The following is a 144179-nucleotide window of genomic DNA, read 5'->3' as shown; positions in this document are numbered from 1 at the left end:
TCAGTTTAAGCTTCTGAGATGCACCTTGGGACACTTTCCTACCTTAAAGGTGCAATGTAGATGACAGTTGTTTTTAAAATCACATTATAACAGACTGGGGAAGCTGGTATTAAAATATCTGGGTACACTGAGTTAGGCTACAGATCAGCCATGATCTCATTGAATGGCAGAACAGGCTCGAGGAGCTAAATGTTCCAATGTCCCGAATAAACTTGGACTCAAACACAGTTGATGAATGAAAAGTCATGGGAGAACTGGGGAGAAGGCAGTGCAAGAGGAAACCAGCACTTGAGCAGAGTTAGAGAGTGGGGGAAGTCTGGGGAGAAATTTCAGAGGAACTGGAGTTGGCCATTCAGCCCATCGAGCCTACTACACCATTCAATTAGATCCTGGCTGATCGATTAATTAACAGAAACAAACCCCAACTACCAGAATGAACATGGTTCCGTCCTGGATGTGATTAACAGCAACAAAAACAGCAGAATCCAACACCTGCAGTCACTTGTGAACTCGCTGGTGTCTCTGCAGGTGGTTGACTGAGTGAATCCCTTCCCACACATGGAGCAGGTGAACGGTCTCTCCCCAGTGTTAACTCGCTGGTGTGTCAGAAGGTTGGACGATCGCTTAAATCCCTGCCCACAAATGGAGCCTTTCCCTAGTGTGATTGGGTCGATGTGTTTCCAGCTCAGATGGGTAATTGAATCTCTTCCCACAGTCCCCACATTTGCACGGTTTCTCCATGGTGTGGGTATACTTGTATCTCCAGATTGGATGATCAGTTGAAGCCTTGTCCACACAGACAATGTGTATGGTTTCTCACCACTGTGAATGTTACAACGTTTTTCAGGCTATGTAACTGGTTAAAGCTACTTCCACAGTTAGTGCTCTGGAACACTCTCACTCAGGTGTGTGTGTCTCGGTGCTTTTCCAGTCACACTGACGTTTGAAATCTTTTCCCAAAGACAGAACAGACAAACATTTATTCTTCCACATTCAAAGGTCGATGATATTCCGATCCTGATGAATAGAGTGACTCTATCAGATCTTGATGTGATCTTTGGTTTGAGTTTCCTGTCTGCAAATCCTCCCCTTCCCCTGTAAAAGCATTTTACAAAAGCCATCACTGTCAGTACAAGATTAAAAATTCTGAACAGGCAATTCTAGGTTTTATGGAACATTTTTTCCTCTCTTGTTCCCACAAAGCTGTAAATCCCCGTCCCACACACTCTCCCTCCCGCCTGTGCTGAAATCCAAACCCATCGCATCATCTGCACCATTTCTTTCCCCCATTGCCAGTTTTCTCCCTCCCTCTACTCTGACTGGGTTCAGTTCTCCAGCCCCTGTGTGCAGAGTGAGAATCAAATCAGTCAATGATTTTCTCTCCTGGTCACTGGGATCTTGAAGCCCCGCCCACTCATGTGTCGTCACCAAGATGGCCGTGCATGCGCTCTGCACCCTGCTCAAACAAGATGGCGGCCATTTAACTGGGCCTCTTCCCGGGAAAAAGCCCCGGAACTGCGAACGCGGGACCTGGAGGTTCTTATTTGCGGCTTTCAGCCTACACCAGGTGTTTCTGAAGGCTCTCCGCCCGACATTCCTCCCTGCGCCCGGCCGACACTCACCCGCTTCAAAAGCACCTCCTTCTCTCGCACAGTTCGAATCAAAGTGACAGTGCGCATGCTCCAGATGTAGACCAACACTGCGCCTGCGTACTGGGCTCCTCTGGTGTGAATTTCACAGAATGGTTCAGCCCAGGAAATGACTGTGATGGATATTCTACAAAGACAGTCCTGAGTCTTTCAGTGCCGTCAACTATCTATCTATGATTCTGCCAATTTAAGATAGGCGCTATCTCACTGAAAGTAAACCCACTTAAAATAAGTTGGTGAAAATTTGCACTAAATATCCTATAGAGGAGTTTATAGGATCCTGTTAACTGCTGGTACAATTATACAACAGACATTTGATCCCCAGATAAAGGAGGACCTGCATCGTGTTTCCAGGAATTCACTGTTTTATTGAAGTGAGTTAGACACCAGAATAACTAAAAATACATGACCCAGAACAGAATTGTTGCAGCACAGAAGGAGGCCATTCGGCCCGTTGTGTTTGCACTGGTGCTCTCAAGGAGCAATTTCCCTACTGCCATTCGCCTGCCTTTTCCCATTATTCCTGCACATTCTTCCTTTTCAGAAACAATCCAATTCCCTCCTGAATCTCTCAATTAAACCAATTCCTCCACATTCTCAGCCAGTGCATTCCGGATCCTAAGCACTTGCTGCGCGAAAAAGTTTTTCCTCATATCTCCATTGCTTCTTTTGCCAATGACCGTAAATCTGTGCCCTCTTGTTTTCGATTCTTCCACCAATGGGAACAATTTTTCCTGATCTATTCTGTCCAGATTCCTCATGATTTTGAATACCTCTATCAAATCTCCTCTCAACTTTCTCTTCCTGGAAAATAGTCCCAACTTCTCCAACCTTCTACCCAACTAATGTTCCTCATTCCTGGAACCATTCTTGTAAATCTTTTCTACACTCTCTCTAATGTCTTCACATATTTCTGAAGTTTGGTGTCCAGTGCTGGATGCAATACACCAGTTGAGGCCGAACCACTGTTTAATACAAGTTTAACATAACCGCCTTAGGGCACATTCACTTTCATGGGGAATGCTGGTAACAGCTTTGTCATTGGAAGACCCAGTTAGTGATTAGAAATTCATTTTCTGTGATCCTATTGAGATGAAATTCATGAAAAGTTCACACAGGAACCCAAATTCAAGGCCCCTCTGCCAAGCTGCAGTCTTGAATGTGTTTAACAACAGCAGAATCCAATCCCTGCAGACACAGCTGAACTCACTGGTGTCTCAGCAATTGGGGTTTATTTCTTCCCACACACAGAATATTTAAATAGCATCTCTCCACTGGGAGAATACACTGATTATGCTTCAGCTGCTTTGAACTTTTAAAGATTTTCCCACAGTCAGTGTTCAAAGGAATTTTTCTAATGTGGAAAACACCCAGGGCAGGTAGAACATGTGTTAGATACAGAGTAAAGCTTCCTCTGCACTGTCCCATCAAACACTCCCAGCCCAGAATGAGCAGGTTGGTGACTGGGCACTTCAGTGATGTTATTCAATCTGAGAATCCCAGGATGGAGAGCTGGGATATCCTATCTCAAACACATCCCACCCTGTTCAGACTGAGAATCCCAGGGTGGAGAGCTGGGACATCCTGTCTCAAAACGCATCCCACCCTGTTCAGACTGAGAATCCCAGGGGAAGGGCCCAGAGTGTGGAACACAACTAAGACCAGGCTGTGGGTGATGGGGTGGTAAAGAGGAGGAGGAGATGCTGCAGTGTTGGAGATGAGGGAGGAGGCTGCTAATTCCCAGGGGCAGATCAGAGAAAATATTTTGATTGGTGAGTCAAGCAGTGAAGCTAAAATCAAACCCAAGGGAACAAATAAAGATCCAATCTAAGGGAACAACCTGCAGAACAATGGGAGGAAACCAAAATTGTCCCAAAAGTATTCATTGAGCAAGTATGGACTGCTTTTTGTGGGAGAATTCTATTTCTCAACTTCTCTAAGTTCCCTCTACACTGTCCATTGAAACACTCCCGAATAGGTTGAGGAGGTGGGTGGGAGGGGGTTGGAGCGGGGGGGAGGGAGATAGGGGTACAGAATAAAACTCTTTCAAGACTGAACATCCACTCCCCTAATGGTGCTGACACTCGCTGGGTTCAGTTCCATACTCACTGGTTCCTCTCTGTCTCATGAATATTCACTCTTTTATAGAATGATAAAGTATAAATAGAAGACATTTGGCCCATCATGCCTGTGCTGGCTCTTTGGATGTTCTAGATAACCAGTCCCACAACCCTGCAGGCAATGTTAAGATGGATCTGAAACGTTAACTCTGCTTTTCTCTCCACAGATGCTGCCAGACCTGCTGAGTATTTCCAGCATTTCTTGTTTGTTTCAGATTTCCAGCATCCGCAGTATTTTGCTTTTATTTATATCAATATGATGTGAGTGGTAGATGGAAAAGGTATTCCAGTTGGATACTTCTCACACATACTTACCCCTGTGGTAAGGTTGATTGATCAGTGTACTAAACAGATATTTGGGTTTCACTGGTTAGTTAAGCACGCAGAGTACCTGGTAGAGTTTAATACAGTTCACAAGTGACTGCATGGCTTGGATTCTGCTGTTGTTGCTGTTAATCTCATCCAGAACTGAACCATATTCATTCTGACAGTTGGGATTTGTTGCTGATGTTAATAACCTCTATAACTGGGCTGGAATTTAATAATCTGGATAAAGGTCAATTAATCAGCTTTGTTTGAAACACATTGCTGTAGATTTTCGTCTTTCCCGCCAGGGTGTTTAGCGTCACCTGATTGGAGCTCTGAAAGGACAATCTGGGGGGAGGATCTTACAAGGTTACTGTCATTGAGGCAACGTTAGGTACATGGCAGAGGTGGGGAAACTCTTCCTGCGGGTAGGGGCTGCTGTCAATGATGGGACACAGAATTATAGAATCACACAGCACAGAGGAGGCCATTCGGTCCATCATGTCTGTCAGTTCTTTGAAAGAACGATGCAATTAACCCCACTCCTCTCCTCTTTTCCCCATTGCCCTACAATGTTTTTATTTGACACTTCCCTTTTGAAAGTTACTATTGAATCTGCTTTACCCACCCTTTCAAGTAGTTCATTCCAGATCACAATAACTCACTGTGTGAAAAAACAAATCTGCTCGGCCCACTCCCCCTCCCTGGCTTCTTTTTAGCCAATTATCTGAAATCTATGTCCTCTGGTTACCGACTCTCTTGTCTGTGGAAACAGTTTCTCCTGATCTACACTATCAAGTTGCCTCTCCTCCCCTCCTATAATTTTAAACACCTCTATTAAATCTCCACTTAACCTTCTTTGCTCTAAAAAGAACAATCCCGGACTCTATAGTCCCTCCACAAAACTGAACATCCTCATCCCTGGACACGATGCAAGGTGGAGGATTGCGATGAGGTTTTGGGAAATATTTCCAGTTGAGAGCGGGTAATATTGAAAGGAACCGAAACAGAAGAACCCATTCTCCAACTTTGTGAATCTTTAGATCCACTTTAAGAAATGAAATCAGGGAGAATGAAGGGTGAACTGCCCAACTGACCAGAAGCAGCCCAGGCACCTTTCCCTTCTTTGTGATGCTGTAACATTTACTCTGATGTTATTAGTGAAATTAACTGATCTGAGACATTGAAATGATTCTCGTTCCTGCAAATAAAGAATTTAAACCTAATATTGACTCTGGGACAATCAGAATACTTAATAACAGAAAAGAAAACGAAAGGCTTGAAGGGAGGGGGAGCTGGTTGGAGGAGTTAAAGACACAAAATACTGGAAATACTCAGCTGGTGAAGTAGCATCTGTGGAGAGAGAAATAGCATTAATGTTTCTGTGATTAGAACCGGTTGTAGGAGAGCTGATTCACGGTGATGTGGATGTGGCTGATGTGAGTGGGATCAGACAGTCTCCATGTAAACACAATGAATGTTCCGCCCTTCATTTTGAAAAAAAGTAAAACTGAGAGAGGACAGTTGCCATTGTGGGCAGCAATCTGAACCTTTAATTCACGAACACACTGATTCAGAGTATTTTGCAACATCCATGTGTGTCAGTCTCTGGTGCAATCAGCTAATGCATCCGGCTGTTAACTGAAAGGTTGGTGGCTGGACAGCACACAGAGACGGAGCTTTTCATTGATTTTTTTCCCCCCTCTTCCGCATTCATTGCCACACAGAACAGTTTTACGAATATTAATTACAAATAAAATGAGAAAAACAACAAATAAACGTTGCATGTACCAACACATTAGAAATATATTAAGTTATTGGCTTCAAAGCAACGAATGTAAAATGATTCTGTGAATACACAAATTAGGCTATTGTGCAGCTGGTATCAGGAAAAGCAATTCTGAACACAGTGGAAAATTTTAATGATGTTTTACCTACATTAAATAACTCCATCTCTGTTGATGTAAACTCAGAGTCCCTGGCTGTATTTGTTCCAGTCCCACTGCTAACACCTGATGAAGGTGGGTGCAGGATTGACACTGAGAGCTGAACACTGAGTGGTGAATTTCCTTTCGCTTTCAAATCCAATTCCACACACCGAGTCCCAGAATCATCACCCAGAATCACCGCAACGGAAGTAGGAACCCGCTCCTAATACACAACAGGATGGGGCAGCTTGTGAAAAACTATTCAACTTTTGGTGTGTAGATGTTTCCCAGAACTTCAAACAGGACCGTGTGACCATAGAAACTGTGAGTGTGTGTATGTGGCTGTCATGTTTCTATATAAACTGAGTGTTTGTGATGAATTGCTTTGTATGTGCACCAGTTGTAAATTTATTTTGTTTTTATAATATACGCCAGGTTCTAAATATATAAATATTGATGATTGATACTGTGATACTTGTAAATGTATTGTAGGTGTATGAGTGTGCTGGTTCTGAATAAATGTGTGTGTGTGTTATTTCTGAATGTATGTTGTGCATCTGTGTTGTGTCTCAATGTATTTAGGGGCAAATGAAAAGTAAGAGAGAAAAAAATAGGCAGAAAACATTTTCCAAATGATGACAGATTCAACCAACTATGAACAAAGAACACACAAATAGGTTTGTAAGCAGCAGAGTTATGAAATGGATTTACATCCAGCACAAGAAGTCAAAATCATATCCAAATTAACACCAATACCTTCTATTATATCTACACAGGCCGTACAATCAATGACTGCTGTTGCTTGGTGGTCTCGTGGTTAGGATTTGGCACTTTTGCCATCGCAGCCTGGGTTTGATTCCCGTCAAAGATGCATATTTTACAAAGCTGTTTATCTTTCAGATGAAGGATAATAGTTTTCATCACTGTTAATAAACCAACAACATCCTGTTACACACTGCAGGAAATGTATCTCAAGTCACCAGGGACCTTCTGTGTGTCAGATGACGCTGATATCCGCAACACAACATAAACATCTAACCTCTTGGTCTCAGGTCAGAGAAAGTATTGAAGAAGGTGAAATCCTGAATCCTCTGCACTCACTCATTCTAACAAAGATTCCACCATTCCAAATCACACTGGTCTCCCCAGAACAATATCCGGTACAATGTCATTAAACTCCCGAAGGAGCTTCCGAATTCCCTTCCTAGAATCTTCAGAATCAGACTGTTAGGATCCATTTGGATGGAAACCGACTGCCCTCCACCTCCAGGAAATGCCATTCTAATCCTATGAATGAATCGAGTTTTGTTTAGAAAGTGGGTTTTGAGTCATCTCAACCGCACATTCTCAAAATCACATTTCCAGGATGTGAGATTTACAGACAAATTCAACATGTTTTGGCTCTGACAAGTGAAGCTGGACAGGGATACACAGGAATCAGCATTGCAGGGCAAGTATACACAGGAATTAGCAGTGTGGGGCAGGTATACACTGGAACTAGCACTGCAGGTCATGTATGCATAGAAATTAGTACTGCAGGGCAGGTATACCCAGGAACTAGCGCTGCAGGGCAGGTGTACACAGGAATTAGTACTGCAGGGCTGGGATACACAGGAACTAGCACTGTGGGACAGCTATATATGGCAACTGGCACAGTGTGGGCAGATACCCAGGAACTAGCACTGCAGGGCAGGTATACACAGGAACTAGTACTGCAGGGCTGGGATACACAGGAACTAGTGCTGTGGGGCAGGTATACACAAGAATTAGTACTTCTGGGCAGATACTTAGGAACTAGCACTGGAGGGCGGGTGTACCCAGGAATGAGCACCGCAGGACGGGTGTATCCAGGAGCTAGCTTTCCAGGGCAGGGCTAACCAGGAACTCGTACAGGTTTCTGACTTTTTTTTCAAAGCCCACTGGAAAACCCCAAATCTGTCGGACGTTAGGAAACTGCTGCTCTGGTTCAAGCACCTGTCAGCTGTGAAACTGGCAGCGCAATTTTTTTAAAAAAGCCGGTCTGAAAGAAGAAGACAATGGGAAATTTCTCATCTCTGAAATACAACTGACGGCTGGATACAACCTTTGGCAGGCCGGAACCTGGCCCACAGGCCATATGTTGGACAACCCTGATGTAGAAGGAGGTTTACTCCGTATCAAATCCATGTTGTAATTGCACCGGGGATGTATTTACAGGACACTGTAGAGGGAGATTTACACTGTCCTGTGTTGCACCTGCCCGGACAGTGTAGAAGGAGCTTTACACTGTGTCTAACCCATGCGGTATCTGCCCTGGGAGTATTTGATGGGACAGTGTAGAGGGGGCTTTACCCGGTATCTAACTCGTCATGTCCATGTCTTGGGAGTGTTTTCCACATTAGAAGAATTGCTTTGAACATTGACTGTGGGAAAATCTTCAACATGTGATGCACATTCTCCCACTGGACAGATGATAGATAAAAATCTGTGGAGATAGAAGCAGAGTTAACATTTCAGGTCTGTGATCTTTCATCAGGACGGTACATAGGTGCTGCCAGACCCGCTGAGTATTTCCAGCACTTTCTGTTTTTATTTCAGATTTCCAGCATCCACAATATTTTGCTGTCATTACGATGGAGGATCTGTTACCCAGCATTCGCCGCGGAGATGAATGTGCCCTATTCATTGTACAGGAGCCCAGATCCAAGGCGCAGTGCTGGAGAGAATCTGGAGCATGCGCACTGTCACTTTGATCTGTGCCTGCGAACGCTGGAGACGGTTTTGAAGCAGGTGAGAGCCGGCGGGGCACAGGGGCGAAATGGAGCCGGCGGGGAGGCTTCAGAAACAACTGGTGTAGGCCGCAAGCCCGGAATAACAAATTTTACTCTTATTTAAGAATCTCCAGATACCTCATTTGCCCCTGTGGGCCTTTTTACCGGAAATAACCCGCACTTAATGGCCGCCATTTTGGCCGAGTATGGAACAGAGTGCATGTGCAGGCGTCTTGATGACGACACCGAGAGTGGGCGGGGCTTCAGGCACCCCGTGACCAGGAGAGAAAATCATTGTTTCATAAAAGCAAAATACTGCAGATGCTGGAAATCTGAAATAAAAACAAGAAATGCTGGAATCACTCAGCAGGTCTGGCAGCATCTGTGGAAAGAGAAGCAGAGTTAACGTTTCGGGTCAGTGACCCTTCTTCGGATCATGGAATTGATTCTCACTCTGCACACAGGGGCTGGAGAACTGAACCCAGTCAGAGTCGAGGGAGGGAGAAAACTGGCAGTGGAGGAAAGAAATGGTGTGATGTGTTTGGATTTCAGCACAGGGAGGAGGCAGAGTGTGTGGGAAGGGGATTTACAGATTTGGGGAAACAAGAGAAGGAAAAATGTTCCATAGAAACTAGAATTGTCTGTTCAGAATTTCTATCCTGTACTGACAGTGATGACTTTTGTAAATTCCTTTTACAGTGTATTAGAAGGGGAAGATTTGCAGACAATTTTATTCTTACTGCACACAGAGGGTTTCTCACCTTCGATCCTGAAGATGCTGCCAAGTGCCAGGGTGAATGTTTACATCCCAGAGAACTGTAACTGAAATAATGTGACATTGTTGAGTCCAGAAGACTGGAGTGCCAAATTGAAAGATGAGCTGCTGTTCCTGGAACCTCCGTTGACCTTCATTAGAACAGTGCAGCAGGCTGAGGACACAGAGGGCAGAGTGGGAGTGGAACAGAGAATTCAGATGACAGGTGACCAGAAGTTCAGGGCCATGTTTGTAAACTGAACGGAGGTGTTCCACAAAGTGGTCTCCGAATCTGCATTTGGTTTCCCTGAGGTAGGATATTAAATTGAGTATAGTTATAGAGTGATACAGCACTGAAACAGGCCCTTCAGCCCACCAAGTCTGTGCTGACCAACAACCACCCATTTATACTAATCCTACATTCATGCCATATTCCCTACCGCATCCCCACCATTCTCCTACCACCTACCTGCAATTTACAATGGCCAATTTACCTATCAACTTGCAAGTCTTTGGCTGTGGGAGGAAACTGGAGCATGCAGTGGAAACCCCACACAGTCACAGGGAGAACTTGCAAACTCCGCACGGGCAGTACCCAGAATCGAACCCGGGTCGCTGGAGCTGTGAGGCTGCAGTGCTAATCACTGCACCACTGTGCTGCCCTGTATATGAAATTAAAGCACATGTAAAAGTGCTGTTGCACCTTAAGGGAGTGTTTGGGGCCTTGGACATTGAGAGGGGAGGAGTTAAAAGGGCAGGATTTACATCTCCTCTGCTTGCATAGGAAGCAAAGTGGGCATTGGATGTGATCAAGGTTTGGACCAGGGTGTCGTGGAGGGATCAGTCCCACCAGAATGCTGGAACAGTAGGGGAAGATGTGTTTGGTGGTGGCATCACACGGGAGGCAGGAAAATGATGGAGGATGATGTGGAGGCTGGTGGGCTGGAAGGTGAGGACAAGGGGAGTCCTATCATGCTTCTGGGAGATGGGGAAGGGATGAGAGCAAAAGGAAGGAGGAGGCTGGAGGGAGCGAGTTAATAAACCCTGGTCAACATGGGGTTCACACACACTGAGTGCAGCCCCAGGTCCCAATATAAAAGAGGGAACATTATCTGGTTTACAAACACCTGGTGTCAGCTTCAAACCCAGAATAAGAAGCTACCGGTCCCATGTTTGCACTGAGCAGGGCAGCAGCTGTGGGGTTTCTCCCAGTGACAGGCCAGGGTTAACAGCTGCCACCTTTATGGGAGGCAATGTGCAGCAGGGCGCCTGCTCGGTCTTCCGGGGCCAGGAAGCAGCAGGAGAGAATGTTGTGAATTTCTATCCTGAACTGACAGTGATGGTTTTTGTAAACTCCTTTTACAGAGAATTCGAAGGGGAGGATTTAAGGACTGGAAATACAAACCAAGCAGCAGATCAAGATCTGACAGAGTCACACGATTCATCAGGACCTGAATATCAAATGTTTGTCTGTTCTGTCTGTGGGAAAAGATTTCAAATATCAGTGTGACTGGAAAAGCACCGAGACACACACACCCGAGTGAGAGTGTTCCAGTGCACTGACTGTGGAAAAAGCTTGAACCTGTTACACAGCCTGAAAATAATTATACCATTAACAGTACGGAGAAGCTGTACACCTGTCTGTGTGTGGACGAGGCTTCAAGTGATTGTCCAACCTGGAGAGAGACAGGGACACTGGCACCACGGAGAAACCGTGGAAATGTGGGGACTGTGGGAAGGGATTCAATTACCCGTCCCGATTGGAAACTCATCGACGCAGTCACACTGGGGAGAGACCGTTCATCTGCTCCGTGTGTGGGAGGGGATTCACTCAGTCATCTATTCTGCAGAAACACCAGAGAGTTCACACTGATGAGAGGCCTTTCAAATGTTCTGACTGTGACAAGAGCTTTTGGAGCAGGAATGACCTGCTGACACACCAGCGCATTCACACTGGGGAGAGGCCGTTCACCTGCTCCGTGTGTGGGATGGGATTCACTCAGTCGTCTATTCTGCTGAAACACCAGAGAGTTCACACTGATGAGAGACCTTTTAAATGTTCTGACTGTGAGAAGAGATTTAAATGGAGAATTGATCTGCTCAACCACCAACGCACTCACACTGGAGAGAAACCGTTCACCTGTTCCGTGTGTGGGAAGGGATTCGCTCGGTCATCCCAGTTGCTGACACATCAACTTGTTCACACTGATCAGAGACCTTTTAAATGTTCTAACTGTGAGAAGAGATTTAAAAGGAGAATTGATCTGCTCTACCACCAACGCACTCACACTGGAGAGAAACCGTTCACCTGTTCCGTGTGTGGGAAGGGATTCAGCCAGTCATCCCGCCTGATCACACACCAGCGCATTCACACTGGGGAGAAGACATTCATCTGCTCTGAGTGTGGGAAGGGATACATTACATCATCCCAACTACTAATACACCAGCGAGTTCACTCTGGGGAGAGGCCTTTCATATGCTCCGTCTGTGAGAAGGGATTCACTCAGTCAGCACATCTGCAGAAACACAAGCGAGTTCACAAGTGACTGCAGCAGTTGGATTCTGCTGTTTTGGCTGCTGTTAATCAGTTGCAGAACTGAACATGTTGATTCTGACAGTTGGGGCCTGTTTCTGCCGATGTTAATAACCCCTATAACTTGGGGTGGCCGCACTGTCCTGTGAAGAGAGATTGGGGAATGTGGGCCTGTATTCACTAGAGTTTCAAAGAATGAGAGGTGATCTCATTGAAACCTACAAAATACTTAAAGGGATAGACAGGGGAGATGCAGCTAAGATGTTTCCCCTGATTGGGGAGTCCAGAACCTGGGTGCACAATTTCAAAATAAGGGGGAAACCACTTAGGACAGAGATGAGGAGAAATTTCTTTACTCGGAGGGTTGTGAATCTTTGGAATTCTCCACCCCAGAGGGCTGTGGAAGTTCAGTCATTGGGTATGTTAAAAGCAGAGATTGACAGATTTCTAAATACAAATGATATAAGGGGATATGAGGATAGTGTGGGAAAAAAGCATTGAAGTGGATGATCAGCCATGATCATATTGAATGGCGGGGCAGGCTCGATGGGCTGAATGGCCAACTCCTGCTCCTATGTTCCTATAATTGGGATGGAGTTTAATATTCTGGAATTTAGTTGATTGCATTCTCAGGCCTGCAGTGTCCCTTTAAGAACTGCTGTCTGTGATATTTACTTAATTCAGGGACTCGCATTAGGAATTAGTTTCGAATACAATGATAAACTTTTGCTCAATCCGATATCTGTGTGATTGATTGAAATGAGACAGGAGGAGATTGGTGTCCGTGACTGTGGGGTTGGTTTATATCAGACAGATGGAGATTGGTGTCAGTGACTGTGGGGTTGGTTTATATCAGACAGGATGAGATTGGTGTCAGTGACTGTGGGGTTGGTTTATATCAGACAGATGGAGATTGGTGTCAGTGACTGTGGGGTTGGTTTATATCAGACAGTGGGAGATTGGTGTCAGTGACTGTGGGGTTGGTTTATATCAGACAGGAGGAGATTGGTGTCAGTGACTGTGGAGTTGGTTTATATCAGACAGGAGGAGATTGGTGTCAGTGACTGTGGGGTTGGTTTACATCAGACTGGAGGAGATTGGTGTCGGTGACTGTGGGGTTGGTTTATATCAGACAGTGGGAGATTGGTGTCAGTGACTGTGGAGTTGGTTTATATCAGACAGTGGGAGATTGGTGTCAGTGACTGTGGGGTTGGTTTACATCAGACTGGAGGAGATTGGTGTCAGTGACTGTGGAGTTGGTTTATATCAGACAGGAGGAGATTGGTGTCAGTGACTGTGGGGTTGGTGTATATCAGACAGTGGGAGATTGGTGTCAGTGACTGTGGGGTTGGTTTATATCAGACAGGAGGAGATTGGTGTCAATGACTGTGGGGTTGGTTTATATCAGACAGGAGGAGATTGGTGTCAGTGACTGTGGGGTTGGTTTGTATCAGACAGGAGGAGATTGGTGTCAATGACTGTGGGGTTGGTTTATATCAGACAGGAGGAGATTGGTGTCAGTGACTGTGGGGTTGGTTTGTATCAGACAGGAGGAGATTGGTGTCAATGACTGTGGGGTTGGTTTATATCAGACAGGAGGAGATTGGTGTCAGTGACTGTGGGGTTGGTTTATATCAGACAGGAGGAGATTGGTGTCGGTGACTGTGGGGTTGGTTTATATCAGACAGTGGGAGATTGGTGTCAGTGACTGTGGGGTTGGTTTATATCAGACAGTGGGAGATTGGTGTCAGTGACTGTGGGGTTGGTTTATATCAGACAGTGGGAGATTGGTGTCAGTGACTGTGGGGTTGGTTTATATCAGACAGTGGGAGATTGGTGTCAGTGACTGTGGGGTTGGTTTATATCAGACAGGAGGAGATTGGTGTCAGTGACTGTGGAGTTGGTTTATATCAGACAGATGTAGATTGGTGTCTGACTGTGGGGTTGGTTTATATCAGACAGATGGAGATTGATGTCAGTGACTGTGGGGTTGGTTTATATCAGACAGGAGGAGATTGGTGTCGGTGACTGTGGGGTTGGTTTATATCAGACAGTGGGAGATTGGTGTCAGTGACTGTGGGGTTGGTTTATATCAGACAGGAGGAGATTGGTGTCAGTGACTGTAGGATTGGTTTATATCAGACAGTGGGAGATTGGTGTCAGTGACTGTGGGGTTAGTTTATATCAGACAGATGGAGATTGGTGTCAGTGACTGTGGGGTTGGTTTATATCAGACAGGAGGAGATTGGTGTCGGTGACTGTGGGGTTGGTTTATATCAGACAGTGGGAGATTGGTGTCCGTGACTGTGGGGTTGGTTTATATCAGACAGGAGGAGATTGGTGTCGGTGACTGTGGGGTTGGTTTATATCAGACAGTGGGAGATTGGTGTCCGTGACTGTGGGGTTGGTTTATATCAGACAGTGGGAGATTGGTGTCAGTGACTGTGGAAATAGCAAGCACTTGGTTCAAAAGCAGAGCAGCAAATTAGTTTTTAAAATTTTCTTCCCAAATGGACGGGTGTCTTTTCCATGCACTTTGTCACGTGTTGATACAGCTGGGACATGGAGGGTCTGATTTACTTTCTGCTCTTCCCTCCTTGAAGATGCTTCTTGAAAACTACCTCTTTGACCAAGCTTTTGGTCACCTGCCCTGATATCAAACACTCCCAGCCCATAATAAGCAGGTTGGTTCCTGGGCACTTCAGTGATGTTATTCAATCTGAGAATCCCAGGGTTTGAGAGCTGGGACATCCTGTCTCAAAACACATCCCACCCTGTTCATACTGAGAATCCCAGGGTGGAGAGCTGGGACATCCTGTCTCAAAAAACGTCCCACCGTGTTCATACTGAGAATCCCAGGGGAAGGGCCAAGCCCCAGAGTGTGGAACACAACTAAGACCAGGGTGTGGGTGATGGGCAGGTAAAGAGGAGGAGAGAGGCTGTAGTGTTGGAGATGAAGGAGGAGGCTGCTAATTCCCAGGGCCAGATCCAACAAAATATTTTGATTGGTGAGTCAAGCAGTGAAGCTAAAATCAAACCAAAGGGAACAAATAAAGATCCAATCTAAGGGAACAACCTGCAGAACAATGGGAGGAAACCAAAATTGTCCCAAAAGTATTCATTGAGCAAGTATGGACTGCTTTTTGTGGGAGTTCCATTTCTCAACTTCTCTAAGCTCCCTCTACACTGTCCCATGAAACACTCCCTAGTAGGTTGAGGAGATGGGTGGGGGGGAGGGAGATAGGGGTACAGAGTAAAACTCTTTCAAGACTGTACATCCACTCCCCGAATGGTGCTGACTCTCGTTGAGTTCAGTTCCATACTCATTGGTTCCTCTCTGTCTCATGAAGATTCACTCTTTTATAGAATGATCAAGTATAATATTTTTATTTTAGAGATACAGCACTGAAACAGGCCCTTCGGCCCACCGAGTCTGTGCCGACCATCAACCACCCATTTATACTAATCCGACACTAATTCCATATTCCTACCACATCCCCACCTGTCCCGATATTTCCCTACCACCTACCTATACTAGGGGCAATTTATAATGGCCAATTTACCCATCAACCTGCAAGTTTTTTGGCATGTGGAAGGAAACCGGAGCACCCGGAAGAAACCCACGCAGACACAGGGAGAACTTGCAAACTCTGCACAGGCAGTACCCAGAATTGAACCCAGGTCGCTGGAGCTGTGAGGCTGCGGTGCTAACCACTGCACCACTGTGCCGCCCAAATTGAAGACATTTGGCCCATCATACCTGTGCTGGCTCTTGGAAGATCTAGATAATAGATCTGGGCGGCACAGTGGCGCAGTGGTTAGCACTGCAGCCTCACAGCTCCAGCGACCTGGGTTCAATTCTGGGTCCTGCCTGTGTGGAGTTTGCAAGTTCTCCCTGTGTCTGCGTGGGTTTCCTCCGGGTGCTCCGGTTTCCTCCCACATGCCAAAGACTTGCAGGTTGATAGGTTATTTGACCATTATAAATTGCTCCTAGTATAGGTAGGTGTTAGGGAAATATAGGGACAGGTGGGGATGTGGTAGGGATATGGGATTAGTGTAGGATTAATATAAGTGGGTGGTTGATGGTCGGCACAGACTCGGTGGGCCGAAGGGCCTGTTTCAGTGCTGTATCTCTAAAACTAAAACATAACTAGTCCCACAACCCTGCAGGCAATGTTAAGATGGATCTGAAACGTTAACTCTGCTTCTCGCTCCACAGATGCTGCCAGACCTGCTGAGTATTTCCAGCATTTCTTGTTTGTTTCAGATTTCCAGCATCCGCAGTATTTTGCTTTTATTTATATCAATATGATGTAAGTGGTAGATGGAAAAGGTATTCCAGTTGGATACTTCTCACACATACTTACCCCTGTGGTAAGGTTGATTGATCAGTGTACTAAACAGATATTTGGGTTTCACTGGTTAGTTAAGCACGCAGAGTACCTGGTAGAGTTTAATAGAGTTCACAAGTGACTGCATGGCTTGGATTCTGCTGTTGTTAATCTCATCCAGAACTGAACCATATTCATTCTGACAGTTGGGATTTGTTGCTGATGTTAATAACCTCTATAACTGGGCTGGAATTTAATAATCTGGATAAAGGTCAATTAATCAGCTTTGTTTGAAACACATTGCTGTAGATTTTCGTCTTTCCCACCAGGGTGTTTAGCGTCACCTGATTGGAGCTCTGAAAGGACAATCTGGGGGGAGGATCTTACAAGGTTACTGTCATTGAGGCAACGTTAGGAACATGGCAGAGGTGGGGAAACTCTTCCTGCGGGTAGGGGCTGCTGTCAATGATGGGACACAGAATTATAGAATCACACAGCACAGAGGAGGCCATTCGGTCCATCATGTCTGTCAGTTCTTTGAAGGAACGATGCAATTAATCCCACTCCTCTCCTCTTTTCCCCATTGCCCTACAATGTTTTTATTTGACACTTCCCTTTTGAAAGTTACTATTGAATCTGCTTTCACCACCCTTTCAAGTAGTTCATTCCAGATCACAACAACTCACTGAGTAAAAAAACAAATTTGCTCGGCCCACTCCCCCTCCCTGGCTTCTTTTTAGCCAATTATCTGAAATCTATGTCCTCTGGTTACCGACTCTCTTGTCCGTTGAAACAGTTTCTCCTGATCTACACTATCAAGTTGCCTCTCCTCCCCTCCTATAATTTTAAACACCTCTATTAAATCTCCACTTAACCTTCTTTGCTCTAAAAAGAACAATCCCGGACTCTATAGTCCCTCCACAAAACTGAACATCCTCATCCCTGGACACAATGCAAGGTGGAGGATTGCGATGAGGTTTTGGGAAATATTTCCAGTTGGGAGCGGGAAAAATTGAAAGGAACCGAAACAGAAGAACCCATTCTCCAACTTCGTGAATCTTTAGATCCACTTTAAGAAATGGAATCAGGGAGAATGAAGGGTGAACTGTTAACTGACCAGTTGCAGTCCAGGCACCTTTCCCTTCTTTGTGATGCTGTAACATTTACTCTGATGTTATCAGTGAAATTAACTGATCTGAGGCATTGAAATGATTCACGTTCCTGCAAATAAAGAATTTAAACCTAATATTGACTCTGGGACAATCAGAATACTTAATAACAGAAAAGAAAACGAAAGGCTTGAAGGGAGGGGGAGCTGGTTGGAGGAGTTAAAGACAGAAAATACTGGAAATACTCAGCTGGTGAAGTAGCATCTGTGGAGAGAGAAATAGCGTTAGTGTTTCAGGTCTGTGATTAGAACCGGTTGTAGGAGAGCTGATTCATGGTGATGTGGATGTGGCTGACGTGAGTGGGATCAGATTGTCTCCATGTATCCACAATGAATGTTCCACCCTTCATTTTGAAAAAAGTAAAACTGAGAGAGGACAGTTGCCATTGTGGGCAGCAATCTGAACCTTTAATTCACGAACACACTGATTCAGAGTATTTTGCAACATCCATGTGTGTCAGTCTCTGGTGCAATCAGCTAATGCATCCGGCTGTTAACTGAAAGGTTGGTGGCTGGACAACACACAGAGACGGAGCTTTTCATTGATTTTTTTCCCCCCTCTTCCGCATTCATTGCCACACAGAACAGTTTTACGAATATTAATTACAAATAAAATGAGAAAAACAACAAATAAATGTTGCATGTACCAACACATTAGAAATATATTAAGTTATTGGCTTCAAAGCAACGAATGGAAAATGATTCTGTGAATGCACAAATTAGGCTATTGTGCAGCTGGTATCAGGAAAAGCAATTCTGAACACAGTGGAACATTTTAATGATGTTTTACCTACATTAAATAACTCCATCTCTGTTGATGTAAACTCAGAGTCCCTGGCTGTATTTGTTCCAGTCCCACTGCTAACACCTGATGAAGGTGGGTGCAGGATTGACACTGAGAGCTGAACACTGAGTGGTGAATTTCCTTTAGCTTTCAAATCCAATTCCACACACCGAGTCCCAGAATCATCACCCAGAATCACCGCAAGGGAAGTAGGAAACCGCTCCTAATACACAACAGGATGGGGCAGCTTGTGAAAAACTATTCAACTTTTGGTGTGTAGATGTTTCCCAGAACTTCAAGCAGGACCGTGTGACCATAGAAACTGTGAGTGTGTGTATGTGGCTGTCATGTTTCTATATAAACTGAGTGTTTATGTGATGAATTGCTTTGTATGTGCACCAGTTGTAAATTTACTTTGTTTTTATAATATACACCAGGTTCTAAATATATAAATATTGATGATTGATACTGTGATACTTGTAAATGTATTGTAGGTGTATGAGTGTGCTGGTTCTGCATAAATGTGTGTGTGTGTTATTTCTGAATGTATGTTGTGCATCTGTGTTGTGTCTCAATGTATTTAGGGACAAATGAAAAGTAAGAGAAAAAAAAGGCAGAAAATATTTTCCAAATGAAGACAGATTCAACCAAATATGAACAAAGAACACACAAATAGGTTTGTAAGCAGCAGAGTTATGAAATGGATTTACATCCAGCACAAGAAGTCAAAATCATATCCAAATTAACACCAATACCTTCTATTATATCTATACAGGCCGTACAATCAATGACTGCTGTTGCTTGGTGGTCTAGTGGTTAGGATTTGGCACTTTTGCCATCGCAGCCTGGGTTTGATTCCCGTCAAAGATGCATATTTTACAAAGCTGTTTATCTTTCAGATGAAGGATAATAGTTTTCATCACTTAATAAACCAACAACATCCTGTTACACACTGCAGGAAATGTATCTCAAGTCACCAGGGACCTTCTGTGTGTCAGATGAAGCTGATATCTGCAACACAACATAAACATCTAACCTCTTGGTCTCAGGTCAGAGAAAGTATTGAAGAAGGTGAAATCCTGAATCCTCTGCACTCACTCATTCTAACAAAGATTCCACCATTCCAAAACATACTGGTCTCCCCGGAACAATATCCACTACAAACTAATTAAACTCCCGAAGGAGCTTCTGAATTCCCTTCCTAGAATCTTCAGAATCAGATCTGTCTTGCTCGGATCCATTTGGATGGAAACCGACTGCCCTCCACCTCCAGGAAATGCCATTCTAATCCTATGAATGAATCGAGTTTTGTTTAGAAAGTGGGTTTTGCGTCATCTCAACCGCACATTCTCAAAATCACATTTCCAGGATGTGAGATTTACAGACAAATTCAACATGTTTTGGCTCTGACAAGTGAAGCTGGACAGGGATACACAGGAACCAGCACTACAGGCAGGTGTACGCAGGAATTAGCACTGTGGGGCAGGTATACACTGGAACTAGCACTTCAGGGCAGGTATACATTGGAACTAGTACTGCAGGGCTGGGATACACAGGAACTAGCACTGTGGGACAGCTATATATGGGAACTAGCACAGTGTGGGCAGATACCCAGGAACTAGCACTGCAGGACAGCGATACATAGGAACTGGCACTGGAGGATGGGTGTACACAGGAATGAGCACCGCAGGACGGGTGTATCCAGGAGCTGGCTTTCCAGGGCAGGGCTCACCAGGAACTAGTACTGGTTTCTGACTTTTTTTTCAAAGCCCGCTAGAAAACCCCAAATCTGTCAGAAGTTAGGAAACTGCTGCAAGCACCTGTCAGTTGTGAAACTGACAGCGCAATTTTTTTTTAAAAAGCCGGTCTGAAAGAAGAAGACAATGGGAAATTTCTCATCTCTGAAATACAACTGAAGGCAGGATACAACCTTTGGCAGGCCGGAGCCTGGCCCACAAGCCATATGTTGGACAACCCATGTTGTACCTGCACTGGGGGTGTATTACAAGACACTGTAGAGGCAGATTTACATTGTCCTGTGTTGCACCTGCCCGGACAGTGTAGAAGGAGCTTTACACTGTGTCTAACCCGTGCAGTACCTGCCCTGGGAGTATTTGATGGGACAGTGTAGAGGGAGCTTTACTTGGTATCTAACTCGTCTTCTTCATGTCTTGGGAGTGTTTTCCACATTAGAAGAATTGCTTTGAACATTGACTGTGGGAAAATCTTCAACATTTCAAAGCAGGTGATGCACATTCTCCCATTGGACAGATGGTATTTAAAAATCTGTGGAGAGAGAAGCAGAGTTAACATTTCAGGTCTGTGATCTTTCATCAGGACGGTACATAGGTGCTTCCAAACCCGCGGAGTATTTCCAATACTTTCTGTTTTTATTTCAGATTTCCAGCATCCACAATATTTTGCTGTCATTACGATGGAGGATCTGTTACCCAGCATTCGCCGCGGAGATGAATGTGCCCTATTCATTGTACAGGAGCCCAGATCCAAGGCGCAGTGCTGGAGAGAATCTGGAGCATGCGTACTGTCACTTTGATCTGTGCCTGCGAACGCTGGAGACGGTTTTGAAACAGGTGAGAGCCGGCGGGGCACAGGGGCGAAATGGAGCCGGCGGGGAAGCTTCAGAAACAACTGGTGTAGGCCGCAAGCCCGGAATAACAAATTTTACTCTTATTTAATAATCTCCAGATACCTCATTTGCAGCTGTGGGCCTTTTTACCGGAAATAACTCCAGGTTAATGGCCGCCATTTTGGCCGAGTCTGGAGCATCGTGCATGCGCGGGCGTATTGATGACGACACAGAGAGTGGGCGGGGCTTCAGGCACCCCGTGACCAGGAGAGAAAATCATTGCATTATAAAAGCAAAATACTGCAGATGCTGGAAATCTGAAATAAAAATAAATGCTGGAATCACTCAGCAGGTCTGGCAGCATCTGTGGAAAGAGAAGCAGAGTTAACGTTTCGGGTCAGTGACCCTTCTTCGGATCATGGAATTGATTCTCACTCTGCACACGGGCTGGAGAACTGAACCCAGTCAGAGTAGCGGAGGGAGAAAACTGGCAGTGGAGGAAAGAAATGTTGCGATGGGTTTGGATTTCAGCACAGGGAGGAGGCAGAGTGTGTGGGACGGGGATTTACAGCTTTGGGGGAACAAGAGAGGAAAAAATGTTCCCTGGAAACTAGTATTGTCTGTTCAGAATTTCTATCCTGCACTGACAGTGATGACTTTTGTAAATTCCTTTTACAGTGGATTAGAAGGGGAAGATTTGCATACAATTTTATTCTTACTGCACACAGAGGGTTTCTCACCTTCGATCCTGAAGATGCTGCCAAGTGCCAGGGTGAATGTTTACATCCCAGAGAACTGTAACTGAAATAATGTGACATTGTTGAGTCCAGAAGACTGGAGTGCCAAATTGAAAGATGAGCTGCTGTTCCTGGAACCTCCGTTGACCTTCATTAGAACAGTGCAGCAGGCTGAGGACACAGAGGGCAGAGTGGGAGTGGAACAGAGAATTCAGGTGACCAGATGTTCAGGGCCATGTTTGTAAACTGAACGGAGGTGTTCCACAAAGTGGTCTCCGAATCTGCATTTGGTTTCCCTGAGGTAGGATATTAAATTGAATATAGTTATAGAGTGATACAGCACTGAAACAGGCCCTTCAGCCCACCAAGTCTGTGCTGACCAACAACCACCCATTTATACTAATCCTACATTCATGCCATATTCCCTACCGCATCCCCACCATTCTCCTACCACCTACCTGCAATTTACAATGGCCAATTTACCTATCAACCTGCAAGCCTTTGGGAGGAAACTGGAGTCCCTAGTGGAAACCCACACGGTCACAGGGAGAACTTGCAAACTCCGCACAGGCAGTACCCAGAATCGAACCCGGGTCGCTGGAGCTGTGAGGCTGCGGTGCTAATCACTGCACCACTGTGCTGCCCTGTATATGAAATTAAAGCACATGTAAAAGTGCTGTTGCACCTTAAGGGAGTGTTTGGGGCCTTGGACATTGAGAGGGGAGGAGTTAAAAGGGCAGGATTTACATCTCCTCTGCTTGCATAGGAAGCAAAGTGGGCATTGGATATGATCAAGGTTTGGACCAGGGTGTCGTGGAGGGATCAGTCCCACCAGAATGCTGGAACAGTAGGGGAAGATGTGTTTGGTGGTGGCATCACACGGGAGGCGGGAAAATGATGGAGGATGATGTGGAGGCTGGTGGGCTGGAAGGTGAGGACAAGGGGAGTCCGATCATGCTTCTGGGAGATGGGGAAGGGATGAGAGCAAAAGGAAGGAGGAGGCTGGAGGGAGCGAGTTAATAAACCCTGGTCAACGTGGGCTTCACACACACTGAGTGCCGCCCCAGGTCCCAATATAAAAGAGGGAACATTATCTGATTTACAAACACCTGGTGAAAGCTTCAAACCCAGAATAAGAAGCTACCGGTCCCATGTTTGCACTGAGCAGGGCAGCAGCTGTGGGGTTTCTCCCAGTGACAGGCCAGGGTTAACAGCTGCCACCTTTATGGGAGGCAATGTGCAGCAGGGCGCCTGCTCGGTCTTCTGGGGCCAGGAAGCAGGAGAAGAAAATGTTGTGATTTTCTATCCTGAACGAACAGTGATGGCTTTTGTAAACTCCTTTTACAGAGAATTCGAAGGGGAGGATTTAAGGACTGGAAATACAAACCAAGCAGCAGATCAAGATCTGACAGAGTCACACGATTCATCAGGACCTGAATATCAGATGTTTGTCTGTTCTGTCTGTGGGAAAAGATTTCAAACATCAGTGTGACTGGAAAAGCACCGAGACACACACACCCGAGTGAGAGTGTTCCAGTGCACTGACTGTGGAAAGAGCTTTAACCAGTTACACAGCCTGAAAAAAATTATACCATTAACGGTACGGAGAAGCTGTACACCTGTCTGTGTGTGGACGAGGCTTCAAGTGATTGTCCAACCTGGAGAGAGACAGGGACACTGGCAGCACGGAGAAACCGTGGAAATGTGGGGACTGTGGGAAGGGATTCAATTACCCGTCCCAACTGGATACTCATCGACGCAGTCACACTGGGGAGAGACCGTTCACTTGCTCCGTGTGTGGGAGGGGATTCACTCAGTCGTCTATTCTGCAGAAACACCAGAGAGTTCACACTGATGAGAGGCCTTTCAAATGTTCTGACTGTGACAAGAGCTTTTGGAGCAAGAATGACCTGCTGACACACCAGCGCATTCACACTGGGGAGAGGCCGTTCACCTGCTCCGTGTGTGGGATGGGATTCACTCAGTCGTCTATTCTGCTGAAACACCAGAGAGTTCACACTGATGAGAGACCTTTTAAATGTTCTGACTGTGAGAAGAGCTTTAAGAGCAGAAATGACCTGCTGACACACCAGCGCACTCACACTGGGGAGAGGCCGTTCACCTGCTCCGTGTGTGGGAAGGGATTCACTCGGTCATCCCAGCTGCTGACACATCAACTTGTTCACACTGATCAGAGACCTTTTAAATGTTCTAACTGTGAGAAGAGATTTAAAAGGAGAATTTATCTGCTCTACCACCAACGCACTCACACTGGAGAGAAACCGTTCACCTGTTCCGTGTGTGGGAAGGGATTCAGCCAGTCATCCCGCCTGATCACACACCAGCGCATTCACACTGGGGAGAGGCCGTTCACCTGCTCCGTGTGTGGGATGGGATTCACTCAGTCGTCTATTCTGCTGAAACACCAGAGAGTTCACACTGATGAGAGACCTTTTAAATGTTCTGACTGTGAGAAGAGCTTTAAGAGCAGAAATGACCTGCTGACACACCAGCGCACTCACACTGGGGAGAGGCCGTTCACCTGCTCCGTGTGTGGGAAGGGATTCGCTCGGTCATCCCAGCTGCTGACACATCAACTTGTTCACACTGATCAGAGACCTTTTAAATGTTCTAACTGTGAGAAGAGATTTAAAAGGAGAATTGATCTGCTCTACCACCAACGCACTCACACTGGAGAGAAACCGTTCACCTGTTCCGTGTGTGGGAAGGGATTCAGCCAGTCATCCCGCCTGATCACACACCAGCGCATTCACACTGGGGAGAAGACATTCATCTGCTCTGAGTGTGGGAAGGGATACATTACATCATCCCAACTACTGATACACCAGCGAGTTCACTCTGGGGAGAGGCCTTTCATATGCTCCGTCTGTGAGAAGGGATTCACTCAGTCAGCACATCTGCAGAAACACAAGCGAGTTCACAAGTGACTGCAGCAGTTGGATTCTGCTGTTTTGGCTGCTGTTAATCAGTTGCAGAACTGAACATGTTGATTCTGACAGTTGGGGCCTGTTTCTGCTGATGTTAATAACCCCTATAACTTGGGGTGGCCGCACTGTCCTGTGAAGAGAGATTGGGGAATGTGGGCCTGTATTCACTAGAGTTTCAAAGAATGAGAGGTGATCTCATTGAAACCTACAAAATACTTAAAGGGATAGACAGGGGAGATGCAGCTAAGATGTTTCCCCTGATTGGGGAGTCCAGAACCTGGGTGCACAATTTCAAAATAAGGGGGAAACCACTTAGGACAGAGATGAGGAGAAATTTCTTTACTCGGAGGGTTGTGAATCTTTGGAATTCTCCACCCCAGAGGGCTGTGGAAGTTCAGTCATTGGGTATGTTAAAAGCAGAGATTGACAGATTTCTAAATACAAATGATATAAGGGGATATGAGGATAGTGTGGGAAAAAAGCATTGAAGTGGATGATCAGCCATGATCATATTGAATGGCGGGGCAGGCTCGATGGGCTGAATGGCCAACTCCTGCTCCTATGTTCCTATAATTGGGATGGAGTTTAATATTCTGGAATTTAGTTGATTGCATTCTCAGGCCTGCAGTGTCCCTTTAAGAACTGCTGTCTGTGATATTTACTTAATTCAGGGACTCGCATTAGGAATTAGTTTCGAATACAATGATAAACTTTTGCTCAATCCGATATCTGTGTGATTGATTGAAATGAGACAGGAGGAGATTGGTGTCCGTGACTGTGGGGTTGGTTTATATCAGACAGATGGAGATTGGTGTCAGTGACTGTGGGGTTGGTTTATATCAGACAGGATGAGATTGGTGTCAGTGACTGTGGGGTTGGTTTATATCAGACAGATGGAGATTGGTGTCAGTGACTGTGGGGTTGGTTTATATCAGACAGTGGGAGATTGGTGTCAGTGACTGTGGGGTTGGTTTATATCAGACAGGAGGAGATTGGTGTCAGTGACTGTGGAGTTGGTTTATATCAGACAGTGGGAGATTGGTGTCAGTGACTGTGGGGTTGGTTTACATCAGACTGGAGGAGATTGGTGTCAGTGACTGTGGAGTTGGTTTATATCAGACAGATGGAGATTGGTGTCAGTGACTGTGGGGTTGGTTTACATCAGACTGGAGGAGATTGGTGTCAGTGACTGGGGTTGGTTTGTATCAGACAGGAGGAGATTGGTGTCAATGACTGTGGGGTTGGTTTATATCAGACAGGAGGAGATTGGTGTCAGTGACTGTGGGGTTGGTTTATATCAGACAGGAGGAGATTGGTGTCGGTGACTGTGGGGTTGGTTTATATCAGACAGTGGGAGATTGGTGTCAGTGACTGTGGGGTTGGTTTATATCAGACAGTGGGAGATTGGTGTCAGTGACTGTGGGGTTGGTTTATATCAGACAGTGGGAGATTGGTGTCAGTGACTGTGGGGTTGGTTTATATCAGACAGTGGGAGATTGGTGTCAGTGACTGTGGGGTTGGTTTATATCAGACAGGAGGAGATTGGTGTCAGTGACTGTGGAGTTGGTTTATATCAGACAGTGGGAGATTGGTGTCAGTGACTGTGGGGTTGGTTTATATCAGACAGTGGGAGATTGGTGTCAGTGACTGTGGGGTTGGTTTATATCAGACAGTGGGAGATTGGTGTCTGACTGTGGGGTTGGTTTATATCAGACAGTGGGAGATTGGTGTCAGTGACTGTGGGGTTGGTTTATATCAGACAGGAGGAGATTGGTGTCGGTGACTGTGGGGTTGGTTTATATCAGACAGTGGGAGATTGGTGTCAGTGACTGTGGGGTTGGTTTATATCAGACAGGAGGAGATTGGTGTCAGTGACTGTAGGATTGGTTTATATCAGACAGTGGGAGATTGGTGTCAGTGACTGTGGGGTTAGTTTATATCAGACAGATGGAGATTGGTGTCAGTGACTGTGGGGTTGGTTTATATCAGACAGGAGGAGATTGGTGTCGGTGACTGTGGGGTTGGTTTATATCAGACAGTGGGAGATTGGTGTCCGTGACTGTGGGGTTGGTTTATATCAGACAGGAGGAGATTGGTGTCGGTGACTGTGGGGTTGGTTTATATCAGACAGTGGGAGATTGGTGTCCGTGACTGTGGGGTTGGTTTATATCAGACAGTGGGAGATTGGTGTCAGTGACTGTGGAAATAGCAAGCACTTGGTTCAAAAGCAGAGCAGCAAATTAGTTTTTAAAATTTTCTTCCCAAATGGACGGGTGTCTTTTCCATGCACTTTGTCACGTGTTGATACAGCTGGGACATGGAGGGTCTGATTTACTTTCTGCTCTTCCCTCCTTGAAGATGCTTCTTGAAAACTACCTCTTTGACCAAGCTTTTGGTCACCTGCCCTGATATCAAACACTCCCAGCCCATAATAAGCAGGTTGGTTCCTGGGCACTTCAGTGATGTTATTCAATCTGAGAATCCCAGGGTTTGAGAGCTGGGACATCCTGTCTCAAAACACATCCCACCCTGTTCATACTGAGAATCCCAGGGTGGAGAGCTGGGACATCCTGTCTCAAAAAACGTCCCACCGTGTTCATACTGAGAATCCCAGGGGAAGGGCCAAGCCCCAGAGTGTGGAACACAACTAAGACCAGGGTGTGGGTGATGGGCAGGTAAAGAGGAGGAGAGAGGCTGTAGTGTTGGAGATGAAGGAGGAGGCTGCTAATTCCCAGGGCCAGATCCAACAAAATATTTTGATTGGTGAGTCAAGCAGTGAAGCTAAAATCAAACCAAAGGGAACAAATAAAGATCCAATCTAAGGGAACAACCTGCAGAACAATGGGAGGAAACCAAAATTGTCCCAAAAGTATTCATTGAGCAAGTATGGACTGCTTTTTGTGGGAGTTCCATTTCTCAACTTCTCTAAGCTCCCTCTACACTGTCCCATGAAACACTCCCTAGTAGGTTGAGGAGATGGGTGGGGGGGAGGGAGATAGGGGTACAGAGTAAAACTCTTTCAAGACTGTACATCCACTCCCCGAATGGTGCTGACTCTCGTTGAGTTCAGTTCCATACTCATTGGTTCCTCTCTGTCTCATGAAGATTCACTCTTTTATAGAATGATCAAGTATAATATTTTTATTTTAGAGATACAGCACTGAAACAGGCCCTTCGGCCCACCGAGTCTGTGCCGACCATCAACCACCCATTTATACTAATCCGACACTAATTCCATATTCCTACCACATCCCCACCTGTCCCGATATTTCCCTACCACCTACCTATACTAGGGGCAATTTATAATGGCCAATTTACCCATCAACCTGCAAGTTTTTTGGCATGTGGAAGGAAACCGGAGCACCCGGAAGAAACCCACGCAGACACAGGGAGAACTTGCAAACTCTGCACAGGCAGTACCCAGAATTGAACGCAGGTCGCTGGAGCTGTGAGGCTGCGGTGCTAACCACTGCACCACTGTGCCGCCCAAATTGAAGACATTTGGCCCATCATACCTGTGCTGGCTCTTGGAAGATCTAGATAATAGATCTGGGCGGCACAGTGGCGCAGTGGTTAGCACTGCAGCCTCACAGCTCCAGCGACCTGGGTTCAATTCTGGGTCCTGCCTGTGTGGAGTTTGCAAGTTCTCCCTGTGTCTGCGTGGGTTTCCTCCGGGTGCTCCGGTTTCCTCCCACATGCCAAAGACTTGCAGGTTGATAGGTTATTTGACCATTATAAATTGCTCCTAGTATAGGTAGGTGTTAGGGAAATATAGGGACAGGTGGGGATGTGGTAGGGATATGGGATTAGTGTAGGATTAATATAAGTGGGTGGTTGATGGTCGGCACAGACTCGGTGGGCCGAAGGGCCTGTTTCAGTGCTGTATCTCTAAAACTAAAACATAACTAGTCCCACAACCCTGCAGGCAATGTTAAGATGGATCTGAAACGTTAACTCTGCTTCTCGCTCCACAGATGCTGCCAGACCTGCTGAGTATTTCCAGCATTTCTTGTTTGTTTCAGATTTCCAGCATCCGCAGTATTTTGCTTTTATTTATATCAATATGATGTAAGTGGTAGATGGAAAAGGTATTCCAGTTGGATACTTCTCACACATACTTACCCCTGTGGTAAGGTTGATTGATCAGTGTACTAAACAGATATTTGGGTTTCACTGGTTAGTTAAGCACGCAGAGTACCTGGTAGAGTTTAATAGAGTTCACAAGTGACTGCATGGCTTGGATTCTGCTGTTGTTAATCTCATCCAGAACTGAACCATATTCATTCTGACAGTTGGGATTTGTTGCTGATGTTAATAACCTCTATAACTGGGCTGGAATTTAATAATCTGGATAAAGGTCAATTAATCAGCTTTGTTTGAAACACATTGCTGTAGATTTTCGTCTTTCCCACCAGGGTGTTTAGCGTCACCTGATTGGAGCTCTGAAAGGACAATCTGGGGGGAGGATCTTACAAGGTTACTGTCATTGAGGCAACGTTAGGAACATGGCAGAGGTGGGGAAACTCTTCCTGCGGGTAGGGGCTGCTGTCAATGATGGGACACAGAATTATAGAATCACACAGCACAGAGGAGGCCATTCGGTCCATCATGTCTGTCAGTTCTTTGAAGGAACGATGCAATTAATCCCACTCCTCTCCTCTTTTCCCCATTGCCCTACAATGTTTTTATTTGACACTTCCCTTTTGAAAGTTACTATTGAATCTGCTTTCACCACCCTTTCAAGTAGTTCATTCCAGATCACAACAACTCACTGAGTAAAAAAACAAATTTGCTCGGCCCACTCCCCCTCCCTGGCTTCTTTTTAGCCAATTATCTGAAATCTATGTCCTCTGGTTACCGACTCTCTTGTCCGTTGAAACAGTTTCTCCTGATCTACACTATCAAGTTGCCTCTCCTCCCCTCCTATAATTTTAAACACCTCTATTAAATCTCCACTTAACCTTCTTTGCTCTAAAAAGAACAATCCCGGACTCTATAGTCCCTCCACAAAACTGAACATCCTCATCCCTGGACACAATGCAAGGTGGAGGATTGCGATGAGGTTTTGGGAAATATTTCCAGTTGGGAGCGGGAAAAATTGAAAGGAACCGAAACAGAAGAACCCATTCTCCAACTTCGTGAATCTTTAGATCCACTTTAAGAAATGGAATCAGGGAGAATGAAGGGTGAACTGTTAACTGACCAGTTGCAGTCCAGGCACCTTTCCCTTCTTTGTGATGCTGTAACATTTACTCTGATGTTATCAGTGAAATTAACTGATCTGAGGCATTGAAATGATTCACGTTCCTGCAAATAAAGAATTTAAACCTAATATTGACTCTGGGACAATCAGAATACTTAATAACAGAAAAGAAAACGAAAGGCTTGAAGGGAGGGGGAGCTGGTTGGAGGAGTTAAAGACAGAAAATACTGGAAATACTCAGCTGGTGAAGTAGCATCTGTGGAGAGAGAAATAGCGTTAGTGTTTCAGGTCTGTGATTAGAACCGGTTGTAGGAGAGCTGATTCATGGTGATGTGGATGTGGCTGACGTGAGTGGGATCAGATTGTCTCCATGTATCCACAATGAATGTTCCACCCTTCATTTTGAAAAAAGTAAAACTGAGAGAGGACAGTTGCCATTGTGGGCAGCAATCTGAACCTTTAATTCACGAACACACTGATTCAGAGTATTTTGCAACATCCATGTGTGTCAGTCTCTGGTGCAATCAGCTAATGCATCCGGCTGTTAACTGAAAGGTTGGTGGCTGGACAACACACAGAGACGGAGCTTTTCATTGATTTTTTTCCCCCCTCTTCCGCATTCATTGCCACACAGAACAGTTTTACGAATATTAATTACAAATAAAATGAGAAAAACAACAAATAAATGTTGCATGTACCAACACATTAGAAATATATTAAGTTATTGGCTTCAAAGCAACGAATGGAAAATGATTCTGTGAATGCACAAATTAGGCTATTGTGCAGCTGGTATCAGGAAAAGCAATTCTGAACACAGTGGAACATTTTAATGATGTTTTACCTACATTAAATAACTCCATCTCTGTTGATGTAAACTCAGAGTCCCTGGCTGTATTTGTTCCAGTCCCACTGCTAACACCTGATGAAGGTGGGTGCAGGATTGACACTGAGAGCTGAACACTGAGTGGTGAATTTCCTTTAGCTTTCAAATCCAATTCCACACACCGAGTCCCAGAATCATCACCCAGAATCACCGCAAGGGAAGTAGGAAACCGCTCCTAATACACAACAGGATGGGGCAGCTTGTGAAAAACTATTCAACTTTTGGTGTGTAGATGTTTCCCAGAACTTCAAGCAGGACCGTGTGACCATAGAAACTGTGAGTGTGTGTATGTGGCTGTCATGTTTCTATATAAACTGAGTGTTTATGTGATGAATTGCTTTGTATGTGCACCAGTTGTAAATTTACTTTGTTTTTATAATATACACCAGGTTCTAAATATATAAATATTGATGATTGATACTGTGATACTTGTAAATGTATTGTAGGTGTATGAGTGTGCTGGTTCTGAATAAATGTGTGTGTGTGTTATTTCTGAATGTATGTTGTGCATCTGTGTTGTGTCTCAATGTATTTAGGGACAAATGAAAAGTAAGAGAAAAAAAAGGCAGAAAATATTTTCCAAATGAAGACAGATTCAACCAAATATGAACAAAGAACACACAAATAGGTTTGTAAGCAGCAGAGTTATGAAATGGATTTACATCCAGCACAAGAAGTCAAAATCATATCCAAATTAACACCAATACCTTCTATTATATCTATACAGGCCGTACAATCAATGACTGCTGTTGCTTGGTGGTCTAGTGGTTAGGATTTGGCACTTTTGCCATCGCAGCCTGGGTTTGATTCCCGTCAAAGATGCATATTTTACAAAGCTGTTTATCTTTCAGATGAAGGATAATAGTTTTCATCACTTAATAAACCAACAACATCCTGTTACACACTGCAGGAAATGTATCTCAAGTCACCAGGGACCTTCTGTGTGTCAGATGAAGCTGATATCTGCAACACAACATAAACATCTAACCTCTTGGTCTCAGGTCAGAGAAAGTATTGAAGAAGGTGAAATCCTGAATCCTCTGCACTCACTCATTCTAACAAAGATTCCACCATTCCAAAACATACTGGTCTCCCCGGAACAATATCCACTACAAACTAATTAAACTCCCGAAGGAGCTTCTGAATTCCCTTCCTAGAATCTTCAGAATCAGATCTGTCTTGTTCGGATCCATTTGGATGGAAACCGACTGCCCTCCACCTCCAGGAAATGCCATTCTAATCCTATGAATGAATCGAGTTTTGTTTAGAAAGTGGGTTTTGCGTCATCTCAACCGCACATTCTCAAAATCACATTTCCAGGATGTGAGATTTACAGACAAATTCAACATGTTTTGGCTCTGACAAGTGAAGCTGGACAGGGATACACAGGAACCAGCACTACAGGCAGGTGTACGCAGGAATTAGCACTGTGGGGCAGGTATACACTGGAACTAGCACTTCAGGGCAGGTATACATTGGAACTAGTACTGCAGGGCTGGGATACACAGGAACTAGCACTGTGGGACAGCTATATATGGGAACTAGCACAGTGTGGGCAGATACCCAGGAACTAGCACTGCAGGACAGCGATACATAGGAACTGGCACTGGAGGATGGGTGTACACAGGAATGAGCACCGCAGGACGGGTGTATCCAGGAGCTGGCTTTCCAGGGCAGGGCTCACCAGGAACTAGTACTGGTTTCTGACTTTTTTTTCAAAGCCCGCTAGAAAACCCCAAATCTGTCAGAAGTTAGGAAACTGCTGCAAGCACCTGTCAGTTGTGAAACTGACAGCGCAATTTTTTTTTAAAAAGCCGGTCTGAAAGAAGAAGACAATGGGAAATTTCTCATCTCTGAAATACAACTGAAGGCAGGATACAACCTTTGGCAGGCCGGAGCCTGGCCCACAAGCGATATGTTGGACAACCCATGTTGTACCTGCACTGGGGGTGTATTACAAGACACTGTAGAGGCAGATTTACATTGTCCTGTGTTGCACCTGCCCGGACAGTGTAGAAGGAGCTTTACACTGTGTCTAACCCGTGCAGTACCTGCCCTGGGAGTATTTGATGGGACAGTGTAGAGGGAGCTTTACTTGGTATCTAACTCGTCTTCTTCATGTCTTGGGAGTGTTTTCCACATTAGAAGAATTGCTTTGAACATTGACTGTGGGAAAATCTTCAACATTTCAAAGCAGGTGATGCACATTCTCCCATTGGACAGATGGTATTTAAAAATCTGTGGAGAGAGAAGCAGAGTTAACATTTCAGGTCTGTGATCTTTCATCAGGACGGTACATAGGTGCTTCCAAACCCGCGGAGTATTTCCAATACTTTCTGTTTTTATTTCAGATTTCCAGCATCCACAATATTTTGCTGTCATTACGATGGAGGATCTGTTACCCAGCATTCGCCGCGGAGATGAATGTGCCCTATTCATTGTACAGGAGCCCAGATCCAAGGCGCAGTGCTGGAGAGAATCTGGAGCATGCGTACTGTCACTTTGATCTGTGCCTGCGAACGCTGGAGACGGTTTTGAAACAGGTGAGAGCCGGCGGGGCACAGGGGCGAAATGGAGCCGGCGGGGAAGCTTCAGAAACAACTGGTGTAGGCCGCAAGCCCGGAATAACAAATTTTACTCTTATTTAATAATCTCCAGATACCTCATTTGCAGCTGTGGGCCTTTTTACCGGAAATAACTCCAGGTTAATGGCCGCCATTTTGGCCGAGTATGGAGCATCGTGCATGCGCGGGCGTATTGATGACGACACAGAGAGTGGGCGGGGCTTCAGGCACCCCGTGACCAGGAGAGAAAATCATTGCATTATAAAAGCAAAATACTGCAGATGCTGGAAATCTGAAATAAAAATAAATGCTGGAATCACTCAGCAGGTCTGGCAGCATCTGTGGAAAGAGAAGCAGAGTTAACGTTTCGGGTCAGTGACCCTTCTTCGGATCATGGAATTGATTCTCACTCTGCACACGGGCTGGAGAACTGAACCCAGTCAGAGTAGCGGAGGGAGAAAACTGGCAGTGGAGGAAAGAAATGTTGCGATGGGTTTGGATTTCAGCACAGGGAGGAGGCAGAGTGTGTGGGACGGGGATTTACAGCTTTGGGGGAACAAGAGAGGAAAAAATGTTCCCTGGAAACTAGTATTGTCTGTTCAGAATTTCTATCCTGCACTGACAGTGATGACTTTTGTAAATTCCTTTTACAGTGGATTAGAAGGGGAAGATTTGCATACAATTTTATTCTTACTGCACACAGAGGGTTTCTCACCTTCGATCCTGAAGATGCTGCCAAGTGCCAGGGTGAATGTTTACATCCCAGAGAACTGTAACTGAAATAATGTGACATTGTTGAGTCCAGAAGACTGGAGTGCCAAATTGAAAGATGAGCTGCTGTTCCTGGAACCTCCGTTGACCTTCATTAGAACAGTGCAGCAGGCTGAGGACACAGAGGGCAGAGTGGGAGTGGAACAGAGAATTCAGGTGACCAGATGTTCAGGGCCATGTTTGTAAACTGAACGGAGGTGTTCCACAAAGTGGTCTCCGAATCTGCATTTGGTTTCCCTGAGGTAGGATATTAAATTGAATATAGTTATAGAGTGATACAGCACTGAAACAGGCCCTTCAGCCCACCAAGTCTGTGCTGACCAACAACCACCCATTTATACTAATCCTACATTCATGCCATATTCCCTACCGCATCCCCACCATTCTCCTACCACCTACCTGCAATTTACAATGGCCAATTTACCTATCAACCTGCAAGCCTTTGGGAGGAAACTGGAGTCCCTAGTGGAAACCCACACGGTCACAGGGAGAACTTGCAAACTCCGCACAGGCAGTACCCAGAATCGAACCCGGGTCGCTGGAGCTGTGAGGCTGCGGTGCTAATCACTGCACCACTGTGCTGCCCTGTATATGAAATTAAAGCACATGTAAAAGTGCTGTTGCACCTTAAGGGAGTGTTTGGGGCCTTGGACATTGAGAGGGGAGGAGTTAAAAGGGCAGGATTTACATCTCCTCTGCTTGCATAGGAAGCAAAGTGGGCATTGGATATGATCAAGGTTTGGACCAGGGTGTCGTGGAGGGATCAGTCCCACCAGAATGCTGGAACAGTAGGGGAAGATGTGTTTGGTGGTGGCATCACACGGGAGGCGGGAAAATGATGGAGGATGATGTGGAGGCTGGTGGGCTGGAAGGTGAGGACAAGGGGAGTCCGATCATGCTTCTGGGAGATGGGGAAGGGATGAGAGCAAAAGGAAGGAGGAGGCTGGAGGGAGCGAGTTAATAAACCCTGGTCAACGTGGGCTTCACACACACTGAGTGCCGCCCCAGGTCCCAATATAAAAGAGGGAACATTATCTGATTTACAAACACCTGGTGAAAGCTTCAAACCCAGAATAAGAAGCTACCGGTCCCATGTTTGCACTGAGCAGGGCAGCAGCTGTGGGGTTTCTCCCAGTGACAGGCCAGGGTTAACAGCTGCCACCTTTATGGGAGGCAATGTGCAGCAGGGCGCCTGCTCGGTCTTCTGGGGCCAGGAAGCAGGAGAAGAAAATGTTGTGATTTTCTATCCTGAACGAACAGTGATGGCTTTTGTAAACTCCTTTTACAGAGAATTCGAAGGGGAGGATTTAAGGACTGGAAATACAAACCAAGCAGCAGATCAAGATCTGACAGAGTCACACGATTCATCAGGACCTGAATATCAGATGTTTGTCTGTTCTGTCTGTGGGAAAAGATTTCAAACATCAGTGTGACTGGAAAAGCACCGAGACACACACACCCGAGTGAGAGTGTTCCAGTGCACTGACTGTGGAAAGAGCTTTAACCAGTTACACAGCCTGAAAAAAATTATACCATTAACGGTACGGAGAAGCTGTACACCTGTCTGTGTGTGGACGAGGCTTCAAGTGATTGTCCAACCTGGAGAGAGACAGGGACACTGGCAGCACGGAGAAACCGTGGAAATGTGGGGACTGTGGGAAGGGATTCAATTACCCGTCCCAACTGGATACTCATCGACGCAGTCACACTGGGGAGAGACCGTTCACTTGCTCCGTGTGTGGGAGGGGATTCACTCAGTCGTCTATTCTGCAGAAACACCAGAGAGTTCACACTGATGAGAGGCCTTTCAAATGTTCTGACTGTGACAAGAGCTTTTGGAGCAAGAATGACCTGCTGACACACCAGCGCATTCACACTGGGGAGAGGCCGTTCACCTGCTCCGTGTGTGGGATGGGATTCACTCAGTCGTCTATTCTGCTGAAACACCAGAGAGTTCACACTGATGAGAGACCTTTTAAATGTTCTGACTGTGAGAAGAGCTTTAAGAGCAGAAATGACCTGCTGACACACCAGCGCACTCACACTGGGGAGAGGCCGTTCACCTGCTCCGTGTGTGGGAAGGGATTCACTCGGTCATCCCAGCTGCTGACACATCAACTTGTTCACACTGATCAGAGACCTTTTAAATGTTCTAACTGTGAGAAGAGATTTAAAAGGAGAATTTATCTGCTCTACCACCAACGCACTCACACTGGAGAGAAACCGTTCACCTGTTCCGTGTGTGGGAAGGGATTCAGCCAGTCATCCCGCCTGATCACACACCAGCGCATTCACACTGGGGAGAGGCCGTTCACCTGCTCCGTGTGTGGGATGGGATTCACTCAGTCGTCTATTCTGTTGAAACACCAGAGAGTTCACACTGATGAGAGACCTTTTAAATGTTCTGACTGTGAGAAGAGCTTTAAGAGCAGAAATGACCTGCTGACACACCAGCGCACTCACACTGGGGAGAGGCCGTTCACCTGCTCCGTGTGTGGGAAGGGATTCACTCGGTCATCCCAGCTGCTGACACATCAACTTGTTCACACTGATCAGAGACCTTTTAAATGTTCTAACTGTGAGAAGAGATTTAAAAGGAGAATTGATCTGCTCTACCACCAACGCACTCACACTGGAGAGAAACCGTTCACCTGTTCCGTGTGTGGGAAGGGATTCAGCCAGTCATCCCGCCTGATCACACACCAGCGCATTCACACTGGGGAGAAGACATTCATCTGCTCTGAGTGTGGGAAGGGATACATTACATCATCCCAACTACTGATACACCAGCGAGTTCACTCTGGGGAGAGGCCTTTCATATGCTCCGTCTGTGAGAAGGGATTCACTCAGTCAGCACATCTGCAGAAACACAAGCGAGTTCACAAGTGACTGCAGCAGTTGGATTCTGCTGTTTTGGCTGCTGTTAATCAGTTGCAGAACTGAACATGTTGATTCTGACAGTTGGGGCCTGTTTCTGCCGATGTTAATAACCCCTATAACTTGGGGTGGCCGCACTGTCCTGTGAAGAGAGATTGGGGAATGTGGGCCTGTATTCACTAGAGTTTCAAAGAATGAGAGGTGATCTCATTGAAACCTACAAAATACTTAAAGGGATAGACAGGGGAGATGCAGCTAAGATGTTTCCCCTGATTGGGGAGTCCAGAACCTGGGTGCACAATTTCAAAATAAGGGGGAAACCACTTAGGACAGAGATGAGGAGAAATTTCTTTACTCGGAGGGTTGTGAATCTTTGGAATTCTCCACCCCAGAGGGCTGTGGAAGTTCAGTCATTGAGTATATTAAAAGCAGAGATTGACAGATTTCTAAATACAAATGATATAAGGGGATATGAGGATAGTGTGGGAAAAAAGCATTGAAGTGGATGATCAGCCATGATCATATTGAATGGCGGGGCAGGCTCGATGGGCTGAATGGCCAACTCCTGCTCCTATGTTCCTATAATTGGGATGGAGTTTAATATTCTGGAATTTAGTTGATTGCATTCTCAGGCCTGCAGTGTCCCTTTAAGAACTGCTGTCTGTGATATTTACTTAATTCAGGGACTCGCATTAGGAATTAGTTTCGAATACAATGATAAACTTTTGCTCAATCCGATATCTGTGTGATTGATTGAAATGAGACAGGAGGAGATTGGTGTCCGTGACTGTGGGGTTGGTTTATATCAGACAGATGGAGATTGGTGTCAGTGACTGTGGGGTTGGTTTATATCAGACAGGATGAGATTGGTGTCAGTGACTGTGGGGTTGGTTTATATCAGACAGATGGAGATTGGTGTCAGTGACTGTGGGGTTGGTTTATATCAGACAGTGGGAGATTGGTGTCAGTGACTGTGGGGTTGGTTTATATCAGACAGGAGGAGATTGGTGTCAGTGACTGTGGAGTTGGTTTATATCAGACAGTGGGAGATTGGTGTCAGTGACTGTGGGGTTGGTTTACATCAGACTGGAGGAGATTGGTGTCAGTGACTGTGGAGTTGGTTTATATCAGACAGATGGAGATTGGTGTCAGTGACTGGGGTTGGTTTACATCAGACAGGAGGAGATTGGTGTCAGTGACTGTGGGGTTGGTTTATATCAGACAGATGGAGATTGGTGTCAGTGACTGGGGTTGGTTTACATCAGACAGGAGGAGATTGGTGTCAGTGACTGTGGGGTTGGTTTGTATCAGACAGGAGGAGATTGGTGTCAGTGACTGTGGGGTTGGTTTATATCAGACAGGAGGAGATTGGTGTCAGTGACTGTGGGGTTGGTTTATATCAGACAGGAGGAGATTGGTGTCGGTGACTGTGGGGTTGGTTTATATCAGACAGTGGGAGATTGGTGTCAGTGACTGTGGGGTTGGTTTATATCAGACAGTGGGAGATTGGTGTCAGTGACTGTGGGGTTGGTTTATATCAGACAGTGGGAGATTGGTGTCAGTGACTGTGGGGTTGGTTTATATCAGACAGGAGGAGATTGGTGTCAGTGACTGTGGAGTTGGTTTATATCAGACAGATGTAGATTGGTGTCTGACTGTGGGGTTGGTTTATATCAGACAGATGGAGATTGGTGTCAGTGACTGTGGGGTTGGTTTATATCAGACAGGAGGAGATTGGTGTCGGTGACTGTGGGGTTGGTTTATATCAGACAGTGGGAGATTGGTGTCAGTGACTGTGGGGTTGGTTTATATCAGACAGGAGGAGATTGGTGTCAGTGACTGTAGGATTGGTTTATATCAGACAGTGGGAGATTGGTGTCAGTGACTGTGGGGTTAGTTTATATCAGACAGATGGAGATTGGTGTCAGTGACTGTGGGGTTGGTTTATATCTGACAGGAGGAGATTGGTGTCAGTGACTGTGGGGTTGGTTTATATCAGACAGTGGGAGATTGGTGTCCGTGACTGTGGGGTTGGTTTATATCAGACAGGAGGAGATTGGTGTCGGTGACTGTGGGGTTGGTTTATATCAGACAGTGGGAGATTGGTGTCCGTGACTGTGGGGTTGGTTTATATCAGACAGTGGGAGATTGGTGTCAGTGACTGTGGAAATAGCAAGCACTTGGTTCAAAAGCAGAGCAGCAAATTAGTTTTTAAAATTTTCTTCCCAAATGGACGGGTGTCTTTTCCATGCACTTTGTCACGTGTTGATACAGCTGGGACATGGAGGGTCTGATTTACTTTCTGCTCTTCCCTCCTTGAAGATGCTTCTTGAAAACTACCTCTTTGACCAAGCTTTTGGTCACCTGCCCTGATATCAAACACTCCCAGCCCATAATAAGCAGGTTGGTTCCTGGGCACTTCAGTGATGTTATTCAATCTGAGAATCCCAGGGTTTGAGAGCTGGGACATCCTGTCTCAAAACACATCCCACCCTGTTCATACTGAGAATCCCAGGGTGGAGAGCTGGGACATCCTGTCTCAAAAAACGTCCCACCGTGTTCATACTGAGAATCCCAGGGGAAGGGCCAAGCCCCAGAGTGTGGAACACAACTAAGACCAGGGTGTGGGTGATGGGCAGGTAAAGAGGAGGAGAGAGGCTGTAGTGTTGGAGATGAAGGAGGAGGCTGCTAATTCCCAGGGCCAGATCCAACAAAATATTTTGATTGGTGAGTCAAGCAGTGAAGCTAAAATCAAACCAAAGGGAACAAATAAAGATCCAATCTAAGGGAACAACCTGCAGAACAATGGGAGGAAACCAAAATTGTCCCAAAAGTATTCATTGAGCAAGTATGGACTGCTTTTTGTGGGAGTTCCATTTCTCAACTTCTCTAAGCTCCCTCTACACTGTCCCATGAAACACTCCCTAGTAGGTTGAGGAGATGGGTGGGGGGGAGGGAGATAGGGGTACAGAGTAAAACTCTTTCAAGACTGTACATCCACTCCCCGAATGGTGCTGACTCTCGTTGGGTTCAGTTCCATACTCATTGGTTCCTCTCTGTCTCATGAAGATTCACTCTTTTATAGAATGATCAAGTATAATATTTTTATTTTAGAGATACAGCACTGAAACAGGCCCTTCGGCCCACCGAGTCTGTGCCGACCATCAACCACCCATTTATACTAATCCGACACTAATTCCATATTCCTACCACATCCCCACCTGTCCCGATATTTCCCTACCACCTACCTATACTAGGGGCAATTTATAATGGCCAATTTACCCATCAACCTGCAAGTTTTTTGGCATGTGGAAGGAAACCGGAGCACCCGGAAGAAACCCACGCAGACACAGGGAGAACTTGCAAACTCTGCACAGGCAGTACCCAGAATTGAACCCAGGTCGCTGGAGCTGTGAGGCTGCGGTGCTAACCACTGCACCACTGTGCCGCCCAAATTGAAGACATTTGGCCCATCATACCTGTGCTGGCTCTTGGAAGATCTAGATAATAGATCTGGGCGGCACAGTGGCGCAGTGGTTAGCACTGCAGCCTCACAGCTCCAGCGACCTGGGTTCAATTCTGGGTCCTGCCTGTGTGGAGTTTGCAAGTTCTCCCTGTGTCTGCGTGGGTTTCCTCCGGGTGCTCCGGTTTCCTCCCACATGCCAAAGACTTGCAGGTTGATAGGTTATTTGACCATTATAAATTGCTCCTAGTATAGGTAGGTGTTAGGGAAATATAGGGACAGGTGGGGATGTGGTAGGGATATGGGATTAGTGTAGGATTAATATAAGTGGGTGGTTGATGGTCGGCACAGACTCGGTGGGCCGAAGGGCCTGTTTCAGTGCTGTATCTCTAAAACTAAAACATAACTAGTCCCACAACCCTGCAGGCAATGTTAAGATGGATCTGAAACGTTAACTCTGCTTCTCGCTCCACAGATGCTGCCAGACCTGCTGAGTATTTCCAGCATTTCTTGTTTGTTTCAGATTTCCAGCATCCGCAGTATTTTGCTTTTATTTATATCAATATGATGTAAGTGGTAGATGGAAAAGGTATTCCAGTTGGATACTTCTCACACATACTTACCCCTGTGGTAAGGTTGATTGATCAGTGTACTAAACAGATATTTGGGTTTCACTGGTTAGTTAAGCACGCAGAGTACCTGGTAGAGTTTAATAGAGTTCACAAGTGACTGCATGGCTTGGATTCTGCTGTTGTTAATCTCATCCAGAACTGAACCATATTCATTCTGACAGTTGGGATTTGTTGCTGATGTTAATAACCTTTATAACTGGGCTGGAATTTAATAATCTGGATAAAGGTCAATTAATCAGCTTTGTTTGAAACACATTGCTGTAGATTTTCGTCTTTCCCACCAGGGTGTTTAGCGTCACCTGATTGGAGCTCTGAAAGGACAATCTGGGGGGAGGATCTTACAAGGTTACTGTCATTGAGGCAACGTTAGGAACATGGCAGAGGTGGGGAAACTCTTCCTGCGGGTAGGGGCTGCTGTCAATGATGGGACACAGAATTATAGAATCACACAGCACAGAGGAGGCCATTCGGTCCATCATGTCTGTCAGTTCTTTGAAGGAACGATGCAATTAATCCCACTCCTCTCCTCTTTTCCCCATTGCCCTACAATGTTTTTATTTGACACTTCCCTTTTGAAAGTTACTATTGAATCTGCTTTCACCACCCTTTCAAGTAGTTCATTCCAGATCACAACAACTCACTGAGTAAAAAAACAAATTTGCTCGGCCCACTCCCCCTCCCTGGCTTCTTTTTAGCCAATTATCTGAAATCTATGTCCTCTGGTTACCGACTCTCTTGTCCGTTGAAACAGTTTCTCCTGATCTACACTATCAAGTTGCCTCTCCTCCCCTCCTATAATTTTAAACACCTCTATTAAATCTCCACTTAACCTTCTTTGCTCTAAAAAGAACAATCCCGGACTCTATAGTCCCTCCACAAAACTGAACATCCTCATCCCTGGACACAATGCAAGGTGGAGGATTGCGATGAGGTTTTGGGAAATATTTCCAGTTGGGAGCGGGAAAAATTGAAAGGAACCGAAACAGAAGAACCCATTCTCCAACTTCGTGAATCTTTAGATCCACTTTAAGAAATGGAATCAGGGAGAATGAAGGGTGAACTGTTAACTGACCAGTTGCAGTCCAGGCACCTTTCCCTTCTTTGTGATGCTGTAACATTTACTCTGATGTTATCAGTGAAATTAACTGATCTGAGGCATTGAAATGATTCACGTTCCTGCAAATAAAGAATTTAAACCTAATATTGACTCTGGGACAATCAGAATACTTAATAACAGAAAAGAAAACGAAAGGCTTGAAGGGAGGGGGAGCTGGTTGGAGGAGTTAAAGACAGAAAATACTGGAAATACTCAGCTGGTGAAGTAGCATCTGTGGAGAGAGAAATAGCGTTAGTGTTTCAGGTCTGTGATTAGAACCGGTTGTAGGAGAGCTGATTCATGGTGATGTGGATGTGGCTGACGTGAGTGGGATCAGATTGTCTCCATGTATCCACAATGAATGTTCCAACCTTCATTTTGAAAAAAGTAAAACTGAGAGAGGACAGTTGCCATTGTGGGCAGCAATCTGAACCTTTAATTCACGAACACACTGATTCAGAGTATTTTGCAACATCCATGTGTGTCAGTCTCTGGTGCAATCAGCTAATGCATCCGGCTGTTAACTGAAAGGTTGGTGGCTGGACAACACACAGAGACGGAGCTTTTCATTGATTTTTTTCCCCCCTCTTCCGCATTCATTGCCACACAGAACAGTTTTACGAATATTAATTACAAATAAAATGAGAAAAACAACAAATAAATGTTGCATGTACCAACACATTAGAAATATATTAAGTTATTGGCTTCAAAGCAACGAATGGAAAATGATTCTGTGAATGCACAAATTAGGCTATTGTGCAGCTGGTATCAGGAAAAGCAATTCTGAACACAGTGGAACATTTTAATGATGTTTTACCTACATTAAATAACTCCATCTCTGTTGATGTAAACTCAGAGTCCCTGGCTGTATTTGTTCCAGTCCCACTGCTAACACCTGATGAAGGTGGGTGCAGGATTGACACTGAGAGCTGAACACTGAGTGGTGAATTTCCTTTAGCTTTCAAATCCAATTCCACACACCGAGTCCCAGAATCATCACCCAGAATCACCGCAAGGGAAGTAGGAAACCGCTCCTAATACACAACAGGATGGGGCAGCTTGTGAAAAACTATTCAACTTTTGGTGTGTAGATGTTTCCCAGAACTTCAAGCAGGACCGTGTGACCATAGAAACTGTGAGTGTGTGTATGTGGCTGTCATGTTTCTATATAAACTGAGTGTTTATGTGATGAATTGCTTTGTATGTGCACCAGTTGTAAATTTACTTTGTTTTTATAATATACACCAGGTTCTAAATATATAAATATTGATGATTGATACTGTGATACTTGTAAATGTATTGTAGGTGTATGAGTGTGCTGGTTCTGAATAAATGTGTGTGTGTGTTATTTCTGAATGTATGTTGTGCATCTGTGTTGTGTCTCAATGTATTTAGGGACAAATGAAAAGTAAGAGAAAAAAAAGGCAGAAAATATTTTCCAAATGAAGACAGATTCAACCAAATATGAACAAAGAACACACAAATAGGTTTGTAAGCAGCAGAGTTATGAAATGGATTTACATCCAGCACAAGAAGTCAAAATCATATCCAAATTAACACCAATACCTTCTATTATATCTATACAGGCCGTACAATCAATGACTGCTGTTGCTTGGTGGTCTAGTGGTTAGGATTTGGCACTTTTGCCATCGCAGCCTGGGTTTGATTCCCGTCAAAGATGCATATTTTACAAAGCTGTTTATCTTTCAGATGAAGGATAATAGTTTTCATCACTTAATAAACCAACAACATCCTGTTACACACTGCAGGAAATGTATCTCAAGTCACCAGGGACCTTCTGTGTGTCAGATGAAGCTGATATCTGCAACACAACATAAACATCTAACCTCTTGGTCTCAGGTCAGAGAAAGTATTGAAGAAGGTGAAATCCTGAATCCTCTGCACTCACTCATTCTAACAAAGATTCCACCATTCCAAAACATACTGGTCTCCCCGGAACAATATCCACTACAAACTAATTAAACTCCCGAAGGAGCTTCTGAATTCCCTTCCTAGAATCTTCAGAATCAGATCTGTCTTGTTCGGATCCATTTGGATGGAAACCGACTGCCCTCCACCTCCAGGAAATGCCATTCTAATCCTATGAATGAATCGAGTTTTGTTTAGAAAGTGGGTTTTGCGTCATCTCAACCGCACATTCTCAAAATCACATTTCCAGGATGTGAGATTTACAGACAAATTCAACATGTTTTGGCTCTGACAAGTGAAGCTGGACAGGGATACACAGGAACCAGCACTACAGGCAGGTGTACGCAGGAATTAGCACTGTGGGGCAGGTATACACTGGAACTAGCACTTCAGGGCAGGTATACATTGGAACTAGTACTGCAGGGCTGGGATACACAGGAACTAGCACTGTGGGACAGCTATATATGGGAACTAGCACAGTGTGGGCAGATACCCAGGAACTAGCACTGCAGGACAGCGATACATAGGAACTGGCACTGGAGGATGGGTGTACACAGGAATGAGCACCGCAGGACGGGTGTATCCAGGAGCTGGCTTTCCAGGGCAGGGCTCACCAGGAACTAGTACTGGTTTCTGACTTTTTTTTCAAAGCCCGCTAGAAAACCCCAAATCTGTCAGAAGTTAGGAAACTGCTGCAAGCACCTGTCAGTTGTGAAACTGACAGCGCAATTTTTTTTTAAAAAGCCGGTCTGAAAGAAGAAGACAATGGGAAATTTCTCATCTCTGAAATACAACTGAAGGCAGGATACAACCTTTGGCAGGCCGGAGCCTGGCCCACAAGCCATATGTTGGACAACCCATGTTGTACCTGCACTGGGGGTGTATTACAAGACACTGTAGAGGCAGATTTACATTGTCCTGTGTTGCACCTGCCCGGACAGTGTAGAAGGAGCTTTACACTGTGTCTAACCCGTGCAGTACCTGCCCTGGGAGTATTTGATGGGACAGTGTAGAGGGAGCTTTACTTGGTATCTAACTCGTCTTCTTCATGTCTTGGGAGTGTTTTCCACATTAGAAGAATTGCTTTGAACATTGACTGTGGGAAAATCTTCAACATTTCAAAGCAGGTGATGCACATTCTCCCATTGGACAGATGGTATTTAAAAATCTGTGGAGAGAGAAGCAGAGTTAACATTTCAGGTCTGTGATCTTTCATCAGGACGGTACATAGGTGCTTCCAAACCCGCGGAGTATTTCCAATACTTTCTGTTTTTATTTCAGATTTCCAGCATCCACAATATTTTGCTGTCATTACGATGGAGGATCTGTTACCCAGCATTCGCCGCGGAGATGAATGTGCCCTATTCATTGTACAGGAGCCCAGATCCAAGGCGCAGTGCTGGAGAGAATCTGGAGCATGCGTACTGTCACTTTGATCTGTGCCTGCGAACGCTGGAGACGGTTTTGAAACAGGTGAGAGCCGGCGGGGCACAGGGGCGAAATGGAGCCGGCGGGGAAGCTTCAGAAACAACTGGTGTAGGCCGCAAGCCCGGAATAACAAATTTTACTCTTATTTAATAATCTCCAGATACCTCATTTGCAGCTGTGGGCCTTTTTACCGGAAATAACTCCAGGTTAATGGCCGCCATTTTGGCCGAGTATGGAGCATCGTGCATGCGCGGGCGTATTGATGACGACACAGAGAGTGGGCGGGGCTTCAGGCACCCCGTGACCAGGAGAGAAAATCATTGCATTATAAAAGCAAAATACTGCAGATGCTGGAAATCTGAAATAAAAATAAATGCTGGAATCACTCAGCAGGTCTGGCAGCATCTGTGGAAAGAGAAGCAGAGTTAACGTTTCGGGTCAGTGACCCTTCTTCGGATCATGGAATTGATTCTCACTCTGCACACGGGCTGGAGAACTGAACCCAGTCAGAGTAGCGGAGGGAGAAAACTGGCAGTGGAGGAAAGAAATGTTGCGATGGGTTTGGATTTCAGCACAGGGAGGAGGCAGAGTGTGTGGGACGGGGATTTACAGCTTTGGGGGAACAAGAGAGGAAAAAATGTTCCCTGGAAACTAGTATTGTCTGTTCAGAATTTCTATCCTGCACTGACAGTGATGACTTTTGTAAATTCCTTTTACAGTGGATTAGAAGGGGAAGATTTGCATACAATTTTATTCTTACTGCACACAGAGGGTTTCTCACCTTCGATCCTGAAGATGCTGCCAAGTGCCAGGGTGAATGTTTACATCCCAGAGAACTATAACTGAAATAATGTGACATTGTTGAGTCCAGAAGACTGGAGTGCCAAATTGAAAGATGAGCTGCTGTTCCTGGAACCTCCGTTGACCTTCATTAGAACAGTGCAGCAGGCTGAGGACACAGAGGGCAGAGTGGGAGTGGAACAGAGAATTCAGGTGACCAGATGTTCAGGGCCATGTTTGTAAACTGAACGGAGGTGTTCCACAAAGTGGTCTCCGAATCTGCATTTGGTTTCCCTGAGGTAGGATATTAAATTGAATATAGTTATAGAGTGATACAGCACTGAAACAGGCCCTTCAGCCCACCAAGTCTGTGCTGACCAACAACCACCCATTTATACTAATCCTACATTCATGCCATATTCCCTACCGCATCCCCACCATTCTCCTACCACCTACCTGCAATTTACAATGGCCAATTTACCTATCAACCTGCAAGCCTTTGGGAGGAAACTGGAGTCCCTAGTGGAAACCCACACGGTCACAGGGAGAACTTGCAAACTCCGCACAGGCAGTACCCAGAATCGAACCCGGGTCGCTGGAGCTGTGAGGCTGCGGTGCTAATCACTGCACCACTGTGCTGCCCTGTATATGAAATTAAAGCACATGTAAAAGTGCTGTTGCACCTTAAGGGAGTGTTTGGGGCCTTGGACATTGAGAGGGGAGGAGTTAAAAGGGCAGGATTTACATCTCCTCTGCTTGCATAGGAAGCAAAGTGGGCATTGGATATGATCAAGGTTTGGACCAGGGTGTCGTGGAGGGATCAGTCCCACCAGAATGCTGGAACAGTAGGGGAAGATGTGTTTGGTGGTGGCATCACACGGGAGGCGGGAAAATGATGGAGGATGATGTGGAGGCTGGTGGGCTGGAAGGTGAGGACAAGGGGAGTCCGATCATGCTTCTGGGAGATGGGGAAGGGATGAGAGCAAAAGGAAGGAGGAGGCTGGAGGGAGCGAGTTAATAAACCCTGGTCAACGTGGGCTTCACACACACTGAGTGCCGCCCCAGGTCCCAATATAAAAGAGGGAACATTATCTGATTTACAAACACCTGGTGAAAGCTTCAAACCCAGAATAAGAAGCTACCGGTCCCATGTTTGCACTGAGCAGGGCAGCAGCTGTGGGGTTTCTCCCAGTGACAGGCCAGGGTTAACAGCTGCCACCTTTATGGGAGGCAATGTGCAGCAGGGCGCCTGCTCGGTCTTCTGGGGCCAGGAAGCAGGAGAAGAAAATGTTGTGATTTTCTATCCTGAACGAACAGTGATGGCTTTTGTAAACTCCTTTTACAGAGAATTCGAAGGGGAGGATTTAAGGACTGGAAATACAAACCAAGCAGCAGATCAAGATCTGACAGAGTCACACGATTCATCAGGACCTGAATATCAGATGTTTGTCTGTTCTGTCTGTGGGAAAAGATTTCAAACATCAGTGTGACTGGAAAAGCACCGAGACACACACACCCGAGTGAGAGTGTTCCAGTGCACTGACTGTGGAAAGAGCTTTAACCAGTTACACAGCCTGAAAAAAATTATACCATTAACGGTACGGAGAAGCTGTACACCTGTCTGTGTGTGGACGAGGCTTCAAGTGATTGTCCAACCTGGAGAGAGACAGGGACACTGGCAGCACGGAGAAACCGTGGAAATGTGGGGACTGTGGGAAGGGATTCAATTACCCGTCCCAACTGGATACTCATCGACGCAGTCACACTGGGGAGAGACCGTTCACTTGCTCCGTGTGTGGGAGGGGATTCACTCAGTCGTCTATTCTGCAGAAACACCAGAGAGTTCACACTGATGAGAGGCCTTTCAAATGTTCTGACTGTGACAAGAGCTTTTGGAGCAAGAATGACCTGCTGACACACCAGCGCATTCACACTGGGGAGAGGCCGTTCACCTGCTCCGTGTGTGGGATGGGATTCACTCAGTCGTCTATTCTGCTGAAACACCAGAGAGTTCACACTGATGAGAGACCTTTTAAATGTTCTGACTGTGAGAAGAGCTTTAAGAGCAGAAATGACCTGCTGACACACCAGCGCACTCACACTGGGGAGAGGCCGTTCACCTGCTCCGTGTGTGGGAAGGGATTCACTCGGTCATCCCAGCTGCTGACACATCAACTTGTTCACACTGATCAGAGACCTTTTAAATGTTCTAACTGTGAGAAGAGATTTAAAAGGAGAATTGATCTGCTCTACCACCAACGCACTCACACTGGAGAGAAACCGTTCACCTGTTCCGTGTGTGGGAAGGGATTCAGCCAGTCATCCCGCCTGATCACACACCAGCGCATTCACACTGGGGAGAAGACATTCATCTGCTCTGAGTGTGGGAAGGGATACATTACATCATCCCAACTACTGATACACCAGCGAGTTCACTCTGGGGAGAGGCCTTTCATATGCTCCGTCTGTGAGAAGGGATTCACTCAGTCAGCACATCTGCAGAAACACAAGCGAGTTCACAAGTGACTGCAGCAGTTGGATTCTGCTGTTTTGGCTGCTGTTAATCAGTTGCAGAACTGAACATGTTGATTCTGACAGTTGGGGCCTGTTTCTGCCGATGTTAATAACCCCGATAACTTGGGGTGGCCGCACTGTCCTGTGAAGAGAGATTGGGGAATGTGGGCCTGTATTCACTAGAGTTTCAAAGAATGAGAGGTGATCTCATTGAAACCTACAAAATACTTAAAGGGATAGACAGGGGAGATGCAGCTAAGATGTTTCCCCTGATTGGGGAGTCCAGAACCTGGGTGCACAATTTCAAAATAAGGGGGAAACCACTTAGGACAGAGATGAGGAGAAATTTCTTTACTCGGAGGGTTGTGAATCTTTGGAATTCTCCACCCCAGAGGGCTGTGGAAGTTCAGTCATTGAGTATATTAAAAGCAGAGATTGACAGATTTCTAAATACAAATGATATAAGGGGATATGAGGATAGTGTGGGAAAAAAGCATTGAAGTGGATGATCAGCCATGATCATATTGAATGGCGGGGCAGGCTCGATGGGCTGAATGGCCAACTCCTGCTCCTATGTTCCTATAATTGGGATGGAGTTTAATATTCTGGAATTTAGTTGATTGCATTCTCAGGCCTGCAGTGTCCCTTTAAGAACTGCTGTCTGTGATATTTACTTAATTCAGGGACTCGCATTAGGAATTAGTTTTGAATACAATGATAAACTTTTGCTCAATCCGATATCTGTGTGATTGATTGAAATGAGACAGGAGGAGATTGGTGTCCGTGACTGTGGGGTTGGTTTATATCAGACAGATGGAGATTGGTGTCAGTGACTGTGGGGTTGGTTTATATCAGACAGGATGAGATTGGTGTCAGTGACTGTGGGGTTGGTTTATATCAGACAGATGGAGATTGGTGTCAGTGACTGTGGGGTTGGTTTATATCAGACAGTGGGAGATTGGTGTCAGTGACTGTGGGGTTGGTTTATATCAGACAGGAGGAGATTGGTGTCAGTGACTGTGGAGTTGGTTTATATCAGACAGTGGGAGATTGGTGTCAGTGACTGTGGGGTTGGTTTACATCAGACTGGAGGAGATTGGTGTCAGTGACTGTGGAGTTGGTTTATATCAGACAGGAGGAGATTGGTGTCAGTGACTGTGGAGTTGGTTTATATCAGACAGATGGAGATTGGTGTCAATGACTGTGGGGTTGGTTTATATCAGACAGTGGGAGATTGGTGTCAGTGACTGTGGGGTTGGTTTATATCAGACAGTGGGAGATTGGTGTCAGTGACTGTGGGGTTGGTTTATATCAGACAGGAGGAGATTGGTGTCAGTGACTGTGGGGTTGGTTTATATCAGACAGGAGGAGATTGGTGTCAGTGACTGTGGGGTTGGTTTACATCAGACTGGAGGAGATTGGTGTCAGTGACTGTGGGGTTGGTTTATATCAGACAGGAGGAGATTGGTGTCAATGACTGTGGGGTTGGTTTATATCAGACAGGAGGAGATTGGTGTCAGTGACTGTGGGGTTGGTTTGTATCAGACAGGAGGAGATTGGTGTCAATGACTGTGGGGTTGGTTTATATCAGACAGGAGGAGATTGGTGTCAGTGACTGTGGGGTTGGTTTATATCAGACAGGAGGAGATTGGTGTCGGTGACTGTGGGGTTGGTTTATATCAGACAGTGGGAGATTGGTGTCAGTGACTGTGGGGTTGGTTTATATCAGACAGTGGGAGATTGGTGTCAGTGACTGTGGGGTTGGTTTATATCAGACAGTGGGAGATTGGTGTCAGTGACTGTGGGGTTGGTTTATATCAGACAGTGGGAGATTGGTGTCAGTGACTGTGGGGTTGGTTTATATCAGACAGTGGGAGATTGGTGTCAGTGACTGTGGGGTTGGTTTATATCAGACAGATGGAGATTGGTGTCAGTGACTGTGGAGTTGGTTTATATCAGACAGATGGAGATTGGTGTCAGTGACTGTGGGGTTGGTTTACATCAGACTGGAGGAGATTGGTGTCAGTGACTGTGGGGTTGGTTTATATCAGACAGGAGGAGATTGGTGTCAATGACTGTGGGGTTGGTTTATATCAGACAGGAGGAGATTGGTGTCAGTGACTGTGGGGTTGGTTTGTATCAGACAGGAGGAGATTGGTGTCAATGACTGTGGGGTTGGTTTATATCAGACAGGAGGAGATTGGTGTCAGTGACTGTGGGGTTGGTTTATATCAGACAGGAGGAGATTGGTGTCGGTGACTGTGGGGTTGGTTTATATCAGACAGTGGGAGATTGGTGTCAGTGACTGTGGGGTTGGTTTATATCAGACAGTGGGAGATTGGTGTCAGTGACTGTGGGGTTGGTTTATATCAGACAGTGGGAGATTGGTGTCAGTGACTGTGGGGTTGGTTTATATCAGACAGTGGGAGATTGGTGTCAGTGACTGTGGGGTTGGTTTATATCAGACAGGAGGAGATTGGTGTCGGTGACTGTGGGGTTGGTTTATATCAGACAGTGGGAGATTGGTGTCAGTGACTGTGGGGTTGGTTTATATCAGACAGGAGGAGATTGGTGTCAGTGACTGTAGGATTGGTTTATATCAGACAGTGGGAGATTGGTGTCAGTGACTGTGGGGTTAGTTTATATCAGACAGATGGAGATTGGTGTCAGTGACTGTGGGGTTGGTTTATATCAGACAGGAGGAGATTGGTGTCGGTGACTGTGGGGTTGGTTTATATCAGACAGTGGGAGATTGGTGTCCGTGACTGTGGGGTTGGTTTATATCAGACAGGAGGAGATTGGTGTCGGTGACTGTGGGGTTGGTTTATATCAGACAGTGGGAGATTGGTGTCCGTGACTGTGGGGTTGGTTTATATCAGACAGTGGGAGATTGGTGTCAGTGACTGTGGAAATAGCAAGCACTTGGTTCAAAAGCAGAGCAGCAAATTAGTTTTTAAAATTTTCTTCCCAAATGGACGGGTGTCTTTTCCATGCACTTTGTCACGTGTTGATACAGCTGGGACATGGAGGGTCTGATTTACTTTCTGCTCTTCCCTCCTTGAAGATGCTTCTTGAAAACTACCTCTTTGACCAAGCTTTTGGTCACCTGCCCTGATATCAAACACTCCCAGCCCATAATAAGCAGGTTGGTTCCTGGGCACTTCAGTGATGTTATTCAATCTGAGAATCCCAGGGTTTGAGAGCTGGGACATCCTGTCTCAAAACACATCCCACCCTGTTCATACTGAGAATCCCAGGGTGGAGAGCTGGGACATCCTGTCTCAAAAAACGTCCCACCGTGTTCATACTGAGAATCCCAGGGGAAGGGCCAAGCCCCAGAGTGTGGAACACAACTAAGACCAGGGTGTGGGTGATGGGCAGGTAAAGAGGAGGAGAGAGGCTGTAGTGTTGGAGATGAAGGAGGAGGCTGCTAATTCCCAGGGCCAGATCCAACAAAATATTTTGATTGGTGAGTCAAGCAGTGAAGCTAAAATCAAACCAAAGGGAACAAATAAAGATCCAATCTAAGGGAACAACCTGCAGAACAATGGGAGGAAACCAAAATTGTCCCAAAAGTATTCATTGAGCAAGTATGGACTGCTTTTTGTGGGAGTTCCATTTCTCAACTTCTCTAAGCTCCCTCTACACTGTCCCATGAAACACTCCCTAGTAGGTTGAGGAGATGGGTGGGGGGGAGGGAGATAGGGGTACAGAGTAAAACTCTTTCAAGACTGTACATCCACTCCCCGAATGGTGCTGACTCTCGTTGGGTTCAGTTCCATACTCATTGGTTCCTCTCTGTCTCATGAAGATTCACTCTTTTATAGAATGATCAAGTATAATATTTTTTTTTTAGAGATACAGCACTGAAACAGGCCCTTCGGCCCACCGAGTCTGTGCCGACCATCAACCACCCATTTATACTAATCCGACACTAATTCCATATTCCTACCACATCCCCACCTGTCCCGATATTTCCCTACCACCTACCTATACTAGGGGCAATTTATAATGGCCAATTTACCCATCAACCTGCAAGTTTTTTGGCATGTGGAAGGAAACCGGAGCACCCGGAAGAAACCCACGCAGACACAGGGAGAACTTGCAAACTCTGCACAGGCAGTACCCAGAATTGAACCCAGGTCGCTGGAGCTGTGAGGCTGCGGTGCTAACCACTGCACCACTGTGCCGCCCAAATTGAAGACATTTGGCCCATCATACCTGTGCTGGCTCTTGGAAGATCTAGATAATAGATCTGGGCGGCACAGTGGCGCAGTGGTTAGCACTGCAGCCTCACAGCTCCAGCGACCTGGGTTCAATTCTGGGTCCTGCCTGTGTGGAGTTTGCAAGTTCTCCCTGTGTCTGCGTGGGTTTCCTCCGGGTGCTCCGGTTTCCTCCCACATGCCAAAGACTTGCAGGTTGATAGGTTATTTGACCATTATAAATTGCTCCTAGTATAGGTAGGTGTTAGGGAAATATAGGGACAGGTGGGGATGTGGTAGGGATATGGGATTAGTGTAGGATTAATATAAGTGGGTGGTTGATGGTCGGCACAGACTCGGTGGGCCGAAGGGCCTGTTTCAGTGCTGTATCTCTAAAACTAAAACATAACTAGTCCCACAACCCTGCAGGCAATGTTAAGATGGATCTGAAACGTTAACTCTGCTTCTCGCTCCACAGATGCTGCCAGACCTGCTGAGTATTTCCAGCATTTCTTGTTTGTTTCAGATTTCCAGCATCCGCAGTATTTTGCTTTTATTTATATCAATATGATGTAAGTGGTAGATGGAAAAGGTATTCCAGTTGGATACTTCTCACACATACTTACCCCTGTGGTAAGGTTGATTGATCAGTGTACTAAACAGATATTTGGGTTTCACTGGTTAGTTAAGCACGCAGAGTACCTGGTAGAGTTTAATAGAGTTCACAAGTGACTGCATGGCTTGGATTCTGCTGTTGTTAATCTCATCCAGAACTGAACCATATTCATTCTGACAGTTGGGATTTGTTGCTGATGTTAATAACCTCTATAACTGGGCTGGAATTTAATAATCTGGATAAAGGTCAATTAATCAGCTTTGTTTGAAACACATTGCTGTAGATTTTCGTCTTTCCCACCAGGGTGTTTAGCGTCACCTGATTGGAGCTCTGAAAGGACAATCTGGGGGGAGGATCTTACAAGGTTACTGTCATTGAGGCAACGTTAGGAACATGGCAGAGGTGGGGAAACTCTTCCTGCGGGTAGGGGCTGCTGTCAATGATGGGACACAGAATTATAGAATCACACAGCACAGAGGAGGCCATTCGGTCCATCATGTCTGTCAGTTCTTTGAAGGAACGATGCAATTAATCCCACTCCTCTCCTCTTTTCCCCATTGCCCTACAATGTTTTTATTTGACACTTCCCTTTTGAAAGTTACTATTGAATCTGCTTTCACCACCCTTTCAAGTAGTTCATTCCAGATCACAACAACTCACTGAGTAAAAAAACAAATTTGCTCGGCCCACTCCCCCTCCCTGGCTTCTTTTTAGCCAATTATCTGAAATCTATGTCCTCTGGTTACCGACTCTCTTGTCCGTTGAAACAGTTTCTCCTGATCTACACTATCAAGTTGCCTCTCCTCCCCTCCTATAATTTTAAACACCTCTATTAAATCTCCACTTAACCTTCTTTGCTCTAAAAAGAACAATCCCGGACTCTATAGTCCCTCCACAAAACTGAACATCCTCATCCCTGGACACAATGCAAGGTGGAGGATTGCGATGAGGTTTTGGGAAATATTTCCAGTTGGGAGCGGGAAAAATTGAAAGGAACCGAAACAGAAGAACCCATTCTCCAACTTCGTGAATCTTTAGATCCACTTTAAGAAATGGAATCAGGGAGAATGAAGGGTGAACTGTTAACTGACCAGTTGCAGTCCAGGCACCTTTCCCTTCTTTGTGATGCTGTAACATTTACTCTGATGTTATCAGTGAAATTAACTGATCTGAGGCATTGAAATGATTCACGTTCCTGCAAATAAAGAATTTAAACCTAATATTGACTCTGGGACAATCAGAATACTTAATAACAGAAAAGAAAACGAAAGGCTTGAAGGGAGGGGGAGCTGGTTGGAGGAGTTAAAGACAGAAAATACTGGAAATACTCAGCTGGTGAAGTAGCATCTGTGGAGAGAGAAATAGCGTTAGTGTTTCAGGTCTGTGATTAGAACCGGTTGTAGGAGAGCTGATTCATGGTGATGTGGATGTGGCTGACGTGAGTGGGATCAGATTGTCTCCATGTATCCACAATGAATGTTCCACCCTTCATTTTGAAAAAAGTAAAACTGAGAGAGGACAGTTGCCATTGTGGGCAGCAATCTGAACCTTTAATTCACGAACACACTGATTCAGAGTATTTTGCAACATCCATGTGTGTCAGTCTCTGGTGCAATCAGCTAATGCATCCGGCTGTTAACTGAAAGGTTGGTGGCTGGACAACACACAGAGACGGAGCTTTTCATTGATTTTTTTCCCCCCTCTTCCGCATTCATTGCCACACAGAACAGTTTTACGAATATTAATTACAAATAAAATGAGAAAAACAACAAATAAATGTTGCATGTACCAACACATTAGAAATATATTAAGTTATTGGCTTCAAAGCAACGAATGGAAAATGATTCTGTGAATGCACAAATTAGGCTATTGTGCAGCTGGTATCAGGAAAAGCAATTCTGAACACAGTGGAACATTTTAATGATGTTTTACCTACATTAAATAACTCCATCTCTGTTGATGTAAACTCAGAGTCCCTGGCTGTATTTGTTCCAGTCCCACTGCTAACACCTGATGAAGGTGGGTGCAGGATTGACACTGAGAGCTGAACACTGAGTGGTGAATTTCCTTTAGCTTTCAAATCCAATTCCACACACCGAGTCCCAGAATCATCACCCAGAATCACCGCAAGGGAAGTAGGAAACCGCTCCTAATACACAACAGGATGGGGCAGCTTGTGAAAAACTATTCAACTTTTGGTGTGTAGATGTTTCCCAGAACTTCAAGCAGGACCGTGTGACCATAGAAACTGTGAGTGTGTGTATGTGGCTGTCATGTTTCTATATAAACTGAGTGTTTATGTGATGAATTGCTTTGTATGTGCACCAGTTGTAAATTTACTTTGTTTTTATAATATACACCAGGTTCTAAATATATAAATATTGATGATTGATACTGTGATACTTGTAAATGTATTGTAGGTGTATGAGTGTGCTGGTTCTGAATAAATGTGTGTGTGTGTTATTTCTGAATGTATGTTGTGCATCTGTGTTGTGTCTCAATGTATTTAGGGACAAATGAAAAGTAAGAGAAAAAAAAGGCAGAAAATATTTTCCAAATGAAGACAGATTCAACCAAATATGAACAAAGAACACACAAATAGGTTTGTAAGCAGCAGAGTTATGAAATGGATTTACATCCAGCACAAGAAGTCAAAATCATATCCAAATTAACACCAATACCTTCTATTATATCTATACAGGCCGTACAATCAATGACTGCTGTTGCTTGGTGGTCTAGTGGTTAGGATTTGGCACTTTTGCCATCGCAGCCTGGGTTTGATTCCCGTCAAAGATGCATATTTTACAAAGCTGTTTATCTTTCAGATGAAGGATAATAGTTTTCATCACTTAATAAACCAACAACATCCTGTTACACACTGCAGGAAATGTATCTCAAGTCACCAGGGACCTTCTGTGTGTCAGATGAAGCTGATATCTGCAACACAACATAAACATCTAACCTCTTGGTCTCAGGTCAGAGAAAGTATTGAAGAAGGTGAAATCCTGAATCCTCTGCACTCACTCATTCTAACAAAGATTCCACCATTCCAAAACATACTGGTCTCCCCGGAACAATATCCACTACAAACTAATTAAACTCCCGAAGGAGCTTCTGAATTCCCTTCCTAGAATCTTCAGAATCAGATCTGTCTTGTTCGGATCCATTTGGATGGAAACCGACTGCCCTCCACCTCCAGGAAATGCCATTCTAATCCTATGAATGAATCGAGTTTTGTTTAGAAAGTGGGTTTTGCGTCATCTCAACCGCACATTCTCAAAATCACATTTCCAGGATGTGAGATTTACAGACAAATTCAACATGTTTTGGCTCTGACAAGTGAAGCTGGACAGGGATACACAGGAACCAGCACTACAGGCAGGTGTACGCAGGAATTAGCACTGTGGGGCAGGTATACACTGGAACTAGCACTTCAGGGCAGGTATACATTGGAACTAGTACTGCAGGGCTGGGATACACAGGAACTAGCACTGTGGGACAGCTATATATGGGAACTAGCACAGTGTGGGCAGATACCCAGGAACTAGCACTGCAGGACAGCGATACATAGGAACTGGCACTGGAGGATGGGTGTACACAGGAATGAGCACCGCAGGACGGGTGTATCCAGGAGCTGGCTTTCCAGGGCAGGGCTCACCAGGAACTAGTACTGGTTTCTGACTTTTTTTTCAAAGCCCGCTAGAAAACCCCAAATCTGTCAGAAGTTAGGAAACTGCTGCAAGCACCTGTCAGTTGTGAAACTGACAGCGCAATTTTTTTTAAAAAAGCCGGTCTGAAAGAAGAAGACAATGGGAAATTTCTCATCTCTGAAATACAACTGAAGGCAGGATACAACCTTTGGCAGGCCGGAGCCTGGCCCACAAGCCATATGTTGGACAACCCATGTTGTACCTGCACTGGGGGTGTATTACAAGACACTGTAGAGGCAGATTTACATTGTCCTGTGTTGCACCTGCCCGGACAGTGTAGAAGGAGCTTTACACTGTGTCTAACCCGTGCAGTACCTGCCCTGGGAGTATTTGATGGGACAGTGTAGAGGGAGCTTTACTTGGTATCTAACTCGTCTTCTTCATGTCTTGGGAGTGTTTTCCACATTAGAAGAATTGCTTTGAACATTGACTGTGGGAAAATCTTCAACATTTCAAAGCAGGTGATGCACATTCTCCCATTGGACAGATGGTATTTAAAAATCTGTGGAGAGAGAAGCAGAGTTAACATTTCAGGTCTGTGATCTTTCATCAGGACGGTACATAGGTGCTTCCAAACCCGCGGAGTATTTCCAATACTTTCTGTTTTTATTTCAGATTTCCAGCATCCACAATATTTTGCTGTCATTACGATGGAGGATCTGTTACCCAGCATTCGCCGCGGAGATGAATGTGCCCTATTCATTGTACAGGAGCCCAGATCCAAGGCGCAGTGCTGGAGAGAATCTGGAGCATGCGTACTGTCACTTTGATCTGTGCCTGCGAACGCTGGAGACGGTTTTGAAACAGGTGAGAGCCGGCGGGGCACAGGGGCGAAATGGAGCCGGCGGGGAAGCTTCAGAAACAACTGGTGTAGGCCGCAAGCCCGGAATAACAAATTTTACTCTTATTTAATAATCTCCAGATACCTCATTTGCAGCTGTGGGCCTTTTTACCGGAAATAACTCCAGATTAATGGCCGCCATTTTGGCCGAGTATGGAGCATCGTGCATGCGCGGGCGTATTGATGACGACACAGAGAGTGGGCGGGGCTTCAGGCACCCCGTGACCAGGAGAGAAAATCATTGCATTATAAAAGCAAAATACTGCAGATGCTGGAAATCTGAAATAAAAATAAATGCTGGAATCACTCAGCAGGTCTGGCAGCATCTGTGGAAAGAGAAGCAGAGTTAACGTTTCGGGTCAGTGACCCTTCTTCGGATCATGGAATTGATTCTCACTCTGCACACGGGCTGGAGAACTGAACCCAGTCAGAGTAGCGGAGGGAGAAAACTGGCAGTGGAGGAAAGAAATGTTGTGATGGGTTTGGATTTCAGCACAGGGAGGAGGCAGAGTGTGTGGGACGGGGATTTACAGCTTTGGGGGAACAAGAGAGGAAAAAATGTTCCCTGGAAACTAGTATTGTCTGTTCAGAATTTCTATCCTGCACTGACAGTGATGACTTTTGTAAATTCCTTTTACAGTGGATTAGAAGGGGAAGATTTGCATACAATTTTATTCTTACTGCACACAGAGGGTTTCTCACCTTCGATCCTGAAGATGCTGCCAAGTGCCAGGGTGAATGTTTACATCCCAGAGAACTGTAACTGAAATAATGTGACATTGTTGAGTCCAGAAGACTGGAGTGCCAAATTGAAAGATGAGCTGCTGTTCCTGGAACCTCCGTTGACCTTCATTAGAACAGTGCAGCAGGCTGAGGACACAGAGGGCAGAGTGGGAGTGGAACAGAGAATTCAGGTGACCAGATGTTCAGGGCCATGTTTGTAAACTGAACGGAGGTGTTCCACAAAGTGGTCTCCGAATCTGCATTTGGTTTCCCTGAGGTAGGATATTAAATTGAATATAGTTATAGAGTGATACAGCACTGAAACAGGCCCTTCAGCCCACCAAGTCTGTGCTGACCAACAACCACCCATTTATACTAATCCTACATTCATGCCATATTCCCTACCGCATCCCCACCATTCTCCTACCACCTACCTGCAATTTACAATGGCCAATTTACCTATCAACCTGCAAGCCTTTGGGAGGAAACTGGAGTCCCTAGTGGAAACCCACACGGTCACAGGGAGAACTTGCAAACTCCGCACAGGCAGTACCCAGAATCGAACCCGGGTCGCTGGAGCTGTGAGGCTGCGGTGCTAATCACTGCACCACTGTGCTGCCCTGTATATGAAATTAAAGCACATGTAAAAGTGCTGTTGCACCTTAAGGGAGTGTTTGGGGCCTTGGACATTGAGAGGGGAGGAGTTAAAAGGGCAGGATTTACATCTCCTCTGCTTGCATAGGAAGCAAAGTGGGCATTGGATATGATCAAGGTTTGGACCAGGGTGTCGTGGAGGGATCAGTCCCACCAGAATGCTGGAACAGTAGGGGAAGATGTGTTTGGTGGTGGCATCACACGGGAGGCGGGAAAATGATGGAGGATGATGTGGAGGCTGGTGGGCTGGAAGGTGAGGACAAGGGGAGTCCGATCATGCTTCTGGGAGATGGGGAAGGGATGAGAGCAAAAGGAAGGAGGAGGCTGGAGGGAGCGAGTTAATAAACCCTGGTCAACGTGGGCTTCACACACACTGAGTGCCGCCCCAGGTCCCAATATAAAAGAGGGAACATTATCTGATTTACAAACACCTGGTGAAAGCTTCAAACCCAGAATAAGAAGCTACCGGTCCCATGTTTGCACTGAGCAGGGCAGCAGCTGTGGGGTTTCTCCCAGTGACAGGCCAGGGTTAACAGCTGCCACCTTTATGGGAGGCAATGTGCAGCAGGGCGCCTGCTCGGTCTTCTGGGGCCAGGAAGCAGGAGAAGAAAATGTTGTGATTTTCTATCCTGAACGAACAGTGATGGCTTTTGTAAACTCCTTTTACAGAGAATTCGAAGGGGAGGATTTAAGGACTGGAAATACAAACCAAGCAGCAGATCAAGATCTGACAGAGTCACACGATTCATCAGGACCTGAATATCAGATGTTTGTCTGTTCTGTCTGTGGGAAAAGATTTCAAACATCAGTGTGACTGGAAAAGCACCGAGACACACACACCCGAGTGAGAGTGTTCCAGTGCACTGACTGTGGAAAGAGCTTTAACCAGTTACACAGCCTGAAAAAAATTATACCATTAACGGTACGGAGAAGCTGTACACCTGTCTGTGTGTGGACGAGGCTTCAAGTGATTGTCCAACCTGGAGAGAGACAGGGACACTGGCAGCACGGAGAAACCGTGGAAATGTGGGGACTGTGGGAAGGGATTCAATTACCCGTCCCAACTGGATACTCATCGACGCAGTCACACTGGGGAGAGACCGTTCACTTGCTCCGTGTGTGGGAGGGGATTCACTCAGTCGTCTATTCTGCAGAAACACCAGAGAGTTCACACTGATGAGAGGCCTTTCAAATGTTCTGACTGTGACAAGAGCTTTTGGAGCAAGAATGACCTGCTGACACACCAGCGCATTCACACTGGGGAGAGGCCGTTCACCTGCTCCGTGTGTGGGATGGGATTCACTCAGTCGTCTATTCTGCTGAAACACCAGAGAGTTCACACTGATGAGAGACCTTTTAAATGTTCTGACTGTGAGAAGAGCTTTAAGAGCAGAAATGACCTGCTGACACACCAGCGCACTCACACTGGGGAGAGGCCGTTCACCTGCTCCGTGTGTGGGAAGGGATTCGCTCGGTCATCCCAGCTGCTGACACATCAACTTGTTCACACTGATCAGAGACCTTTTAAATGTTCTAACTGTGAGAAGAGATTTAAAAGGAGAATTGATCTGCTCTACCACCAACGCACTCACACTGGAGAGAAACCGTTCACCTGTTCCGTGTGTGGGAAGGGATTCAGCCAGTCATCCCGCCTGATCACACACCAGCGCATTCACACTGGGGAGAAGACATTCATCTGCTCTGAGTGTGGGAAGGGATACATTACATCATCCCAACTACTGATACACCAGCGAGTTCACTCTGGGGAGAGGCCTTTCATATGCTCCGTCTGTGAGAAGGGATTCACTCAGTCAGCACATCTGCAGAAACACAAGCGAGTTCACAAGTGACTGCAGCAGTTGGATTCTGCTGTTTTGGCTGCTGTTAATCAGTTGCAGAACTGAACATGTTGATTCTGACAGTTGGGGCCTGTTTCTGCCGATGTTAATAACCCCGATAACTTGGGGTGGCCGCACTGTCCTGTGAAGAGAGATTGGGGAATGTGGGCCTGTATTCACTAGAGTTTCAAAGAATGAGAGGTGATCTCATTGAAACCTACAAAATACTTAAAGGGATAGACAGGGGAGACGCAGCTAAGATGTTTCCCCTGATTGGGGAGTCCAGAACCTGGGTGCACAATTTCAAAATAAGGGGGAAGCCACTTAGGACAGAGATGAGGAGAAATTTCTTTACTCGGAGGGTTGTGAATCTTTGGAATTCTTCACCACAGAGGGCTGTGGAAGTTCAGTCATTGAGTATATTAAAAGCAGAGATTGACAGATTTCTAAATACAAATGATATAAGGGGATATGAGGATAGTGTGGGAAAAAGGGATTGAAGTGGATGATCAGCCATGATCATATTGAATGGCATGAGGAATTAGTTTCGAATACAATTATAAACTTTTACTCAATCCTATATCTGTGTGATTAAATTTAATTTAAGTGAGACAGGAGGAGATTGGTGTCAGTGATTTTGGGGTTGGTTTATATCAGACAGGAGGAGATTAGTGTCAGTGATTGGGGTTGGTTTATATCAGACAATGGGAGATTGGTGTCAGTGACTGTGGGGTTAGTTTATATCAGACAATGGGAGATTGGTGTCAGTGACTGTGGGGTTGGTTTATATCAGACAATGGGAGATTGGTGTCACTGACTGTGGGGTTGGTTTATATCAGACAATGGGAGATTGGTGTCAGTGACTGTGGGGTTGGTTTATATCAGACAATGGGAGATTGGTGTCAGTGACTGTGGGGTTGGTTTATATCAGACAGTGGGAGATTGGTGTCAGTGACTGTGGGGTTGGTTTATATCAGACAGGGGGAGATTGGTTCCAGTGACTGTGGGGTTGGTTTATATCAGACAGTGGGAGATTGGTGTCAGTGACTGTGGGGTTGGTTTATATCAGACAGTGGGAGATTGGTGTCAGTGACTGTGGGGTTGGTTTATATCAGACTGGGGGAGATTGGTTCCAGTGACTGTGGGGTTGGTTTATATCAGACAGTGGGAGATTGGTGTCAGTGACTGTGGGGTTGGTTTATATCAGACAGTGGGAGATTGGTGTCAGTGACTGTGGGATTGGTTTAGATCAGACAGTGGGAGACTGGTGTCAGTGACTGTGGAGTTGGTTTATATCAGACAGATGGAGATTGGTGTCAGTGACTGTGGAGTTGGTTTATGTCAGACAGGAGGAGATTGGTGTCAGTGACTGTGGAGTTGGTTTATATCAGACAGTGGGAGATTGGTGTCAGTGACTGTGGGGTTGGTTTATATCAGACAGATGGAAATTGGTGTCAGTGACTGTGGGGTTGGTTTATATCAGACAGATGGAAATTGGTGTCAGTGACTGAGAGGTTGGTTTATATCAGACAGGAGGAGATTGGTGTCAGTGACTGTGGGGTTGGTTTATATCAGACAGTGGGAGATTGGTGTCAGTGACTGTGGGGTTGGTTTATATCAGACAGATGGAAATTGGTGTCAGTGACTGAGGGGTTGGTTTATATCAGACAGGAGGAGATTGGTGTCAGTGACTGTGGGGTTGGTTTATATCAGACAGTGGGAGATTGGTGTCAGTGACTGTGGGGTTGGTTTATATCAGACAGTGGGAGATTGGTGTCAGTGACTGTGGGGTTGGTTTATATCAGACAGATGGAGATTGGTGTCAGTGATTGTGGGGTTGGTTTATATCAGACAGTGGGAGATTGGTGTCAGTGACTGTGGGGTTGGTTTATATCAGACAGGAGGAGATTGGTGTCAGTGACTGTGGGGTTGGTTTATATCAGACAGTGGGAGATTGGTGTCAGTGACTGTGGGGTTGGTTTATATCAGACAGTGGGAGATTGGTGTCAGTGACTGTGAGGTTGGTTTATATCAGACAGGAGGAGATTGGTGTCAGTGACTGTGGGGTTGGTTTATATCAGACAGGAGGAGATTGGTGTCAGTGACTGTGGGGTTGGTTTATATCAGACAGGAGGAGATTGGTGTCAGTGACTGTGGGGATGGTTTATATCAGACAGTGGGAGATTGGTGTCAGTGACTGTGGGGTTGGTTTATATCAGACAGGAGGAGATTGGTGTCAGTGACTGTGGGGTTGGTTTATATCAGACAGTGGGAGATTGGTGTCAGTGACTGTGGGGTTGGTTTATATCAGACAGTGGGAGATTGGTGTCAGTGACTGTGGGGTTGGTTTATATCAGACAGGAGGAGATTGGTGTCAGTGACTGTGGGGTTGGTTTCTATCAGACAGATGGAGATTGGTGTCAGTGACTGTGGGGTTGGTTTATATCAGACAGGAGGAGATTGGTGTCAGTGACTGTGGGGTTGGTTTATATCAGACAGTGGGAGATTGGTGTCAGTGACTGTGGGGTTGGTTTATATCAGACAGGAGGAGATTGGTGTCAGTGACTGTGGGGTTGCTTTATATCAGACAGGAGGAGATTGGTGTCAGTGACTGTGGGGTTGGTTTATATCAGACAGTGGGAGATTGGTGTCAGTGACTGTGGAGTTGGTTTATATCAGACAGTGGGAGATTGGTGTCAGTGACTGTGGGGTTGGTTTATATCAGACAGGAGGAGATTGGTGTCAGTGACTGTGGGGTTGGTTTATATCAGACAGGAGGAGATTGGTGTCGGTGACTGTGGGGTTTGTTTATATCAGACAGGAGCAGTTTGGTGTCAGTGACTGTGGGGTTGGTTTATATCAGACAGGAGGAGTTTGGTGTCAGTGACTGTGGGGTTGGTTTATATCAGACAGGAGGAGATTGGTGTCAGTGACTGTGGGGTTGGTTTATATCAGACAGGAGGAGATTGGTGTCAGTGACTGTGGGGTTTGTTTATATCAGACAGATTGTGATTGGTGTCAGTGACTGTGGGGTTGGTTTATATCAGACAGTGGGAGATTGGTGTCGGTGACTGTGGAGTTGGTTTATATCAGACAGGAGGAGATTGGTGTCAGTGACTGTGGGGTTGGTTTATGTCAGACAGGAGGAAACTAGTGTCAGTGACTGTGGGGTTTGTTTATATCAGACAGATTGTGATTGGTGTCAGTGACTGTGGGGTTTGTTTATATCAGACAGATTGTGATTGGTGTCAGTGACTGTGGGGTTGGTTTATATCAGACAGGAGGAGTTTGGTGTCAGTGACTGTGGGGTTGGTTTATGTCAGACAGGAGGAAACTGGTGTCAGTGACTGTGGAGTTGGTTTATATCAGACAGGAGGAGATTGGTGTCAGTGACTGTGGGGTTGGTTTATATCAGACAGTGGGAGATTGGTGTCAGTGACTGTGGGGTTGGTTTATATCAGACAGGAGGAGATTGGTGTCAGTGACTGTGGGGTTGGTTTATATCAGACAGTGGGAGATTGGTGTCAGTGACTGTGGGGTTGGTTTATATCAGACAGTGGGAGATTGGTGTCAGTGACTGTGGAGTTGGTTTATATCAGACAGGAGGAGATTGGTGTCAGTGACTGTGGGGTTGGTTTATGTCAGACAGGAGGAAACTGGTGTCAGTGACTGTGGGAATAGCAAACACTTTGTTCAAAAGCAGAGCAGTAAATTAGTTTTTCAAATTTTCTTCCCAAATGGACGGGTGTCTTTTCCATGCACTTTCTCACGTTTTGGATACAATGATACAGCTGGGACATGGAGGGTCTGATTTCCTTTCTGCTTTTCCCTCCTTGTGGATGCTTCTTGAAAACTGCCTCTTTGACCAAGCTTTTGGTCACCTGCCCTGATATGTCCTTATGTGGTTCAGAGGTATATTTTGTTGTATACAGTCCTTGTAAAGTGTCTTGGGACATTTCATTAGGTTCAAAGTGCTCTATCAAGAAAAGTTGTTGCAGCATGTGTTGGATTCTGTTGGTTTTGCTGCTGTTAATCACATCCAGGACTCAACCCTTCTGTTCATCCTGAAAGTGGGGTTTGTTTCTGCTAATGTTAATAATCACTCTCACTGGGCTGCGGTTTAATATCTTAATATCTATCAAATAAATCAGCTTTGTTTCAAACACTGTGTTGAGTCCTTGATTTCTCTAAGATAATTGGAGTCTAATTGATGTCCTGTTACTGACTGTTCCATTTTTGGGCCTTTTCTCTTTTCTAACTCCAGATTATTTCAGTTCTCATACTTTTGGTTACTCTCATGAACAAGTCCCAGCTCTCCATACCTTCCAGAGTGCCTCTCCTAGCCTTGGGATCCAGGGTCGGTATTGGGAACATGCCCGGGATCACTAAACACAAAACCCAGTCTGTAAATCACTTTCAGCTACTGGACGTAGCCTATGTTCCACAGCATCTCTCTCATCTTCGATGATCTGGCCTGCAAATGTGGTTTAAATTTAAACTTAAGTCCACTCAGCAAATGTATTTAACAAAAGAGGAACAAATAAACACATGAAATTACTGGCAAAATACGCAGCGGATTCCTGTGATCTGGAATGCACTGCCTGAAAGGGCAGTGAAAGCAGATTCTATTATAACTTTCCAAAGGGAATTGGATAAACATTTAAAAGGAAGAGTTTGCAGGGCTCTGGGGAAAGGCCAGGGGGGTGGGAGTAATTGGCAACTCTTTCAAAGATGCTGCAGGCCCCTCAATGCAACTCTATATTGACAGGAGACAGTCTGATGTCCAACTCCCTGAGAATAAAGATCCAAACTCTCTCATAAATCAGCTTAATTTCAAACCATTTGCAGCAAGTTGGGCTCCAGTTGCTCTGCTCCCCTGTCCCCGGGGTACAAACACTGTGAGCTGCGGTGCCCTCTAATTGTGACCCTGAGGCCGCGCTCCCTGTTCAAAGCACTGCGGCTCCGCCTCCCCCGGTTGATCCTCTGCTGTCCCCGCACTCGCTCTCCCGGCTCCGGCTGCTGCGCGCGCAGTCCCTCCCCCTACTTGCAACAAGACTCGGGCGGATTCCATCGCGCGGTGTATTCTGGGAATGGGACCCGCCATTGCGATCCATTGAATGCAGTTGGCTGTGATCCTCAGATAGGAGCGTGAATCGCTGGGACGAGGTGCAGTAAATGAGATGGCGAGAAACACAAGAAACCACGACCCAGCACCACACAGAGTGGGTTCACTCGGCCGAGGCTCGCTGTGCCACACAACAGACTTGTGAGCAAACTTGTAGCTCATGGAAGAAAAGGGACCGTAGCAACATAAATACAAAATTGGCTGAGTGACAGGAAACAATATGTGGTGGTTACTAGATGTTTTTCGGGCTGGAGGAAGGTTTGTAGTGGAGTTCCCCAAGGATCAGTGTTGGGACCCTTGCTTTTCCTGATAAATAGTAATGCCCTAGACCTTGGTGCACAAGGCACAATTTCAAAGTTTGCAGATGATACAAAACTTGGAAGCAGTTTGAACTGAGAGGAGGATACTGTAGAACTTCAAAGGGACATAAAGTTGGTGGAATGCACAGACAGATGACAGATTAAGTTCAACGCAGAGAAATGTGAGGTGATTCATTTTGGTAGGAACAAAGAACAATACAGCACAGGAACAGGCCATTCGGCCCTCCAAGCCTGCGCCGATCTTGATGCCTGCCTAAACTAAAACCTTCTGCACTTCCGGGGTCCGTATCCCTCTATTCCCATCCGATTCATGTATTTGTCAAGATGCCTCTTAAACGGCTCTATGGTACCTGCTTCCACCACCTCCCCCGGCAACAAGTTCCAGGCACTCACCACCCTCTGTGTAAAGAACTTGCCTCGCACATTCCCTCTAAACTTTGCCCCTCTCACCTTAAACCTATGTCCCCTAATAACTGACTCTTCCACCCTGGGAAAAAGCTTCTGACTATCCACTCTATCCATGCCGCTTATAACTTTGTAAACCTCTATCACGTCACCCCTCCACCTCCGTCGTTCCAGTGAAAACAATCCGAGCTTTTCCAACCTCCTCATAGCTAATGCCCTCCAGACCAGGCAACATCCTGGTAAACCTCTTCTGTACCCTCTTCAAAGCCTCCACGTCCTTCTGGTAGTGTGGCGACCAGAATTGCTAAGTGTGGCCTAACTAAAGTTCTGTACAGCTGCAGCATGACTTGCCTATTTTTATACTCTACGCCCCGACCGATGAAGGCAAGCATGCCGTACGCCTTCTTGACTACCTTATTCACCTGCGTTGCCACTTTCAGTGACCTGTGGACCTGTATGCCCAGATCTCTCTGCCTGTCAATACTCCTAAGGGTTCTGCCATTAACTGTACACTTCCCATCTGCATTAGACCTTCCAAAATGCATTACCTCACATTTGTCCGAATTAAACTCCATCTGCCATTTCTCCGCCCAAGTCTCTAACCGATCTATATCCTGCTGTATCCTCTGACAATCCTCATCACTGTCCGCAACTCCACCAACCTTTGCATCGTCCGCAAACTTACCAATCAGACCAGCTACATTTTCCTCTAAATCATTTATAAATACTACAAACAGCAAAGGTCCCAGCACTGATCCCTGCGGAACACCACTAGTCACATCCCTCCATTCAGAAAAGCACCCTTCCACTGCTACCCTCTATCTTCTATGACCGAGCCAGTTCCGTATCCAACTCCCCTCTGATCCCATGTGACTTCACCTTTTGTATCAGTCTGCCATGAGGGACCTTGTCAAAGGCTTTACTGAAGTCCATATAGATAACATCCACTGTCCTTCCTTCATCAATCATCTTCGTCACTTCCTCAAAAAACTCAATCAAATTAGTAAGACACGACCTCCCCTTCACAAAATCATGCTTCCTCTCGCTAATAAGTCCATTTGTTTCCATATGGGAGTAAATCCTGTCCCGAAGAATCCTCTCTAATAATTTCCCTACCACTGACGTGAGGCTCACCGGCCCATAATTTCCTGGATTATCCTTGCTACCCTTCTTCAGCAAAGGAACATCATTGGCTATTCTCCAGTCCTCTGGGACCTCACCTGTAGCCAATGAGGAGGCAAAGATTTCTGTCAAGGCCCCAGCAATTTTTTCCCTTGCCTCCCTCAGTATTCTGGGGTAGATCCCATCAGGCCTTGGGGACTTATCTACTTTTTGAGAACATGGAAAGACAATATAGAATAAAGGGTACAATTCTAAAGGGGGTGCAGGAGCAGAGGTACCTGGGTGTATGTGCGCATAAGTCATTGAAGGTGGCAGGACAGGTTGAGAGAGTGGTTAATAAAGCATACAGTATCCTGGGCTTTATTAACAGTACAGTACAAGAGCAAGGAAGTTATGTTGAACTGGTATAAAACACTAGTTTGGCTGCAGTTGGAGTATTGAGCGCCGCACTGGAGGAAAAACGTGAGAGCATAAGGAAAAGATTCACAAGAATGGCTCCAGGGATGAGGAATTTCAGTTATGAAGATAGATTGGAGAAGAGAAGGCTGACAGGTGATTTCATAGAGACATTCAAAATCATGAGTGATCAGGACAGAGTAGATAAACAGAAACTGTTCCCATTCATGAAAGGATCAAGAACAAGAGGGCACAGATTTAAAGTATTTGTTAAGAGAAGCAAAAGCGACAGGAGAAACTTTTCACACAAGTCGTTAAGGTTTGTAGTGTACATTAATGATTTAGATGTGAATATAGGAGGTATGATCAGTAAGTTCGCAGATGACACAAAATTGGTGGATTTGTAAATAGCGAGGATGAAATCCTTAGATTACAGGAAGATATCGATGGGCTGGTAAGATGGGCGGAGTTTAATCCTGAGAAGTGAGGTGATACATTTTGGGAGGACTAACAAGGCAAGGGAATATACAATGGATGACAGGAGCCTAGGAAGTACAGAGGGTCAGAGGGCCCTTGGTGTACTTGTCCATAGATCACTGAAGGCAGCGGCACAGGTAGATAAGGTGGTTAGGAAGGCATATGGGCTACTTGCCTTTATTAGCCGAGACATAGAATATAAGAGCAGGGAGGTTATGATGGAGCCGTATAAAATGCTAGTTAGGCCACAGCTGGAGTAGTGTGTACAGTTCTGGGCACCACGCTATAGGAAGGATGTGATTGCACTGGAGAGGGTGCAGAGGAGATTCACCAGGATGTTGCCTGGGCTGGAGTATTTCAGCTATGAAGAGAGACTGAAAAGGCTCGGGTTGCTTTCCTTGGAGCAGAGAAGGCTGAGAGGGGACCTGATTGAGGTCTACAAAATTATGAAGGGCATTGACAAGTTAGATAGGAAGAAACTTATTCCCTTAGTGGAAGGATCAATAAGCAGGGGCATACACATAAGGGGCAGGAGGTTTAGAGGCGATTTGAAGAAAAAAAAATTTCATCCAGAGGGTGGTTGGAATCTGGAACGCACTGCCTGAAGAGGTGGTACAGGCAGGAACCCTCAACATTTAAGAAGTATTTAGATGAGAACTTGAAACACCATAGCATACAAGGCTACGGGCCAAGTGCTGGAAAAAGCAATTCGAATAGATAGGTGCTTGATGGCCGGCACAGACACGATGGGCCGAAGGGCCTCTTTCTGTGCTGTATAACTCTAAGGTCTGGAAATGCACTGCCTGAGAACGTGGTGGAGGCAGGTTCAATTGAAGCATTCAAAAGGGAATTAGACAGTTATATGAAAAGAAGGTGCAGGGTTATGGGGAGAAGACAGGGGCATGGAACTGAGGGAGTTGCACTTTCAGAGAGCTGGTGCAGACATGATGGGCCGAATGGCCTCCTTCTGTGCTGTAATGATTCTGTGCTTCTGTGGGTCACAGCAAACCGTATTAATGATCAGAATAAGGAGACTGCCCAGAATGTCAACTAAACACATCACTCATTCATCAAGGGGTCATACAGTTAAAGGCACAGACACAGCTTCATCCTTTTGTATGTTTCTTATTTTTTGTGTTAACAAAAGAACATAAGAAATAGGAGCATCAGTAGGCCATTTGGCCCTTCGAGCCTGCTCCGCCATTTAATAAGATCATGGCCGATCTGATTGTGGCCTTAACTCCACTTTCCTGCACTCTCATCCCACCATAACCATTGACTCCACTGTAGATGACAGTCCCACTGCTTGCCTGTGGGATTGAGGTAGATATTTAAAGGGACAGTATGTGGGAAGCACACATGAACAAAACAAGCAAGTCATGGAAACGTTACAAGTTCTTCATTATCTACAGATCAAATGTCTGTTGCATAATTGTACCACCGGTTAACAGGCTCCTGTGAACTCCTCAATTTGCGACTTTCATGCAGATTTTAACCAATTTATTTCACAGAGGTGTTAAAATGGTGGACTCAGATCTCTCACACACAAACATGTTAAATCTTTGTAAGATTATTAACAGTTATTTTTAGCCTGGAAACATAAACCTGACATTTCAGTTAGGAACAGATCACAGCTTTACACCAATCTCATTCACCGTTGTTCTTCCTGACTCTAAACACAGTTGTAAAGGAGCCTTCTGTTCCGTGCCCAGGAGCTCTGAACCACAGAAGAGAGCGGCTGGGACACATTTCTTACACTCCTCAGGGTTAACCCACGCGGGGACTTTGCTGTCAGTGACGAGAGACGAGAAAGACCAAAGTGCCGTTTGAGCCTCTCAGTGTCACCCTGAAGGACTGTGTTCAGGCTGAAGTTCTGTTCCTGCTGTACGATCCTCCCCCCAGACTGTCCTTTCTGAGCTCCAGCCGGGTGATGTTAAACACTCAGGTGGGAAAGAAAACAATGTGTTTAAACCAAAGCTGATACATTTCAGTTTTCCAGAATATTAACCCCTATAACTGGGTTGGAGTTTAACATCAGCAGAAACAAACCCCGACTGTCTGACAGGATGGTAAAGGCAGAAACCCTCACAACATTTAAAAACTACTTGGATATGCACTTGAAGTGCAATAATCTACAAAGCTACAGGCCAACAGCTGGAAAGTGTGATTCGGCTGGATGGCTACTCGTTGGCCAGCATGGACACAGTCCAGGATGTAATTAACAGCAACAACAGAAGAAACCAACCCCTGCAGTCACTTGTGAACTCGCTGGTGTCTCAGCAGGTGGAATGACTGAGTGAATCCCTTCTCACACACAGAGCAGGTGAACGGCCGCTCCCCAGTGTGACTCCGCTCATGTCAGCTAATCGCCTGAACCCAGTCCCGCAGTGAGAGCACATGAATGGTCTCTCGTCAGTGTGAACACGTTGATGACACGTCAGTTCCCCAGAACTTTTATAGCATTTCCCACAGTCTGGGCACTTAAAAGGTCTCTCATCAGTATGAACTCGCTGGTGCTTCAGCAGGGCAGAGAAATCAGTGAATCCCTTGTCACACACTGAGCAGGTGAACGGTCTCTCTCCAGTGTGAATGCGCTGGTGAATTTCCAGCCCAAATGGGTAACTGAATCCCTTCCCACAGTCACCACATTTACACGGTTTCTCCCCAGTGTGGCTGCACTTGTGTCTCGACAGACCAGATGATCGGCTGAAGCCTCGTCCACACACAGAACACGTGTACGGTTTCTCCCCACTGTGAACGGTGTTTTTCCCTTCCATGTTTTGAGGCTGATGATATATTCACATCGCGGTGAAGTGAATGACTGTCAGATGTTAAAGTGATGTTTGGTTTGAGCTCCCTGTCTGTGAATCCTCTCCTTCTAATACCTGTAAAATGAATTTAAAACAGGGAAAAGGGAGCGAGAGAGAAAAAAAAGATAAAAGCAGGTTGTGAAATTGAGCTGAATGAATCTAGTAAATTTTGAGACCGACACCAGAAAGTGACCATGAAAACTGCCAGAATGTTGTAAAAATCCAACTGGCTCACAGCCCTTAAACCATTACTGACAGAATCATCATCTATTCTGACAGCTCCTTTGGTTGTAATTCCCTCACAGAATATCTACCTCTCTGGCAAAAACACAGCTTCCCCACAGCAGAAAGGAAACCGCTCACCCACCACTCCCAATGATCTGGGATATTGCTGGGAAGTGTCCAGGACAAATTGCTGTTTGGAAGGTGAAGGTAGATCAGGAACAGGAGTTAGTGAAGAGGGTGACGGTAATAACCAGGCAGACATACTCACCAGGAAAGCTGCTATGGAGAGGATTCAATGGGATCCACCCAAAGCACAATCACTGGCACCGGTACGACAGACTCCAGTTATACCTGATTTAATAACCTATCAGGACACCGACCCTGGTGTGGCTATAGTCAAAGAGGCCGTACACCACGGGAAAGACTTTCCCTTGTCTCTCACACCAAGTAAGGACTCACTCGTCCTACATGATGAGGTTTTGTATCACAAGCATGTGTTTAACTTGACTTGGGTCACACCTCTCTGCCTCAAAAGAATTAATTTTGTTTATGTATCTAATTGGGGGCATGTTTCCGTTTCGAGTCCTCGATATGTTACATAATTATTATTGGTGGTCGATGATGCTCCAGGATGTCCATCACCACCTGAACCTGTGTCTCATCCTCTGCCCAAATGAATCCAGCCAACAAACAACAACTTGTATTTATATAGCGTCTTTAATGTAATAAAACATTCCAAGGCACTTCACTGGAATGTTATAAAGCAAAATTGGTCACCAAACCACATTAGGTGATATTAGGTCAGATAACCAAAAGCTTGGTCAAAGAGGGAGGTTTAATCGAGCATCGTAAAGGAGGAAATCGAGGCACAGACATTTAAGGAGGGAATTCCAGAGCTTAGGGCCCAGACAACTGAAAGCACTGCCACAAGTGGTGAAGCAATTAAAAAAATCAGAGAGAAACAAGATGCCAGAATTAGATGAGCACAGATAGTGATAGGAGGTTCGATAGTCAGGGGAACAGACAGGCGTTTCTGCAGCCACAGACATGAATCCAGGATGGTGTGTTCCCTCCCTGGTGCCAGGGTCCAGGATATCACTGAGCTGCTTCAGAGCATCCTGAGGGAGGGGGAGGGTGAACAGCCAGCAGTCATGGTCCACATTGGTACCAATGACATAGGTAGAAAGAGGGATGCGGTCCTGCAGAAAGAGTTTACTGAGCTAGGTAAGAAATTAGCAAGCAGGACGTCAAAAGTAGCAATTTCCGGATTACTCCCAGTGCCACGCGTAAGTAATTCCTGGAATAAAAGGATAAGACAGGTGAATGCGTGGCTGGAAAGTTGATGCAGGTTGGAGGGCTTTAGATTCTTGAGGCATTGGGACCGGCTCTGGCGGAGATGGGACCTGTACAGGCCAGACAAGTTGCACCTGAACAGAGCCGGGAATGCATTGCTTGCGGGACATTTCGCTCGTGCTGTTGGGAAAGGTTTAAACTAGTTTGACAGGAGGATGGGGACCTGAGGGTAGACTCAGCTGGGACAAAATTAGAAATGAAAATGGAAGGTGGAAAATTAATGGATGAGTCTGGAAGGCAGAGGAAACGAGGGTTAGAAAATTAAAAAAAAAGAGTTTGACAGTGCTCAAGAGTATCAATTTCAATGCAAGGATTATAACAAATAAAGCAGATGAACTAAGGGCACAGATAGACACGTGGCAGTATGATATCATAGCTATTACAGAAACATGGCTTAAGGAGGGACAGGAATGGCAGCTCAACGTTCCTGGTTACAGGGCTTTCAGACACGATAGGGAGGGGGATAAGAAAGGAGGGGGAGTGGCAATTTTGGTCAAGGAAACTATTACAGCTGTGAGGAGGGATGATATGTGGAAGGTTCATCAAATGAGGCCATGTGGATTAAGCGAAGGAACAAAAAAAAGAGGTAATCACAGTGCTGGGAGTCTACTATAGACCCCCAAGCAGTCAAAAGGAAATAGAAGAGCACATATGTAGGTCAATCTCTGAGAAGTGCAAGAACAATAAGGCAGTAATAGTAGGGGATTTTAACTACCCTAATATTGACTGTGACAGTTTTAGTGTGAAAGGAATTGAGGGAGCAGAATTTCTGGAGGTCCATTTAGAACTTTTTTCCCCAGTATGTAGCAAGTCCAACAAGACATAGTGCAGTTTTAGACAATGAAGATGGGCAGGTAGAAGGAGTGGCAGTGGGAGAGCATTTGGTGGTAATGATCATAATTCAGTCAGTTTTTACATAATTGTGGAAAAAGACAAGGATAGAACAGGAGTTAGAGTTCTCTATTGAGGAAAGGCTAATTTTACTAAACTGAGGAGCGATTTAGCAAAAGCGGACTGAAAACACCTACTTGAAGGTAAATCAGTGTCAGAGCAGTGGGAGGCATTCAAAGGGGAGATTCAAGGCGTTCAGAGTAAACATGTACTCACAAAGAAAAAGGTTGGGACAGCCAAATCTACAGCCCCATGGATGTCAAGGAGCCTACAGGTTAACATAAAGCAGAAAAGGAAAGCTAATGTCCGACACCGAGAATTCAATACTACAGAAAGCCGACAGGAGTATAGAAAGTGGAGGGATGAAATCAAAAAGGAAATTAGGAAAGCAAAGAGAGGGCATGCAAAATCAAGGTGAACCCAAAGATGTTTTATCAATACATTTAGAGGATAACTAAGAAGAGAGTAGGACCCATAAAAGACCAAAAAGGTAACCTATGTGTAGGAGCGGAAGATATTGGTATGGTTCTTAATGAATACTTTTCGTGTCTTCACAAAAGAGGGGACGATGCAGATATTGTAGTTAAGGAGGAAAAGTGTGAAGTATTGGATGTGATAAACACAGGGAGAGAGGAAGTATTAATGGAATTAGCATCCTTGAAAGCTGATAGATCACCAGGACCAGATGAAATGTACCCCAAGCTGTTAAAAGAAGTGAGCGAGGAAATAGCGGAAAGTCTGGCCATCATTTTCCAGTCGTCACGGGATTTAGGTGTGGTGCCGGAGGTTTGGAGGGCTGCTAACATTGTACCTCTGTTTAAAAAGGGAGTGAAGAACAGACCAAGTAATTACAGGCCAGTCAGTCTAACCTCAGTAATGGGCAAATTATTGGAATCAATTCTGAGAGACAGGAGAACTTAGAACTGCATGGATTAAGCAAGGATCGTCAGCATGGATTTGTTAAAGGAAGATGTTGTCTGACTAAATTGATCAATTTTTTTGAAGCAGTAACAAGAAAGATAGATGAGGGTAGTGCAGTGATGTGGTCTACATGGATTTTAACAAGGCTTTTGACAAGGTCCTACATGGCAGACGGATTTAACAAAAAAACCCATGGGACCCAGGGAAATGCAGTAAGGTGGATACAAAATTGGCTCAGTGGCAGGAAACAAAGGGTAATTGTTGACGTGGGTTTTAGCGACTGGAGGGCTGTTTCCAGTGGCGTTCCGCAGGGCTCAGCACTGGGACCCCTGCTTTTTGTGCTATATATTCACGATTTGGATGTAAATGTAGGGGGCATGATCAAGAAGTTTGCAGATGACACAAAGATTGGCCATGTGGTAGATAGCGAGGAAGATAGCTGGAAGCTGCAGGATGATATTGATGGTCTGGTCAGGTAGGCAGAAAAGTGACAAATGGAATTCAATCTGGAGAAGTTTGAGGTGATGCATTTGGGAAGGTCAAACAAGGCAAAGAAACACACGATTAATGGGAGAATACTGGGAGGTGTAGAGGAAGTGAGGGATATTGGAATGTCCACAGATCCCTGAAGGTAGCAGGACAGGTTGATAAGGTGGTTAAGAAGGCAGATGGAATCCTTTCCTATATCAGCCAAGGTACAGAATACAAGAGCTGGGAGGTTATGCTGGAACTGTATAACTCATTGGTTAGGCCACAACTTGAGTATGGTGTGCAATTCTTGGCACCACACTATGGGTAGGATGTGTTTGCACTGGAGAGGGTGCAGAGGAGATTCACCAGGATGTTGCCTGGGCTGGAGCGTTTCAGCTATGAAGAGAGACTGGATAGGCTAGGGTTGTTCTCCTTGGAGCAGAGAAGGCTGAGAAGGTACATGATTGAGGTATACAAAATTATGAGGGGCATTGATAGATGAGATAGGAAGAAACTTTTTCCCTTAGCGGAGAGGTCAATAACCAGGGGGCATAGATATAAAGTAAGGGGCAGGAAGTTTAGAGGGGATTTGAGGAAAAAAAATTTCACCCAGAGGGTGGCTGGAATCTGGAACGCACTGCCTGAAAAGGTGGTAGAGGCAGGAACCCTCACAACATTTAAGAAGTATTTAGATGAGCACTTGAAACACCATAGCATAGAAGGCTATGGGCCAAGTGCTGGAAAATGGGATTAGAATAGTTAGGTGCTTGATGGCCGGCACAGACACGATGGGCCAAAGGGCCTGTTTCTGTGCTGTATAACTCTAATTCTGGTCACCTAATTACAGAAAGGATGTAATTGCACCAGAGAGGGTACAGAGGAGATTTACGAGGATGTTCCCGGGACTGGAGAAATGCAATTATGAGGAAAGATTGGATCGGCTGGGGTTGTTCTCCTTGGAACAGAGAAGGCTGAGGGGAGATTTGATTGAAATGTACAAAGTTGTGATGGGCTTGGTTAGAGTGGAGGTGAAGGGTCTGGTTACTTTAGCAGAGAGGTGAGTGAGTAGGGGGCATAGATTTAAAGTGGTTAGTACTGGGGGTCTGGAACTCATTGCTTGAAAGGGTAGTTGAAGCAGAAACCCTCAACTCATTCAAAAGAAGTCTGGATATGCACCTCAAGTGTCGTGATCTGCAGGGCTATGGACGAAATGCTGGAAGGCGGGATTAGAATGGGTGCAACGTTTTTCGTCCGGTACAGACACGATGGGCCAAGTGGCCTCTTTCTGTGCTTTAAATTTATATATTTTTTTAGATTAGAGATACAGCACTGAAACAGGCCCTTCGGCCCACCGAGTCTGTGCCGACCATCAACCCCCCATTTATACTAATCCTACACTAATCCCATATTCCTACCAAACATCCCCACCTGTCCCTATATTTCCCTACCACCTACCTATACTAGTGACAATTTATAATGGTCAATTTACCTATCAACCTGCAAGTCTTTGGCATGTGGGAGGAAACCGGAGCACCCGGAGGAAACCCATGCAGACACAGGGAGAACTTGCAAACTCCACACAGGCAGTACCCAGAATCGAACCCGGGTCCCTGGAGCTGTGAGGCTGCGGTGCTAACCACTGCGCTGCCCATCATGATTCTTATACACTGGTCCACTTGGCTCTGAAGTGTCTGAAACTCAGGATAGGAATTCCAGGAAAACAAAATACTGACAAATGTTAAAGTGTTTTGTTGATAAAAGAAACATTGATTTCACTTTGAAATGATAAATAGTTTACCAGGGGTTCACACTGACTCACCTGACTAGCAGCCTCAGGTTGCAGCTCTCAAAGGCCGCGATTGCTTCCAGAAGCCGCTGCTCCCTTGGCCCTCCGGCCTCTGAGCTTCTTCCTGTTGCTTCCCAGGACAATCAATCAGCTCTCGGTAACATGACCCTATCAGAGGGAGTTCAGGGGCTCAGAGGAAGAAAACAAATGAGGCCATGAATCTGAGTTGGGAAATACAATGAGAGAAACAGGATTGAATTTATAAAATAAACTATTTCACATCAAATCAATTATTGTAATTAATATATTCCTTTGGCGCGATAGGGAGGAGCTTGTGAGTCGCATCTGCAGCCAGTAAGTGGCGGAAAAACACCCGGTGTTGGCCGCAAACCCCGAATAAGAATCTCCAGGTCCCGCGTTTGCAGCTCCGGGCTTTTTTCCCCAGGAACAGGGTCGCCATCGTGGTTGAGCGCATGCGCGGCCATCTTGGTGACGACACAGAGAGTGGGCGGGGCTTCAGGGTCCCAGTGACCAGGAGAGAAAATCATTGACTCATTGATTTGATTCTCAGTCTGCAACACAGGGGCTGGAGAACTGAACCCAGCCAGAGTAGAGGGAGAGAGAAGATTCACAACCCTCCGAGTAAAGAAATTTCTCCTCATCTCTGTCCTAAGTGGCTTCCCCCTTATCTTGAAATTGTGTCCCTGGTTCTAGACTCCCCAACCAGGGGAAACATCTTAGCTGCATCTACCCTTTAAGTATTTTGTAGGTTTCAATGAGATCACCTCTCATTCTTCGAAACTCTAGAGAATATAGGCCCAGTTTCCCCAATCTCTCTTCAGAGGACAGTCCTGCCCGGGAACAAGTCTGGTGAACCTTCGTTGCACTCCCTCTATGGCAATAATATCCTTCCTAAGGTAAGGGGAGCATAACTGCACACAGTACGCCAGATGTGGTATAACCAAGGTTCTAAACAATTGAAGAAAGACTTCACTACTCCTCTACTCACATCTTCTTGTGATAAAGGCTGACATACTATTAACCTTCCTAATTGCTTGCTGTACCCGCATGTTTCAGTGACATATAGACAAGGACACCCAGGTCCCTTTGTACATCTGCACTTTCAAATCTCTTACAATTTAAGAAATACTCTGCAAAGTGGATAACCTCATATTTTTCCACATTATATTCCATCTGCTATATTCTTGCCCATTCACTAAGTCTGTCCAGGTCCCCTTGAAGCCACTTTGCATCTTCCTCACAACACACATTCCCACCTAGTTTTGTGTCATCTGTGAACTTGGAAATATTACATTTGGTCCCCACATCCAAATCATTGATATATATTGTTAACAGCTGGGGCCCAAGCACTGATCCCAGCAGTACCCCACTAGTCACAACCTGCCAACACGAGAATGATCCGTTTATTCCTACTCTCTGCTTTCTGCCTGTTAACCAATCCTTAATCCATGCCAGTATATTACTTCCCATCCCATGTGCTTTAATTTTGCTAACCAACCTCTTCTGGGGGACTTTATCAAAAGCCTTCTGAAAATGCAACTATACCACATCCAAGTATACCACGCCCTGTATCAATTCTGTTAGTAACATCCTCAAAAAACTCCAACAAGTTCATCAAACATGATTTCCCATTCATAAATTCATGTTGACTATGCCCAATCATAGATCATTATTATCCAATTGTCCATTTATCACATCCTTTAGAATAGATTCTAGCATTTTCCCAACGACTAATGTAAGGCTAACAGGTCTGTCATTCCCTGTTTACCCTCTCCCTCCCATCTTAAATAGTGGGGTGACATTTGTGACCTTCCAATCTGCAGGAACTGCTCCAGAGTCTATAGAATTTTGGAAGATGATCACCAATGCATCCACTATCTCCATAGCTACCTCTTTCAACACTCTGGGATATCAGGTCCTGGGGACTTATCAACCTTCAGCTCCATTAATTTCTCCAATACAACCTTCTTACTAATACTAATTTACTTCAATTCCTCATTCCCCCTAGTCCCTTGGATCTCTAATTCTGGGAGATTTCTTGTATCTTCCTCGGTGAAGACAGACACAAAGTAATCATTTCGCTTCTCTGCCATTTCTCTATTCCCCATTATAAATTCTCCTGACTGTGCCTGTAATGGACCCACATTTGTCTTAACCAAACGTTTCTTTTTTATGTACCTATAGAAACTTTTGCAGTCCATGTTTATATTTTTTGCTAGCTTACATTCATATTCTATTCACGCTTTCTTTATCAGTTTCTTCACCCTCCTTTGCTGTATTCTAAAATCCTCCCAATCCTCAGGTTTACGACTATTTCTGGCAACTTTATAGGCCTTTTCTTTTAATCTTATACAATCCTCAACTTCCTTTGTTATCCATGGTTGACTGCCTTTACTTTTGGGGTTTTTGTGCCTTGAAGGAATGTATAGCTGCTGTAAACTATGTATATTTCTTTAAAGACTATCCATTGCCTACATACTGTCAGATCTTTTAACGTATTTCCCCAATCCGCCTCAGCCAATTTGCTCCTCATACCTTCATAATTACCTTTGTTCAAATTTAACAAACTGGCTTCAGATTGTACTACCTCACATTCAAACATAAAATTCTATCATATTATGGTCACTCATCCCTAAAGGTTCTTTTACAAGAAGATTATTAATTAGCCCTTTCTCATTACATAAAACTAGATCTAAAATAGCCTATTCTCTACTCGGTTCCTCAACATACTGCTCTAGAAAACCATCCCTAACACATTCCAGAAACTCGTCCTCTACAGTATTAGTGCTCATTAGGTTTACCCAGTCTATATGCAGATTGAAATCACCGATGATTGCTGTATTCCCCCTGCCACATGCTTCTCTAATCTCCTGATTAATACCATGCCTCACACTACCACTACTGTTTAGTGGCCTATAAACAACTCCTACCAATGTTTGCTGCTCATTGCTGTTCTTAGCTCCACCCAAACAGATTCCACATTTTGTTCTTCTGATCTGAGATCTCCCTTACTAATTTACTGATCCTATCCCTTATTATCAGTGCAACACCACCTCCTTTTCCTTTTTGCCTGTCCTTCCAAAATGTCAAATACCTTTGAATATTCAATTCCCAGTCTTGGTCACCCTGCAGCCACATTTCCATTATGGCAATACCTATTTACCTCTATTTGTGCCTTTAAACCATCTACCTTGTTGCTAATGCTGCATGCATTCAGTTAGTGTGCCCCTAACCTTGTCTTCTTGACATTCTGCATTCTAAGCCTAGTTGATGATCGCATTTGTTTTGCCTGCCTTCTAATGTCACTTGCTACTTTTCTGTCTCCTGTTACCAGCTTTACTTCCTTCCAATTTGAGCTACCCCTCAGGTTCCCATCCCCTGACAATAGAGGAGGCCGCATCGTGGGCAGTGAATGGAGTATATTAAATTGAAAGAAGTACAAGTAAATCACTGTTTGATCTTGAGGGAGTGTTTGTGGCCTTGGACAGTGAGAAAGGAGGAGTTAAAAGACAGGTATTACATCTCCTGTGTTTGCACAGGAAGGGAAGTCGGTGTTGGATGTGATAGAGGTTTGAACCAGCGTGTTGCGGAGGGAACAGTCCCACCAGAATGCTGAAAGGGGAGGGCAAGATGTGTCTGGTGGTGGCATCACACTGGAGGTGGGGGAAATGATGGAGGATGACGTGTTGAATATGGAAGCTGGTGAGATGGAAGGTGAGGACAAGGGGATCCCTATACTGCTTCTGGGAGATGGGGAAGGGGTGAGAGCTAAAGCACGGAAAATGGAACACAAAGGAGGAAGCTGGGGGAGTGCGTTAACAAACCCTGGGGCAATGTGGGCTTCACACACACCGAGTGCAGTCCCATGCCCCAATATAAAACAGGGAACATTATTTGATTTACAAACATCCAGTGTAGGTCTCACACCCTGAATAAGATCCTTCCAGTTCCCATGTTTCTACTGAGTGGGGTGGCAGCTGTGGGACTTCTCCCGGAGACAAGCCCGGGTTAATGGTTGGAATCTTTTTCAGAGGAAATGTGAAACAGGGAGCCTGCGCAGTCATCGTGGATCAGGAAGCAGGAGGAGAGAATGTTGTGAATTTCTATCCTGGACTGACAGTGATGACTTTTATAAACTACTTTTTCAGTGGGTTAGAAGGGGAGGATTTACACACAGCAAACTCAAACCAACCATCACATCAAGATCTGACAGAGTCACACAATACAGCTTCAGTTAATTAGATTGATTGGAGAAGTTGGGACTGTTTTCCTTGGAGAAGAGAAGGTTGACAGGAATTTGATAGAAGTATTCAAAATCATGAGGGGTCTGGACTGAATAGACAGAGAGAAACTTCCCATTGGTGGAAGGATTGAGAACCAGAGGACACAGAATGAAGGTAATTAGCAAAAGACACAATGGTGACATGAGGAAAAACGTCTTCACTAGGTGGGTGGTTAGGATCTGGAATGCACTGCCTGAGTGTGGTGGAGGCAGGTTCAATTGAGGCTTTCAAGAGGGATTTGATTATTATCTGAAAAGGAAGAATGTTCAGGGCTACAGGGAGAAGGTGGAGGAGTGGCAGTGGGTGAATTGCTCCTTCAGTGAGCCAGCACAGATACGATGGGCTGAATGGCCTCCTGTGCTGGAACCATTCCATGATTCTATGTCAGTGATGCTTTTGTAAACTACAGCTATCGGGAAAGAATTGAACAGGGTGGAGCTTTTTTTCTTTAGAAAAGGGAAGACTTAGGGGTGATGTGATAGAGGTCTTTAAAATTATGAATGGGTTGGACAGGGTAGCTGTGGAGACAATGTTTTCTGTTGTGGGAGAATCCAAACTTAGGGCCAATAAATACAAGGTAGTTAGAAATCCAGAGGAGATATTTCTTTACTCAGGGTGGGTAGAATGTGGAACTCGATACCACAGCAAGTGGTTGAGGCAAATGGCTTAGATATTTTCAAACGGAAATGAGACAAGTCCGTGAGAGCAATAAAAAGACGTGCTGAAAGGCTGAGATGAGGTAGACAGAATGGGAGGAGATGCATGAGCGGTATAAACACCAGCACAGACTAGCTGGACTGAATGGCTTGTTTGTGTATTGTATATTCTAATTAATCCTCTGTAAACTCCAGTTATAGGGTATTAGAAAGGGAGGATTTGCAGACGGGAAGTTCAAAACAAACCTCACGTCAAGACCTGACAGTCGCTCAATTCATCAGGACCAAAATATCATCAGCCTTTGAATATGGAAGGAGAAACGTCTGTCTGCTCTCTCTGTGGGAAAAGATTTCAAACATCAATGTGACTGGAAAGCACCGAGACACACACATTCAAGTGAGAGTGTTCCAGTGCACTGACTGTGGAAAGAGCTTGAATCAGTTACACTGCCTGAAAAAACATCACACCATTCACAACGGGGAGAAACTGCAAACCTTCTGTGTGTGGGCAAGGCTTCAACTGATTGTCCAACCTGGAGAGACACAAGGACATCCGAATCATGGAGAAACCATGGAAATGTGGGGACTGTGGGATGGGATTTAATTACCCATCCAAGCTGGAAACTCATCGGCGCATTCACACTGGGGAGAGGCCATTCACCTGTTCCTTGTGTGGGAAAGGATTCACTGAGTTATCCAAGCTCCATGTACATGTGCAAGTTCACACTGGGGAAAAGCCGTTCACCTGCTCCATCTGTGGAAGGGATTCGCTCAGTTATCCACCCTGCTGACACACCAGCGAGTTCACACTGATAAGCGACCTTTTAAATGTTTTGAGTGTGAGAAGAGCTTTAAAAGCACAAGTGAGGTACTGACACACCAACGCATTCACACTGCAGAGAGGCCGTTCACCTGCTCTGTGTGTGGGAAGGGATTCACTCAGTCATGCACCTTGCAGAAACACCAGCGAGTTCACACTGGGGAGAGGCCGTTCACCTGCTCCATCTGTGGGAAGGGATTCGCTCAGTTATCCATCCTGCTGACACACCAGCGAGTTCACACTGATAGATCTTTTAAATGTTTGGTGTGAGAGAGCTTTAAAAGCACAAGTGAAGTACTGACACACCAACACATTCACACTGCAGAGAGGCCGTTCACCTGCTCTGTGTGTGGGAAAGGATTCACTCACTCATCAACTCTGCAGAAACACCAGCTAATTCACACTGGGGAGAGGCCATTCACTTGCTCTGTGTGCGCGAAGGGATTCAGTCGTTTGTCCAACCTTCAGGCACACCAGCGAGTTCACACTGGGGAGAGACCATTCACCTGCTCTGTGTGTGGGAAGGGATTCACTCAGTCACAACACCTGCTGAGACACCAGCGAGTTCACATTTGACTGCAGTGGTTGGATTCTACTGTGAATCACATCCTTTGTTTCTGCTGCTGTTACTAACCCCTATCACTGGGCTAGAGTTTAATATTCTGCATCGCTGTCAAATAAATCAGTTTTGGTGGAATCACAGAACATGTTGTGTTCTATATTACTGCAGGATAGGAGGAGACTAATTGACATCGTGTTAGTAACTGCTCCATTTTTGGCCTTTTCTCCTTTCTAACACTAGATTATTTCAGTTCTCATACCTTCGGTTACTCTCATGGATAAGTCCCAGCTCCTCTTCCCTCCAGAGTGCCTGTCCTCACCTTGGGATCCAGGGAAGGTATCAGTAACGCACCCAGGATCACTAAACACAAAACCCAGTCTGTTAATCACTTTCAGCTACCAGACTCAGTTTGTGTCCCACAGCATCTCTCTCACCTTTGATGTGTGACTAGATCATCACACCTGCAAACCTGGTTTAAATTTAAATCCACTCAAGAAATATATTTAACAGGAGCCTGCAGACTGAGGAGACTCGGTTAAGCTGTCAGTCTGCTGCTGTACTGCTCTGTATTTTGCCTGCAATGGAGAATAACTGAACCTTTGTCCCAGTGTAACCTTTGCTGTTCTGAAATGTGGGTGTAGATTAATGAGCCTCACATCCTTGCTCATGTCTTCGGCAATTGTGTAGAAAGGGGATGTGTAAAGAGATGGTCTTTGTTCAGAGATGTGAAACAAGGAAACAGTATCTGTGTGTGATAGTGACACCGCCTTGTGTGCTCACAGTCAGAGCAATGCACAGATATCATTGTGGTTATGGTTTGATCAGGGGCTGATCACCAATGCAGTGAACAAGTTAAATATAAATATCGCCAGTGTAGCTGCAGCTCGTTCGGTCAGACCTGTGGCGAAGAGAGCTCTGAATCCACTGTATTATCTCTGTTCTCTGGATCGGGTAACTATACTCTGTCTGTATTAGTGCAGTGCTGTTAATAAAGTCAGTAAAAGACAATCTGTTGTTGTGCTTGACTGAAACCACAAGACTCAATATTTAGAGTCAACAAAATGAACAAGGAAACACATCACGTAGAAACATAGAAAATAGGAGCAGGAGTAGGCCAATCGGCCCTTCGAGCCTGCTCCACCATTCATTATGATCATGGCTGATCATCCAACTCAGTAGCCTGCTCCCCCTTCCACCTCCCCCCCCCCTACCCTTTGATCCCTTTAGACCCAAGAGCTATATCTAACTCCTTGAAAACATACAATGTTTTGGCCTCAACTGCTTTCTGTGGTAACAAATTCCACAGGCTCACTACTCTCTGGGTGAAGAAATTTCTCCTCATCTCAGTCGTGAAAGTTTACTCCGTATCCTTAGACTATGACCCCTGGTTCTGGACTCCCCCACCATCGGGAACATCCTTTCTGCATCTACCCTGTCAAGTCCTGTTAAAATTTTCTAGGTTTCTATGAGATTTCCCCCCTCACTCTTCTGAACTCCAGCGAATATAATCCTAACCTACTCAATCTCTCCTCTTACGTCAGTCCCGCCATCCCAGGAATCAGTCTGGTAAACCTTCGCTGCACTCCCTCTATAGCAAGAACATCCTTCCTCAGATAAGGAGACCAAAACTGCACACAATATTCCAGGTGTGGCCTCACCAAGGCCCTGTATAATTGCAGCAAGACATCCCTGCTCCTGTACTCGAATCCTCTCGCTACGAAGGTCAACATACCATTTGCCTTTTTTGCCGCCTGTTGCACCTGCATGCTTACCTTCAGCGACTGGTGTACGAGAACACCCAGGTCTCGCTGCATATTCCCCTCTCTCAGTTTATAGCCGTTCAGATAATAATCTGCCTTCCTGTTTTTGCTACCAAAGTGGATAACTACCCAAAGTGGGCCATGCATTAGCCCACTCACTCAACTTGTCCAAATCACCCTGAAGCCTCTCTGCATCCTCCTCACAACTCACCCACCCATCCAGTTTTGTCTCATCACAGCCTAATACTCCAGCTCGATATTCACGGATGAAAGTCTGTTATCTAACACCTTGAGTGGACAGAATAGAGAAAGATCCCAACTGTAAGGAACCCTTGAATCATTTGTAAATATCTTTCAAATGCTGACAGGTTCCAACTGTCAGTTTCCATTACATTGAAATCAAAGGAAGATGAGGGAGCAGTTATGCTGGAACTGTATAAAACACTAGTTAGACCACAGCGAGAGTACTGGGTACAGTTCTGGTCACTGGATAAGTATGTGATCGCACTAGAGCAGAAACAGATAGATTCAAATGATGTTGCCAGGACTTTAGAAATATAGTTATGAGGAAAGATTGGATAGGCTGGGGTTGTTTTGAGAGTGGTTATGTTTAATAAACGGGGGCATAAATTTCAATTAATTGGTGGAAGGATTAGAGGCGAGTTGAGGAATTTTTTCACCCAAAGGGTGATGGGGGTCTGGAACTGGAAGAGTGGTAGAGGCAGAAACCCTCAGCACATTTAAAAAAACACTTGGATATTCACTTGAGGCTGTAACCTATGGGGCTATGAGGCAAGAGTGGAAAGTGGGATGAGATTGAATAATTCTTTTTCACTGGCACAGATAGAATGGGCTGAATGGCCTCCTTCTGTGCAACAAATTTCTATGATTCTGTGATGACAAGTGGTCCTTGTATTTTATCCAAGACAATGGATGAGTCAGCTGATGAGTCAGTACTCCTCCGTGTTGAACAGCACTTGGAGGAAGCACTGAGGGTGGCAATGGCGCAGAATGTACTCTGGGTGGGGGACTTCAACGTCCACCACCAAGAGTGGCTCGGTAGCACCACTACTGACCGGCCTGGCCGAGTCCTAAAGGACATAGCCGCTAGACTGGGTATGCTGCAGGTGGTGAAGGAACCAACAAGAGGGAAAAACATACTTGACCTCGTCCTCACCAATCTGCCTGCTGCAGATGCATCTGTCCATGACAGTATTGGTAGGAGTGACCACCGCACAGTCCTTGTGGAGACAAAGTCCCGCCTTCACATTGAGGATACCATCCATCGTGTTGTGTGGCACGACCACCGTGCTAAATGGGAGAGATTTCGAACAGATCTAGCAATGCAAAACTGGGCATCCATGAGGTGCTGTGGGCCATCAGCAGCAGCAGAATTGTACCCAATCACAACCTCATGGCCCAGCATATCCACCACTCACCATTACCATCAAGCCAGGAGACAAACCCTGGTTCAATGAAGAGTGCAGGAGAGTATGCCAGGAGCAGCACCAGGCATACTTCAAAATGAGGTGTCAACCTGATGAAGCTACAACACAGGACTATCTGCATACCAAACTGCATAAGCAGCACGCGATAGACAAAGCTGAGCGATCCCATAACCAATGGATCAGATCTAAGCTCTGCAGTCCTGCCATATCCAGTCATGAATGGTGGTGGACAATTAAACAACTAACTGGAGGAGGTGGCTCCACAAATATCCCCATCCTCAATGATGGGGGAGCCCAGCACATCAGTGCGAAAGATAAGGCAGAAACTTTGCAACAATCTTCAGCCAGAAGTGCCGAGTTGATGATCCATCTCGGCCTCCTCCTGAAGTCCCCAGCATCACAGATGCCAGACTTAAGCCAATTCGATTCACTCTGCGTGATATCAAGAAATGACTGAAGGCACTGGATACTGCAAAAGCTATGGGCCCTGACAATATTCCGGCAATAGTACTTAAGACCTGTGCTCCAAAACTTGCCGCGCCTCTAGCCAAGCTGTTCCAGTACAGCTACAACACTGACATCTACCCTGCAATGTGGGAAATTGCCCAGGTATGTCCTGTACACAAAAAGCAGGACAAGTCCAACCCGACCAATTACCACCCCATCAAGTCTACTCTAGATCATCAGTAAAGTGATGGAAGGTGTCATCAACAGTGCCATCAAGTGGCACTTGCTTGGCAATAACCTGCTCAGTAATGCTCAGTTTGGGTTCTGCCAGGGCCACTCAGATCCTGACCTCATTACAGCCTTGGTTGAAACATGGACAAAAGAGCCGAACTGAAGAGGTGAGGTGAGAGTGACTGCCCTTGACATCAAGGCAGCATTTGACAGTGTATGGCATCAAGTAGCCCTAGCAAAACTGAAGTCAATGGGAATTAGGGGGAAAACTCTCCGCTGGTTGGAGTCATATCGAGCGCAAAGGAAGATGGTTGTGGCTGTTGGAGGTCAATCATCTCAGCTCCAGGACGTCACTGCAGGAGTTCCTCAGGGTAGTGTCCTAGGCCCAACCATCTTCAGCTGCTTCATGAATACCCTTCCTTCAATCATAAGGTCAGAAGTGGGGATGTTCACTGATGATTGCACAATGTTCAGCACCATTCGCGACTCCTCGGATACTGAAGCAGTCCATGTAGAAATGCAGCAAGACCTGGACAACATCCAGGGCTGATAAGTGGCAAGTAACATTCAGGCCACACAAGTGCCAGACAATGACCATCTCTAACAAGAGAGAATCTAACCATCTCCCCTTGACATTAAATGGCATTACCATCGCTGAATCCCCCACTATCAACATCCTAGGGGCTACCATTGACCAGAAACTGAACTGGAGTAGCCATATAAATACCATAGCTACAAGAGCAGGTCAGAGGCTAGGAATTCTGCGGCATGTAATTCATCTCCCGACTCCCCAAAGTTTGTCCACCACCTACAAAGCACAAGTTAGGAGTGTGATGGAATACTCTCCACTTGCCTGGATGGGTGCAGCTCCAACAACACTCAAGACAATCGACACCATCCATGACAAAGCAGTCCGCTTGATTGACACCCCATCCACAAACATTCAATCCCTCAACCACCGATGCACAGTGGCAGCAGTGTGTACCATCTACAAGATGCACCACGGCAATGCACCAAGGCTCCTTAGACAGCACCTTCCAAACCCGTGACCTCTACCAACTAGAAGGACAAGGGCAGCAAATACATGGGAACACCACCACCTACAAGTTCCTCTCCAAGTCACACACAATCCTGACTTGGAACTATATCACCGTTCCTTTACTGTCTCTGGGTCAAAATCCTGGAACTCCCTTCCTAACAGCACTGTTGAAATACCTACCTCCCAAGGACTGCAGCGGTTCAAGAAGGCAGCTCACCACCACCTTCTCAAGGGCAATTAGGGATGGGCAATAAATGCTGGCCTGGCCAGTGACGCCTACATCCCATGAAAGATTTTTTTTTAAATCAGCAGGTTTCCTTGTCCATGTTTGACCTGAAGTCATGAGCCTTCTTGGGGTCTGGAGTCAATGTTGCGGACTCCCAGGGTAATTCCCTCCCTCTGCTGGGTCTGTCCTGCCGGTGGGACAGGACATACCCGGGGATGGTGATGGCGGTGTCTGGGACATTGTCTGTAAGGTAAGATTCCGTGAGTATGACTGTGTCAGGTTGCTGCTTGACTAGTCTGTGGGACAGCTGTCTGCTTTACTTTCAGTCAGGAACAGATCACGGTTTTACACCAATCTCTGATTTGACTTCTAGATAGAAATTGTCCCGTTGGGCAGACGCAGCATGGGTTCATGAAGGGCAGGTTATGCTTGACAAATCTTTTGGAATTCTATGATGACATTACGAGCAAGGTGGACAATGGGGACCCAGTGGATGTGGTGTACCTAGATTTCCAAAAGGCCTTTGACAAGGTGCCGTGCAAGAGGCTGCTGCATAAGATAAGGATGCATAGCGTTAGGGGTAAAGTATTAGCATGGATAGAGGATTGGTTGACTAACAGGAAGCAGAGAGTGGGGATAAATGAGTGCTATTCTGGTTGGCAATCAGTCACTAGTGGTGTGCCTCAGGGATCGGTGTTGGGACCGCAATTATTTACAATTTATATAGATGATTTGGAGTTGGGGACCACGTGTAGGGTGTCAAAGTTTGCAGATGACACTAAGATGAGTGGCAGAGCAAAGTGTGCAGGTGACTGTGAAACTTTGCAGAGGAACATAGATACATTGAGTGAGTGGGCAAAGGTCTGGCAGATGGAATACAATGTTAATAAATGTGAAGTCATTCATTTCAGTAGGAGTAACAGTAAAAAGGATTATTACTTGAATGGTAAAAAGTTGCAGCATGCTGCTATGCAGAGGGACCGAGGTGTCCTTGTGCATGAATCGCAGAAGGTTGGTCTGCAGGTACAGCAAGTAATTAGGAAGGCAAATGGAATTTTGTCCTTCATTGCTAAAGGGATTGAGTTTAAAAGCAGAGAGGTTATGTTGCAGCTGTATAAGGTACTGGTGAGGCCGCACCTGGAGTACTGTGTGCAATTTTGGTCTCCTTACTTGAGAAAGGATATACTGGCACTGGAGAGGGTGCAGAGGAGGTTCACTAGGTTGATTCCGGAGTTGAGGGGGTTGGCTTATGAGGAGAGACTGAGTAGATTGGGATTATATTCATTGGAGTTCAGAAGAATGAGGGGGGGATCTTATAGAAACATATAAAATCATGAAGGGAATAGATAAGATACAAGTAGAGAGGATGTTTCCACTGGCAGGTGAAGCTAGGACAAGAGGGCATAGCCTCAAGATTAGAGGGAGCAGATTTAGGACTGAATTAAGAAGGAACTTCTTCACCCAGAGGGTTGTTAATCTATGGAATTCCTTGCCCAGTGAAGTAGTTGACGCTTCTTCAGTAAACGTCTTTAAAGCTAAGTTAGATATCTTTTTGAACAATAAAGGAATTAAGGGATACGGTGGGAGCGCGGGTAAGTGGATCTGAGTCCACGAAAAGATCAGCCATGATCTTATTGAATGGCGGAGCAGGCTCGAGGGGCCGGATGGCCTACTCCTGCTCCTAGTTCTTATGATCTTTTGACAGCACGTTTCCAGCATTCACTGTTGTTCTTCCTGACTCTGAGCACAGTTGTAAGGAAGCCTTCCATTCTGTGCCCAGGAGCTCTGAACCATGGAAGAGAGCAGCTGGGACACATTTCTTACAGGCCTCAGGATTAACCCGCACGGGGACTTTGTTGTCAGTGAAAAGAGACAAGAAAGACCAAAGTGCCGTTTGTCCCTCTCAGTGTGATCCTGAAGGACTGTGTCCAGGCTGAAGTTCTGTTCCTGCCGTTCGATCCTCCCCCCAGATTGTCCTTTCTGAGCTCCAGCCAGGTGATGTTAAACACTCAGGTGGGAAACACAAAAATCTACAACAATGTATTTAAAACAAAGCTGATTTATTTCACATTTATTGGGAATATTAAACTCCAGCCTAGTTATTGGGGTTATTAACATTAGCAGAAACAAACTCCCAGGTTCATTCTGACAGTTGTTCACTCCTGGATCTGATTATCAGCAATAACAGCAGAATCCAACTCTTGCTGTCGCATGTGAATGTGCCTGTGTTTCAGCAGATTGTTTGACTGAGTGAATCCCTTCCCACACACAGAGCAAGTGAACGGCCTCTCCCCAGTGTGACTGCGTTGGTGTGCCAGCAGATTCCACTTGCTTTTAAATCTCTTCTCACAGTCAGCACATTTAAAAGGTCTCTGATCAGTGTGAACAAGTTGGTGTGTTGTGAGGTTGGATGACTGAGTGAATCCCTTCCCACACACAGAGCAGGTGAACGGTCTCTCCCCTGTGTGAATTCGCTGGTGTGTCTGTAGGTCAGAGGAATGAGAGAATCTTTGCTCACACTCAGTGCAGGTGAACGGCCTCTCCCCAGTGTGAACGCGCTGGTGCCTCAGAAGGTGGGATGGCTGAGTGAATCCCTTCCCACACACAAAGCAGGTGAACGGCCTCTCCCCGGTGTGAGTGCTTTGGTGTCTCTGTAGATCCTTCTTACTTTTAAAGCCCTTGTCGCAGTCAGAACATTTAAACGGTCTGTTATCAGAATGAACCCGCTGGTGTGACAGGAGGTTTGATAAAACATTAAATCGTTTCTCACATTCAAGGCAGGTGAATGGCCTCTCTCCAGTATGAATTCGCTGGTGTGTCTGGAGACTGCATGACTGAGTGAATCCCTTCCCACACACAGAACAGGTGAACGGCCTCTCCCCAGTGTGACTGCGTTGATGAGTTTCTAGCTGGTATGGGTAATTGTATCCTTTCCCACAGTCTCCACATTTCCATGGTTTCTCCGTGGGCAGGGTGTCCTTGTGTCTCTCCAGGTTGGATGATCAGTTGAAGCCTTGTCCACACACAGAACACGTGTACAGTTTCTCCCCGTTGTGAATGGGGTGATGTTTTTTCAGTCTGTGTAACTTGTTAAAGCTCTTTCCACAGTCAGTGCACTGGAACACTCTCACTCGGGTGTGTGTGTCTCGGTGCTTTTCCAGTCACACTTATGTTTGAAATCTTTTCCCACAGACAGAACAGACAAACATTTTTCCTTCCACAGTTGAAGATCGATGATATTCAGGTCCTGATGAACTGAGTAACTCTGTCAGATCTGATGTGATGTTTCGTTTTAGTCTGCAAATTGTCTTCTTCTAATACCCTGTAAAAAGAGTTTACAAAAGTCATCACTGTAAGTACAGGATCGAAATTCAGAACAGAAACATTTTTTCCTCTCTCGTTTCCCCCATAGCTTTAAATCCCCATCCCACACACTCTCCATCTTCCCTGGGCTGAAATCCAAACCCTTCGCACCATCTACAATAAGTCTACCCTTGATCGACTTTTCTCCCTCTCTTGAAGGTGCTGACTGTGTCTGGGTTCAGTTCAACACTCACGGGTTCCCTTCTCTCTCCTCCCCTGAAGGTGCTGTGTCTGGGTTCAGTTCTACATTCACGGGTTCCCTTCTCTCTCCTCCCCTGAAGGTGCTGACTCTGTCTGGGTGTATGTGCTCTCTCTCTCTCTCCTTCAACACTCTGGCCACTGTAATATCTCCCCGTTTTGATGATGGTCGCTCCCTGACCAGTTTCCATTTGCAGATACTCCCTGACCAGTCCCCATTTCTCCCCCATTTAGAGACGCTCCCTGACCAGTCCCCATTTCCCCTCCATTTAGAGACGCTCCCTGCCTCTCTGATTTTGCAACAGTCTCTGCTCTTTGTTGAGATTCGGACCGGAGGAAAGCGGTGGAAGTCGCGGTTGGGGGTTGATCTTGTTGTTTGTTGTAATCTCGCAGTTTAGATTGGCTCCTGGCTCCGCACTCGATGTGTCTGCAGCCTGCGAGCCCCGGGCTTTATTAACCCGGCTCCTTCTCACCTGGAGTCCCAGCCTCAGCCACTGCCGCCGCGCATGCTCAGCTTACACCGTTCGCGTAACTGATTGACGGGAGCTCCGGACCAGTGGGAAGAGCAGGGGCGGGTCTGGAGGACCGAACAGGTTGTGAGTCCTCCAACCATTCGGAAGGAGCGACGGGCAGTTTGCGTACCACCCCATGGGCGGATCCCATAACAGGGCCTTCAGCCCTACCCCCTTCTCCTATTGATCAGAACCTGCCGTCAATCACCCGGGCATTGTGCGTTATCAGGTGAGAAGTTGCTGGCGGGAGCGGGATTTACAAATACCGAGTGCAGCCCCAGGCCCGAATATTCAACAATGAGCATTATCCACGCTCACTATCCATCGCTTCCATTGCTCTCCGGCTTCAACCTGAACCAAAGGCCCGAGATAGAGTGGCCTCTGCGCATGCGTGATACCCTGGTCACCCCGCGACAGATAGAGCGGCGTTTGAGGCGCACGGGATTGTGGGTGTTTCAGCAGCCATTAGAGACTGATTCTCAGTGAATATTTGTGTGAATCTGGGGAAGTCACGATGAGATGCTACTACCAGAGGAATTGTAAAAGAAGAAAGACCAAGTTCCATCTCTTAGCATCCGTACAATGTGATAATGGTGTTGTTGGCTAATCTACTCTTTATCAATAAAGCTAGGACATCCTGTCTCAAAACACATCCCACCCTGTTCATACTGAGAATCCCAGGGTGGAGAGCTGGGACATCCTGTCTCAAAACACATCCCACCTGTTCATACTGAGAATCCCAGGGTGGAGAGCTAGGACATCCTGTCTCAAAACACATCCCACCCTGTTCATACTGAGAATCCCAGAGTGGAGAGCTGGTACATCCTGTCTCAAAACACAGTGTTTGATGGGACAGTGTAGAGGGAGCTTTACTCTATATCTAACCCGTACTGTACTTGCCCTGGCAGCATTTGATGGTGCAGTGTAGAGGGAGATTTACACTGTATTTGATCTGTGTTGTACCTGCCCTGAGTGTTTTCCACATCAGAAAAGTTCCTTTGAACATTCTGAGTGATGGAAAATCTTTAAAAGCTCAAAGTCCATACTCGCTCAATGAACAATTTTGCATCAATGTTGCTTTTTCCCATTGTTTTGCAGCTTGTTCCCTTGGATTGGATCTTTATTTGTTCCCTTTGGTTTGGTTTCAGCTTCTCTGCTCGACCCACCAATTGAAACACTTTGTCGGATCTGCCCCTAGGAATTAACAGTTTCCTCCCTCGTCTCCCACACTGCAGCATCTCTCCTCCTCTTTACCACCTTATCCCTCATACCTGCCACCTTGGCCATGTCCCATACTCTGGCCCTTGGCCCTTCCCCTGGGATTCTCAGTATGAACAGGGTGGGATGCGTTTAGAGACAGGATGTCCCAGCTCTCCACCCTGGGATTCTCAGTATGAACAGGGTGGGATGTGTTTTGAGACAGGATGTCCCAGCTCTCCACCCTGGGATTCTCAGTATGAACAGGGTGGGATGTGTTTTGAGACAGGATGTCCCAGCTCTCCATCCTGGGATTCTCAGTATGAACAGGGTGGGATGTGTTTTGAGACAGGATGTCCCAGCTCTCCATCCTGGGATTCTCAGTATGAACAGGGTGGATGTGTTTTGAGACAGGATGTCCCAGCTCTCCACCCTGGGATTCTCAGTATGAACAGGGTGGATGTGTTTTGAGACAGGATGTCCCAGCTCCCCAGATTTAAAGGGACGAAGTGAGGAGCAGCTGGGCTGATTGGAGATGCTTTATGACATCACTGCAGTGCCCAGTAACCAATCTCCCTGAGCCCTGCTCATTATGGGCTGGAAGTGTTTGATCCTGCAGTGTAGAGGGAGCATTAGTCTATATGTAAACTGTTTTTTCTTTTATTTTCTCTTTTCTTTTTTTTTAAAGGGTTAGTCAGGGCCCCAGTTGACTGCCTAACCGGTGCTGTACCTGCCCTCGGAGTGTTTGATGGGGACAGTGTAGAGGGAGCTTTACTCCGTTTCTAACCCATGCTCTACCTGCCCTGGGAGTGTTTGATGGGACAGTGTAGAGGGAGCTTTACTCTATATCTAACCCGTACTGTACTTGCCCTGGCAGCATTTGATGGTGCAGTGTAAAGGGAGATTTACACTGTATTTGATCTGTGTTGTACCTGCCCTGGGTGTTTTCCACATCAGAAAATGTCCTTTGAACATTCTGTGTGGGAAAATCTTTAAAAGTTCAAAGCAGCTGATGCATGATCAGTGCATTCTCCGAGTGGAGAGAGGCTGTTTAATATACTGTGTGTGGGAAGAAATTAACCCCAATTGTTGAGATACCACTGAGTTCACCTGTGACTGCAGGACTTGCTGTTATTAATCACATTCGGGACTGGAGCATAGCAGAGGGACCTTGAACTTGGGTTTCTGTGTGAATTTTTCATTAATTTCATCTCAATAGGATCAAAGACAATTATTTTCTAATCACTGAATGGGTCTTTCGATGATGAAGCTGTTACCCAGCATTCCCCACTGAAGTGAATGTGCCCAAAGGAAGTTACGTTAAACTTATACAGAACATTGGTCGCCTCAAGTGGAGCATTGCGTTCAGTTCTGGATGCCGTACTTTTGGAAAGATGTGAAGACAATTGAGAGAGTACAGAAAAGAATCACACGAATGGTTCCAGGGATGAGGAATTTCAGTTATGAAGATAGATTGGAGAAGTTAGGACTATCTTCCTTGGAGAAAAGAAGGTTGAGAGGTGCTTTGATAGAGGTATTCAAAATCATGAGGGGTGTGGATAGAGTAGATAGAGAGAAACTGTTCCCACTCATGAAATGATTGAGAACAAGAGGGCACAGATTTAAAGTAATTGGTAAAAGAAGAAAAAGCGACATGAAGAAAAACATTTTCACGCAGCGAGTGGTTAAGGTCTGGAATGTGCTGTCTGAGAGTGTGGTGCAGGCAGGTTCAATCGAGGCATTCAAAAGGGAATTAGACTGTTATTGGATAAGGAAGAATGTGCAGGGTTATGGGGAAAAGGCACTAAGTGAATTGCTCTTTTGGAGAGCTGGTGCAGACATGATGGGCCAAATGACCTCCTTCTGCATTGTAACAATTCTGTGATTCTGTGAGATTCAGGGGAATGGTTCCAGGATGAGAAACTTCAGTTACGTAGATAGATTGGAGAAGAGAAGGTTGGGTGGAGATTTGATAGAAGTAGTCAAAAGCAAGAGGGGTGTAGACAGAGTAGATCGGGAAAAAACTGTTCCCATTGGTGGAAGAATCGAGTACAAAAGGGCACAGATTTAAGGTGATTGGCAAAAGGTGCAATGGGGACATGAGGAAAAACTTTTTCATGCAGCAAGTGGTTAGGATCTGGAATGCACTGGCTGAGAGTGTGGTGGAGGTAGATTTAATTGAGGCATTCAAGAGGGAATTGGTTTACAATCTGAAAAGGAAGAATGTGCAGGACTACAGGGAGAAGGCAGGGAATGGTACTAGGTAAATTGATCCTTCAGAGAGCCAGTGCACACATGACAGGCTGAATGGCCTCCTTCAGTGCCGTAATATTTCTGTGATTCTGGGTCATGTATTTTTAGTTATCCTGGTGTCTGACACTCACTTCAATAAAACAGGGAATTCCTGGAAACATGCTGCAGGTCCTTCTTTATCTGGAGATCAAATGTCAGTTGTATAATTGTCCCAGCAGTTAACAGGATCCTGTAAACTCCTCCATCTGATATTTTAATGCAGACTTTAACCAATTTACTTTAAATGGGTTTACTTTAAGTAAATTAACACCTATCTTAAATTGGTGGAATTATAGAAAGATAGTTTATGGCACTGAAAGACTCAGGGCTGTCTTTGCAGAATATCCATCACAGTCATTTCCTGGGCTGAACCATTCTGTGAAATTCACACGAAGGGCCCAGTGCGCAGGCGCGGGGATGGACATTATCTGGAGCATGCGCAGTATCACTTTGATCAGAACAGGACGAATGCTGGATGCGCTTTAGCAGTGGGTGAGAGTCGCCGGGGCGCAGGGCAAGAATGGAGTCGGCGGGTGGCAGGGAGGCTTCAGAAATATTTGGTGTAGACCGCAAGCCCCGAATAAGAACTTCGAGGTCTCGTGTTTGCAGCTCCGGGGTTTTCCCGGGAACAGGTCCAGATATCGGCCGCCATCTTGGTTGAGAGACGGACAGAGCGCATGCGCGGCCATCTTGGTGACGACACAGAGAGTGGGCGCGACTTCCGCCTCCCAGTCACCAGGAGCGAAAATCATTGACTCATTGATTTGATTCTCACTCTGCACACAGGGGCTGGAGAACTGAACCCAGTCAGAGTAGAGGGAGGGAGAAAACTGGCAGTGGAGGAAAGAAATGGTGTAATAGGTTTGGATTTCAGCACAGGGAGGAGGCAGAGTGTGTGGGATGGGGATTTACAGCTTTGGGGGAACAAGAGAGGAAGAAATGTTGCGTAGAAACTAGAATTGTCTGTTCTGAATTTCTATCCTGTACTGACTGTGATGACTTTTGTAAACTCCTTTTACAGGGTGTTAGAAGGGGAGGATTTGCAGACAGGAAAGTCAAACCAAAGATCAGTGGTGAGAAAACATACACGTGTTCTCTGTGTGGCCAAGGCTTCAACTGATCATCCAACCTGGAGAGTCACACGGACACCTGCATCATGGAGAAACCATGGAAGTGTGGGGATTGTGGGAAGCGATTCAATTACCCGTCCGAGCTGGAAATACATCGACGCAGTCACACTGGGGAGAGGCCGTTCACCTGCTCAGTGTGTGAGAAGGGATTCACTCAGTCATCCGACCTGCTGAAACACCAGCGAGTTCACACAGGGGAGAGGCCGTTCACCTGCTCCGTCTGTGAGAAGGGATTCATTGATTCATCCCACCTGCGGGCGCACCAGCGAATTCACACAGGAGAGAGGCCGTTCACCTGCTCTGTGTGTGGGAAGGGATATAGTCAATTGTCTGACCTTCTAGCACACCAGCGAGTTCACACTGGGGAGAGGCCATTCTCCTGTTCTGCGTGTAGGCAGGGATTTAAGCGATTGTCCAACCTTCTGACACACCAGCGAGTTCATACGGGGGAGAGGCCATTCACCTGCTCTGTGTGTGAGAAGGGATTCATTGATTCATCCAACCTGCGGTCACACCAGCGGGTTCACACTGGAGAGAGACCGTTCACCTGCTCCATTTGTGGACAGGGATTTAAGCGATCTTCCAACCTTCTGACACATCAGCAAGTTCACACTGGGGAAAGGCCATTTTCCTGCTCTGTTTGTGGGCAGGGATTTAAGCGATCATCCAACCTTCTGACACACCAGCAAGTTCATGCTGGGGAGAGGCCGTTCACCTGCTCTGTGTGTGGGAAGGGATTCATTAATTCGTCCCTCCTGCTGAGACACCAACGCATTCACACCAGGGAGAGGCCGTTCACCTGCTCTGTGTGTGGGCAGGGATTTAATCAGTCGTCCAACCTTCTGACACACCAGCGAGTTCACACTGGGGAGAGACCATTCACCTGCTCCGTGTGTGGGAAGGGATTTAATCAGTCATCCAACCTTCTGACACACCAGCGAGTTCACACTGGGGAGAGGCCGTTCACCTGCTCCGTGTGTGGGAAAGGATTCACTCGGTCATCCCACCTGATGAGACATCAGCGAGTTCACAAGTGACTGCAAGTGTTGGATTCTGCTGTTATTGTTGCTGTTAATCACATTCAGGACTGAACCATGTTCATTCTGATAGTCGGGGTTCGTTTTGTTGATAATTAATTGATCAGCCTGGACCTAATTGAACGGCGGAGCAGGCTCGATGGGCCTGTACTTTCTCCCCAGACTTCCGCCACTCTCTAACTCTGCTCAAGTGCTGGTTTTCTGTTGCACTGCCTTCTCCCCAGTTCCCCCATGACTTTCCATTCATCAGCTGTGTTTGAGTCCAAGTTTATTCGGGACACTGGAACAGGAGTCGTCCATTTAGTCCCTCGAGCCTGTTCTGCCATTCAATGAGATCATGGCTGATCTGCAACCTAACTCCGTGTACCCAGATATTATTTTATTACCAGCTTCCCCAGTCTGTTGTAATGTGATTTTAAAAACAACTGTCATCTACATTGCACTTTTAAGGTAGGAAAGTGTCCCAAAGTGCATCTCAGAAGCTTAAACTGACAAGTCAGCCAAAAATTGATACTGAGCTAAAGAATGGGATATTAGCAGGGCTGACTAAAAGCTTGGTGAAAGACGTAGGTTTTTAGGAGGGTCTCAAAGGAGGAGAGATGTGGACTGTCAGAGAGATATAGGGAGGGAATTCCAGAGCTTAGGTCCAATGACTGAAGGCACAGCCAATGGGACAGAGAGAGTGAGGGATGTGTAAGAGGCTAGAGTTGGAGGAATGCAGAGTTCTCTGAGGGTTGTACGGCTGGAGGAGGTTACAGATATAGGGAGGGGTGAGGCCTTGAAGGGATTTGAACCCGAGATGAGAATTTTAAACTGAAGGCATTGGTGGACCTGGAGCCATTGTAGGTCAGTGAGCACAGTAGTGATGGAGGAGTGGGACTTTGTGATGGTTGGGGTAAAAGGCAGCAGAGATTGGATGAGCTCAAGTTTAAGCAGGGTGGAGGTCAGTCAGAGAGCATTAGAATAGACAAGCAGGCTGATAACACAGAAGCACTGGAGGGGTCAAGAGAGGTGGTGGTGAGTTAGAGATGGGTGTCATCAGTGTACATGTGGAACCTGATGTCATGTCTTTGGATGATGGCACCAAGGGGGCAGCAGATAGATGAGGGATAGAAGGGGCCATCGATAGATCCTTGGGAAACTCCAAAGGTAACTGGGTGAAAAGAGAAGCCATTGCTAGAGATTCTTTGGCTATGATTGGATAGGTCTGAGTGGAGCCGAGAGGTCAGTCCCACTCAGCTTGTAGTAAAAATCATATTTAACAATTAGCTTGTAGTCCAGTTATTTGTCATACTCACGTAATCAAATTATATTAATCGATTAACCTAATATGTTCTTAATTGTAATCAATGTTGGACATGTGACTGCATCACTATCTGTGAAGATGTAGCTGCATTCTTATCTGACAGGTGAAACATACCACAGAGTTATACGGCACAGAAACAGCCCCTTCGGCCCATCATGTCCGTGCCGGCCATCAAGCACCTATCTATTTGAATCCCATTTTCCTGCACTTGGCCCGTAGCCTTGTCTGCTATGGCATTTCAAGTGCTCATCTCAATACTTCTTAAATGTTGTGAGGGTTCCTGCCTCTACGACCCCTTCAGGCCATGTGGAACACATGGTCTAGGCCTACGCGTAAAACTGCAGTTTGTGGTTTAATCACAGAGTTATTGCTGTGAAGACAGTCAAGATTGAATGGTCCAGTGTCTGCAGCTGTATCCGGACACAAACTCCCTAACCATTAAAACTTATCATCTATACCTGAAATATAAAACAACTGTCAGAGCCTTCTGTGTTTTAAATTAGTTCTTTCCATAAGGCATTCACTTGTTAATTGCACAGTAATGCCTTAAAAAGCAGTCATTTTCTTTCCAATTATAGAACAGCCCTATGTATTACTTTAATTCTGTAAGTTTAAGAATTAAGTTCTGTAATTAGTTTTGTAGTTATGTAGTCTTTTTCCTTTTGCTCTTGTTACTTATGAGTGTATCCTGCTGTATTTTGTAAGTGTAGCTTGCTCCCTGATCTCTGCACACTGATTGTCTTTATACGCTGGTTTCATACATGTTATGTGTAGATTTTATGTATGAAGTAGTTTTGTAATATCTGTATTAATCTTGAGACTGTGTAATGTGTCATTGTATTCTTTTGTTACGTTATTCACTTTTAATTAACTCATACCAATCACTGGCAGGTCCCTTTAAAATCCCACACTCCTGATACAGCCCTTTCAACCATAACAATGGTAAAAGCCCTGTTTTAATGAGAATTCTATACGAGCTGCAATATTGTTACCGATACGTCAATTAAACACTGAGGACGATGAGCCTCAAAGTAATGAATGACTCCCGACACCACACTGCTTTCTTATCTCAGATAAATGGACATGGAGACTTTATAATGAGGCACCAAATTATCTTCAAAGAAAGCCATTAAATTTAATGAAAGGACCAAAAATGCTGTCATGTGGGGTACTGTTGTGCAGGTGACTGACACTTGAGGGAACCAATCAGGAAGTGACATATACAGGTGACTGCCACTCGAAAAAAGAACAATCAGAGGCTGATCATGCACTGCCTGAACCAATCAGAGGCTGATCATGCACTGCCTGAACCAATCAGAGGCTGATCATGCACTGCCTGAACCAATCAGAGGCTGATCATGCACTGCCTGAACCAATCAGAAGCTGATCATGCACTGCCTGAACCAATCAGAAGCTGATCATGTACTGCCTGAACCATTCAGAGGCTGGGAACACCATTGATCATGAGCATAGGCAGTGCAGCCGAAAGGGTAAAAAAGACTCGCTGGCAGCAACACAGTGCAGAGTGTGAAGTTGGAGACTGCATACCTGGTGATAGAGAGAGGATACCATGTGTCGACTTGCACCCGAGGCTGAATCAGGAGGCAAGACCGGCATTGAGCCAGTAAATATCACTGCCTAACTTTTGATAAGTATTACTTTTGTTAATAAATCTTTTCTCATATTACACCAGATTACCTCATTACCTGCATTTTCTCAAAAGGAGAAATTAATATTTATTGGGTAAAGACTGACAGAGTTACAGTTAATAAGACCCAGAACTCTTACAGAAGGCATCTCAGTTATCCTGCCTCACTGAACATCAACTTGTTCACAGTGATCAGAGACCTATTACATGTCCTGACTGTGAGAAGGACGTTAAAAAAGGATCTGCTGAAACACCAATGAATTCATACTAGGGAGAGGAAATTGGCCATTGTAAATTGCCCCTAGTGTAAGTAGGTGGTAGGGAATTTGGGATTACAGCAGGGTTAGTATAAATGGGTGGTTGTTGGTCGGCACAGACTTGGTGGGCCAAAGGGCCTGTTTCAGTGTTGTATCTCTGAATAAATAAATAAAGTGTCGGAAGGGATTCACTCAGTCATCCCACCCAACGAAACACCAGCGAGTTCACAAGTGACAGCAGGGGTTGGATTCTGCTGTTATTGCTGCTGTTAATAACATCCAGGGCTGAATAATGTTCATTCTAACAGTTGGAGTTTATTTCTGCTGATGTTGAAAACCCCTATACCTGGGCTGGAGTTCAATATTCTGATAACACTCAAATGAATTAATGTTGTTTCAAACACACTTTGTCTGGTCCTTAATTTCTCCAAGATAAGATGAGGTTAATTGACGTCCTATTACTGACTGTTCCATTTTTGGGCCTTTTCTCCTTTCTAACTCTAGACTATTTCAGTTCTCATATCTTCGGTTACTCTCATGGGCAAGTCCCAGCTCCCTATACCTTGCAGAGTGCCTCTCCTCGCCTTGGGATCCAGGGAAGGCATCAGTAACAAACCCGGGATCACTAAACACAAAAACGAGTCTGTTAATCACTTTCAGCTACTGGACTTAGCCTGTGTCCCACAGCATCTCTCTCACCTTTGATGTGTGAATAGAGCAATGCACCTGCAAACCCGATTTAAATTTACTCAGCAAATGGATGAAACAAAAGACAACCAAATAAACACATCAAATACTCAGTGAGTTGCTGTGATCTGGGACACACTGCCTGAAAGGGCAGTACCTTTCCAAACGGAATTGGATAAATATATAAAAAGAGTTTGCAGGGCTCTGGGGAAAGGCCAGGAGAGTGGGACTAAATGGCAGCTCTTTCAAAGATGCTGCAGGCCCCTCAATGCAGCTCTATATTGACAGGAGACAGTCTGATGTCCAACTCCCTGAGAATAAAGATCCAAACTCTCTCATAAATCAGCTTAATTTCAAACCATTTGCAGCAAGTTGGGCTCCAGTTGCTCTGCTCCCCTGTCCCCGGGGTACAAACACTGTGAGGTGCGGTGCCCGCTAACTGTGGCCCTGAGGCCACGCTCCCCGTTTAAAGCGCTGCAGCACCGCTTCCCCGCGGTTCATCCTCTGATGTCCCCGCACTCACTTCCCGGCTCCGGCTGCTGAACTTCTCAATCTGCTATTTAAATGCAGGCTTTACCCAATTTATTTTAAAGAGGCGTTAAAATGGTGGACTCAGATCTCTCAGACAAACATGTTAAATCATCATACCAGCCATTTTCAGACTGGAAACTTAAACCTGCCGTTTCACTTTCAGTCAGGAACAGTTTTACACCAATCTCTGATTTGACAGCATGTTTCCAGCATTCACTGTTGTTCTTCCTGACTCTAAACACAGTTGTAAAGAAGCCTTCTGTTCCGTGCCCAGGAGCTCTGAACCATGGAAGAGAGCGGCTGGGACACATTTCTTACACATCTCAGGATTAACCCACACAGGGACTTTGTTGTCAGTGAAGAGAGAAGAGAAAGACCAAAGTGCCGTTTGTCCCTCTCAGTGTGACCCTGAAGGACTGTGTTCAGGCTGAAGTTCTGTTCCTGCCGTACGATCCTCCCCCCAGATTGTCCTTTCTGAGCTCCAGCCAGGTGATGTTAAACACTCAGGTGGGAAAGACAAAAATCTACAACAATGTGGTTGAAACAAAGCTGATTTATTTGACATCTATCCAGAATATTAACCTCTCTAACTGGGCTGGAGGTTAACATCAGCAGAAACAAACCCCAACTATCAGTATAGAAAGCTAGAAAATTTACAGCACAGGAGGTCATTCAGCCCATCATGTCTGTCAGCCAAAAAAGAGCGATCCAGCCCAACCCCACTTTGGAGCTCCTGGTTCATTGCCCTGTAGGTTACAGCACTTCAACTGCATATCCAAGTTTTTTTTTTAATGTGATGAGGGTTTCCGCCTCTACCATCCTTTCAGGCTGTGAGTTCCAGATGCACCACCACTCTCTGGGTGAAATGATTTCTCCATTCCCCTCTATTCCTTCTGCCAATTAGTTTAAATCTATGCCCCCTGGTTATTAACCTGTCTGCTCAGGGCAACAGGCCCTTCCTATCCACTCAGCCTAGGCCCCTCAGAATTCTATGCACCTCAATTAAATCTCCCCTCAGCCTCCTCTGTTCCAAGGAAAACAACCCCAGCCTACCCAATCTTTCAGCATAGCTAAAATTCTCCAGTCCCGGCAACATCCTCATAAATCTCCTCTGTACCCTCTCTGGTGCAATCACACCTACCCTGTAATGTGGAGACCACAAGAACAAAAGAAATAGGAGCCCATTGAGCCTGCTCTGCAATTCAATACGATCATGGCTGATCTTGGGCTTCAATCCTACTTTCCTACCCACTCCCCATATCCCTTGGTTCCCTGCGAGACCTAAAATCTATCTTAAATGTATTCAATGATGGAGTATCCACAACCCTCTGGGGTAGAGAATTCCAAAGATTCACAAACCCTTTGAGTGAAGTAATTTCGCCTCATCTCAGTCCTGAATGATTGACCCCTTATCGTGAGACTGTGTCCCAGTGTTGTAGATTCCCTGACCAGTGGGAACAATCTCTCAGCTTCTACCCTATCAAGGCCTTTCAGAATCTTGTACGTCTCAATTAAATCGCCTCTCATTCTTCTAAACTCCAGAGAATATCGGCCCAATTTACTCAGCCTCTCATCATAGGACAACCCCCTCATCCCAGCGACCAATTTAGTAAATCTTCGCTGCACTGCCTCCAGTGCAAGTATATCCTTTCTTAAATGTGGAGACCAAAACTGCACACTGTATTCCAGGTGCAGTCTCACCAAAGCCCTGTACAATTTTAGTAAGACTTCTTTATTCCTGTACTCCAATCCCAGTGCAATAAAGGCCAACATGCCATTTGCCTAATAGCCTCCTGCACCTGCATGTTAACTTTGTGCATTCCTTGTATGAGTATCCCCAAGTCTCTCTCAACATCAAAACTTACCAGTTTCACACCTTTTAAAAAATATTCTGCTTTTCTATTTTTAATGACCAGTGAACAACTTCACATTTCCTTATATAATACTTCCTTTCCCAACTTGTTGCCCATTCACTTAACCTATATCTCCCCGCAGCATCCCTTTCCACCGAACTTTGTATCATCAGCAAACTTAGATACATTACTCTCGGTCTCTTCAACCAAGTCATTAATATAGTGTAAATAGCGGAGGCCCCAGCACTGATCCTTGTGGCACCCCACTATTCACTGCCTGCCAGCTTGAAAATGCCCCATTTATGCTCACTCTCTGCTTCCTGTCCATTAATCAATCCACTATCCACGCGACTATATGAATACACCGGAAACACCAGAGGAATGTATGATGGCATTAAGAGAGCTCTTGGGCCAACCATCAGGAAGATCGCCACACCACCCCCCCACCCCCACCAAGTCTAAATCAGGGGACATGATCACTGACCAACGCAAGCAAATGGACCGCTGGGTGGAGCACTACCTAGAACTGTACTCCAGGGTAAATGTTGTCACTGAGACCGCCCTCAATGCAGCCCAGTCTCTGCCAGTCCTGGATGAGCTGGACGTACAGCCATCAAAATCAGAACTCAGTGATGCCATTGATTCTGTAGCCAGTGGAAAAGCCCCTGGGAAGGACAGCATTACAAGAGTGCCAAGCCTGCTATACTCTCAGCACTACATGAACTGCTTTGCCTGTGCTGGGATGAGGGAGCAGTACCACAGGACATGCGCGATGCCAATATCATCACCTCTAAGAACAAGGGTGACCGCGGTGACTGCAACAACTACCGTGGAATCTCCCTGCTCAGCATAGTGGGGAAAGTCTTTGCTTGAGTCGTTTCAAACAGACTCCAGAAGCTGGCTGAGCGCGTCTACCCTGAGGCACAGTGTGGCTTTCAAGCGGAGATCCACCATTGACATGCTGTTCTCCCTTCGCCAGCTACAGGAGAAATGCTGTGAACAACAGATGCCCCTCTACGTTGCTTTCATAGATCTCACCAAAGCCTTTGATCTCGTCAGCAGACATGGTCTCTTCAGACTACTAGAAAAGATTGGATGTCCACCAAAGCTACTAAGTATCATCACCTCATTCCATGACAATATGAAAGGCATAATTCAGCATAGCGGTGCCTCATCAGACCCCTTTCCTATCCTGAGTGGCGTGAAACAGGGCTGTGTTCTTGCACCTACACTGTTTGGGAACTTCTTCTCCCTGCTGCTCTCACATGCGTTCAAGTCTTCAGAAGAAGGAATTTTGTTCCACACAAGATCAGATGGCAGGTTGTTTAACCTTGCCCGTCTTAGAGTGAAGACCAAAGTACGGAAAGTCCTCATCAGGGAAGTCCTCTTTGCTGATGATGCTGCATTAACATCTCACACTGAAGAGTGTCTGCAGAGACCCATCGACAGGTTTGCGGCTGCCTGCAACGAATGTGGCCCAACCATCAGCCTCAAGAAAACGAACATCATGGGACAGGACATCGGAAATGCTCCATCCAGCAATATCGGCGACCACGCTCTGGAAGTGGTTCAAGAGTTCACCTACCTAGGCTCAACTATCACCAGTAACCTGTCTCTCGATGCAGAAATCAACAAGCGCATGGGAAAGGCTTCCACTGCTATGTCCAGACTGGCCAAGAGAGTGTGGGGAAATGGTGTACTGACACGGAACACAAAAGTTCGAGTGTATCAAGCCTGTGTCCTCAGTACCTTGCTCTACGGCAGCAAGGCCTCGACAACGTATGTCAGCCAAGAGCGACGTCTCAACTAATTCCATCTTCGCTGCCTCCGGAGAATCCTTGGCATCAGGTGGCAGGACCGTATCTCCAATGCAGAAGTCGAGGCGGCCAACATCCCCAGCTTATACACACTACTGAGTCAGCAGCGCTTGAGATGGCTTGGCCATGTGAGCCACATGGAAGATGGCAGGATCCCCAAGGACGCTTTGTACAGTGAGCTCGTCATTGGTATCAGACCCACTGGCCGTCCATGTCTCCACTTTAAAGACGTCTGCAAACGTGACATTATGTTCTGTGACATTGTCCACAAGTCGTGGGAGCCAGTTACCGGCAATCGCCAGACAGCCATAAAAGCGGGGCTAAAGAGTGGCGAGTCAAAGAGACTTAGCAGTTGGCAGGAAAAAAGACAGAAGCGCAAGGCGAGAGCCAACTGTGTAACAGCCCCGACAACCAACTTTACCTGCAGTGCCTGTGGAAAAGTCTGTCACTCTAGAATTGGCCTTTATAGCCACTCCAGGCGCTGCTTCACAAACCACTGACCACCTCCAAGCACTTACCCATTGTCTCTCAAGACAAGGAGGCCAAAGAAGATATTACCCCAACACCATAAGCCCTTATGTCACCTATTCATCTTTTATGTGGCACTTTATCGAATGCCTTTTGAAAATTCAGGTATACTACATCGACTGGTTCCCCTTTATCTACCCTACAAGTTACATCCTCAAAAAACTCTAATAGATTTGTCAAACAGGAGTTCCCAGGTTTCTCTCTACCAGAACTGTATGCAGTACTCTAGCTTTGGTCTAGCTCGTGTTTTATTTGGGTCTGGCACAGCCTCCCTGCTCCTAAAAGACAGAAAATGTTGGAAATACTCAGCAGGTCTGGCAGCAACTGTGGAGAGAGAAACAGAGTTAAGGTTTCAGGTCTGTGACATTTCATCCACAGAAAATACTGGAAATACTCCCTGCTCTTGTATTCTATGCCTCGACTAATAAAGGAATGTATCCCATCTGCATTCTTAACCACCGTATCTACCTGCCATACCTTCAGGGATCTGTGGACATGCACTCCAAGGTCTCTCTCTGTTCCTCTACACTTCTCTGTATTCTACCAGTAAAATATTGCTTCTTCAAATGCATTACCTCACACTTCTCCGGATTGAACTCCATTTGTCTCTTTTCTGCTCGCTTGGCCAGGCCATTGATATCTTCCTGCAGTCTACAGCTTTCTTCCTCACTGTCAACATCAAGGCTGCAAACGTCTTAATCATGACACCTAAGTTAAAGTCTAAATCGTTGATATAACTGATGTTGATATAATACTGAGCTATGTGGAACCCCACTAGAAACAGCCTTCCAGTCACAAAAACACCTCTTGACCATTACCCTTTGCTTCCTGCTGCTCCAGCTGCACATGTGGTTGTCCGGGACATGAGAAGTGTCCTCGAGTTCCCACATGGAACAGGATGTTCCCTCCACTGGACTGAGATGCCCTGCTATGTCGTTATTTATTGGAGTATTAATTGACTAAACTGGAATAAACGGAAGATTTAAGTAAATAAAGACCCACCAACTACTCACCGGTCGGCTGCTTCCTTTGTGCTGATGTCACTTTTATAGGGAGTTAACTTAAATGTTTTACTGAACTCTTTTTTTTATATCTCAGATTTAAATTGACTGAAAAATTCAGAAACTTTTACTGTGACTATCCCTTGTTATTTAACATTATCCCCTAGGTCTGATTAATTGAACGCTAACTGTAATTATATGATAAATTATCAAATTGTCTTTAGTTTTATGCTAATTAATTGATCTAGTCTTACTTTATAGTTGATTAAATGTAGTGACCAGAACTGTATGCAGTTCTCTAACAGTGAGGGGTGGGGGTTCTAACTAGTGTTTTATACAGTTCCAGCATAATCTCCCTGCTTTTATACTCTAGGCCTTGGCTAATAAAGATAAGCATCCCATATGCCTTCTTGACCACCTTATCTACCTGTCCTGCTACATTCAGGTATCTGGGGACACGCACTCCAAGGTCCTTCTGTTCCTCTACACTTTGCAGGTTCCCACCATTCACTGTGCATTCCCTTGCCTTGTTTGCCCTCCCCAAATGCATTATCTCACACTTCTCTGGATTGAATTCCATTTGCCTTTTCTGTCCCTACCTGACCAGTCCATTGATATCTTCCTCCAGTCTGCAGCTTTTTTTCTTCATTATCAACCACACAACCAATTTTTGTATCATCTGCAAACTTTTTAATCATGACCCCTACATTTAAGTCTAAATCATTGATATATAACCCGAAAAGCAAGCAGCCTTGTGCTGAGACCGGGGGAAACCCAATTAGAAACAGGTTTCCAGTCAGGATATGATTAACAGCAGCAACAACAGCAGAATCCAATCCCTGCAGTCACCGGTGAACTCGCTGGTGCCTCAGCAGTTTGTTTGAATTAGCAAATCCCTTCCCACACACAGAGCAGGTGAACGGCTGCTTCCCAGTGTGAACTCGCTGATGTCTTAGCAGATACCTTTTACTTTTAAATCTCTTCTCACAGTCAGGACATTTAAAAGGTCTCTGGTCGGTGTGAACAAGTTGGTGTTCAGTGAGGTGGGATGACTGAATGAATCCCTTTCCACAGTCAGAGCAGGTGAACGGTCTCTCCCCTGTGTGAATAAGTTGGTGTCGTAGCAGCTCATTTTTACTTTTAAATCTCTTCTCACAGTCAGAACATTTAAAAGGCCTCTGATCTGTGTGAACAAGTTGGTGCTGAGTGAGGTGGGACGACTGAATGAATCCCTTCCCACACATGGAGCAGGTGAATGGCCTCTCCCCTGTGTGAGTACCTTGGTGTTGCAACAGCTCATTTTTACTTTTAAAACTCCTCTCATGGTCAGAACATTTAAATGGTTTCTTATCAGAGTGAACCCGCTGGTGTCTCTGGAGGGTTGATAAAGTATTAAACCCCATTCCACATTGAAGACAGACGAATGGTCTCTCCCCAGTATGAACTCGCTGGTGTACCAGCAAGTTGGATGAATTAATGAATCCCTTCCCACACACAGAGCAGGTGAATGGCCTCTCCCCAGTGTGAACTCGCTGGTGTCTCAGCAGCTCATTTGTACTTTTAAAGCTCTTCTCACAGTCAGAACATTTAAATGGTCTCTGATCAGAGTGAACCCGCTGGTGTGTCTGGAGGTTTGATAAAGTATTAAATCCCTTCCCACATTCAAGGCAGATGAATGGTCTCTCTCCAGTGTGAACTCGCTGATGTGTGTAGAGGATGGATGACTGAGTGAATCCCTTCCCACACACTGAGCAGGTGAACGGCCTCTCCCCAGTGTGACTGCGCCGATGAGTTTCCAGCTGGGATGGGGAATTGAATCTCTTCCCACAGTCTCCACATTTCCACAGTTTCTCCATGGTGCGGGTGTCCTTGTGTCTCTCCAGGTTGGACGATCAGTTGAAGTCTCAGCCACACACAGACCCGTTTACAGTTTCTCCCCACTGTGAATGGGGTGATGTTATTTCAGGTTGTGTAACTGGTTAAAACTCTTTCACAGTCAGTGTACTGGAACACTCTCACTCGGGTGTGTGTCTGTCTCGGTGCTTTTCCAGTTACACTGATGTTTGAAATCTTTTCCCACAGACAGAACAGACAAACATTTCTCCTTCCACATTCAAAGGACAATGATATTCTGTTCCGGATGAATCGAGTAACTCTGTCAGATCTTAACGTGATGTTTGGTTTGAGTTTGTCATTTGCAGATCCTCCCCTTCTAATCCCCTGTAAAAGGAGATAACATTGAATGACATAGAATACACAGTACACAAACAGGCTATTCAGTCCAACTAGTCTGTACAGGTGCTCATACACCTCATGTGTCTGCTCCTATTCCATCTACCTCATTTCAGCCTTTCAGCAGACCTTTTTATTCCCTTTGCTCTCATATTTACACCTAGTTTCCTTTTGAAAACATCTCAACTTATTCACCTCAACCACTTCCACATTCTACCCACACTCTGAGTAAAGAAATCTCTCCTTATTTCCCGATTGGATTTATCAGTAACTGTATTCATGGCCCCCGGATTTGGATTCACTCACACGTGGAAACATTCTCTCCACGTCATAGAATCATAGAATTCTAGAAAGTTTGCAGCACAGAAAGAGGCCACTTGGCCCATCGTGTCTGCACCTGCCGAAAAACGAGCCACCCAACCTAATTCCACCTTCCAGCATTTGGTCCGTCGCCCTGCAGCACTTGAGGTGCTTATCCAGACCACTTTGAAATGAGTTGAGGGTTTCTTGCTCTACTACCCTTTCAGGCAGCGAGTTTCAGACCCCCACCACCCTCTGGGTGAAAACATTTTTCCTCTTCTCCCCCTAATCTTTCTACCAATCACTTTAAATCTATGTCCCCTGGTCACTGACCTCTCTGCTAAGGTAAACAGGCCCTTCACATCCACTCTATCCAGGCCCCTCACAATTTTGTACATTTCAATCAAATCTCCCACCAGCCTTCTCTGTTCCAAGGAGAACAACCCCAGTGGTCCTAACACTGACCCTTAGGCAACACCACTGACTACTGTCCTCCAGCTGAAATACAGCCATTTACCACAACTTATTGTTCCTGCCCTTGAACCATTTTTTAAAAATCCAAGCTGACACTGACCCTCCTATTCCATGAACCTCAATTTTGTGAACCAGCTTTACATGTGGTACTTTGTCAAATGCTTTCTTAAAATCCATATAGCCAACATCCACTGCATTCCCTTCATCAACCTTCTCTGATACTTCAACAAGAAATTCAATTAGATTAGTCAAAAGCGATCTGCTTTTTGCAATCCGTACAAGGCTATCCTTAATTAACCCAAAACTCTCCAAGTGCCTGTTTATTTTTTCCCTACTTCTTGTTTCTAAAACCATACCCACCACTGATGTTAAACTGACCGGCCTGTGGTTACTAGAGATGTCCTTACACCCTTTCTTGAACGAGGATGTCACATTTGCCATTTTCCACTCCTCTTTCACCTCTCCCATATCGAAAGAATATTGGAAGAATATGGTAAGCCCTTCCACAATCTCCACTCCCACTTCCTTTAGCAACTGGGATGCAAGCCATTTGGACCAGGTGACTTGTCCACTCTAAGCATAGCCAGCCTTTCCAGTACATCCTGCCTATCAATTTTCACCCCATCCATTACCTCTAAATCTCTGCATCCAAAGAAAGTACTCATTAAGTATTCTAGTCTTGCCCTGTGCCTCTAAGCATATATTACCCTCATTGTCCCTAATGGGCCCCACTCCACCTCTTACTACCTGCTTACTATTTACATAGGAACTGTCTCCCTCTGGTGTGACTGTGCTGCTGTGTTAGTAAATAGCACCAAGAATGAGGAAAAGGCACAAGTTAAACGGTACAATTTTAAAGGGGGTGCAAAAAGGACAGACCTGTGTTGTTTGGGCACAAATCTTTGAAGGTGGCAGGACAGGTTAACAAAGCATTTAATAAAGTATATGGGAACCTGGACTTGATAATTAGTGACATTGTGTACAAATGTTTTTCTTCAATAAAGGCACTATTTCAGTGCAATTTGATCATGTTGCTGTCTCAGCTCGTGCACTAAATGATCATTTGGGCAAAGTGACAGGCTATTACATTAAAGCTATATAAAACAAGGGTTCCGAAGAAGGGTCACTGACCCGAAACGTTAACTCTGCTTCTTTTTCCACAGATGCTGCCAGACCTGCTGAGTGGTTCCAGCATTTTTTGTTTTTATTTCAGATTTTCAGCATCCGCAGTATTTTGCTTTTACTATATAAAACAACCTCTGCTGCTTCCTCCCTGAACCTTACCGCCTCTCCACCTCTCTTTTCTCCTTTAAGATACCTCTTAAAACCTACCTCTTTAACCAAGCTTCTGAACAACTGCCCTCATATCTCAAGTCAAATTTCACTTTATAACACTCCTATGAAAAGCCTAGGAACATTTTATTACATTAAAGATGCTAGATAAATACAAATTGGTGTTGCTGATTTAAACATTTATCACTGTTCCTTCGCAATCACTGGGTGAAAATCCTGTAACTCCTTACCTAACAGCATTGTGGAAGTACCTTCACCACATGGACTGCAACGGATCAAGAAGACAGCCCAACATCAGCTTCTCAATGGACAACTGGAGATTGAGAATATGTGCTGGTCTTGCTCATGACATCCATATCCTAAGAATAAAGTAAAAAAAAAATCTGTCTTTGTAAAATGGATTAAAGGCCTCTACAGAAATATTTGTTCCTGAAACAATTACCTTCACACTGTACATAAAATGTCTGTTTAGCAACCGAATCTCCCCTAGAATCTACCTCCCTTGACAGTCCCAAATCATAAATTGTTGGGCCTGACTGAGTTCAACCCAGCAGCTTCCCCTCCATCTCCACTCCAGCTCAAACTGATGCTACAAAAAGACCTACGCAGGAGGCCAGGGACCGACTTTAGCATCCAACCAACACGCACCGCGATACAAACCAATTCTTAATCGGCCCGTCTGTGTTTCTAGACTCGGCTCTGTGAACAACGGCTGCAATAAAACAAAAGCAAAATACTATGGATGATGGAATTCTGAAATTAGGAGAAAAATGCGGTCAATAAATAAGCAGATCAGGCAGCATCTGTGGAGAAAGAAACACATTTCAGGGTGTGATGAATTACAGGGAATAAAAATGGTGCCGAATTTGTTGGTCAATATAAGCTCAGAAGTGGAAGAGAAATGGACTATAGCGCAGGAAAAACAATTCCTGACCATGAAAGATGCTGGGGAAGATAAAGCTGGTAATCCAGCAGCACATGGTCAGGGGATGGGCAGCAGTGAAAACCTCATTCAGTCATGGTCTTGGGAAGTAACAGTAAAAAACCAAACATGTCTAAAATACAGCCATTATTAGAGGGAGGGGAAGTGAGGCAATGGCAGAGAGGCGATCGGGGACGGCAGGGGTGAAACTGAGCAATGGATGGACATGGATTCAGGTCCACAGCAAAGGGGCACATCAGCCGCAGAGCCATGGAATCCCTTACAGACAAGCACCGCAAAGCACTATGTGTTCTAAATTGCAGAAAAATGTTCAGAAATAATCACCTCTAAAACTATTCCACTGTTTTCAAATTTAAAACCTCCTGCTGGAGCTTGCAGCTGGAAAGATCTCAGAAACCCTGGAATCAGTTTTCAAAACTCCCACCACTGAGGAAAGACCCGGCGAGTTGGATGACGTCACACCGATCATCTGCGCCTGTGCAAAACTATAAACCCCGCCCAGTCATCGCCAAGATGGCTGCACATGCGCTCTGCTCCCGCTCAACCAAGATGGCAACCGTTACTAGAGGCTGTGCCCAGGAAAAAGCCCCGAAGCTCCAAACGCGGGATCTGGAGGTTCTTATTCGGGGCTTGCGGCCTACGCCAGATGTTTCTAAAGCCTCCCCGCCCACCCGCTGGCTCCATTCCTCCCCTGCGACCCGTCGACTCTCATCCGCTGCGAAAGCATCTCCAGCACTCGCACAGCTCGAATCAAAGTGACACTGCACATGCTCCTAGACAATCCAGCGCTGCGCCTGCGCGTTGGGCTCTAGTGGCGCGAAGAGGCTCCAGCAATAGATGCAGTGTCATTGTCCATCACATACTTTAAACTCCATCGCAAAAGTTTGTCAATAAGCTTTAATTTTACCAACAAGCCTCCTGTTTGGCATTTTATCAAACACTTTTTGATAATTGATCTACACAACATCCACTGCATTTCCTTTCTCACTACACTTCCTTTCTCACTACACTGTGTTATTCCCTCAAATAATCCCTGCTGTCGGCCCTGAATTAATATATTTGACCAACAAATGTTGAAATATTTGCTCCCCAGCCACAGGATCATACAGGCATATTCATTTACGGCACAGAAGGAGGCCGTTTGGCCCATTAAGTCCATGCCAGCTCTCCACAGAGCTCTTCAGTCAGTCCCCCACCCCTGCTCAATCTCCATAGCTCTGCAAGTTTATTTCCCTCAAGTAGGCATACAAATTCCTCTTCAAGTCATTGATTGTCTCCGCTTCCACCATACTTGTAGGCAGCGAGTTCCAGGTCATTACCACCTGCTGCGTAAAAAAGTTTGTTCTCATATTTCCCCTGCATCTCTGCTCAAAACCTTCAGTCTGTGTCCCTACTCCTTGTAACATTAGTTAATGGGAACAATTTTTCCTTGTCTAACTTTGTTAAACCTGTCATAATCTTGTACACCTCTAGTAAATCTCTCCTCAATCTCCTTTGTCCTGAGGAAAACAACCCCAGCTTTTCCAACCTAACCTTGTAACAAAAATCCCCTATCATTCTTGTAAATCTCCTTTGCACCCGCTCAAGGACCCTCACATCCTTCCTGAAGTGTGGTCACCTGAACTGGATGCAATACTCCAGTTGGGGTCTAACCAGAGCTTTATAAGGGTTCAGCATAACTTCCCTGCTTTTGTACTCAATGCCTCTATTAATGAATCCCAAGATCCCAGATGCTTTACTAACCACTCTCTCAATATGTCCTTCCACCTTCAAAGATCTATGCACATGCACCCCTCTGTTCCTGCACGCTCTTTGGAACTGTGCCATTAAGTATATATTACCTCTCCCTATTCCTTCTGCCAAAATGCATCACCTCACATTTGTCAGCATTAAATTCCATCTGCCACCTCTCTGCCCATTCTGCTAGCCTATCTATGTCCTGTTGCAGGCAGTTTATGTCATCCTCACTGTTTGCCTTACCTCCAAGTGTGGTGTCATTGGAAAATTTTCAGAGTCTACTCTGTATTTCAAGGTCCGAGTCATTTATATATAGCAAAAAAGCAGTGGTCCAAGCACTGACCCTTGGGGAACACCACTATTTACCATCCTCCAGTCTGAAAAGCAATCATTTACTATGACTCAATGTTTTCTGTCTTTGTCATTTTTTTAATCCAATTGGAAACTGACCCTTCTGTTCCACGAGCCTCAAGTTTGTGTACAGCTTTTTATGTGGTACCTTATCAAATGCTTTCTTAAAATCCATACAAACAACATCCACCACATTCCCTTAATCAACTTTCTCTATTACTTCATCAAAAAATTCAATTAGATTAGTCAAACATGATCTGCCTTTCACAAATCCATTGCTGGTTATCCTTAATAAGCTTGAACCTCTCCAAGTGTCTGTTGATATTTTCTCTGATTATAGCTTCTAAAGCCTTACCTACTACTGATGTTAAACTAACTGGCCTGTAGTTGCTAGGACTGTCCTTACACCCTATTTTGAACAAGGGTGTCTCATTTGTCACTCTCCAATCCTCTGGCACCTCTCCTGTATCTAGGGAAGATTGGAATATTAAGGCAAGCCCTTCTGCTATCTCCATCCCCACATCCTTCAGCAACCTGGGATGCAAGCCATCCAAACCAGGTGACTTATCTATGCTAAGCATAGCCAGTCTTTATAGTACTCCACTCTCTCAGTTTTTATCCTATCCATTGCCTCTACTCACATGGCTTCTACTGATATTTTGTCAGCCTCCATTTCCCTAGTGAACACTGATACAAAGTACTCATTACATATATTAGCCTTGACCTGCACCTCTAAGCATATATTACCCCCATTGTCCCCAATGGCCTCTACTCCTCCTCTTTCTTGCTTGATGTCGAAGATCTTTGGGTTCCCTTTTGTGTTGACTGCCATTCTATTTTCATATTCTCTCTTTGCCAATCTTAATTTCCTCTTCACCTCCTCTCTCAGCTTATTGTACCTGGCCCGGTTCTCACTTGATGAGTTCACCTGAAACGCATCATACACCATCATTTCTGTCTCTCTCGTCATCCAAGGAGCCCTGTTCTTGGTTGCCCTACCTTTCACCATTGTTGGAATGTTCCTAGCCTGTACTTAAAGATCTCTTCCTTAAAGATAACCATTGTTCTGATACAGCTTCTCCTGCCAGTCTTTGGTTTCATTTAACCCTGGCTAGATCCCTTCTCATCATTATTGAAATTAGTCCTCTTCCAATCTATACATTCTACCTTATTTTGTTCCTCGCTTTTCTGCATTACTTGTATAAACCTGATGATACGATGATCACTCTTACCCAAGTGCTCCCCGCAGACACTTGGCCCTCCACATTTCCCAGCACCAGATCCAGCAATGCCTCTTTTCTAGTTGGGCTGAAAACATACTGATCCAGGAAGTTCTCTTGAACACATTCTAGAAATTCCTCTCCCTCCTTTCCCTTTACTCTAAAATTATCCCAATTGATATTTGGGTAATTGAAGTTCCCCAATATCACCACTCTAGAGTTCTTGTACATCTCTGTGATTTTCCTGCAGTCTTGCTCCTCTCTCTCTCACTACTTGGAGGTCTATAGAATACCCCTGGTGATATGATCATACCCTTTTTGTTCCACAACTCTAACCAAATGGATTATGTCCTTGCCCCTTCAAGGACATCTTCCCGTTCCAGCACTGCAATGCCTTCCCTCATCAGGACTGCCGTCCCATCTCCCTTTTTTCCAAACACATTATCCTTGTATATTAAGTGCCCAGTCCTCGCCATTTTTCAGCACCTTTCCATTATTTCCACTACACCGTATTCCCATACTGCTATTTGTGCTTGTAGTTCACCAACCTTATTCACCACATTTTGTGCATTTACACACATGCATTGTAATCCTGTCTTTGCATTCCTCATAGTCCTTCTCAGTCCACTCCTATCTAATATGGAATTACTCCCTTCTCTAGTACTAACACTCTCACTCTGACACCACCTAATACTTTGCTACAAAGCTCCCTCTACACTGTCGCATCAAACACTCCCCGGGCAGGTACAGCACAGGTAAAATACAGAGTAAAGCTCCCTCTACACTGTTCCATCAAACACTCCCAGGGCAGGTACAGCATAGGTAAAATACAGAGTAAAGCTCCCTCTACACTGTTCCATCAAACGCTCCCAGGGCAGGTACAGCATAGGTAAAATACAGAGTAAAGCTCCCTCTACACTGTTCCATCAAACACTCCCAGGGCAGGTACAGCATAGGTTAGACACAGAGAGCATAAGAAATAGGAGTTGGACTTGACCATTTGGGGTAAAGCTCCCTCTAAACTTCATTGGCTGTAAAGTGTTTTGAGACGTTCTGATGTCATGAAAGGAGCTACAAAAATGCAAGTCTTTCTTTAACAGAGGAGAAAAGGCCCAAAAATTGAACATTCAACAGCAGCATTTCAATTGGTCTCATAAGAATATAACATAAGAAATAGTAGCAGAAGTAGGCCATTCAGCCCTTCGAGTTCGCTCCACCATTCAATGGGATCATGGCTGATCTTCTACTTCAACACGATTTTCCCGCACTGTCCCCATATCGTTTGATGCAGGTTGATGGGTAAATTGGCCATTGCAAATTGCCCCTAGTATAGGTAGGTGGTAGGGGAATTGAGGGAAGGTGGGGATGTGGTAGGAATATGGGATTAATATAAATAGGTGGTTGATGGTCGGCACAGACTCGGTAGGCCGAAGGGCCTGTTTCAGTGCTGTATCTCTAAATAAATAAAATAAAATGTAGAAATCTACCGATCTCAGTCTTGAACATACTCAACGACTGAGTCTCCACAAAGAATTCCACAGATTCACCATCCTCTGAGTGAAGAAATTTCTCATCTCAGTCCTAAATGGTCTGCCCCTTATTCTGAGGCTTTATCCCCTGGTTCTGGACCCTCCAGCCACGGGAAACATCCTTCCTCCATCTACCCTGTCGAGCCCTGTAAGAATTTTGTATGCTTCAATGAGATCACCACTCATTCTTCTAAACTCCAGAGAATAAAAGCCCAGTCTATTTAAACTTTCCTCATAGGACAATCACTTCATCCCAGCAATTAGTTTGATGAACTTTTGTTGCACTCCCTCTATGGCAAGTATATCTTTCCTAAAGGGAAGTAGACCAAAGCTGTACACAATACTCCAGGTGCAGTCTCACCAAGGATCTGTATAACTGCAGTCAGACATCTTTACTTCTATACTCAAATCCTCTTGTAATTAACAACAAAAACAAGAAATGCTGGATTCACTCAGCAGGTCTGGCAGCATCTGTGGAAAGAGAAGCAGAGTTAACGTTTCGGGTCAGTGATCCTTCTTCGGAACTCTTGTAATTAAGGCCAGCATACCACTTGCCTTCTTAATGCTGTACCTGCATGTTAGCTTTCAGTGACTCATGAACAAGGACACCCAAGTCCCTTTGAAGTTCAACACTAAAAATTGGCAAGTCATGCTGCAGCTGTACAGAACTTTAGTTAGGCCACACTTAGAATATTGCGTGCAATTCTGGTCGCCACACTACCAGAAGGACGTAGAGGCTTTGGTAGAGGGTACAGAAGAGGTTTACCAGGATGTTGCCTGGTCTGGAGTGCATTAGCTATGAGGAGAGGTTGGATAAACTCGGATTGTTTTCACTGGAACGACGGAGGTGGAAGGGCGACATGATAGAGGTTTACAAAGTTATGAGCGGCATGGACAGAGTGGATAGTCAGAAGCTTTTTCCCAGGGTGGAAGAGTCAGTTACTAGGGGGCATAGGTTTAAGGTGAGAGGGGCAAAGTTTAGAGAGGATGTGCGAGGCAAGCTCTTTACACAGAGGGTGGTGAGTGCCTGGAACTTGCTGCCGGGGGAGGTGGTGGAAGCAGATACGATAATGACGTTTAAGAGGCATCTTGACAAATACATGAATAGGATGGGAATAGAGGGATATGGTCCCCGGAAGTGCAGAAGGTTTTAGTTTAGGCAGGCATCAAGATCAGCGCAGGCTTGGAGGGCCGAATGGCCTGTTCCTGTGCTGTACTGTTCTTTGTTCCCAGCCTCTCACCGTTTAAGAAATACTCTGTTTTTCCTACCGAAGTGGATAACCTCACATTTCTCCACTTTGTATTCCATTTACCAACTTTATGTCCACTCATTTAGCCTCCCCCAAATCCCCTTGAAGGGTCTTTGCATCCTCCTCACAACTCACTCTTGCACCTAGTTTTGTGTCATTTGCAAATGTGAAAAAATTACATTTAATCCCCACATCCAAATCATTGATATAGATTGTGAATAGCTGGAGCCCCAAGCACTGATCCTTGTGGTACATTATGGGGATAGCATGGGAAAGTGGCATTGAGATAATGATCAGCCATGACCTGATTGAATGGCGGAGCAGGCTCGATGGGCTGAATGGCCTATTCCTACTTCTATGTCCTATGTCCCTACCCCACTAGTCACAGCCTGCCAACCTGAAAATAACTTATTTCTTCCTTCTCTCTGTTTTCTCTCCATTAATTAATTCTCAATCCATGCCAATATATTCTCCCCAATCCCATGTGCTCTAATTTTGTTTACTTAACCTCTAGTGTAGGACCTTATCAAAAGGTTTCTGAAAATATAAATATACCACATCCACTGGTTCTCCCTATCTATCCTGCTAGTTACATCCTCAAAAATCTCCAATAGGTTTGTTAAATATGATTTCCGGTGGCGCAGTGGGTACTGCCAGATTCTGGGTACTGCCTGTGCGGAGTTTGCAAGTTCTCCCTGTGTCTGTGTGGGTTTTCGCCGGGTGCTCCGGTTTCCTCCCACCGCCAAAGACTTGCAGGTGATAGATAAATTGGCCATTGTAAATTGCCCCTAGTGTAGGTAGGTGGTAGGGAATATGGGATTACTGTAGGGTTAGTATAAATGGGTGGTTCTTAGTCGGCACAGACTCGGTGGGCCGAAGGGCCTGTTTCAGTGCTATATCAATAAATAAATAAAATCCATGCTGACTCTCCCAATCCCACCATTATTTTCTAAGCATTCTGTTATCACATCCTTTATTCTCAGATTCTAGCATTTTCCTTATGACTGATGTTAGGCTAACACGTCTGTAGTTCCTTATTTTCTCTCGCCCTCCTTTCTTAAATAGTGGGGCTACAATTGCCACCTTCCAATCTGCAGGAACCATTGCACAATCTATAGAATTTTGAAAGATGACCAATGCATCTACTGTCTCTACAGACACCTCTTTCAAGACTCTCCTCTTATCCTGAAGGCATCAAGGACTTGACACACAGTTTGTGGAAACAAAACTGATTTATTTAACATTTACCAAGAATATTAAATTCCAGCTCTGTTATAAGGGTTATCAACATCTGCAGAAACAAACTGCAACTGTTAGAAAGAACATGGTTCAGTCCTGGATGTGATTAACAGCATTAGCAGCAGAATCCAATTTCTGCAGTTACTTGTGAACTCGCTGGTGTCTCAGCAGGTTTGAGGAATTGCTGAATCGCTTCCTACACACAGAGCAGGTGAACGGCTTCTCCCCAGTGTGAGTGCGTTGGTGTTTCAGCAGATCCTTTGTGCTTTTAAAGCTCTTCTCACAGTCAGAGCATTTAAAAGGTCTCTGATCAGTGTGAACAAGTTGATGCGCCTGCAGATCAGATGACTGAGTGAATCCCTTTCCACACACGGAGCAGGTGAATGGCTTCTCCCCGGTGTGAACTCGCTGGTGCCTCAGCAGGAGGCATGACTGGGCGAATCCCTTCCCACACACAGAGCAGGTGAATGGCCTCTCCCCAGTGTGAGTACGTTGGTGTTTCAGCAAATCCTTTGTGCTTTTAAAGCTCTTCTCACAGTCAGAACATGTAAACGGTCTCTGATCGGTGTGAACAACTTGATGTGTCAGCAGATCAGATGACTGAGTGAATCCCTTTCCGCACACGGAGCAGGTGAACGGCCTCTCCCCGGTGTGAACGCGCTGGTGTTTCAGCAGCTCGTGTTTTCTTTTAAAGCTCCTCTCACACTGAGAACATGTAAACGGCCTCTTATCAGAGTGAACAAGTTGGTGTGTCAGAAGGCAGGATGACCAAGTGAATCCTTTCCCGCACACGGAGCAGGTAAATGGCCTCTCCCTAGTGTGACTGCGTCGATGAGATTCCAGATGGGACGGGGAACTAAATCCCTTCCCACAATCCCCACATTTCCATGGATTCTCCGTGGTGCGGGTGTCCTTGTGTCTCTCCAGGTTGGATGATCAGTCCACACAAAGAAAATATGTACGTTTTTTCCCCACTGTGAATGGTGCAATGTTTTTTCAGGCTGTATATCTGGTTCAGGATCTTTCCACAGTCAATTCACTGGAACACTCTCACTTGGTGTCTCGGTGCCTTTCCAGTCACACTGATGTTTGAAATCTATTCCCACAGATAGAACAGACAAATATTTCTTCTTCCACATTCAAGGCCAATGATATTTCAGGGTCCGATGAATTGAGTGACTGTCAGATCTTGATGTGAAGTTTGGTTTGCATTTCCCATCTGCAAATCCTCCCCTTCTAATAACCTGTAAAAGGAGTTTACAAAAATCATCACAGGATAGAAATTCAGAACAATTTTTTTTTTGTCCCCCAAAGCTGTAAATCCCAGTCCCACACACTCTCCCTCCTCCCTGAGCTGAAATGCAAACCTATCTCACCATCTCTCCCTCCACTCTGGCTGGGTTCAGTTCTCCAGCCCCTGTGTGCAGAGTGAGAATCAAATCAATGAGTCAATGATTTTCTCTCCTGGTCACTGGGACCCTGAAACCCCGCCCACTCTGTGTCGTCACCAAGATGGCCGCGCATGCCTTCTGGTCCCCGCTCAGCCAAAATGGCGGCTGTTTACTTGGGGCCTCTTGCCCAGAAAAGCCCCGGGGCTGCAAACGCGGGACCTGGACGTTTTTAAATTACAGCAATATGTGGTGGTTTTTATTCGGGGCTTGCGGCCCATACCAAGTGTTTCTGAAGCCTCCCCGTCCACCCACCGGCTCCATTTCTCCCCTGCGCCCCGCCGACTCTCACCTGCTGCGAAAGTGGCTCCAACAGCTCTGATCAAAATGACACTGCGCATGTTCCGATACAATCTATCAATGCGCCTGCGCACTAGACTCCAGTGGTGTGAAAAGGGCACCGTTACCTCCGCGGGGAATGCTGGGTAACAACCCCGCCATTGAAACTGCTGATTTTTGTAAATAGTCATTTGCCAGTACAGAACGTGAGAATTGCTGAAATAGAGACACTTTGTCGAAGCTTTACTTCTTGCACTCATCAGGACAAATCGCAAGAATACCAATGTATGGGAAAGCAACACATTTACACAGTGTGAAAAAAGAGTGCTGATTGGTTGAGAAGTGGACTCTGATTGGTAGAGGTGTTGCCATGGGGAATGCACCAGTTTATGGTGACTCACAATTAACTGCTAAGCTTTGCTTTAAATTTAAACCAAGCAGCTTGACTGATTGGTCACGGCATTGTCCTGAGAAATAAACCAGTGAATGATGTCACTTATTTTGTTTAGCTGAAACAGGCACAATGCGTGTACATGTTCTTTCTATCTACTAAGAACAGGGACATATGTATTAATATATGTAGCTTCCAGTGTGCGCAGATGTGCCACAGTGCGAGCACGACTGACAATTGTAAATTGGTTGTCAGCGTAATTCTTAGCACACTGAAGATTATTTAGCAAATGTTGTGCAATCGGGATTCAGAGCTAATGTTGAACACAGTGTTTTGAGTATTGCAAGCACGGGCTGGTTGGGTATGGCCTGTACTTTGCCCATTGTGAAAAGCGGAAGGGACACGTTGTTTGATACGATCCACCTGTCTTTGGGAGGTACGGGCCTATATACCTGGCATCACACTGGTATTGAAATTCATTTATCACATTACTCATTTGCATGATAGACAGAACATTTTTTGGCTTGATGGCAGCATCTTGTCAGTGGCGAACACCACATATGTTGCTACTTCATTGCAGCAGCCTGAAACAGCTGGCTTCACCTTTTGCTCAAATGTTTGAGATACATAACCCTTCCAGGGTAATTTGAGGTAGACTGGGCACTTTTCAGGGCCAAAAATGACGGCCTTAGGCCCGTTCATAGGTTTGCGCGATATACAGTGAGAAATGATGTAATCAGGATAGCCATTGTCATAGAATTATAGAATGTTTAAGAACAAAGAACAGTACAGCACAGGAACAGGCCATTCGGCCCTCCAAGCCTGCACCGATCTTGATGCCTGCCTAAACTAACACCTTCTGCACTTCCGGGCCCATATCCCTCTATTCCCTTCCTATTCATATATTTGTCAAGATGTCTTTTAAACGTCGCTATCGTATCTGCTTCCACCACCTCCCCTGGCAGCAAGTTCCAGGCACTCACCACACTCTGTGTGGCACAGTGGCGCAGTGGTTAGCACCGCAGCCTCACAGCTCTAGGGACCTGGGTTCGATTCTGGGTACTACCTGTGCGGAGTTTGCAAGTTCTCCCTGTGTCTGCGTGGGTTTTCGCCGGGTGCTCCAGTTTCCTCCCACATCCAAAGACTTACAGGTAATAGATAAATTGGCCATTGTAAATTGCCCCTAGTGTAGGGAGGTGATAGGGAATATGGGATTACTGTAGGGTTAGTATAAATGGGTGGTTGTTGGTCGGCACAGACTCGGTGGGCTGAAGGGCCTGTTTCAGAGCTGTATCCCTAAATTAAAAAAAAAATTAAAATTATAAAAAACTTGCCTCACACATCCCCTCTAAACTTTGCCCCTCGCACCTGAAACCTATGTCCCCTAGTAACTGACACTTCCACCCTGGGAAAAAGCTTCTGACTATCCACTCTGTCCATGCCGCTCATAACTTTGTAAACCTCTATCATGTCGCCCTTCCACCTCCGTCGTTCCAATGAAAACAATCCAAGTTTTTCCAACCTCTCCTCATAGCTAATGCCCTCCAGACCAGGCAACATCCATCTGTACCTGTACAAGAAGGACGGGTTGCATCTGAACTGGAGGGGCACCAATATCCTGGGCGGGAGGTTTGCTAGAGCTCTTCGGGAGGGTTTAAACTAGTTTGGCAAGGGGATGGGAACCGGAGCCACGGATCAGTGGATGGGGTAGCTGTTGAACAGGCAGATACCGAGTGCAGAGAGTCTGTGAGGAAGGTTAGACAGTTGACAGGGCAAAGTTGCAGCCAGTATGATGGGTTGAAGTGTGTCTATTTTAACGCAAGAAGTGTCAGGAATAAGGGTGATGAACTTAGAGCATGGATCAGTACTTGGAGCTACGATGTTGTGGCCATTACAGAGATGTGGATATCACAGGGGCAGGAATGGATGTTGGATGTTCCAGCGTTTAGATGTTTCAAAAGGAATAGGGAGGGAGGTAAAAGAGGTGGAGGAGTGACATTGTTAATCAGGGATAGTATCACAGCTGCAGAAAGGGAGGTCGTCGAGGAGGGTTTGTCTACTGCGTCATTATGGGTGGAAGTCAGAAACAGGAAAGGAGCAGTCACTTTGTTGGGAGTTTTCTATAGACCCCCCAATAGCAACAGAGACATGGAGGAACAGATTGGGAGGCAGATTTTGGAAAGGTGCAGAAGTAACAGGGTTGTTGTCATGGGTGACTTCAACTTCCCTAATATTTGATTGGAACCTCCTTAGTGCAAATAGTTTGGATGGAGCAGTTTTTCTCAGGTGTGTCCAGGAAGGTTTCCTGACTCAATATGTAGATAGGCCAACTAGAGGGGAGACTATGTTGGACTTGGTGCTTGGCAACGAACCAGGCCAAGTGGCAGATCTCTCGGTGGGAGAGCATTTCAGTGATAGTGATCACAACTCCCTGACCTTTACTATAGTCATGGAGAGGGACAGGAGCAGACGGGATGGGAAAATATTTAATTGGGGGAGGGGGAGTTACAATGCTATTAGGCAGGAACTGGGGAGCATAAATTGGGAACAGATGTTCTCAGGGAAATGCACGACAGAAATGTGGAGGTTGTTTAGGGAGCACTTGCTGCGACTGCTGGATAGGTTTGTCCTGATAAGGCAGGGAAGGGACGGTAGGGTGAAGGAACCTTGGATGACAAGAGATGTGGAACAGCTAGTCAAGAGGAAGAAGGAAGCTTACTTAAGGTTGAGGAAGCAAGGATCAGACAGGGCTCTAGAGGGTTACAAGGTAGCCAGGAAGGAACTGAAGAATGGACTTAGGAGAGCTAGAAGGGGACATGAAAAAGTCTTGGCGGGTAAGATTCAGGAAAATTCCAAGGCGTTCTATACTTATGTGAGGAACAAGAGGATGGCCAGAGTGAGGGTAGGGCCGATCAGGGATAGTGGAGGGAACTTGTGCCTGGAGTCGGAGGAGGTAGGGGAGGTCCTAAATGAATACTTTGCTGCAGTATTCACTAGTGAGAGGGACCTGGTCGTTTGTGAGGACAGCGTGGAACAGGCTGATATGCTCGAACAGGTTGAGGTCAAGAGGGAGGATGTGCTGGAAATGTTGAAAGACATGAGGACAGATAAGTCCCCGGGGCCAGACGCGATATACCCAAGGATATTACGGGAAGCGAGGGAAGAGATTGCTGCACCTTTGGCAATGATCTTTGCGTCTTCACTGTCCACTGGAGTAGTACCGGATGATTGGAGGGTGGCAAATGTTGTTCCCTTGTTCAAGAAAGGGAATAGGGATAACCCTGGGAATTATAGACCAGTCAGTCTTACGTCGGGAGTGGGCAATTTATTGGAGAGGATTCTGAGAGACAGGATTTATGATTATTTGGAAAAGCATGGTTTGATTAGAGACAGTCAGCATGGCTTTGTGAGGGGCAGGTCATGCCTCACAAGCCTTATTGAATTCTTTGAAGATGTGACAAAACACATTGATGAAGGAAGAGCAGTGGATGTGGTGTATATGGATTTTAGCAAGGCGTTTGATAAGGTTCCCCATGGTAGGCTCATTCAGAAAGTAAGGAGGCATGGGATTCAGGGAAAGTTGGCTGTCTGGATACAAAATTGGCTGGCCCATAGAAGTCAGAGGGTGGTAGTAGATGGAAAGTATTCAGCCTGGAGCTCGGTGACCAGTGGTGTTCCGCAGGGATCTGTTCTGGGATCTCTGCTCTTTGTGATTTGTATAAATGACTTGGATGAGGAAGTGGAAGGCTGGGTTAGCAAGTTTGCCGATGACACGAAGGTTGCTGGAGTTGTGGATAGTGTGGAAGGCTGTTGTAGGTTGCAACGGGACATTGACAGGATGCAGAGCTGGGCTGAGAAGTGACAGATGGAGTTCAACCTGGAAAAGTGTGAAGTGATTCATTTTGGAAGGTCGAATTTGATTGCAGAATACAGGCTTAAAGACAGGATTCTTGGTAGTGTGGAGGAACAGAGGGATCTTGGGGTCCATGTCTATAGATCGCTCAAAGTAGCCACCCAAGTTGATAGGGTTGTTAAGGCGTATGGGGTGTAGGCTTTCATTAACAGGGGGGTTGAGTTTAAGAGCCACAAGGTTATGCTGCAGCTCTGTAAAGCCCTAGTTAGACCACTCTTGGAATATTGTGTTCAGTTCTGGTCACCTCATTATAGGAAGGATGTGTAAGCTTTAGAGAGGGTGCAGAGGAGATTTACCAGGATACTGCCTGGACTGGAGGGCATATCTGATGAAGAAAGGTTGAGGGAGCTAGGGCTTTTCTCATTGGAGCGAAGAAGGATGAGAGGTGACTTGATAGAGGGGTACAAGATGATGAGAGGCATAGATAGAGTGGATAGTCAGAGACTTTTTCCCAGGGCGGAAAGGGCTATCACCAGGGGGCATAATTTTAAGGTGATTGGAGGAAGGTTTTGGGGAGATGTCAGAGGTAGGTTCTTTACTCAGAGAGTGGTGGGTGCGTGGAATGCGCTGCCAGCGGTGGTAGTAGAAGCAGATACATTAGGGGCATTTAAGCGACTCTTGGATAGGTACATGGATGATAGTAGAATGAAGGGTAGGTAGTTAGTTTGATCTTAGAGTAGGTTAATAGGTTCGGCACAACATCGTGGGCCGATGGGCCTGTACTGTGCTGTACTGTTCTATGTTCTATGTACCCTCTCCAAAGCCTCCACGTCCTTCTGGTAGTGTGGTGACCAGAATTGCACGCAATATTCTAAGTGTGGCCTAACTAAGGTTCTGTACAGCTGCAACATGACTTGCCAATTTTTATACTCTGTGCCCCGACCGATGAAGGAAAGCATGCCGTATGCCTTCTTGACTACCTTATCGACCTGCGTTGCCACTTTCAGTGACCTGTGGACCTGTACGCCCAGATCTCTCTGCCTGTCAATACTCCTAAGGGTTCTGCCGTTTACTGTATACCTCCCACCTGCATTAGACCTTCCAAAATGCATTACCTCACATTTGTCCGGATTAAACTCCATCTGCCATTTCTCCGCCCAAGTCTCCAATCGATTTATATCCTGCTGTATCCTCTGACAATCCTCATCATTATCCGCAACTCCACCAACCTTTGTGTCGTCTGCAAACTTACTAATCAGACCAGCTACATTTTCCTCCAAATCATTTATATATACTACAAACAGCAAAGGTCCCAGCACTGATCCCTGCAGAACACCACTATTCACATCCCTCCATTCAGAAAAACACCCATCCACTGTTACCCTCTGTCTTCTGTGACTGAGCCAGTTCTGTATCCATCTTGCCAGCTCACCTCTGATCCCGTGTGACTTCACCTTTTGCACCAGTCTGCCTTGTGGGACCTTGTCAAAGGCTTTACTAAAGTCCATATAGACAACATCCACCGCCCTTCCCTCATCAATCATCTTCGTCACTTCCTCAAAAAACCTAATCAAATTAGTAAGACACGACCTCCCCTTCACAAAACCATGCTGCCTCTTGCTAATAAGTTCATTTGTTTCCAAATTCTGCCCCATCCAAGCCCCTAGCACTAAGTGAGTCCCACTCAATATTGGGGAAGTTAAAATCACCCACCACTACAACCCTGTTACCTTTACATCTTTCCAAAATCTGTCTACATATCTGCTCTTCTACCTCCCACTGGCTGTTGGGAGGCCTGTAGTGAACCCCCAACATCGTGACTGCACCCTTCCTATTCCTGAGCTCCACCCATATTGCCTCGCTGCATGACCTCTCTGAGGTGTCCTCCCGCAGTACAGCTGTGATATTCTCCTTAACCAGTAATGCAACTCCCCCACCCCTTTTCAATCCCCCTCTATCCCGCCTGAAGCTTCTAAAGCCTGGAACATTTAGTTGCCAATCCTGCTCTTCCCTCAACCAAGTCTCTGTAATAGCAACAACATCATATTTCCAAGTACTAATCCAAGCTCTAAGTTCATCTGCCTTACCTGTTATACTTCTCGCATTGAAACAAATGCACTTCAGACCACCAGTCCCGCTGTGCTCAGCAACATCTCCCTGCCTGCTCTTCCTCTTAGTCCTACTGGCTTTATTTACTATGTCCTCCTCATTTACTTCACTAGCTGTCCTACTGCTCTGGTTCCCACCCCCCTGCCACACTAGTTTAAACACTCCCGAGTGACGCTAGCAAACCTTGCAGCCAGGATATTAGTGCCAGCCAGAAAAAGGCCACTTGCCCCATTATGTCTGTGCCAGCCAAAAAACGATCCACCTATTCTAATCCCACCTTCCAGCATTTGGCCTTGCACATTACAGCACTTGAGGTGCATATCCAGACTCCTTTTGAATGAGTTGAGGGTTTCTGCCTCAAATACCTTTTCAGGCAGTGAGTTCCAGACCATCACCATCCTCTGGGTGAAAAGGTTTTTCCTCATCTCCCCTCTAATTTTTCTACCAAACATTTTAAATCTACGTCCCCTCGCCACTGACCTCTCTGCTAAGGTGAATAGACCCTTCACCTTCACCCTATCCAGGTCCCTCAAAATTTTGTACATTCAATCAGATCTCCCCTCAGCCTTCTCTGTTCCAGGGAAAACAACCCCAGCCTATCCAATCTTTCCTAATAGCTGCATTTTCCAATTCTGGCAACATCCTCGTAAATCTCCTCTGTACCCTCTCTAGTGCAATTACATCCTTTCTGTAATAAGGTGACCAGAACTGCACTCAGTACTCAAGTTGTGGCCTAACCAATGATTTATACAGTTCCAGCATAACCTCCCTGCTCTTATATTCTATACCTCGGCTCATAAAGGAAAGGATTCCATATGCCTTCTTAACCACTTTATCGACCTGACCTGCCACCTTCAGGGATCTGTGGACGTTCACTCCAAGGTCCCTCACTTCCTCTACATCGCTCAGTATTTTCCCATTAATCATGTATTCCTTTGCCTTGTTTGACCTCCCAAAATGAATCACCTCACACTTCTCCAGGTTCTTAATCTCTTCTCTCTCTCCCTCCATCTCTTCCAGCCTTTCTCTCTGTCAATTTCTTGGTATGTCTGCTCTCAGTTCCTATCACTGGTTCCTCCCTCCCTCTCTTTTTATTTCTTTCACTCAGTTCGGTCCTTCCCCCTGGACCTTTAGTTTCTGTGTCTCAGTGCCTGTCATGGGGGGAGATTTGGACTCAGTGCCATGGTATTGTACAAGCGATAATGAACTGGGATCCTGCTTTCCATCTCTCCTGGGCTTTTCTCGCATTGTTGTAAAAACAGGGGAGAGATCTGAAATGGGCGGCCAGTTCACAACCACCCAATTTACACTATTGCACCAAGTTATATGAGGAGGATAATTATACGGAGGGGGGTGGAGTCTGTTAACAGGGAGGGTAATTAGACTGGTGAGAAAGTGTGGATGGGGGTGTTTGCCTGGTCCCGGGGGCACAATATGGTTCAGACTTACACACAGAAACTCACACAGTCCCACAACACATCCAAAACACCTATTGAGCGGGATAGAGTTTAAAACCAGAGACCTTCACCAACCTGACTGTATCTGTCCATTCCAGGAGCAAAAGAGGGAGCAATGGCTCAGACCAGTCCTGATATAGCGTGAGGTCTGTCACTCAAGCCACACTCCACCCAGCCCAGAGTGAGTCACCTTCCAGGTAGCAGTTTTCTGTGTCTCAGAACCTGTCCCCCAGGTATGGGAGAGTCCAAGCTGCATCTGTCTGTATCCAGGAGGGGGAATGGACCTTCTGCCATGTGGCAGTCCCCCTGGGGAGCCAAGTCTAATGGTAGCTCCCTGGAAATGATCCTTCAACAATTTGAGCTCAAAAGCCAATACAGTACGGATGATGGAAATCTGAAAGAAAACAGAAAATGCTGAAAATCCTCAGCAGGTTTGACATCAAATCTGGAGAGAGAAACAGAGTTAACATTTCAGGTGGGTGGCCTTTCTTCAGAACTGTTTCTATAGGGTATGGGGCGAAAGCAGGAACAGGTTGCTGAGTTGGATGATCAGCCTTGATTGTATTGAATGGTGGAGCAGGCTCGAAGGGCCGAATGGCCTCCTCCTGCTCCTATTTTCTATGTTTCTAAAGGTCAGAGATGTAACAGGTTTAAAGTGAGTCCAGAAGCAGGGAGAAAGGGGAGGGGTGAGGTTAGATTAGATTAGAGATACAGCACTGAAACAGGCCCTTCGGCCCACCGAGTCTGTGCCGAACATCAACCACCCATTAAACGAATCCTACACTAATCCCATATTCCTACCAAACATCCCCACCTGTTCCTATATTTCCCTACCACCTACCTATACTAGTGACAATTTATAATGGCCAATTTACCTATCAACCTGCAAGTCTTTTGGCTTGTGGGAGGAAACCGGAGCACCCGGAGAAAACCCACGCAGACACAGGGAGAACTTGCAAACTCCACACAGGCAGTACCCGGAATCGAACCCGGGTCCCTGGAGCTGTGAGGCTGCGGTGCTAACCACTGCGCCACTGTGTGGAAATATGGCCAGGAGAGTTTATATGTCAGGGGAGAGATTTAGGGAGGAGTGGAGGGTAGTGAGATTAGAGGAGAGAGAGAGCACAGTAAAAATTGAGGGTGAAATTACTGGACAGAAGTTGTTCATTGCGGAGGCCGAGTGAGGATCCCTGTATCACACCCTGTCCTCTCTCTCTCTGTCACACGCACACACACAGCTTTAACAATCTCCCTCCTGTTGGATTCTCACTATCAACGTTGCTCAAAGTGGGAATGGGCCCATGTCACTAACTAACTATTGCCTTTTTTTATCCGTGGGATGTGGATGTCCATCCCTAATTGCACTTGAACTGAGTGGCTTGCAAGGCTATTTCAGCGGGCAGTTAAGAGTCACATTGCTGTGGGTCTGGAGTCACATGTAGGCCAGACCAGGTCAGGACGGCAGATTTCCTTCCCTGAAGGACATTAGTGAACCAGATGGGTTTTTACAACAATCGACAATGGTTTTCTGAGCTGGTAAGATTTTTTGTTAGCAGTCTGGCATTGTGAGATCTGCATTATTTTGTGCTAAATACAACTATTTAATTGCCACGAAAGCTTTGGTGTTGTCCTGTTCTCAATGTCTTACAAAAGAAATTCATAAATAGTTCTCCGATTGGAGGAAAAATTGATGGGGGCAATTCTGCTTTATTCCACCAGATGGCAGCAAACCCCAGGAATTGTCCCGCAGCGTCTGCCTGGGGAAGCTCGTCTCTGCCAAGATTATACAGGTCACAGTAACTAACACTTTAATTCGCTGATATACTGCTTTGAAGCCTATTGTAAAAGGTAGATGCATCTGTCTCTGTGGCGCAATTGGCTAGCGCGTTCGGCTGTTAACCGAAAGGTTGGTGGTTCGAGCCCACCCAGGGACGGAGAGTTGTGCAGTTTTCATTCCCCCACAATTTTAGCTTTGTGCTTTGTGCTGTGGCTGCAAAAAACTATTCTTAAAACATTACCAGCTCTGCTTCTATCCACTTCGTTCCCACTGAAATACTTGCAAAAGTATTAACTTCAAATAAAGTGAGGAAAAGATAACCCGTATAAATAAACGCACCATGTCCCTACATATAAACCATTAGAAATATATTAAGTTATTGCCTTCAAAGGAACAAATTCAAATTGATTCTGTGAATGCACAATATGGGGCTATTGTACAGCTGCTATTCAGGAAAATAATTCTGAACACAGTGGACCATTTTAATGATGTTCAAACAGGACGTGTGACAATATAAACTGTGAGTGTGTGTATGTGGCTGTCATGTTTCTATATAAAATGTGAGTGTTTATGTTTTGAGTGTGATCCTTTGTATGCGTGTCAGTGGTAAATTTACTTTTATTTTTATAATATACATCAGGTTCTAAATATATAAATATTGATGATTGGTACTGTAAATGCATTGTGCTGGTTCTGAATAAATGTGTGTGTATATGTGTGTTATTTCTCAATGTATTTGTGTTTATCTGTGTTGTGTATAAATGTCTTTTGGTGCAAATGAATGGTAAGAGAGAAATAAATCAGCAGAAAACATTTTCTGAATGATGACAGATTCAACCGAGAAATGAACAAAGGGATGGGCAGGACTGGCAGCTCAATGTTCCGGGGTACTGATCCTTCTGGCGTGACAGAGAGGAAGGGGAGTTGCACTATTGATTAGGGAGGACATCACGGCAGTACTTAGAGAGGATATCCTGGGGGGAATGTCCAGCGAGGCCATAAGGGTAGAACTTAGAAATAAGAAAGGGGTGATCACTTTGATGGGATTATACTATAGGCCCCCCAATAGTCAGATGGAAGTGGAGGAGAATATATGTAGGGAAATCACAGATAGGTGTAGGAATTATAGGGTTGTAATAGCAGGTGATTTTAACTTCCCTAATATTGACTGGGACTTCCTTAGTGCTAAGGGATCAGATGGGGAAGAATTTGTTAAGTGTGTCCAGGATAGTTTTCTGAAGCAGTATGTGGATGGCCCTACCAGAGAAGGGGCTACACTCGACCTCCTCTTAGGAAATGAGGATGGGCAGGTGGTTGATCTGTCAGTGGGAGTGCACTTTGGGACCAGTGACCATAACTCTATTAGCTTCAAGATAGTTATGGAAAAGGATAGGACTGGTCCTCAGGTTGAAATCCTAAATTGGGAGAAGGCTAATTTCGATGGCATCAGACAGGGACTCTCAAAAGTTGAATGTAAGAGGCTGTTTACAGGTAAAGGGTCGTCTGGCAAGTGGAGGCTTTTAAAAGTGAGATAGGAAGAGTTCAGGGCCGGCATGTTCCTGTTAGACGGAAGGGCAAGGCTGGCAAGTTTAGGGAACATTGGTTGACAAGGGATATTGAGGGTCTGGTCAGGACAAAGAGGAGGCATATGTCAGGTATAGGCAGCTGGGATCGAGTGAGTCCCTCGAGGAGTATAGAGGATGTAGGACTACACTTAAGACAGAAATTAGGAGGGCGAAAGGTGCCATTAGATTTCCCTGGCAGATAAGATAAAGGAGAATCCTAAAAGATTCTATAAGTATATTAATAGTAAAAGGGTAGCTAGGGAGAGAGTAGGTCCCCTTAAGGATCAGTGTGAAATGGGCGAGGTCTTAAATGAATATTTCTCATCCGTATTTACCGTGTAGAAGGTCATGGAAGCTAATGAGTTCAAGGGAGGGAACACCGATATCCTGGAGCATATCAACATTACAAAGGAGGAGATGTTGCAGGTTTTGAAGTGCATTAAGGTGGATAAATCCCCAGCGCTTGACCAGGTGTATCCTAGGATGCTATGGGAAGCAAAGGAGGAGATTGCTGGGGCCCTGGCAGAGATTTTTGTATCATTGTTAGCCAAAGGTGAGGTACCAGAAGACTGGAGGATAGCTAATGTTGTGCCTTTATTTAAGAAGGGCAGCAGGGATAAGCCAGGGAACTACAGGCCGGGGAGCCTTACATCAGTGGTGGGAAGGTTATTGGAAAGGATTCTGAGAGACAGGATTTATATGCATCTGGAAAGGCATAGTCTGATTAGAGATAGTCAGCATGGCTTTGTGTGTGGGAAATTATGTCTCACGAATTTGATTGAGTTTTTCGAGGAGGTGACCAAGAGGATTGATGAGGGCAGGGCGATGGACGTTGTCTACATGGACTTTAGTAAGGCCTTTGACAAGGTCCCGCATGGCAGGCTAGTCCAGAAGGTTTGAACACATGGGATCCAGGGTGAGCTAGCAAATTGGATACAAAATTGGCTTGGTGATAGGAGGCAGAGGGTGGTAGTGGAGGGTTGTTTTTCAGATTGGAGGGCGGTGACCAGTGGTGTGCCGCAGGGATCGGTGCTGGGCCCTCTGTTGTTTGTCATATATATTAATGACTTGGATGTGAATGTAAGGGGCATGATTAGTAAGTTTGCAGATAACACCAAAATTGGTGGCATAGTGGACAGTGAAGAAGGTTGTCTAAGGTTACAACAGGATATAGATCAACTGGGAAAGTGGACAAGGGAGTGGCAAATGGAATTTAATGCAGACAAGTGTGAAGTGATGCATCTTGGGAAGTTAAACCAGGGCAGGACATATACAGTGAATGGCAGGGCCCTGAGGAGTGTTGTTAAGCAGAGAGACCTTGGGGTGCAAGTACATAGTTCCCTGAAATTGGCAACACAGGTAGACAGGGTGGTGAAGAAGGCATATGGCATGCTTGCCTTCATTGGCCGAGGCATTGAGTACAAGAGCTGGGATGTCATGTTATAGTTGGACATAACGTTGGTTAGGCCGCATTTGGAGTACTGTGTGCAGTTCTGGTCGCCGCACTACAGGAAAGATGTGATTAAGTTAGAGAGGGTGCAGAAAAGATTCACAAGGATGTTGCCTGGTTTGGAGGGGTTGAGATATAAAGAGAGATTGGATAGGCTGGGTCTGCTATCCCTGGAGTAAAGGAGGCTGAGAGGGGACATGATAGAGGTATATAAAATTATGAGAGGCATAGATAGGGTAGATAGCCAGAGTCTGTTTCCCATGGTAGGGGTGACCAAAACTAGAGGGCATAGATTTAAGGTGAGAGGGAGGAGGTTTAAAGGGGATCAAAGGGGTAAATTTTTCACACAAAGAATAGTGAGTATCTGGAATGAGCTGCCTGAGGAGGTGGTGGAGGCAGGAACAGTGGCAACATTTAAGAGGCATCTGGACAGGTACTTGAATGAGCAAGGCATAGAGGGATATGGAATTAATGCAGGCAGGTGGGATTAGTATAGATAGGCATTATGGTCAGCATGGACACGGTGGGCCGAAGGGCCTGTTTCTATGCTGTACGACTCTATGACTCTATAACACAGACACATGGAAATAGGTTTGTAAGCAGTAAAGTTATGAAATAGATTTATATCCAGTGCAAGAATTCAAAATCATATCCAAATTCAAAATGCTATATTCAATTGTACCTGCCATGGTTGGCAAGTCTTTGATTACTGTTCTTTGGTGGTCTAATGGTTAGGATTTGGTACAGGCATGACCCTGGTTTGATTCCCGGTCAAGGAAGTGTATTTTACAAAGCTGTTTATCTGGCAAATGAAGGGTGATTGTTTTCATCACTATTAATAAACTAACAACATCCTGTTACACACTGAGGGAAATATCTCTCAAGTGACCAGGGACCTTTAGTGTCAGGTGAAGCTGATATCCACTACTTTATTTCTCAATGGTACATGCTTGTCCATAGATCACTGAAGGCAGTAGCACAGGTAGATAAGGTGGTTAGGAAGGCTTACGGGATACTTGCCTTTATTAGCCGAGGCATCGAATATAAGAGTAGGGAGGTTATGATGGAGGTGTATAAAATGCTAGTTAGGCCACAGCTGGAGTACTGTGTACAGTTCTGGTCACCACACTATAGGAAGGATGTGATTGCACTGGAGAGGGTGCAGAGGAGATTCACCAGGATGTTGCCTGGGCTGGAGCATTTCAGTTATGAAGATGGACTAGATAGACTGGGGTTGTTTTCCATGGAGCAGAGAAGGCTGAGGGGGGGACCTGATTGAGGTATACAAAATTATGAGGGGCATTGATAGGATAGATAAGAAGAAACTTTTTTCCCTTAGCAGAGGGGTCAATAACTAGGGGGCATAGATTTAAGGTATGGGGCAGGAGGTTTAGAGGGGAGTTGAGGAGGAATTTTTTCACCCAGAGGGTGGTTGGAATCTGGAACACACTGCCTGAAGAAGTGGTAGAGGCAGGAACACTTACGACATTCAAGAAATATTTAGATGAGCACTTGAAACGCCATAATATACAAGGCTACGGCCCAAGTGCAGGGAAATGGGATTAGTTAGGACAGGTGCTTGATGGTCGGCATAGGCCCGTTGGGCCGAAGGGCCTGTTTCTGTGCTGTAAAACTCTATGACTCTATAACATCTAATCACTTGGTCTCAGCTCAGAGAAAGTGTTGAGGCAGAAGGTGAAATACTGAATCCTCTGCACTCACTCACTCTAACAAACAGTTTCAAAACTGAAGATTAATTATTCATTGAGCAATGTGCCTTATCCCAAAATTGTCGCAACCACACCCATGGACGCATTCACTCGACACACACAAAAGAAGAGACAGATCGAGAGGAAAAGGGGTAAGTGGTTCAAAGTGAAGTAGGGTTTTGGGATTCACAGCAAACCTGTTGAACTTTCCCAGAGGTCAATTACCCTTCACTTGCAGGCCTGAGGTGTTTGTAAATTTCTCTGTTGGATGAAAGTTCTGTTTGAAGACAGGGGATGATTTCCAATTCTCTGCTGCACATGTTGAAATGTAGAATTCACAGCAGGGTGACTTCCTTTTTGGATTGCTGGATTTTCTCCCAGCTCTCAACTGGACAAGCTTTGGTGATGCATTTTCCTGGGTCGCTCTCCAGAGAGCTACCATTTAATCTAGAAGTTTCTCACATTTTGCTTCTGTTGGGAGACACAAATCTTCCTCCCTGTGGTGACCGACAATGGCCCAGGTTGTGGCTATGTCACACCTTCTTTGTTTCAGAAGAGCCCATTCAACTCAAAAACGTCTCTTGATGGGTTAAAGTTGGGTGTAATTGACACCTCTTAGCTATGGAATGTGTGGTTCTGGCCTTGCCAAATAGTAGACAGTTTGAATATACAAAGGATGATTCAAGGCAAAAACGTTATTAATGGAACAAGTAAAGAAAGAAAAGATGGAGACCTGTTCTGGATCAGTCATCTGTATCGGCTCTTGTTGGGAATTTGTTGCTTTTCAGTTCAATCATCTCACTTCTGTCCTACACTGAATATCTCAATCCTTCTCTTCCATGGTCTTTTACAAACATTTCATTGATAAAACCAACACAAATCACACAGGAAAAAAGTCATTAATTTATTGTGAATAACGTTCAGGTGGAGTTCCCTAAATTCTCCCCTAATCTAATTAATCAGATTATTCCCATCGGGATCCCTTTCGATGTGATCTCGCCACTATCGGTCCCCAGGAAGTGGCCATTCTAATTCTGTGACTCTGAGCAGTTTTGTTGGGACAGGGGTTTGACTGGAAATTCGCACTTTTAAAGTGTCATCATTCATTGTACATTAGGCGGCGCCGACAAACCCGTCTCTCGCACTTGCAGTGAGGCGGAGGGCGGGTTTCACTGGTAAAACAGCAATTGTGATATTAGCAAAAGCCTACAGGAGAAAGATTCAGTTTCAGCGCGGGGAAAGTGTCAGAGGAATGGAGAGCTGGGTTCACCTGCAAAACGGCAAAAGTCTAAATTCAAACCCACCCAATCTGGTGTTCCAACACGCTACCAAAAGATTAAGAGTTCTATACTCTGCTGAGTGAGTTAGTCAGGCATACTGAGCTGCTGGCTCCATATCTTATATCACAGTGAGACAATTGTTGGTTTCCACCTGGTGTCTCAGTCTGCTCCCCATTCCAAGGTGACTGGCAAAAGCCCGACGCTGCCATGCATTCCACTCATTCATCAATAACATCTTCCACTTCTTAGCTGCACCTCCTTCCAAACATTACCATCCATTTTACTCAGCATTTCTTCCTGGATTTAATATTTACCAACATTGGGCCCTCATCCTGAAATGAGATTCTCTTCAATATCCAGCAGAAATTGAATTGGAAACCCGATAGACAAACAATGAGAAACAATCCCGAGATAACAGAAATCCCATGGTGCTGACCGTTATCTGCAAAACAGGGAAGGTCACATGGTTAATGTGATGGAACTCAATGCCCTGCTAAAACCTCCTCAATAATAGATTCCAGTATTTTCACTATGACTAGTGTTAGATTAACTGGCCTGTAGTTTCCTGCTTTCTGTCACCCTCCCTTCCTGAAATGAGGAGACACATAAGGCTGTTTCCCGGGGCAGAATGTCAGGATAAGAGGAACATCATTTCAGTCTGAGATGAGGAGACATTTGTTCAGTCAGAGGGTTGTGAATCTTTGGAATTGTCTCTGCCAGAGAGCTGTGGATGCTCAGTCGGTGAATATATTGAAGGCTGACATGGATGGATTGTTTGGACTGTAAGGGAATCAAGCACTTTAGGGATTGTGTGGGAAATTGTAGTTGATGTGGAGGATCAGCCATGATCTTGTTAAATGGCAGAGCAGACTGGAGGGAGCTTATGGCCTGATCCTGCTGTTATTTTATATCTTCTTATTGAATGTCCAGATCACCCAAATCAATGGTTATTTATGATTTTGTATGAACAACCCGAGCCACACTATGCAGTGTGTAGTCATGGCTGAGTGGTTAAGGCAATAGCCTAGAAATCCATTAGGGTTCCCCTGTGCAGGTTCGAATCCTGCTGACTCCACTTCTGGCTTTTTTTTCCACTGAGCAAGTGAAAACAATTAAATAAAAATAAAAACAAAAAATGCTGGGAACACTCAGCAGGTCTGGCAGCATCTGTGGAGAAAGCACCAGAGTTAACGTTTCAGGTCAGTGACCCTTCAGTTCTGCTGAAAATGAACCCAGCCTCCCAGCTGAGGCTACTTACTACTGTACTGCACACATGCTGTGTATTTCCTATAGAAGCAACAGAGCAAGAATTGTGCTATTCGCAGACCTGGGCTAATTCACTAGCCAGAGGAGGAAATCAGTGATGGAAAGAGCAAAAGAGAGAAAAAAAAGACAGGGTGAGAGAGAGCCATAAACAGAGAAATAGGGAATGACAGATAGAGAGAAAAAGAGCGGAGTCGACACTGAAAAGAACAGTAATAGTTCATAACGCCATATCTTTGTTCATTGAGACTGCCACACAGAAAGCAAAAAGATTTAAACAGGAGACAGGTTAAACTGCCACTTAGAAAGGTATGGATTAATCAGGGATAGTCAGCATGGATTTGTTAAGGGAAGGTCATGTCTCACTAACTTGATTGAGTTTTTTGTGGAAGTAACAAGGAGGATTGCTGAGGGTAGTGCAGTGGATGTGGTCTTCATGGATTTTAGTAAGGCATTTGACAAGGTCCCACATGGCAGACGAGTCTGTAAAATGAAAGCTTATGGGATGCAGGGGAATGTGGCAGGTTGGATCCAAAATTGGCTCAGTGATAGGAAACAAAGGGTAATGGTTGACGGATGTTTTTGCGAATGGAAAGCTGTTTCCAGTGGCGTTCCACAGGGCTCAGTGTTGGGTCCCTTGTTGTTTGTGGTATATATTAATGATTTGGACTTAAATGTGGGAGGAGTGATTGGGAAATTTGCTGATGACGCAAAAATTGGCCGTGTAGTTGATATGAAGAGGATAGCTGTAGACTCCAGAAAGAGGTTGGTTGGTTTGGTTGAGTGGGCGGAAAAGTGGCAAATGGAATTAAATCCAGAGAAATGTGAGGTAATGCATTTGCGGAGGGCAAACACAGCAAGGGAATATACAATAAACGGGAGGATATTGAGAGGGGTAGAAGAAGTGAGAGACCTCGGAGTGCATGTCCACAGGTCCCTGAAGGTGGCAGGACAGGTTGGTAAAGCAGTGAAGAAGGCATATGGAATGCTTTTCTTTATTGGTCAAAGTATAGAATACAAAAGCAGGAATGTAATGCTGGAACTGTATAAAATGCTGGCTAGGCCACAGTTGGAGTACTGCATACAGTTCTGGTCACCACATTACAGGAAGGACATAATTGCTCTGGAGAGAGTACAGAGGAGATTTACAACATTATTGCCAGGGCCTGAAAGTTGCCGCTATGAGGAAAGATTGGATAGGCTAGGGTCGCTTTCCTTATTAGACGAGGCTGAGGGGTGACTTAATTGAGATGTACAAAATTATGAGGGGCCTAGATAGGGTAGACTGGAAGAACCTGCTTCCCCTCATGGAGAAGTCAATTACCTCTGGGTGTTCTGCTTTCCTCCCACATGCCAAAGACTTGTGGGTTGATAGGTAAATTGGCCATTGTAAATTGCCCCTAGTGGAGGTGGTTGGTAGGAGAATTGAGGGAAGGTGGGATTAATGTAGGATTAGTATAAATGGGTGGTTGTTGGGTCAGCACTGACTCAGTGGGTCAAAGGGCCTGTTTCAGTGCTGTATCTCTCTATGACTCTAAATTTAAATCCACTCAGGAAATATAATTAACAGGAGCCTGATGAGACTGTGTTAAGCTGCCATTGTGCTGCTGTACTGCTCTGTATTTTACCTGTAATGGAAAATAACTGAACCTTTGTCCCAGTGTTTTGCTGTTTTGAAATGTGGGTGTAGATTAATGAACCTCATCCTTGCTTATGTCTGCTGCAATTATGTAAAGAGATGGTCTTTGTGTGGAGATATGAAACAAGGAAACAGTATTTGTGTGTGATAGTGACACAGCCTTGTGCTCACAGTCAGAGCAATGCACAGATATCCTTGTGGTTATGGTTTGAGCAGGGGCAGATCATGAATGTAATGAACAAGTTAAATATAAATATCACCAATGTAGCTGCAGCTCGTTCAATCAGACCTGTGGAGAAGAGAGCTCTGAATCCACTGTATTATCTCTGTTCTCCGGATCGGGTAACTATACTCTGTCTGTATTATTACAGTGCTGTTAATAAAGTCAGTAAAAGACAATCTCAATCTGTTGTTGTGAGCTTGATTATCTGGTGACTGAAACGACAAGATTCAGTATTTAGAGTCAACAAGATGAACAAGGAAACACATCACAGCCCAATAGTCCAGCTCGATATTCACAGGGGAAAATCTGTTATCTAAAATCTTGAGTGGACAGAAGAGAGAAAGATCCCAAATTGAATCATTTGTAAATATCTTTCAAATGCTGACAGGTTCCAACTGTCAGTTTCCATGACATTGAAATCAATGGAAGACAGGAGAGTTAAAACAAACAAGAGGCATAGATTTAAAATAATAGGTGGAAATGTTAGGGGTGAGTTGAGGAGAAAATGTTTAACCCAGAGGGGAGCGGAGGTCTGGAATTCTGAAAGGGTGGGAGAGGCGGAGAGTCTCATCACATTTTTAAAAAGCACTTGGATATGCACTTGAGGGCTATGGAACAAGAGCTGGAAAGCGGGATTAGGCTGAATAACTTTTTTTCAGCCAGCACAGATACCATGGGCTGAATTCTATGATTCTGTGATGACAAGTGGTCCTTGTGTTTTTATCCAAGACAGGCCTCAGCCCAGTCATTTGCTCCAAGTGTTGATGTGATGTTTCAAGCTAAGAGGCGCCAGGTATCAGGAGCAGCAGCAGCAGTGAATATAATCTAAATGTCAGTAAGTATCGATATAGTTTATCTGCATCTAGTTCTATTTTAATAACTTCTGCTGAATGTGGCCCTCACCCAGTGCCAGGATATCGGATCAGACCCACCAGGGAAAATGAGTTTAACACCCCTGAGATAGACAATGTCAACCGGATCCTCAGTATTTCTGTAACCTCCTCCAGACCCACAACCTATGTAAATACAAGTTGTTGTTGGATTACACCCCGAGATAGACAATGTCAACCGGATTCCCCTCATCCACCAACACAGCAACTTCTTCACAAAACACAAACAAGTTTCTAAGATGCGATCTTTTTTTCTGGAAGCCACGTTGAGTATCTCTAATGGCTCCTTCTCTTCCCCAGTGATCAGAAACGGCATCTCTCTGATCCCTTCAAGCATCTTCCCTGTGATCGAGCTCACACTGATGGACCCGTAGTTCCCTGGCTCTGATTTGTCGCCGATTTGGAAAATGGGAAGTACATGAGCTTCCTTCCAATCTCGGAAGTCAACGTGGTCAACATGGATTAATGAATGGGAAATCACGTTTGGCGAAGCTGTTGGAGTTTTTTGATGATGTTACTAACAGAATTGATAAAGGGGAGTCGGTGGATGTGGTATACTTGGATGTTCAGAAGGCTTTTGATAAAGTCGCCCACAGGAGATTAGTTAGCAAAATTAAAGCACATGGGATAGGAGGTAATATACTGGCATGGATTAAGGATTGGTTAACAGGCAGAAAACAGAGAGTAGGAATAAATGGGTCATTCTTGCGTTGGCAGGCTGTGACTAGTTTGGTACCACAGGGATCAGTGCTTGGGCCCCAGTTGTTCACAATATATATCATTGATTTGGATGTGGGGACTAAATATAGTATTTCCAAGTTTGCAGATGACACAAAATTAGGTGGGAATGTGTTGTGAGGAAGATGCAAAGTGGCTTCAAGGGGATTTGGATAGACTTAGTGAATGGGCAAGAAAGCGGCTGATGGAATATCATGTGGAAAAATGTGAGGTTATCCACTTTGGTAGGAGGAATAGATGAGCAGAGTATTTCTTAAATGGTAAGAGATTAGAAAGTGTAGATGTACAAAGATGTCCTTGTCAATAAGTCACTGAAAGCTAACATGCAGGTGCAGCAAGCAATTAGGAAGGCTAATGGTATGTTAGCCGTTATCACAAGAGGATTTGAGGACAGGAGTAGTGATGTCTTGCTTCAATTGGTTAGACTGCACTTGGAGTACTGTGTGCAGTTTTGGTCCCCTTACCTTAGGAAGGATATTATTGCCATCGAGGGATTGCAACAAAGATTCACCAGACTTGTTCCCGGGATGGCGGGACTGTCCTATGAAGAGAGATTGGAGAAACTGGGCATGTTTTCTCCAGAATTTCGAAGAATGAGAGGTGATCTCATTAAAACCTACAAAATACTTAAAGGGATAACAGTATAGATGCAATTAAGATGTTTCCCCTGGTTGGGGAGTCTAGAACCAGGGGACACAATTTCAAAATAAAGGGGAAGCCACTGAGGACAGAGATGAGGAGAAATTTCTTTACTCAGAGGGTTGTGAATCTTTGGAACTCTCTATCCCAGAGGCTGTGGAAGCTCAGTCATTGAGGATGTTGGGATAGTGTGGGGAAAAAGGCATTGAAGTGGATGATCAGCCATGATCATATTTAATGGTGGGGCAGGCTCAATGGGCTGAATGGCCTACTCCTGCTCCAATGTTCACACAGATAAGAGACCATTTAAATGCTCTGAATGTGAGAAGAGATTTAAAAGTAAAAATGACCTGCTGAAACACCAATGTACTCACACTGGGGAGAAGCTGTTCACTTGCTCCCTGTGTGGGAAGGGATTCTCTCGGTAGTT

At 45.5% G+C, this 144179-nt stretch overlaps 4 protein-coding genes and 2 non-coding genes across 6 annotated transcripts; 4 read left to right on the top strand and 2 right to left on the bottom strand.

The window, feature by feature from the left end:
* Positions 1-11178: 11178 nt before the first annotated feature.
* On the top strand, positions 11179-15488 carry LOC137349044 (zinc finger protein 239-like). The gene has a single exon (XM_068014320.1). The coding sequence runs from the start codon at positions 11496-11498 to the stop codon at positions 12051-12053; it is 558 nt and encodes a 185-aa protein (XP_067870421.1). The 5' UTR covers positions 11179-11495; the 3' UTR covers positions 12054-15488.
* Positions 15489-22872: 7384 nt separating this feature from the next.
* LOC137348617 (uncharacterized) lies at positions 22873-109141 on the top strand. The gene is made up of 30 exons (XM_068013896.1): positions 22873-23093; positions 23314-24591; positions 32827-32878; positions 33033-33285; positions 34051-34172; positions 35126-35403; positions 35624-36901; positions 45089-45140; positions 45295-45547; positions 46313-46434; positions 47388-47665; positions 47886-48743; positions 57673-57724; positions 57879-58131; positions 58186-58302; positions 58897-59018; positions 59972-60253; positions 60468-61327; positions 71288-71447; positions 72280-72646; positions 77629-77778; positions 80977-81043; positions 82777-82903; positions 83121-83288; positions 83345-83665; positions 83729-83961; positions 90820-91006; positions 93069-93203; positions 97797-101773; positions 103436-109141. Exons 1-29 carry the CDS (start codon positions 22873-22875, stop codon positions 98841-98843), a joined length of 9693 nt encoding a protein of 3230 aa, XP_067869997.1. The 3' UTR covers positions 98844-101773; positions 103436-109141.
* LOC137349042 (zinc finger protein 664-like) lies at positions 70367-78108 on the bottom strand. The gene is made up of 2 exons (XM_068014317.1): positions 77655-78108; positions 70367-72049 (listed from the first exon to the last, which is right to left on the bottom strand). Exon 2 carries the CDS (start codon positions 71939-71941, stop codon positions 71441-71443), a length of 501 nt encoding a protein of 166 aa, XP_067870418.1. The 5' UTR covers positions 71942-72049; positions 77655-78108; the 3' UTR covers positions 70367-71440.
* Positions 109139-121975, bottom strand: LOC137348616 (zinc finger protein 271-like; the record flags this gene model as incomplete). Its single annotated transcript, XM_068013895.1, has 8 exons — positions 109139-110365; positions 111813-112011; positions 112110-112119; positions 113376-113482; positions 114277-114457; positions 116443-116828; positions 117034-117109; positions 121185-121975. Coding segments are annotated over 8 exons (2799 nt in total), but the record flags the coding sequence as incomplete, so codon positions are not given.
* A 10461-nt stretch (positions 121976-132436) lies between these two features.
* Positions 132437-132510, top strand: trnan-guu (transfer RNA asparagine (anticodon GUU)). Its single transcript has one exon. It is a non-coding gene; the product is annotated as a tRNA-Asn (tRNA).
* A 6840-nt stretch (positions 132511-139350) lies between these two features.
* trnas-aga (transfer RNA serine (anticodon AGA)) lies at positions 139351-139432 on the top strand. Its single transcript has one exon. It is a non-coding gene; the product is annotated as a tRNA-Ser (tRNA).
* The last annotated feature ends 4747 nt before the right edge of the window (positions 139433-144179 follow it).

The sequence above is a fragment of the Heterodontus francisci genome, chromosome 34 (assembly GCF_036365525.1).
Source record: "Heterodontus francisci isolate sHetFra1 chromosome 34, sHetFra1.hap1, whole genome shotgun sequence".
In the NCBI taxonomy this organism is placed as follows: domain Eukaryota; kingdom Metazoa; phylum Chordata; class Chondrichthyes; order Heterodontiformes; family Heterodontidae; genus Heterodontus; species Heterodontus francisci.
This window is presented reverse-complemented; position numbering and strand designations above follow the sequence as displayed.

Excerpts from the sequence above, each read along its gene's own strand:
- LOC137348617 (XM_068013896.1), top strand. The coding sequence starts at position 22,873 with ATGGGAGGCAATGTGCAGCAGGGCGCCTGCTCGGTCTTCTGGGGCCAG. Across the intron at positions 34,173-35,125 it reads GAGTGGAACAGAGAATTCAG|GGCAGCAGCTGTGGGGTTTC; the intron begins GTGACCAGATGT and ends TGCACTGAGCAG. Across the intron at positions 45,548-46,312 it reads GGAAGCTTCAGAAACAACTG|AAGACTGGAGTGCCAAATTG; the intron begins GTGTAGGCCGCA and ends TGTTGAGTCCAG.
- LOC137349042 (XM_068014317.1), bottom strand. The coding sequence starts at position 71,941 with ATGGAAGGGAAAAACACCGTTCACAGTGGGGAGAAACCGTACACGTGT.
- LOC137349044 (XM_068014320.1), top strand. The coding sequence starts at position 11,496 with ATGGGATTCACTCAGTCGTCTATTCTGCTGAAACACCAGAGAGTTCAC.